Raw genomic sequence first — 144,179 nt, forward strand, 5'->3', positions numbered from 1 at the left:
TGCATTAGCATCGAACTGCCCCCACGATATGCAACTTTTCAGAGAAGTTAGAAACCAATACACACAGGCAGTTAGAAACGCCAAGGCTAGCTTTTTCAAACAGAAATTTGCTTCCTGCAACTCAAACTCTAAAAAGTTCTGGGACACTGTAAAGTCCATGGAGAATAAGAACACCTCCTCCCAACTGCCCACTGCACTGAGGATAGGAAACTCTGTCACCACCGATAAGCCCACTATAATTGAGAATTTCAATAAGCATTTTTCTACGGCTGGCCATGCTTTCCACCTAACTACCCCTACTGCATTCAACAGCACTGCACCCCCCACAGCTACTCGCCCAAGCCTCCCCCATTTCTCCTTCTCCCAAATCCATTCAGCTGATGTTCTGAAAGAGCTGCAAAATCTGGACCCCTACAAATCAGCTGGGCTTGACAATCTGGACCCTTTCTTTCTAATATTATCTGCTGAAATTATTGCAACCCCTATTACTAGCCTGTTCAACCTCTCTTTTGTGTCGTCTGAGATTCCCATAGATTGGAAAGCAGCTGCTGTCATCCCCCTCTTCAAAGGAGGTGACACTCTTGACCCAAATTGCTACAGACCTATATCCATCCTACCCTGCCTTTCTAAGGTCTTCGAAAGCCAAGTCAACCAACAGATTACCGACCATTTCGATTCCCACCGCACCCTCTCCGCTATGCAATCTGGTTTCAGAGCTGGTCATGGGTGCACCTCAGCCACGCTCAAGGTCCTAAACGACATCGTAACCGCCATCGATAAGAAACAATACTGTGCTGCCGTATTCATTGACCTGGCCAAAGCTTTTGACTCTGTTAATCACCACATCCTCATCGGCAGACTCAGTAGCCTTGGTTTCTCAAACGATTGCGTCGCCTGGTTCACCAACTACTTCTCTGATAGAGTTCAGTGTGTCAAATCGGAGGGCCTGCTGTCCGGACCTCTGGCAGTCTCTATGGGGGTACCACAGGGTTCAATTCTTGGGCCAACTCTTTTCTCTGTATACATCAATGATGTCGCTCTTGCTGCTGGTGAATCTCTGATCCACCTCTACGCAGACGACACCATTCTGTATACTTCTGGCCCTTCTTTGGACACTGTGTTAACAACCCTCCAGACGAGCTTCAATGCCATACAACTCTCCTTCCGTGGTCTCCAACTGCTCCTAAATACAAGTAAAACTAAATGCATGCTCTTCAACCGATCGCTGCCTGCACCTGCCCGCCTGTCCAGCATCACTTCTCTGGACGGTTCTGACTTAGAATTTGTGGACAACTACAAATACCTAGGTGTCTGGTTAGACTGTAAACTCTCCTTCCAGACTCACATCAATCATCTCCAATCCAACGTTAAATCTAGAATTGGCTTCCTATTTCCTTCACTCATGCTGCCAAACATACCCTCGTAAAACTGACCATCCTACCAATCCTCGACTTCGGCGATGTCATTTACAAAATAGCCTCCAATACCCTACTCAACAAGCTGGATGCAGTCTATCACAGTGCCATCCGTTTTGTCACCAAAGCCCCATATACTACCCACCACTGCGACCTGTACGCTCTCGTTGGCTGGCCTACGCTTCATAATCGTCGCCAAACACATTGGCTCCAGGTCATCTACAAGACCCTGCTAGGTAAAGTCCCCCCTTATCTCCGCTCACTGGTCACCATAGCAGCACCCACCTGTAGCACGCGCTCCAGCAGGTATATCTCTCTGGTCACCCCTAAAGCCAACTCCTCCTTTGGTCGTCTCTCCTTCCAGTTCTCTGCTGCCAATGACTGGAACGAACTACAAAAATCTCTGAAACTGGAAACACTTATCTCCCTCACTAGCTTTAAGCACCAGCTATCAGAGCAGCTCCCAGATCACTGCACCTGTACATAGCCCATCTATAATTTAGCCCAAGCTACTACCCCTACTGTATTTATTTATTTTATTTATTATTTTGCTCCTTTGCACCATATTATTTATATTTTTACTTTGAACTTTCTTCAAATTATAAATCTACCATTCCAGTGTTTTACATGCTATACTTTATTTACTTTGCCACCATGGCCTTTTTTGCCTTTACCTCCCTTATCTCACATCATTTGCTCACATTGTATATAGTCTTATTTTTGTCTACTGTATCATTGATTGTATGTTGTTTTACTCCATGTGTAACTCTGTGTTTTTGTATGTTGTCGAACTGCTTTGCTTTGTCTTGGCCAGGTCGCAATTGTAAATGAGAACTTGTTCTCAACTTGCCTACCTGGTTAAATAAAGGTGAAATAAAATAAAAAATAAAATAAATATTTTAGGCAAGAACAGGTCAAATAAGCAAAGTAAAATGACAGTTCATCATTACTTTAAGACATGAAGGTCAGTCAATCCGGAACAAGTGCAGTCACAAAAACCATTAAGTGCTATGATGAAACTGGCCCTCATGATGACCGCCACAGGAAAGGAAGACCCAGAGTTACCTCAGCTGCAGGTGATACATTCATTAGAGTTTCCAGCCTCAGAAATTGCAGCCCAAATAAATGCTTCACAGACACATCTCAACATCAGGTGTTCAGAGGAGACCGCGTGAATCACGCCTTCATGGTCAAATTTCTGCAAAGAAACCACTACTAAAGGACACCAATAAGAAGAAGAGACTTGCTTGGGCCAAGAAACATGAGCAATAGACAACAGACCGGTGGAAATCTGTCCTTTGGTCCCAATTTGAGACTTTTGGTTCCAACCGGCGTGTCTTTGTGAGATGCCAAGTAGGTGAACGGATGATCTCCGCATGTGTGGTTCCCACCATGAAGCATGGAGGAGGAGGTGTGATGGTGTGGGGGTGCTTTTCTGGTGACACTGTCTGTGATTTATTTAGAATTCAATGCAATGGCTACAACCGCATTCTGCAGCGATACGCCATCCGATCTGGTTTGCACTTAGTGGGACTGTCATTTGTTTTTCAACAGGACAATGACCCAACACACCTCCAGGCTGTGTAAGGACTATTTGACCAAGAAGGAGAGTGATAGAGTGTTGCATCATTTGACCTGGCCTCCACAATCACACAACCTCAACCTAATTGAGATGGTTTGGGATGAGTTGGACCGCAGAGTGAAGGAAAAGCAACCAACAAGTGCTCAGCATAGGTGGGAACTCCTTCAAGACTGTTGGAAAAGCATTCCAGGTGAAGCTGGTTGAGAGAATGCCAAGAGTTTGCAAAGCTGTCATCAAGGCAAAGGGTGGCTACTTTGAAGAATCTCAAATATAAAATATATTTAGATTTGTTTAACACTTTTTTGGTTACTTTTTTGGTTACTACATGAGGTGTTATTTCATAGTTTTGATGTCTTCACTATTATTATACAATGTAGAAAATAGTAAAAATAAAGAAAAACCCCTTGAATGAGTAGTTGTGTCCAAATTTTGACTGGTACAGTATATTTTGCTTTATGTTGTTTTTTCTAACATTAAACTTTACAGATTTGCAGACAGACTGGCAAGTCAACTATTTTTGTCTTGGCTAGCTAGCTAGCTAGAATAATAATTATTTTCTTTGAATGATGCATTTGGACACTGTACCAGCTTTTTTGTTTCACCTGTCTGCTGGTGCCTGATCTTTTGAAAACATAAATGGAGGAGTCAATTATGCTTGAGGTATATGAGAAAGTCGGCACCAAAACACAGAAAATGACAACACCACGAGCTGAACGGAAAACCCAATCTAAAATCTCTTTGACGTGTAGACTTCCGGATATGTGATCTCTAAATGATAACCATTTCATTGAATACCTCAATGTTCTTCACAAGTTACATTATAGCAATGACTTGAGTTCCAGTGTTAAAATGCAAAACATCAATTGAGTAGACAACCGAAGCTTGAGATGAAAAGGAGATGCAGTGGAGGAAAGCAGTGCTGAGGCAGAGGGCTCGTTGTGAGGACGACTGGCTACCACTCTGAACTGTGTGATACACTTTCTGGTGCCTAGAGCTGCTAAGGCATCAGCCAAGTGGGTGCCACACATTGTGAAGGAGGGGAAGTCCAGTGGCTACATGACTCAGGCTGGTTCCCAAAGTAGCCCTCTACAAGATCATCATCAGACTCCATCTCCAACAACCATCTCCCTAACCACCTTAATCTGATCAAGCCATGAACTGACCCTCTACATTTTTGGAGGATGCATGCGCTCAAAGACTTGGTTGACCTAGCTAGCTAGCTATAACTAGGCTACTCATGATGATGTATTGCTTGACCTAGCTAGCTACTATTGAGATGCAGCCTGTGTATCAATTACAGTGCCAGTGTTGCTATTGAATGAAAGGCCTCCACACAGTGACGCAAGATGCAGTCCTTCAGTTTAATGTGTTGCTGTGAGCCACTGGCATTTATAGATGGTGTATCGACTCAGAGCACTGTAAGCAGCCATCCAGGAGGGCCATCAGGCATTTCAAGGCTTCTCCTTGTAGCAGTCTGGAGGATGTTTTTGATTACAAGCCTAAAATGTAGTGTCTTGAATTTTGTTGACAAAAAATGATTATTTTGATGACAGAATGAATGTGCCCCCAGACATTCTTAGGTAAACTGTGACTACCTGTCCTAAGTTAAATATACATCATTAGTGAAGCCTACAAGATGCTAAAGGCATGATGAGCGCTTAACTTAATCAAAGATTCCTGAGTGAAAGAATAATTGCCCTTATGTACACTATGTTAGACAAATTATGCAATGTGACATATTATAAAAACATACCTTACGCCTTTAGGCATGTTTTCTTGTTGCGTCAAAACATCTGGTTGTCAGAGACTACTGATGACACCAACATGCAGGCCTATGAAGTCACTACAAGCACACTTACATAGGGTCAAAATAACTTTGAAATTAACATGGAAGCTTATCACAAGCGGATTTCAAGTTTGAGTAGACTGACATTTTACATTGAGGGGCTGTTGTTGTTGTAGTAGTCTTACAAGCCACATGTTGTTAGGCCTACTATTCATCAATATAAACAATAATAGGTTAGGACTATAATAAGGTTATAACATGGTGTGAATTACATTTCATCCTTACATGTTTTTGAATGATAGCCTGTGATAGTAGAAGACTATCAGTTCACCGGGGCTTACCATATTTGGTCTGTAGTGGGAGTCTCTGGTTGTAGTAAAAGGGAGTCAGCATATTGCTCATAGTGACGAACAAGGAAGTGAGTCATATTTACGGTGTAACTTCTCGCTTGCAACACTACGCAACACAGGGAAAATCTCAATTGCATTAACATTCGCGTCCTCTCTCCTCGTAACTTTATCAAAACCCATTGGAGGAGAAGGTCAGACGGGCGGGACTTATGGCTTTCTCATCCAATGGGTTTTGAGAAAAGACGAGAGAGAGGACGCGAAGAGTATGCAATTGAGATAGATCAACGCAAAACCAGGAACGTGGATCGCTTGACTGTACCAAAGAGAACAAGGAAGCAACATGTGCCGATAACTATACAAGTAATATGATCACAGCAATATAGAGAGGAAATAGAGAAAATAGTAATTGTACTGGATATTTAAAATACTGCGGTTATTATATAGGTAAGTGAGAAATATTGAGACGTGTAACATATTTGTAAGTCAACCTTTTGATGTGATTGAAAAATAATTTTGTAAACAAATGTTGGCTCTTTCCACATGTGATTTAAATACCTTGGTTATTTTTTGGTTATTACAAACGTTGTAAATGTATTTATTATTTAGGGAATATGTTGCTTAATGACTAGAAATTACAGCAATTACAACAGCCTACTCACCACGACAATCCTTGTAGCATGTAATAATTTAATTGTAGCCTAGTATAATTGTTGTTTAGCTTTTTTATTCCCAAATCGAAGTATTATTTAAGTTTGTATATTTTAAACAATTTTGACTTAATCTTTGGGATAAACGCGGAAACATTTAGAATTTCAATTACATGGGGGGATTTCCGCGTTGAGAACCCACTCCCCTGTTCAATGTTTTCGAACGAGGCAACAAAAAAAAAGTCTGCGCCACAACGCGGAAAATTACAAAAACCACGGGCTGAACGGGAAACCCAATCTGAAATCTGTTTGACCTGTAGCCTACAGGATGTGTGATCTCTAAATGATAACAATTTAATGTTCTTCACAAGTTACATTATAGCAATCACTTGAGTTTAAGTGTTAAAATGTATCCAATCTCTGCAGTGTGGACTCTTTCCATAGGCTCAGGAAGCACGTGGCCGGGCTATAGGACACTCAAATCCACTCTTTTAGATCTGAAGTTTCAGTGGTTTTCTTGCAATTTACATGAACTTGCTATCAACAAGACTCACCACATGGCATGGGCCAACAATCTAATGTATTGTATATGCTGCTATAACATTACTGTGCTATAACCATAATGTTCCAAGCAGCCATATTACTCAACAACAAACATATTAATTAACTGGTGTCAAAGAAATACAGATAGCATGTATAACACAGAAGCTTCTCACTGCCAGTGTTCACTCATCTTAATAGGAACTAGTTATTATACAATTATTGGTTATTATATAGGTTATTGAACTGTGTTAGGCTCAGTGGACTGGTTCAGATTATTGGGACACCATGTCAATTTTCTCACCCTGCACAACATGGACTGACATTTATGTTGTTATTGGGCTGTAGAGAGGTCATGTCTCTGTCTTTACACAAAGATCAATACAGGGGTTGCTGCAATACCAACACCTCAGTGTTACTGCTTTGTCTGTTAGAGGCAGTGGGCCACTGTGTACTGTCACTCATAGACTCTGCTTCTGGAGCGGTTGCTCTGCTTGTAAATGCAATATACATACAGATCTGACTTGACTTAAAGACACACCCAGGCTCCTTTTCATCTCTTTATCACCTGATTTACTTTCCGAAAGGCACATCTCAATAGGAGATCCAGGTATGTCATGACATGGAACAAGGGGGGGGGGCTTTCATCTTCAAATAAAATTATATTGGTCACATACACATATTTAGCAATGTTATTGTGGGTGTAGCGAAATGCTTGTGTTCCTAGCTCCAACAGTGCTGTAGTATCTAACAGTTCACAACAATGCACACAAATCTAAAAGTAAAACAATGTAATTAAGAAATATACATATTAGGATGAGCAATGTCAGCGTGGCATTGACTAGAATACAATAAATATGGTATATAGTATATACAGAATGCAGTATATACATATGAATATGAGTAAAGCAGTATGTAAACATTATTAAAGTGACTAGTGTTCCATTATTAAAGTGACCAGTGATTCCATGTCTATGTACATAGGGCAGCAGCCTCTAGGGTAAAGGGTTGCATAACCGGGTGGTAGCTGGCTTGTGATGGCTATTTAACAGTCTGATGGCCTTGAGATAGAAGCTGTTTTTCAGTCTCTCGGTCCCACCTTTGATGCACCTGTGCTGACCTCTCCTTCTGGATGATAGCGGGGTGAACAGGCCGTGGCTCAGGTGGTTGATGTCCTCTATTTTCCCCTCAAGCAAGAGAGGATGCCAATAACATTGAAGTTTGCAGTTGTGTTTAAAAACCACAATTTTTCTCTAACTGTATTGTTTTAACCTTAAGTGTGTGTACCAGAGGAGGCTGGTGAGGGGAGGACAGCTCATAATAGTGAATGGAATGGTATCAAACATTCCATTTATTCCATTCCAGCGATTACTATGAGCCCGCCCTCCCCAGTTAAAGTGCCACCTCCCACCATTGGTGTGAATATTACTCTATTTATACTCAGGATATTATTTTTTAACAGGAAAAGTTCAAAAATGGCCTGAGTGCGTCTTTAAACCTCTTGACCCCCTTAGGAGCATAGGGCATCCACCATGGCTCTCCACCTCACTTCTGTGCGAGGACTTTTGATCTAGGACAGGTATTCCCAAACGGGGGGTACGCGCAATGCCGTCGTGGGTATGCCAAATAAAAATGTGATTCACATTTTTAAAATATATATTTTTTGGGTGCGCAATTACGCAGGTACTTTCCTGAAACGGATGACACAAACAATTGGATTCATTATCCCTTTCATGCCCTGCCTCCAGGCCATCGAAATTGCAACAAGCGGTTCTGTGAAAATTTAATTTAATCAGAAGCCACTGGCAGATTTCTGGATTGGGCTGCGCTCAGAGTATCCTGCCTTGTCTTGGCAAATCGTGCTGTTAAGACACTGATGCCCTTTGTAACCACGTACCTATGTGAGAGTGGATTCTCGGCCCTCACTAGCATGAAAATGAAATACAGGCACAGACTGTGTGTGGAAAATGATTAAGACCGAGACTCTCCAATACAACCCAACATTGCAGAGTTATGTGCATCCTTTCGAGCACACCCTTCTCATTAACCTGTGGTGAGTTATTCACAATTTTCGTTGAACAAATAAGGTTTTATATGTAAGATTGTTAAATAAAGAGCAAAATTATTGATTATTATTATATTATTATTTGTGCCCTGGCCCTATAAGAGCTCTTTGTTAGTTCCCACGAGCCGGGTTGTGACAAAAACTCACACTCATTCTTATGTTTCATAAATGTATTGTATAGTGTGTGTGTGGCAGGCTTACAATGATGGCAAAAAACGACATTTGAGAGTGCGCTGACCCTGGTGCTAGAAGGGGTTCGCAGCTGGAGGTTGAATGTTTGAAGGGGTACGGGACTATAAAAAGTTTGGGAGCCACTGATCTAGGACATAGATGAGCCTTGAGCCTTTTTTAACTGAAAAATGGTATTTATAGACAGGAAGATGTTTAATTCGGGTCTCAGTGGTCCTAACATTTTCTAACCTAATCACGAGCAATGTCCACATCAATCCAGTCTAAATAAGGTAGTGAATGATTTAGTCATGACAGTGATAATGGCACGTTAATATGCAACATTTATGATGACAGATGAGGCAACCAGTAAATGACTGGGCCATCATCTAACATGAGGTCAGCTCTCTGAGCTGTAAGAGGTTTCACACTAGACTGCAGAGTGGAGTGGAGCATCGCACAGAATGAAACTTCTCACCACCTGTTGACTTGATAACCCTCGCCATTACATGCCCTGGCCTAGATACTGCACAAGAACCACATTACTAAGTTCAGAGATGCTCATGTCTCTCAATTTGCCTCTCAATGTCCTCAGTGATGTACAGCAGTGGCCAAAATATGTGTCTGTTAGTTACACTTTTGAGAAATGGCTCTACAGTTGTAGAATCTTAATTTGATCACTCTGTTGTTGCTGAAATGCACCGCAGGAAATGCAGAGGAGCACACTAACACACAGTTATATTAACAATATTGCACTTTTCATGTAGCCTACCTTTGGTGAGCTGATATCCTAACCACCGATCAAGCAACATTATGGACTAAACATTCCAATCCAGTCGCTGCAGGATTATTTTGCTGTGACAATATAGGTCAAATTAAGATCCTACATCTATATGTTGCTATGCAGTCTGAAAAAGAACAAACATGTGGTGATAGTTGTGGTCGATATTATTAGACTGAAAGACATTATGTGGCTGTAAAGTTAGAGAAGTGGTCAGACTGGGAACTACTCGGTCAGAACAATGTGATGAGTCAGTAGTCTGTGTCTGTAACAGTCTGTGTTACTGTATTTCTGCAAAGATGTAGGATCTTAATTTAGTCACCCTGTTGCAGGAGAACTTTCCTGCACAGCAGGACATTTTAAACTTGTAGTGTATTTGAGGTTTAAAAAGGCTTCTGAAGTTCATAATTTCCACTTAGAAATTTCAGACTTGATTTTCCCTTACAAAAAATGTAACCCCTACAGAAACATACATGAATTATAATCCACATAAAAATTAACATTTCCTGTTGCTGCAGGATTATTTTCCTGCTAGAGCAAAACTCAAATTAAGATCCTACATCAGTAACTTCTCACTGACATTCCTATTGTGTTTCAACATGGTGATGAAAACAATCTTTTTCAGTCCATTCAAATTGGTCCATGTCACATTTTTAGACGAGATCACATGTATAACCAAATAGTCCATCCTTCTTCTGTATACCCCTAAGGTGAAAAGGAATACCATTCTGTCACTCCTCCCCAATGTAAATATCCTGTTGCCTATCTAACATTCTTTCTTTCCACCAACGGTGGGACGAGGCAGTTTAAGAGTGCAGACTAGAGGCACCACCTGCAAATGCTTTTCAGTTATGCCAGCAATCTGAAACAGGAAATCCTAGCTGAAAAACCATCGTCAGCTGGGTTTAGAGAGTTGTCTTCAGACTGAGGATACTGTTTGTAGTGTGTATCTGTGTCTGTCTGCGTGTGTGTTTATGTGAAAGAGAGATAGAGGGAGAGAGTTTCGACATAACATCCTGAGGCACACTGAGTTCTTCAAGGACTTGTGACCGTGTACTGGTAGAGTTCTAATGAAAAATGCATTGTTATTGAATAAGATACAAACACAGTACCATGTGATCATCAAAAGCATCTGAAAGCAATATTGTGAAGTAATAATGTATTGAATAGGACTTTGTTACCTCACCACCAGGTATTTCTCTACAACTGAGTTACAACGAGGTTACTTACTGTATAAGCTCACTGAACCTACCCCACTGGGACAAACTGGTTGAATCAACATTGTTTCCTCATCATTTCAACCACCAAAATCAATGTGATGACAATGAATCAACGTGGGAAACTAATTGGATTTGCATAAAGTCATCAGCGTAAGGGTATTTAGTCTTTTTTTTTCACCTAAATCCAATGACGCAATTTTTTTTCTCTACAGATTTCACATTGAATTCAGGTTAGTTGACACTCAACCAAATGTAAATCAAAACTAGATGTTGAACTGACATCTGTGCCCAGTGGGACTGTACGGTAAAGCTATTTGTTATTTTGGTCTTAAAGGAAATTAACTTCTTCACTTGTGAACTGTAGAAACAAATTGTTTTTGTATAATTGCTTAACGGTTTACATAATGCCATTAATACATATTTGTGTCACCAGACAAAGTCTGTCACCTCCGGGAAGATGCTTAAGGTGGAATATAATTGTCACGCCTTCCTCAAGCTGATGCAACTAATGTTCATTTCAAATTCTCCCTGACTCTCTCTGTATGTCAGGTCTACACTAACAACAACAATTAACCCTCGCACCTCGACTAAACCAGAGAAGGAAGTCAACACACTTGCACTCCTCAAATACGTAGTTTCATGATCACTAATCAGCTACACTGGCTCAGCGTTTCTGCTAAGCTGGCAAACATTACACTTCTTTGACCGGTACTGTAGGCAGGGGTTGTACTGTACCTTCTCCCGTGTGTCAATCTGACACTGTCTGGCACTATTGAGAAGAAACAGACTCTGTATCTATCAGAAGGCACATACTGTACCTTTGGTCTGTAACTGAATCTGACACGTTTTGCATATGTAACATATTCATATGCCAACATGGCTTATGAGTCTATTTGCATCTTGTTTGCCTGTATACAAACTACGACCTTTGGCTCCCAGTTTGTTTCAACAACAGAAGGCCAGTCTGACTTGCGTACGTTGAACATATACCTCTAGTGTGGTCTGAAGGTAAAGATAATAGAAAACACACAGTGGCTAAATACTCTAGGAAGTGGTTTTATCCGAGGAGCTGACTTCCTCCTGCCCAACATTAGACTGAAAGGCAGACTGAAATAGGGCTATTCTGGGGTTTGAGGAACTGCTAAAATCATTTTGTTGACAGTGGTGGTGGCTTGTGAATTGTACACACACGCTGTAGTTTCGGGAATATTTTTTTCACGCTGTACAGTTGATTAAAATCTTGAGTAGCTTTACAGGATAGACTAATGTTTACTGCACCTATTTCCTCACAGAAACTATGAAGAGAGAGGTAAACGCCGGGGTGAATTTCCTGAGACGCCTAGCCGTGGAGCGGGGTGGCTTGGATGGTACCAAAGCTGACGCTTTTGCTGGAAAGCTGCGGCAACTTCTGTGCGACAAATTCAAAGACCACTGGTACCCCGACAACCCCAACAAAGGACATGCATTCAGGTAAACAACAAGGGAAGTGAAATATTAAAGAATTGAAGTAACTGGGTTGTTGTTTCGTGTGGATGTCTATGAGAAGATACATATATATGATAAGTAGACTGTGGTCCAGGTGAACAGCTCTCTGCCCTTTGACCTCTCTTAGGTGTATCAGGGTAAGCGAGGGGGTGGTGTGTGATGAGCAGGTGTTGAGAGCGTGTGAGGAGAGCAAGCTCAAACCCAGCGAGCTGGGACTCCCATGCGAGGTTGCGCTGTGGATCGACCCACTGGAGGTGTGCGTACGGTGAGTCACACTATGTTACTCACACGTGCACAGATGTACACACACAGTGAGACAGTGACATACTCAGTCTCAGAGACAGAAGGCAGAGGAAGAAGGCTTTCATTCATCATTCATTGTACAGTCATACAGTCAGCTCTCTGGAGGTACCATATTTATCATCATGATGCATGCGTTGTACGAACCTGCCCACTATGTGATGACTCATCAAGTTACGGTAGGAGGAGGATGAGAAAATACAACAACTACAATGAGGGAATGATCCTGAGGGAGATGGGTTGATAGAAGTGAAACTGTTAGACCCTTCAAACTTTTACTGCAGTGGGCTAAATCACGGTCACACAGAGTGATTCTTGGTAGTCTTAAACAAATCTATTGTGAAACAAAATATACACCTCACACACATGGTTATGGGCTTAAAAGAAGAAGACACCTGTTCCATGTCAGATATAGAGTTGAAATGTATTCAATTTAGAGTTTGCATCCTAATATTACACTTTATATACATCACAGAAGACTGAAATTTAAAAATAACGTTTGACATAGAAACACCAGATTTTCGGCGGCTTTTTTGATTATGAAATTATGAAAAATATTAATAACATTCCACCCATGAGGCCACTAGGTCATTTGACTGCAGGAAAGGGCTACAAAGTGGTTTATAGGTCATTCCAATGTGTTTTGTTACAGAAACTAATGTATTCTCTTTCCTCTCTCACAGGTCAGGGGAGAACTGCAGGTACTTCACAGTAGCTCGTTTCAAAGAAGGAGAAGAGGAGGATGAGGAAGATGTGAAAGGAGACAAAGATGTTGACCTGGATACGTCTGACTACCACTCTGCCAGCTCGTCTGACTGTGGCTCCGCTGTCTCCAGCGATACAGAGGAGGAGGGGAAGGATGGAGAGACGGACGGAAGAAAAGATGAGGAGAAGACGAAAGAGAAAGAGGGAAAGAAAGAGAAGGCGGAGGGCGAACCTTGTGCGATTGCCATGATGCCCAGGGTTCGGGACAGGCTCAGGGTGGAGCATGCTCAACAGAAGGTCACCAAAACACTGGTAAGAACTTTTCTGTTAATCACATTACCTTAATGTGGTACCAAATCTCCCTCTCTGACATCCACAATGTAGCACTGTGGACACGTGGATTCACGTAGCACCAGATCCTACACATCCAGAAGAAGTGCTCTCTAAGTACTATCTGATTGAAATGAAGATGAATTATAATCGAAATCCTATCTACGTTCTCTCTCCCTCTGTTCTCTCTCTCTCCAGCTCCAGCCCACCTCTCAGCATTACTTCTACCACCCTGCCCCTGTGTGGCCCACAACATACAAGAAGAAGGGTCCTGTGTTCCTCACCACAATATACGCGCCTCCACCTCCACCTCCTCCAGTGTTCAGCTACTACGTCCTGCCCCAGCCACCCCCGCAGTTCATCATGCCTTATGCCACTCTGCAGCCATGGGGGGCTGTGAAGAACTAAACCAACAGGTTGGAGAGGGGGAGGTTAAACTGCTATTTTACATATGAGCCGATCACGCATTAAGCCAATCACAATGGGTCTATGCAGGTTTTTGAAGGTGTGGGTGAGGCGCAATTAAGATAGTTTGACAAAATATTTGAAGGGTTAGTGAGGAGCAGAACTTGATTCATTATATCATTTTTTGATTGCTATACACTTCATTTTCTTCTTTTTGGTGACAATCAGTTTTGGGGATTTCCTCTATGTAACTTTCTTAGGTAGAATTGCCACTGAAGTAAACAGGAAATATACTAAAACAGGCATTTAGCATATATTGCTACAGGCACTTCCCTAAGGGCTGCCAGCGGGTTTTGGTTTAGGGTAATCCACTGATTAAAAGTAGACTATTCATATTATTCATATTGGGGAAAAAAGCAGTGGAACTGGCTTTGAGGTCCAGAGTGTAGTTTGGGGGCTGTATTCCTTCATTGGGTGCTCATAACATCTCAGGAATCCTCAACAATAAGCTGAAAAACAAAGCTTCTTTATAATATTTACAAAAATATCTAAAATCATCAGACTACCTTTCATCTGTCACCTCTATGAAGCATCAAAATGGTAAATGTGCACTGTAGGATATAGACCAGGTCATGGTCCTGGTGGGCCTAAAATACTTCTGGTTTTTGTTTCTACCTGGTAGTTAATTGGACTCACCTGGTGTCACAGGTCTGAATTAGTCCCTGATAACGAGAGGATGAAAACCAGTAGTGTTTCGGCCCTTCAGGACCAGGATTGGGCAGCCCTGCTATAGACTGTAATGATATGCAGTTACATGTAGTAACATATGTACCGTGTCTCTTGAGTTCTCAGAAGCTGCATCTAACTGCACATCATTACAATATAATGTATTAATACGAGACCATAGTCTTATTATTTTTGACAATTCACTGTGATTGTAACCTGTATATTTTACCTGTCAAGTACAAACCTCTCTCTATTTTATAATAATTAACAGACCAACCAGAAGCTTTTTGTACATACTGTAACCTATTAAGAAATAGTAATTATCAACCACATTTGTTTTTTTGAATTTGTCATTTATTTTTCCACCTGTGGGTGGTACCAAAATCACTGTTGTAAAGTCAAATTCCATGCATATTTATGGATATTCTTTATTTTACATATCTTGATAAAGTTTGTAGTGTTGGTGCATGTATAATTTTAATAATTATTTGTTTATCATTTCCTTTTTTAGAAATCTTTAGTCTGCTAAAGGCCAGATTGAAGAACATCACAATTGTGATGTACTCTTATAATCTCCACCCGGCACAGCCAGAAGAGGTCTGGCCACCCCTCAGAGCCTGGTTCCTCTCTAGGTTTCTTCCTAGGTTCCTGCCGTTCTAGGGAGTTTTTCTTAGGCACCTTGCTGCCTTGATTGCTGTTTAGGGGTTTTAGGTTGTGTTTCTGTATAGCACTTTGTGACATCTGCTGATGTAAAAAGGGCTTTAAAAATAAATGTGATTGATTGCTGGGATAAAATGGGTCTGCACTGAACTGTATTCACTCCTGTATAATCAGGCTTCCATGGATTTACTGTAAATAGTTTTATATACTGGAAATGAAAAATGTTTGGGTGATCCAAATGTTTAGTTTTAATATGAATAGATGTTTTCATAACTTAATACTTATATTCTCTATTTTTATACTGGCTTTTATTGGCCCATTGATCTGCTCTGGATGCATATTTATTAAATTTTATGAATTGCCTTTTCACTTGTTCTGAGTACAGAGCAGTACTCTGTGTTCACACGATTCTTACTGTATCTGATAGAAAATTGTCCATGCTAATGTTTATGTTAAGCTGTGTCAGTTTTTATACTTATCATCTCTCTGTCTTGTCAGCACATAACATTAAATCAACCGATTTATAAAATAAAATTGTGTTTTTGAAATCTGTTACCTTGTGTATACTGTACTGTTTCACACAGACAAGTACAGTATTGAGAGAATATGTATATATTTACATGCGCAAGAGCTGTCTGTACGCTACCTCTGGCCAGAATCACTAACTATACTTTATAGCAACATACACTACATGACCAAAAGTATGTGGACACCTGCTCGTCGAACATCTAATTTCAAAATCATGAGCATTAATATGGAGTTGGTCCCCCCTTTGCAGGCCGTTATTGTAAATAAGAATTTGTTCTTAACTGACTTGCCTAGTTAAATAAAAGTTAAATAAACACAATGATGCTATAACAGCCTCCACTCTTCTGGGAAGGCTTTCCAGTAGATGTTGGAACATTGCTGCAGGGACTTGCTTCCATTCAGCCACAACAGCATTAGTGAAGTCGGCACTGATGTTGGGTGATTAGGCCTGGTTCTCAGTCGGCGTTCCAATTCATCCCAATGGTGTTCGATGGGGTTGAGGTCAGGGGTGCAGACCAGTGAAGTTCTTCCACACCGGCATTGTCATGCTGAAACAGGAAAAGGCCTTCCCCAATCTGTTGCCACAAAGTAGGAAGCACAATTTTATTGTACATTATAGCACTAAGATTTCCCTTCACTGCAACTTAGGGACCTAGCCCGAACAATGAAAAACAGCCCCAGACCATTATTCCTCCTCCACAAAACTATATAGTTAGCACTAGCATTGGGGCAAGTAGCGTTCTCCTGGCATCCGCCAAACCCAGATTTGTCCGTCGGACTGCCAGATGGTGAAGCATAATTCATTCATCACTCCCGATAATGCGTTTCCATTGCTCCAGAGTCCAATGGCGGCAAGCTTTACACCACTCCAGCCGATGCTTGGCATTACGCATGGTGATCCTAGGCTTGTGTGTGGCTGCTCAGCCATCAAAACCCATTTCATGATGCTCCCGACGAACAGTTCTTGTGCTGACGTTGCTTCCAGAGGCAGTTTGTAACTCGGTAGTGAGTGTTGCAACTGGGGACAGATGACTTTTACACGCTACGCGCTTCAGCACTCGGCGGTCCTATTCTGTGAGCTTGTGTGGCCTACCACTTTGCGGCTGAGTCGTTGTTGCTCCTAGATGTTTCCACTTCACAAATAACAGCACTTACAGTTGACCGGGGCAGCTCTAGCGAGGCAGAAATGTGATGAACTGACTTGTTGGAAAGGTGGCATCTTATGAAGGTGCCACGTTGAAAGTCACTGAGCTCTTCAGTAAGGCCATTCTACTGCCAATGTTTGTCTATGGAGATTGCATCGCTGTGTACTCGATTTTATACACCTGTCAGAAATGGGTGTGGGTGAAATAGCCGAATCCACTAATTTGAAGGGGTGTCCACATACAGTACCAGTCAAAATGTTGGACACACCTACTAATTTCAGGGTTTTTCCTTTAGTTTTACTATTTTCTGCATTGAAAAATAATAGTGAATAACACACATATTGAATCATGCAGTAACCAAAAAAGTGTTAAACAAATCAAAATATATTTTATATTTGAGATTCTTCAAAGTAGCCACCCTTTGCCTTGATGACAGCTTTGCACACCTTTGCACACCCTTGGCATTCTCTTAACCAGCATCACCTGGAATGTTTTTCCATTGTCCTGTTGAAAAACAAATGATAGTCCCACTAAGCGGAAACCAGATGGGATGGCATATTGCTGCAAAATGCTGTGGTAGCCATGCTGGTTAAGTGTGCCTTGAATTCGAAATAAATCACTGACAGTGTCACCAGTAAAGCACCCCCATACCATCACACCTCCTCCTCCATGTTTCACGGTGGGAACCACACATGCAGAGATCTACCGTTCACCTACTCTGCGTCTCACAAAGACACGGCCGGTTGGAACCCAAATCTCAAATTAGGACTCATCAGACCAAAGGACAGATTTCCACCAGTCTAATGTCAATTGCTCGTGTTTCATGGCCCAAACAAGTCTCTTCTTCTTACTGGTGTCCTTTAGTAGTGGTTTCTTTGCAGCAATTTGTTCATGAAGGCCTGATTCACACAGTTTCCTCTGAACAGTTGATGTTGAGATGTGTCTGTTACTTGAACTCTGTGAAGCATTTATTTGGGCTGCAATTTCTGAGGCTGGTAACTCTAATGAACTTATCTTCTGCAGCAGAGCTAACTCTGGGTCTTCCTTTCCTGTTGCGAGCCTCATGAGAGCCAGTTTCATCAAGTGCTTGATGGTTTTTGCGACTGCACTTGAAGAAACTTTCAAAGTTCTTGAAATGTTCCGTATTGACTGACCTTCATGTCTTAAAGTAATGATGGACTGTCGTTTCTCTTTGCTTATTTTAGCTGTTCTTGCCATAATATGGACTTGGTCTTTTACCAAATAGGGCTATCTTATGTATACCACCCCTACCTTGTCACAACACAATTGATCTCAAAAGTGTTAAGGAAAGATATTCCAGCAAAGCTGTCATCAAGGCAAAGGGTGGCTACTTTGACGAATCTGAAATATAAAATATATTTAGATTTTTTTAACACTTTTTTGGTTACTACATGATTCCATATGTGTTATTTTATAGTTTGATGTCTCACTATTATTCTACAATGTTGAAAATAGTAAAAATAAAGAAAAACCCTGGAATGAGTAGGTGTGTCCAAACTTTTGACTGGTACTGTACTTTTGTATATATAGTGTACTCCGGACTCTGACATTGCTCGTCTTAATATTTCTATATTTCTTAATTCCATTCTTTTAGTTTTTAGATTTGTGTGTATTGTTGTGTATTGTTAGATATTACTGCACGTTGGAGCTAGGAACACAAGCATTTTGCTACACCCGCAATAACGTTTGTGTATGGAGATTGCATGGCGGTGTGCTCAATTTTATACACATGTCAGCAATGGGTGTTGCTAAAATAGCAGAATCCACTAATTTGAAGGGGTGTCCACATACTTTTGTATATATAGTATAGTATGTTGGCCTTGGGCCCAGTATTTATCAAATCAGTCTCCACCAATTAACCATAACCCTGTTTTCACAACCTCTCCCGGACACTGATACAGAGACCAGGTCAGGTCAGGTCAGGTCGTGATACAGATACCAGGTCCGGTCCTGATACAGAGACCAGGTCAGGTTCAGTAGAAAGCCACTCTGAGGCGGTCATCCAGTCACTTAGAGCCGTGAGAGTAGTGACACTGTCGTCAGCAGCAGCCCAGCACAGGATACCTTGTCGGAAGGATCCGTGTGGGGTGAATGCGTCACATGGTCCAAGGTCATGACGCTGTTCCTCCCAGGCATAGAACCTAGGAAATGGGATAAGAGGTTGTGTACAGTACGCTATAGCTCAAGGATTTTTGAGGAATGTTACTTAGGTGTCTGGGGAAGGGGGGGGGGGGGGGGGGGTAGTTATCTAAATGTCACTTATCAGTTTGTTGGGGAGAGATAAAGATCTCTAGAGTTTAGAGGTTGAGACATCTGAGAACAGTACAAAACAAAATACAACAATTACGAGGTGATGTCTACATTTCATGGGACGTATATTAATAGTAAAATAATAACAATGCAGCTTTATTCAAGAGAGCCTGAAAATCTCTCTCATATATATGCGGGTCTGACAATAAATAGTTGGCCACATACTGTATAACATTGTCCCTATATCTCAATAAACACCCTACTCCTTTGTCCACCAGAGGTCCCCCTGGAGCTGTGAAAGTGTCGTTTGAGAATAGGCTCACCATGTCAATGCACAGGTAAATAACAACAGTACTAGTCTATAATGTGCTTTTTATTGGTGGCCTATGTGACAGCTTATTTGCAATTGATAATGCCAAAATGTATTAATTAATTCTAGAAGGATACAGAATAGAATTTTGGGAGCACACAGTATTGTGGTATTTTTAAAACAATTTGTTTCGACAGGGATTGCTGGATTTTTTAAAAATATATATATTTTTATCAGTACTGTAATTAATGGGACACATCACTGAAAAGCCCATCAAAATGGAATTTAAAAAAGAGAGCGACAAGCTAAAATAGTTGTCCAACTGAATTGGTGATTGACTCCTCACCATCTGAAATGATCATATTTCATCAACCTGTCATAAAACCCTTACATCCTGTATCTTATGCAATTACCAGCCTCTATAATTATCCAATGAGTAGACTAGCCTACATCTGCGTGAGGAGCCCTACACACACACACACACACACACACACACACACACACACACACACACACACACACACACACACACACACACACACACACACACACACACACACACACATTTTTTTACATTTTACATTTTAGTCATTTAGCAGACGCTCTTATCCAGAGCGACTTACAAATTGGTGCATTCACCTATAATATCCAGTGGAACAACCACTTTACAATAGTGCATCTAAATCTTTTAAGGGGGGGGGTTTGAAGGAGACACACACACACACACACACACACACACACACACACACACACACACACACACACACACACCACACACACACACACACACACACACACACACACACACACAGTGATGTAAAGTACTTAAGTAAAAATACTTTAAAGTACTACTTAAGTAGTTTTTTGGGGTATCTGTGCTTTACTTTACTACATTCCTAAAGAAAATTGCTTAAAAGACAGAATTTGAAATGATTTATACTTCTACTTTTACTTTTGATACTTAATTATATTTTAGCAATTACATTTACTTTTGATACTTAAGTATATTTACAACCAAATACTTTTAGACTTTTTCTCAAGTAGAATTTTACTGGGTTACTTTAAGGTTCTTTCTATTAAGGTATCTATACTTTTCTATTAAGGTATCTATACTTTTACTCAAGTATGACAATTGGGTACTTTTTCCACCACTGAACGCACGCACACACACACACACACACACACACACACACACACAGCACACGCACACACACACACAGAGAGAGAGAGAGAGAGATACTTTTTTTTATGGCGCACCCTCATACAGTATATCATCATAACCCTTGCAAATAAGAATAGCGCCCCAGTCAACCACTCAACTGTCAGTGGTGAGCGTATCACATGCGGTGTTCGATGTTCGTGTTCAGGTGAGCGCGTACAGTTAGTTATACAGTCCTTATGCCGCTACTTTCATGAGCCACGGAGAGGAGGACCTGGGACACAGCTGGCCCATCGTGGTATACTTTCCCGCACTCCGGGGAAGAGCCCCGACAGGGCAGAGGTGGGACAGTGAGAGAACGAGGCATCAGAGGACGACAACACGGAGAACGGACACAGCCGAACCCAACGCGACATGGAGATGACAACCCGCAATTTGCACCTCGACTCCAAAGTTGACAATTGCGATGGAGTGATCAACAGAAACGGCGGGGACATGACGGAGATATCTGTGCCGCTGTCCCACTCTGGGAAGCGTATGCCTCAAATCGAGGGGGGCAATCTTTATAGATTGCGAGATAGAAAAGTTTTATTGGAGGACAAAAAGTGTCTGTGCGCTTGGGCTCTAGGCACCGCGCTGCTTGGGACACTGCTCATGATACTGCACGCGGAGCTGTGTCCGTTTATTTACCAACCGGTAAGTCATTTTGGTCACGTCACATTCCGTAAAATTCATTTTCAACTACCAACAAGACTGTTAAAATATAATCATGCTAACGAATTTATCAAGGAAAGCATAACAAATACCTGGCTATTAAAGTTGTTTGCTGTTGGTTTTCAGTTTCAGTGAAATAAAGTGGACCTACATTATAGTCTTGCAACTCTGAAGTTGAAAGAGAATAACTGAAAGAGCTGTTTCTATTTAAAAATGATAAGATCAAGACAGTGAACTTAAAGTACTAGGCTTCCCTCAGAAAGATAACATTCAAAGTGGGTCAAAGACAGGTGTCAAACATATGCCACTATTGCCACTTTGTACAGGCTGTTATGGACATATAGAAGATTCATAATTTCTCAGCTCACATATTTTGATTAATCAAGAGACAAGTTATCATGTGCCATAAAAGTGATTTAGTCTAAGACACCTGTTGACCTGTCATAGCCACATGAGAGAGAGAGAGAGAGAGAGAGAGAGAGAGAGAGAGAGAGAGAGAGAGAGAGAGAGAGAGAGAGAGAGAGAGAGAGAGAGAGAGAGAGAGAGAGAGAGAGAGAGAGAGAGAGAGAGAGAGAGAGAGGAGAGAGAGAGAGAGAGAGAGAGAGAGAGTAAAGTCAGTGGTACATTGTATTTGGAAAGCTCACAATATATGATTCCCCTTAGAACAGCAAATACCATCATGATTATCAAATTACTGTTGAATAGGCCAGTGGTGAGAATACCAATGTTGTCCTTTAATAAGTAAAATAAATTTGAATGATTCTCTAGCTAATCGTTAACTACACCTGTTTGACACCACAAGGATGGCACAGGGACCATGTTGGTTTGGTGAGCTAGAGACCTCTTTAGGGTTCAATACCTTGTCCCCACCTGACCAATGATAAAATGACCAGCAACGCAGACCTCAACAGCAGCATGTAATACAACTGAAACCTGCAGGAATCAACTGACCTACTGCTGGCCAGGCCACCACAGAAATTCATTGAATAGTAGCAACTATCTCAGAGAACCAGATATCCTGTGTATAGCCCTAGTACTCTGACTAGGCTGCTCAAGAAAGAGAGTCTGTCTGAGAATAGGTCACAGACCTACTGAACACTATTTGTCTTTTTTTTAATGAGTGAATGTCACCCACCTTGTGTGGAGAATGAGTTTCAACCTCTGCATGGATAATTAACATGTTAAAGGGATACTTTGGGATTTTGGCAATGAGGCCCGTTATCTACTTCCCCAGAGTAAGATGAACTTGTGGATGCCATTTTTATGTCTCTGTGTCTAGTATGAAGGAGGAAGTTGGATGTAGTTTCACGAGCAATGCTAACTAGCATAAGCGCAATGACTGGAAGGCTATGTGTAACTGCTAGCATGCTCTGGGGAAGTATAAAGGGTCTCATTGCCAAAATCTTGAAGTATCCCTTTAACATGAAGAGGTCAGTCAGACGGACAGAAAACAGGTGTTGTTGATTCAACATAAAGATCATGAATGCTATTATCAACCTACATGTGCCCTGTAGCTCTACCACAAAGTCCTTGGATTAATCTACGTACAGAAATACTATATCCAGTCCATTCATAGGAAGAGAACGGAACGGCATGTCTAATTGTTGTCGTAACCATTTCCTTGATTAACAGACACGTTAAACAAGCATGACTTGCGTCGCAGCATAATAGCATAACCCACACCTGGGATTTGAACCCGGTGACCTTCTGATTATGAGCCCATTTCCAGAACCACTGCTTGGTACTGCCGTCTCTTCACATTAACATACAGATTAGGGTGGATAACAACGCCAGTCCTCACAATCAAGCAGTTTTTAACTCCGTCCCACTGAAGTTCTAGAATATATGTGCCAGTTCCATTAGTTGAAAATAGGCTCTCAGCAACTCACCCATGATGCAACCAAAAGTCAGTCCACCTAAACACTTTGAGGTAGTTGATTCCTACCCTGGTGTAACCAGCCTGACCACTGCACTCGCCATTTTTTTCAATTCACTTACACTTATCAAGTGAAGTGAAAACAATGGAGTGAAACAATCGGTCAGCCTGGTTATACCTGCCTGGCTGTCCAGTGATATGAGATCCAATCGGAGGTCCCTATACTTAGAGGTAATTACAGCTAGATGAGCAAGCTATAGTCCCTGTCCAGCTGATCTAATTCCTCCATGTAATGATCTCAAGGCAAGTGAAGTGAAAACTGCTGAGTGCAGCAGTCAGGCTGTTTAAATCAGCCTGATTTCAGGGAAAGGAGATCCAATCTGTTTTGTTTGATTAATATGATTGTCATGATTGATCAAATATTGATTTGCAACTAGACTGACACGCAGTGTAAGCCTGGGCCTGGAAGAAGTTGATTTTGCAAGTTCATGTTGCAAACAGCTCCATATGCTGATGTATCTGGCAATTACCCAGGCAGGCATTTCCATGCATTTCTCCCTATACATTATCTTGATTTTGAAAACCAATTGAGTTTGCCAAACAATTTTTGGGGGAAATGCGTAAGTTGTATCAAAACTCTAAAAAACATAGGCTACATGATGAGTGAGATAACTGGATGCTCAGATGCCTGGTATACCCTCTCTGCATGACAGTGTATTTAAGAATACTTTTCCTTGGAAACCAGGTTATGCAGGATGAGGAAAATGTGCTATTTGTGGTACTTTTTCCACATTGTATTTGTTTCCCTTCACAGCTAGTGTTTCTCAGGTTGCCCACGGTCATTTTGGATCTTTCCACATCATTTGTGTTTCATTAGAGACTGTTTGAATAATGCAAGAGTTTCACCTCTCCTGGAGATGGGGGGCTGGGCTGAGGCTGGGCTGATTGTCAAGGTCTTTGGGCCAGCATGCCAGAATGATATGGCAGAATGGGACTTGGAGTGTGCCCATCTAGTTAGTTACATCAGGTAATCTGCACTGTGTTTTCCCAAGTTAAATTGCGTCAGATTTGACTGTGTGCCAAGAGGATGTGTTTCTATAGTAAAGCTGATACAACATCATCATGTTGTGACTGTAAAAACAAAACAAACAACAAAGATTATTGATGTTATTAGCGACGGCCTAACAGCTGTTTGCGTGTGCCATTGTAACGGAACACAGCACACCGAGGACATTGTTGCAAATTAACTAGACCTTATCAAAAGTGATCAGAAGGGGGTTTTCTTTCTTTTAAGAATTAATTCAGAATTATGATGAATGTTTCAGGCTCTACTCACATCATCTACTCTCAGCGTCTGTCTGAAGGCTGATGGGATGGATTCTGGCCTGCATTGGTCTTGGGTGGCCTTTCTGTCTGTCCACGGCCTGAACCCGTGTTAGAGTTACTACAAATTAGGTTGTTTCAAAAAGGCTTGAAATTAAGAAGGGAAAATATTACAAAACAAATTTAGACACTCAGAGCTGTGTGATAGGTCTAATAATGTAGTCAAATTAACGTTACGCTGATGTGGAGTCCAATTAGGCTTGGGATAAAATTAGACATGATGCAGATGCTACAAGTGAAATTGTGGAAAACAATCAAAGTTGCCAACGCACGTCACACCATACCACCTCTCTGCGTTGAAGTTTCCCTAACGTTGTCTGAAAATTTGCAATTATATCTTTTAGACTCTAAACCCCAACCACCCATCATTAAATGAACTCCCCGTTAAAACTTTCATCGAGGTTACATCAGTTGCCTGCGTGGACGTCATGGCAATAAACAGCACACCTTTTATCACTTAGCCTACTGTCGAGACGATCGTTTCAAGTACAGTGAAGTCAAGTGAAAGTTACTCACAGAGTCAATTATGAAGACACTCATAGCCTACATTCATAGCCTCATAGCCTACTGCATAATTCGCGGGAAGTAGTATGCCCGCGCTGAAGGTCTGCTAATACAGGACTAGTAAAGGCCCAGTGCACTACTTTTGTGAAAATATTTAAACTAAATCTATTTGTATTTGAGTGTTAACCAGCATTTGTAACTTGAGTCTGATAATTATCTGCACAAAACAGTTAATCTGATAATACTGTACTTGTGGAATATAAAAATACTTTGATATATGTTTTCCAGTTTCTTGAAATACTTTGCAAATGCAACTTATTTCTATGTGTAAATTGAAACGGTCTATTCATTCCTTTTACCTTTCAGTAGATCTTAACCAGAGCAATTTACAGTAGTGCATGTATCCAGGTGCAGCAGGCAGCCTAGTGGTTAGAGCGTTGGCCCAGTAACTGAAAGGTTGCTAGATCGAATCCCCGAGCTGACAAGGTACAAATATGTAGTTCTGCCCCTGAACGAGGCAGTTAACCCACTGTTCCTAGGCTGTCATTGTAAATAAGAATTTGTTCTTAACTGACTTGCCTAGTTGAAAAAAATTATAATAATTTCAGACAGGTCCCCTGTGGAAATTGAAATTCACAACCCTAGTGTTGTGAGTTCAACAACTAAGCCACATCGTCATAAACCACTTGATGTCTCAATGTACTGTATTACACTTAGTTTTTCTTTATGGTGATAGAAATATTTGAAGACAAACTTTCTGGATTTTATTAGAATGACAATCGCTGAGAAAAAGACAGGGCAACAACTCTTACAATTACAACCATTGAATCCTGCAAGATACTGTTCTTACAGTTTTTCCCAATTGTTTACACACTAAAATTGGAACTTGAAACGAAATCACCGAAACCTGAAACTCGTGTACTAAATCCCGAAACCAAGTCTGCAAAATTGCAAGCACAATTCCTGCTTTACACTCAGTTTTCAATTCTATATCCCACTTTTTGCAAAACACTACACACAGATCTCTACATTAGGTACAACATTCAAAATTAAAATCTCTTTAGTCCCTTTGGAAAGCAACGCCAATCACAATGCCAAGCTCTATAAACCAATTGGCAACTGTATTGCATTTGTGTGTGTTTATTTATGTATATTTGAGTAGGTATACATTACTGTAACAATCTTTTACAACCGGCTACAGTGTAACACTGAAAATGCAAGAGGCATAAACCTACTGATGGGATATTCATAGTAGTGTTTTGTGTTGAGCACATCAGTGTGTTGTTGGTTGGTAGACAGATTTATTCATATGACGTGTGTGTCTGTCATTTTGATGCAAAAAACGCTTCGGAACGAGATAAAACAGTTTTGAATGCAGTGTTTGCCTCTGCTAGATATTTGTAGAGTTTTGCATTTTGTGTTTGTGGTTTTGTGTTTTGTGTTTAGAGTTTTGGGAAAATGGCCCAAAGATTCAGCAAACGTGTGTAAACAATTGTGGAAAACCATAATTACACAACTACCTTTTTTGACAAAGTGGAGATACTGAAAATAAATGTATGCCCATGCTACAGATGTCTATATCTGTCTGCTAATACTAGTAAAGTCACAGTGCACAACTTTTGTGATAATATATATTTCTTTGTTTTCAAATTGTAATTTTTATTTGTATTAATATATGTTTTTTTATTCAGATTTTTCAGGGGCTGCTGCAACACCCTCAGCACCCCCACTTCCAGCGGCTATGTTCATTGCTACAGAAGCCAAATCCTGTTCCCTTTTTTTTCATCTAACTAAATGTACCATGACCTATAGGTTTTGCTGCAGTCTAGGGTAAAGTTGATAAACTGATTTAGGAATCTTGGATAGCATGTCACCTCTCACCTGGTTAGTGACTTACAGTTTTAGAGTTCATTTGCTGCAATTTTACACATTTCGCCAGAGGGCAGAGAGAATATTTACCAATTTTATAACTGATTTCATGGAATTCTACTCCTTTTGCTATAGGGAGGAGAGAAATGTTTATAGTTTTTTGCATTGACTTATGCCATGTTAATATGATATCTGAGTGAGAGCGACTAACAAAATCAATGGGAGCCCCCTGGAGATCAGGGCCCCTGGGTAATTCAACCACTTTTACACGATTACTAGTTTATATAGCTGTCTAGACCAATATACAACAAGTTAGCTGACGTGCTAATTACGTGAGTCTCAGTGACTGGCAGTGCAATAGAAAACCTGCTTATACACAACCAAATTTTGATTGCACCTTGTGTATTGTGTACCTTGCACCACATTGCACCTTGTGTATTCTACTATTTTAGCTCTCAAAAGTAAGTTGAGACCCTGACTAAGTTCCTAAAAGAACCAATAAACAAAAAAAGATACTTATTTTGGGTCGGGGGCACCCTTGCAGGCGCGGGGCCCTAAGCGTTTGCTTATGTCGCTCAGTGGCTAGGGCCGGCTCTGCTAGTTTATAAAGATCGTTTTAATGCATCAGCTAAGAGCTTTGTAGGCCTATACTCATTTTATTTGGTTGCACGACCTGGTGGTTCACTTGAAGTCAATACTTCATATAATGCCAGGTCAATAGGCCTACTTGATCTAATGCCACCCAAGTGTGTGCGTGCGTTCATGAGTGTGCATGTGTATCACACACATTATAAAGTTGTCACCAAATCAGTGTGCGTGTCCAGTGGAGACTGAAGGTCAGAGCATTCCACTAACACTAACACACTTCTACTGGAAAACGTCAAACGGAAAAGAATCGAAAACAGAAGCACTGTTGGAATAACTTTAAACCTCCATTTAATGTCTTTATCTTGTCTGTCCTCCTCTTCCTCCTCAGGGCTCCCGCTACGCCTTTATCATCAACTGCTCCATCAGCATGTCCACTGGGTGTCTTCTGATTCTCATCGTAGCCTTCCATTATAAGGACATTAGGGTGAGTGTGTGTTCTCTCTGACCTCTGATCCCATTGTTGACTGTGCAACCCAGCTCTCTGTCACTGGAAGGAACTGTGTTGGTTACTCTTTGAACATAGGAGTTGAAGGCAGGGGTTACATTAAATCACTTACTGTTAAAGGTAAGCAGGATTAGGCGGCCACCTGTAGCCTACAGGCTAGAGATAAATAGTATGATAATGTAATCAGACAGACACTATTTACATCATGCAGGTTTTTCGATCAAATAGCCTAACCTAAATGGCGCTCAATCAAATTAACAAACAACATATCCTAAAAACAGGAGAGGTCAAAGTAAAATTGACAATATGGAATGTACAATCACAACTGTTGTCCAGGAGTTTCACCCCATTGTCATGATCAGTGGTTTCAAGTTTGTATCGGACCATTTTTGACAAGCTGATCATAGCGAAAAAATAAAATACTTTTCCTGCTGTGTAAACACATTGCTAATACGCTTGACATAACTCCTGATAAAGTTGGGTATCTGATATTCAGAGCTTACAGTTTTTTACATCGCTTACACACTAAAAGTGGTACTTGAGGCGCACTCAGTGAAACTATTAACTCATGTACTACCTAATCTTCAGACCAAGTCTGCAAAACTGCAAGCACATTATCTGCTTTACAATCAGTTTGCAATTGTAAAACACACTTTTTTGCAAAACACTAAACACAGTTCTCTACATTAGACACATCATTCAAAACTAACAGGTCCATTCAAAATGTCACACTCATTTACCGATTACCTACACCCAGTGCTCATGTTTGAAAACACTTATAGCTAATTTCTTCACTTATAAATCAGAGCTTGAGCACTATAAATAGGCTTCAGGTTGGCTTTCTTGGTTTGGACAACAATGGAGGCCAATTTTGGAGAGAGAGTATTTGTTTTGTCTGTTACCGTTCATCCTGAAATCTGGATGAAAATACAATGTTTTGAGAAAGAAATACATTTTATTTCACCCCCTTGCATTTCTGTTTATAGTGCAAATATATACTGAATATGCATACATACTGTATATATTTGTGCACATACATGTGGGTGTGACTGCTATGACAAGCTGCCGTGGACTCCACCGCACACAGAACATGCAAAAGACACGAGATAGTAGTGTTTTCCATTTGTCCCATCCGTGTGTAGTTGGCGTGTATAAGAGCTAATCATTTGATGGTTTGCCGGCAGCGCAACCTAGCGTTAACCTTTCTCACTCTCAAAAAAACACAGAAAAGAGAAGGACATTATCAGAGAAATGAAACATAGAAAGAAAAAAACAGGAATAGGAAAATGGACAGAGAAAAACGAACCCAGCTGATATTTCCTTATATCATGGGTCACCTAAAACGTCCCCTTCTTAATTATCATGTGAGCATCGTTCAGGACAGTGTGCAGGCGGAGAGAGTGATATGTGGCTGGGGTCCCCAGGCGCTAGTGAGTATCTAAACACACATTCCCAGGGGTATGGGCTGTCAATATCATCACCTGTCTCTACATGATCACCAACCCTACATGATCCCAGCTCCCATTCCCATTGGGTTCCAATGGCCCTGCTTGTACAGTGGCAGGCCTAACTGCTGGCTTGGATAAATCCCAGTATGAGTAGCAGTTACTCCCTCCCCTTTCAGTCACATATAAAGACCCCTCTTCATTGGTGGCAGATCATTTGCATTACCAGAGGGCCTCATTCATTCTGCTGTGTGCGACATACTTTTAATGAGGCTCACAGGTGCGTAGTGTTTACACACAGGAATTGAAAATGTGTAATTCTTTGTACATCTTCAACATGTTCCAAGCAAATTGTATTTGCTTACCGGTATATACTGTATAACTATAATATACAAATAAGAACAAGACTTTCTTATCGTAAAAATAGCCACTGGTGGAGGTGTTGATTCGATGGCCACTGGTGGAGGTGTTGATTCGATGGCCACTGGTGGAGGTGTTGGCTTGATGGCCACTGGTGGAGGTGTTGATTCGATGGCCACTGGTGGAGGTGTTGGCTTGATGGCCACTGGTGGAGGTGTTGGCTTGATGGCCACTGGTGGAGGTGTTGGCTTGATGGCCACTGGTGGAGGTGTTGGCTTGATGGCCACTGGTGGAGGTGTTGGCTTGATGGCCACTGGTGGAGGTGTTGGCTTGATGGCCACTGGTGGAGGTGTTGGCTTGATGGCCACTGGTGGAGGTGTTGGCCATTATCCACAGGAACTGGAATGGGCCACCAGCCACAGTGTGAGGTCAGCTTGCCTCTGTAAGTACTGGCCCACTGGCCACTGGAGGTACTGGGTCCTCTGTGTTAGGGGGCACAGGGTTATCTTACACAGGAGCCTGGCTGGTCCCTGGGACTGGAGCTAGGGTGACTTCATGGACTACTGCAGGCCTGACAAACTTGGCATTATTAAGTTAGATCAGAGACTGCACAAGGTACTGCAGTGGAGATGGGAGTTGTTGTCTGAAAGGGTACTGCAGTGAAAATGGAGGTGGAGTCTAAAAGGGTAATGCAGTGGAAATGGAGTTGTAGTCTGAAAGGGTACTGCAGTTGGGCTGGAATGAAGGTAGAGCACAGGGAACTGGAGTTTAGGCTTGAGCTCCTGTGAATAGGCAATTGTAGAGGAAGGTGTGGTAATATCTAGGGAAGGTTGTGTCAATATCAAGGGAATGTGTGGCAATAACTAGGGAAGGGTGTGTCAATATCTAGGGAAGAGTGTGGCAATATCAAGGGAAGAGTGTGGCAATATCAAGGGAAGGGTGTGGCAATATCAAGGGAAGGGTGTGGCAATATCAAGGGAATGTGTGGCAATAACTAGGGAAGGGTGTGTCAATATCAAGGGAAGACTGTGGCAATATCAAGGGAAGAGTGTGGCAATATCAAGGGAAGGGTGTGGCAATATCAAGGGAACGGTATGGCAATATCAAGGGAAGACTGTGGCAATATCAAGGGAAGACTGTGGCAATATCAAGGGAAGACTGTGGCAATATCAAGGGAAGAGTGTGGCAATATCAAGGGAAGGGTGTGGCAATATCAAGGGAACGGTATGGCAATATCAAGGGGAAGAGTGTGGCTGAAGTTACCCCTCTGCTGCAGGAACTGGGTGATTGGGTGATTGGGTAATGGGAAAGTCAGTCAAGGGCAGCAAGACTACGAACTGAGTGTTCTAATATGCTTACGGCAGTTTCAAATATCAAGAGTTACAAAGAAACCTCAAAGCAACAGGAATTGGAGGTTTTGGCCAGCGCGCGATTTGGTTTTCATTGTCTTTAGTGATATAATAAAGTGATATCTTGGACTTGTGTCATGTCAGACTAGGATCAGACAGGATTATATTCATCATCTAAGAGACTTGTGAGTCAGAGGGCTTGTGTCGCTTACAACCCCCACAATCTTGACTTCACTGTTCCGTATCTGCTTGGGTGGGTCTTTGTTTGCCTTGGCATCATGTTTCTGTCGTTGCTGTTCTTACAATTCCCACCTTTAGTTAATCATCAGCATTTCCTTAATGTTTCAAATCAAATGAACAATTCTCCATTAACATCCTTCTTTTACTACCCCTCTCTCTCTCTCCCACTCAATCCCTTTCCCTCTTGCAATCTCTCTCTCTCTTTCTCTTTTTTATTTATCTTTCACTCTCTTTCCCCCTCTAACTCTCCTTCTCCCTCTGGCTCTTCCGTTCGCCCTCATCCCTTTCTCTCTCCACTGTCGACCCTGTCCCGACCCCTCTCTTTTTCTCCAGCTCTTCATCATTGACCACAACCAGGTGGACTGGCGCATCGCCATGACAAGCCGCAGGGTGCTGGGCATCTCCCTGGAGCTGCTGGTCTGTGCCATCCATCCCGTGGGCACCTACTGGGAGGTGGGCATCCCTGCGCCCATCGCCAGGGAGGGGGTAGAGGTCAACTCCTCCAACTCGGCGCCGCTGTGTGTGTCCTCCCGCCACGGGGAGGTGCTGTTGGACACAGAGCTGCTATTGTCGGCGTTGATGTTCCTCAGGCTGTACCTGGTCCACAGGACGATCCTACTGCACAGCAAGGTGCTGCTCAGTGCCTCCTATAGGAGTATCGGCTCGCTCAACAACATCAACTTCACGTTCCGCTTCGTGCTCAAGGTGCTGATGAACAAGTACCCGGCGCGCACGCTGATGGTGTTCATCTTCTTGTTCTGGCTCATCGCTTCCTGGATGCTCACGCTGTGTGAGAGGTAGGGTGGAGGGGCGTGCACACGCAGGCACACACTCATGCTCACACACACGCATGCATGACTCACGCACGTCTCTCTCTCTCTCTCTCTCACACATACACATACACATACACATACACATACACATACATATACACATACATATACACATACATATACACATACACATCTCATGCATGACTCACACACACTCTCCTGTTTGAGATACACAGGCACAAACAGACGTCTGTGTGATAGACAGAACAGAAAAAGAGGACACACAGTGAGAGATAAAAACAGTTTGCCAAAAATTTAAATATAACACATTACTACTGCCAGCACAGAAACACGCACACATACACACACACCGCTACACAGTTTATTACAAACAGACTGGGGCAATCAATTGCTCACTCTACTTCAAATATTGATGGTCAATTTGAGTTCCCCATTCAGAAAGGATGTCTAATAACAGATTCAATGTAGATCGTTTTCTGTTGAGCCAACACATACTATCCTAGGTCTCTGAAGTCTGCTTGCGGCCAACGTGAGGTCATTTGTTTAGGCTGAACCTACAATGGGATGGGATTCTTAGATCTCAGTTACATAGAGAAAATCAAACGTGTTAATTAATCAAGCTGCATGTTAAACAAACTGACGTTTTGGTTATACGATCTGATGATTGACAGATTGTAAGACTTCTGAGTAACACCCGACAGGTATAATGCATTATAACTTCCCTGTAGGCAATAGAAGACTTACGATGAACACTGAATTGGAATGGTCTTGAAATAAATTCTGAGAAAACAACAACTTACAAAATCAGCCCATTTTTGAGTCAGTTTCACCATCTGTCCAGACAATTCAACTTCTATTTTCTCTTTTCTGGAATTGAAACAGGACCTCCCCTGACCCCACAGCCACTGATAGATAAACAGATAATCACTGTCTAACTGTAACTACAACGCTTGGATCTTTGGGTGCCCATAAAGATTCTAAATCGCAAAACAAAACAAATCAAATGTTATTTGTCACATGCGTCGAATACAACAGGTGTAGACCTTACCGTGAAATCCTTCCTTACAAGCCCTTAACCAACAATGCAGTTTTAAGAAAATAGAGTTAAGAAAAGATCTACTAAATAAACTAAAGTAAAAAAAATCTAAAAATGGTTACACAATAAAATAACAATAATGAGGCTATATACAGGGGGTACTGGTACCGAGTCAATATGTACAGGTTAGTCGAAGTAATTTGTACATGTAGGTAGGGTTAAAGTGACTATGCATAGATAATAAACAGCGAGAAGCAGCAGTGTAAAATCAAGGGGGGGAGGGGGGGTTCAATACAAATAGTCTGGGTGGACATTTACTTCAATGTAAAACAGCCTTATGGCTTGGGGGTAGAAGCTGTTAAGGAGGATTTTGGACCTGGACTTGGTGCTCTGGTACCACATACGCTGCGGTAGCAGAGAGAACAGTCTATGACTTGGGTGACTGGAGTTCTTGACAATGAGATATATCTCTGTTTTTGTCTTACCCATTGGTCTGATCTTGTTAGTAATGTAATGTCTATATAATATCGATCAAATCTATGAATATCTTCATGTAAGACATATGTATCTGTGTATGTAGTGAGTGAACCCAGGGTGTGTGGCCCTCTACAGGCAGACACAGGAGGAGACTGGTCGTATGGACACAGCTCTCTGGCTCATTGCCATCACCTTCCTCACCGTGGGATACGGGGACGTGTCCCCCAAAACCAGCTGTGGCAAAGTGGTGTGCCTCTTCACCGGAGTCATGGTAACTATATGGAGTCATGGTAACTATATGGGGAGGGGGAATGGAGAGATAGGGAAAATAACGTTTCTAGCCTGAGTGTCAAAGCATGATAAAGCCTGTATCTTAAAGTTTACAATGGCTTTTTAAAGCAGAACATTACTGTAAAGTAGACAGGCTAAATAACATACAGAGTATTGCGAGAGTATTCACCCCCCTTGGCATTTTTCCTATTTTGTTGCCTTACAACCTGGAATTAAAATATATTTTTGGGGGGTTTGTATAATTTGATTTACACAACATGTCCACTTTGAAGATGCAAAATATTTTTAATTGTGAAAATAATAAGAAATAAGAATTGTGATACAGTGAATTATAAGTGAAATAATCTGTCTGTAAACAATTGTTGGAAAAATTACTTGTGTCATGCACAAAGTAGATGTCCTAACCAACTTGCCAAAACTATAGTTTGTTAACAAGACATTTGTGGAGTGGTTGAAAAACGAGTTTTAATGACTCCAACCTAAGTGTATGTAAACTTCCGACTTTAACTATATATACTGAGATCATGTGACACTTAGATTGTACACAGGTGGACTTTATTCAACTAAAATATGTGACTTCTGAAGGTAATTGGTTGCACCAGATCTTATTTAGGGGCTTCATAGCAAAGGGGGTGAATATATATGCACGCACCACTTTTCAGTTTTTAATTTTTTGAATTAATTTTAAGTTATTTAATTTAAGTTATGTTTTTTCATTTCACTTCACCAATTTGGAATATTTTGTGTATGTCCATTACATGAAATCCAAGTAAAAATACATTTAAATTTCAGGTTGTAATGCAACAAAATAGGAAAAACAACAAGGGTGATGAATAATTTTGCAAGGAACTGTCATGTACTGTACATGGCTTCATGTCTCTGCAGGTAAACAGATGTATGATCAAAATTTGAGCCAGTTTTCTACAGCAGGGAAATAATCCTGCAGCAACAGGAAATGTGAATTACTATATGGATTATAATTAATGGACATTTTTTGTAAGGGTTGATACATTTTTCATAAGGGAAAATCATGTCTGAAATTTCAAGGTGGAAATTACAAACTTCAGAAGCCTTTTTAAACCTCAAATACACTGCATTGCAGGAAGGTTATTCTGCAACAGGGTGATCAAATTAAAAAGAATAGAGGGAAACTGAAACACTAGTCAGGGTTCTCGAGTTGGTTGTTTTAAAAGTACCTATTACGTTGAAGTGGCTGCAGAAAGTTATTTACTTACAGTAGAAATACAGTGGTGCTTGGTGCCACCCAGTCCCAATATTGACTTTGATGCTGGCGGCTAGTTGCTGGGTACATGCAGAGAGCATGCCATGTACCGTACTGTTGCTACTGACTCATTGTTTGCCTGTCGCTACTCCCATCGATCTCTCTTGTCTTGGCTTCTTTCTCTATTATTTTCCATGATGGCATTCTTACAATGTCCTACACTACACCATGTGCCCCCTGTGTGTTGCCAGTGCATGCTATGATGTCTTAAAGTACAGTAGCTGTAGTTTTCATATTGAAGCTTTTCTATTCTATCTTGAAAATGTAACACTACTGTACCAGTGTAATATTATTTTTATTACTGTTTTCCCCACTATCAGCCTGTATATGACAAGTTCAGGGGAGAATGCCTGATGATGTCTTGGTTGTTTATGGGTCAGAGAAGTGATTCTCTAGTACCAGGCACTCTCCCATCCACACACACACACACACACACACACACACACACACACACACACACACACACACACACACACCACACACACACACACACACACACACACACACACACACACACACACACACACACACACACACAGGAGTAGTTGTTATGTAGATATCTTGGCACTGAGCAGAGGTGGGGAGATGTGAAAGGTTACAGTGAGTTTACTGGTTTTATGGGTGAACACTATGGGTGAACACTGATAATATTGAACTTTATTTTTATAGCACGTTTCTTACAGAATGCAGCCCCAATGTGCTCTACATGATAACATATGACCTTTCTCTTGTCGGACGACGAAAGCGGTGTGGTTATTGACGCATGTATTGTTATGTCTGTGACTCAAACACTTTGGTTACACCCACTGGTAAGAAAGGTACACGCAGCAGAAAATTTGAAGCATTGTAAGCATATTTTAAATTTGTGAAAGTGTTGCGACTCTTATGTTCAAGCAGTCTGGGTGCCATGGAAATGACATTAAATAATACACTTCAGGTGTTGTTCTGTCATAGAAAAGAACAAAGGATTTTCACTATGATATATTGTCATATTCAACTGTCATTGTTTACAAAACAATGGACCCTCACCAGTAAGAATATAGGCCAATATCTCAGTTAAGTAGGTTGATGCTGAGTACAAAGAGTTGATAGGTTTTTACAATGGAAGAATATTTGAGAAGGAGATGGAGAGAGATGGAGAGTAAAGGGAGAATGAGAGGTGGGAGGTTGGAGTGGGTGGAAGATGGAGAGTAAGAGGGAGCGGGGAAGTGAAAAGGAGAGTAGAGAGAGTGAGGGAGAGTGGGATGCAGAGGGAGATGCAGAGGGAGACAGAGAGGGTGTTGCAAAATCATACTGAAGGTAGCTAAGGAGTCAAGCGCAGGAGAGCAGAGATGTCAATGTAGCGTCTTTAATAGGCAAATCCCAAAATGGTACAGGTACAATGTCCTTAAACGCCCAAGACCATGGAACACACAGTTACTCACGGAAGGAGGAAAACAACACCTACTATACTTAACACACGGTACACACGTGAATAAACTGAGGGGAAAAAAACCTCTACGAGCAACATGAAAATAACCCCGCACAAACCTAAGCGGGGAAACAGGGGTAAATATACACACAGAAATTAAAGCAAATGAAAACCAGGTATGAATGAACAAAAGACAAAACCAACAGAAAAGGAAAAATGTATCGGTGATGGCTAGTAGGCCAGCGACGCCGACCGCCGAGCACCGCCCGAACAAGGAGAGGAACCACCTTCGGTGGAAGTCGTGACAGAGGGAGAGAGATGCAGAGTGAGAAGTAGAGGGAGAGGCAGAGGGAGAAGGAGAGGGAGATTAAATTTTTACTCATATCCACATGGCAGTCAAAGAAACTGAAATACATGGATATCAAATCAAAGTTTATTGGATATTACAATACATACACAACAAAATGTTCAAGTTGAAATCACAAGAGAAATTCAAGACAATATGTACATTCAGGAGACTCAAAGTTTTGTTTTGTTAATATACAGTACCAGTCAAAAGTTTGGACACACCTACTCATTCAAGGGGTAGTCTTTATTTTTTTTACTATTTTCTACATTGTAGAATAATAGGGAAGACATCAACACTATGACATAACACAAATGGAAGCATGTAGTAACCAAAAAAGTGTTAAATAAATCTAAATATATTTTATATTTGAGATTCTTCAAAGTAGCCACCCTTTGCCGTGATGACAGCTGTGCACACGCTTGGCATTCTCTCAACCAGCTTCACCTGGAATACTTTTCTAACAGTCTTGAAGGAGTTCCCACATATGCTGAGCACTCGTTGGCTGCTTTTCCTTCACTCTGCAGTCCAACTCATCCCAAACCATCTCAATTAGGTTGAGGTTGGGTGATTGTGGAGGCCAGGTCATCTGATGCAGCACTCCATCACTATCCTTCTTGGTCAAATAGCTGGAGGTGTGTTGGGTCATTGTCCTGTTGAAAAACAAATGATAGTCCCATTAAGCGGAAACCAGATGGGATGGCATATCGATGCAGAATGCTGTGGTAGCCATGCTGGTTAAGTGTGCCTTGAATTCGAAATAAATCACTGACAATGTCACCAGCAAAGCACCCCAACACCATCACACCTCCTCCTCCATGCTTCATGGTGGGAACCACACATGCGGAGATCATCCGTTCACCTACTCTGCGTCTCACAAAGACACGTAAGTTGGAACCCTAAATCACAAATTTGGACTCATCAGACCAAAGGACAGATTTCCACCGGTCTAATGGCCATTGCTCGTGTTTCTTTGCCCAAGCAAGTCTCTTCTTCTTATTGGTGTCCTTTAGTAGTGGTTTCTTGCAGCAATTCAACTATTAATTTGCCTGATTCACGCAGTCTCCTCTGAACAGTTGATGTTGAGATGTGTCTGTTACTTGAACTCTGTGAAGCATTTATCTGGGCAGCAATTTCTGAGGCTGGTAACTCTAATGAACTTATCGTCTGCAGCAGAGGTAACTCTGGGTCTTCCTTTCCTGTGGCGGTCCTCATGAGAGCCAGTTTCGTCATAGCACTTGATGGTTTTTGCGACTGCACTTGAAGAAACTTATTGAAATTTTCCGCATTGACTGACCTTCATGTCTTAAAGTAATGATGGACTGTCATTCCTCTTTGCTTATTTGAGCTGTTCTGGCCATAATTATTATTATTTTTTTTTTTACCAAATAGGGTGATCTTCCTTATACCACCCATACCACCCAATAATACAACTGATTGGCTCAAACACATTAAGAAGGAAAGAAATTCCACAAATAAATGTTTAACAAGGCACACCTGTTAATTGAAATGCATTCCAGGTGACTACCTCATGAAGCTGGTTGAGAGAATGCCAAGAGTGTGCAAAGCTGTCATCAAGGCAAAGGGTGGCTACTTTGTAGAATCTTAAATATAAAATAAATGTTGATTTGTTTAACACATTTTTGGTTACTACATGATTTCATATGGGTTATTTCAAATTTTGGATTTCTTCATTATTATTCTACAATGTAGAAAATAGTACAAATAAAGAAAAACCCTGGAATGAGAAGGTGTGTCCAAACTTTTGACTGGTACTGTACATAGATATGGAATAGGCAACTTTTTATATTTCTCAGTCCTGGCATGTGGAATAGATTCTGCAATGGTTCTGCAAACACGCTTCTGTATGGGCTCGAGTTGTTCAGAGAGGGTTTGAGTCAAGGAGCTGTGCCAAGATGTTGCGATATACTCTAGAAAGGGTTGAACATAGCCCGTGTAGATGGCTAGCAGGTCCAGGTCCATTTGTGGCATGTTAAATATTTTATGTCGATGTAGGAAGAACAACCTTTTGCTTCCCTTGCGAATCATTGAATCAATTTCTTTGTCCCACTGCAGATTGTTTTGCACAATGACTCCAAGGACTTTCACACTTTCACAGACTTGCAGGTTTTTCCCGTATATCATAAGGGGACATGCAGGGGACAGGTTTCTCATACATGCTACCAACAGGATCTTGCACTTTGAAGGGTTTAGGGACATGTGACTAGTACAGGGAGAGAGAGAGGGAGAGGGAGGGAGGTATCTGGGTGTTTTCTGCATGTTGGGCTGTAAGGACTTGGCTCTCTGCCTCACCTCAGCTCTGTCCGTTTCCGATCCGAGCAGATAAGCGGCGGAGAGTCACAAGACCGGCAGAGGGGCGCGAGCCAGGCCGAGACACCTTCCTGACACAGTGGAAAATTATCCTTCACTCCTCTTTCTCTTTCTCTCCCTCTCCCCTTGTTTTTATAAGCTTTCCCCTTTTTAAGGGGAAACTTTCCACCATTTCCATTTTTAGGTAGTTTATAGCCTTTGGCACCACTGGAACAGGAGGGCGTGCCAACCTGTGCCAATGACTTGAAAAAAAAAAGTTTCCTACTCCCAACAGGGCAGCTCTCTAGGACAATGAGTGAAGCAGTACTCACACCTGTAGCGCTTGGCTGTCAAGGACCCCTAGGCTCAACACCTTTACCCTGGGCTAGCCTGCCTCTCTGGTAGTGTCCCAGCTGTGTTGGGGAGGTGAGCAGAGCAGCGTGCTCACCACACATCCTAACAGTGGGGTGTGGATGGATCCCTGGGAAGGATGTTGTGCCTCTCAGAATTCCCAGATTACACTGGTGCAGATTCACATGGAATCTTTGGTTCCAGTCATGCCCATATCAGTACCAGTGAGTGGGCTGGTTGATGTTAGGAAGCCAGCAGAGTATTTTGGGAGCTCTTAGGAAGGGACAGGGGACTAGTGCAGGATTTGTGATTAATCCATCTGAATGGCTCTTAGCATTATCTCTGTGTCCAGACTGTAACCTGTGATTCATTGTGAGCCTTGGCGTGCATGCTAATATGATTGTTCTTCTTTATCAGACTTTGATCTCTCTCTCTCTCTTTTACTAATGCAAACAAGGGAAGGGAAACAGGTAAAATTTGGTCTTCATTTTCAAAGCAGTCTAATCTTTAAATGATATGATTACACTATGTCTCTAAAACCATGTACTGTATTTCCACAGTAATTACACTGGCAGGTACAATGCAATTACATTGTAGGTAGATACACATTGGTACAACTGTGTGCTTTGTGCAATTACAGTAAATATTGATATAAAATTGTACTCAATGGTAAATTAGCTATGTTAAATCTCCCCCATAGGTTAGAAGTGTAGTCTAAGATTACACAGTAAGAATTAGTGTGTTGAGACTATTGTACCACACTGAAATATAGTCACTTTTAGTGCCAAGTCACTCTGATTCACTCTGTTGGGTTCCTGAGCATTCGTCAGCATTTAGTTGTTCCCTATCCAGCAATAGCACAATGCTATTCTCAGAGTAAACCATACTACTATATCAGTGGCACAGTGGCATATGATTAACCATTTCACTCTCACATTCAGTGTAACTAGTATTATTTGGCGAAATAGGCAAAATAGGCCCACCATATTTGTACAAGTTATAGCAAATCACAACTATGTCATAACTTCTTGAAAAGGAATTACGATGTCTATCTTGATGTTGGCCAAGCAGACCTGAAGCTATAGGGCTGATTTTGAATGTTGACATGATCATTTTGTGAATTCCGACTCTGACTCCCGCTCTTACGGGTCACAAGGGGACACGGTGAGGATGACAAACGGCGATGGTGGTAACCATAGTGACGGTGGTGTGGCTGTCTGTGTGTTTGTCCTTAGGGTGTGGCCTGTACCGCCATGCTGGTGGCCGTCATGACCAAGAAGCTGGCGCTGAACAAAGGAGAGAAACACGTGCACTTCTTCATGATGGACATCCAGATCTCCAAACGGGTGAGACGAGGAGAACGACTGCACCTGAGTTTTTCCATATCCCATGTGTCCACCTAGTCATGAAAACTCTGGGCCCTAGTTCTAACCTTTACAAGGGCTGGGAGTTTTTCCTGGTCAGGTGGTCACATGGTCAGTAAAAATACCTGGCTCTATAATGACAGTAATGAATGAACATGTTGTGGGTGTCTCTCAGTTCAAGGAGTCATTTATCCCCATATTTCCAATAACTGAATGATAAGAAAAACATACTGTGAAGATCCAAACCACTGTCTTACATTGATAACCGGTAGCAGCCAGCTCCCTTCAAAGGTTCCCTCGGTCTCACAAGAAAAACAAAACCCTTGACACAACAGATGAGGCCTTCTGGGTGGATGCAGGGATATTTTCCACGTCGCACGCGTGTTATGATTTTGGAGTCTTTTTATAATGTTATTTTTTCCTTAAATAGGCCATTCCAGAGGACAGGATAGTGTGGGAAAAGGACTGGGGGGGTGGAGGGCTTGGGAGGTGGGGCCCGCCAATCTCTTAATAGCCTCCAAAAGGCGTCAAAAGGAGGAAATAATCGTGTCCCTGTCAGGAAAGGGACTTGTGTCAGTCCAGGATGGGGAGCTCTGACCGACAGGAAACTGGATAAGATGATGTGTGTTGTGTGTGTGTACTCACTGCCGTAACTGAGGACACAGTGAGCGAGTGTATGTTGTTGAGGGGTTACTTCATGTTGAAGCCTCGGACAGGATCCATCTGTTTGCTTATCGCCGGGAAGGAGAATCAACAACCTGAAAATAAACGAGCACAACGGAAGATGCTAGCATGATTTCCATATCCATTTCCCAATATCCATCATTCTCTAATATGTAAGTAGTGTATGGCAGGATTCTTTGAAATCCACTGACTTGACTGAGCATTAGCTGAGCGCTAGGTTGGCAGTGTAGGGTGTAGGCTACACCTGGCTGCAGGCTACAGTGTGTTGTCAGTGTGAGGATGTGAGGTTGTAGGTCTGCTGAGGATATAACCACTTCCTCCCTGGCACTGAACACATCCTCTCACTTGGTGCATCCTTATGTCTGTTTGTAGTTGTTTGGTGTGTGTGTGTGAGTCCCTGCGGAGTTGTCCATCATTGCCCTGATTTATGTTGACAGGAAGAATAAGGAAAGACATCTGGGCACGGCCCCTGACGGCCCCTAATAATAACCCCACACAGAGGACAACACAAGACAAGGCCCGGCTGTAGTGACATCACCAGGCTCAGATAGCAGGGCAGTTACGGTGTCCTCGTCAGGAAGGACAGTAGACACGAATAGAATCAAAGAGAAACAAGAGGAATATGTTTCCGTAACCAACATATGGCCCACTGATGAATATTTGCATCCTCAAATATTTTTCCCTGTATGACGGGTACGTGTCCATCCGTTTGTGTTTTTAGCAAACACCGCCGTGTAGCAAACATTAGTGTACAGCCCATCCCGCCTGACCCAGTTCTGCACTAGGCAACATTGTTTTCATCAACGTTAACAATAGACTACCTCTCACTTCATAACAGCAGTTTAATCAGCAAATAAACATGCCCCCAAGATGGAACTATGATATAAACATGCTCCCAAGATGACACCATGATATAAACATGCTCCCAAGATGGCACCATGATATAAACATGCTCCCAAGATGGCACCATGATATAAACATGCTCCCAAGATGACACCATGATATAAACATGCCCCCAAGATGGCATCATGATATAAACATGCTCCCAAGATGACACCATGATATAAACATGCTCCCAAGATGGCACCATGATATAAACATGCTCCCATGATGGCACCATGATATGAACATTCTCCCAAGATGACACCATGATATAAACATGCTCCCATGATGGCACCATGATATAAACATGCTCCCAAGATGACACCATGATATGAACATGCCCCCAAGATGACACCATGATATAAACATGCTCCCATGATGGCACCATGATAAAAACATGCTCCCAAGATGACACCATGATATAAACATGCTCCCATGATGGCACCATGATATAAACATGCTCCCAAGATGACACCATGATATGAACATGCTCCCAAGATGACACCATGATATAAACATGCTCCCATGATGGCACCATGATATAAACATGCTCCCAAGATGACACCATGATATAAACATGCTCCCAAGATGACACCATGATATAAACATGCTCCCAAGATGACACCATTATATATAAACATGCTCCCAAGATGGCACCATGATATAAACATGCTCCCATGATGGCACCATGATATAAACATGCTCGTATGATGGCACCATGATATAAACATGCTCCCAAGATGACACCATGATATAAACATGCTCCCAAGATGACACCATGATATAAACATGCTCCCAAGATGGCACCATGATATAAACATGCTCCCATGATGGCACCATGATATGAACATGCTCCCAAGATGACACCATGATATAAACATGCTCCCATGATGGCACCATGATATAAACATGCTCCCAAGATGACACCATGATATGAACATGCTCCCAAGATGACACCATGATATAAACATGCTCCCATGATGGCACCATGATATAAACATGCTCCCAAGATGACACCATGATATAAACATGCTCCCAAGATGACACCATGATATAAACATGCTCCCATGATGGCACCATGATATAAACATGCTCCCAAGATGGCACCATGATATAAACATGCTCCCATGATGGCACCATGATATGAACATGCTCCCAAGATGACACCATGATATAAACATGCTCCCATGATGGCACCATGATATAAACATGCTCCCAAGATGACACCATGATATGAACATGCTCCCAAGATGACACCATGATATAAACATGCTCCCATGATGGCACCATGATATAAACATGCTCCCAAGATGACACCATGATATAAACATGCTCCCAAGATGACACCATGATATAAACATGCTCCCATGATGGCACCATGATATAAACATGCTCCCAAGATGACACCATGATATGAACATGCTCCCAAGATGACACCATGATATAAACATGCTCCCATGATGGCACCATGATATAAACATGCTCCCAAGATGACACCATGATATAAACATGCTCCCAAGATGACACCATGATATAAACATGCTCCCAAGATGACACCATGATATAAACATGCTCCCAAGATGGCACCATGATATAAACATGCTCCCATGATGGCACCATGATATAAACATGCTCGTATGATGGCACCATGATATAAACATGCTCCCAAGATGACAACATGATATAAACATGCTTGTATGATGGCACCATGATATAAACATGCTCCTATGATGGCACCATGATATAAACATGCTCATATGATGGCACCATGATATAAAAATGCTCCCATGATGGCACCATGATATAAACATGCTCATATGATGGCACCATGATATAAAAATGCTCCCATGTGGGCACCATGATATAAAAATGCTCCCATGATGGCACCATGATATAAACATGCTCCTATGATGGCACCCTTGATATAAACATGCTCCTATGATGGCACCATGATATAAACATGCTCCTATGATGGCACCATGATATAAACATGCTCCTATGATGGCACCATGATATAAACATGCTCCTATGATGGCACCATGATATAAAAATGCTCCCATGTGGGCACCATGATATAAACATGCTCCTATGATGGCACCATGATATAAACATGCTCCTATGATGGCACCATGATATAAACATGCTCCTATGATGGCACCATGATATAAACATGCTCGTATGATGGCACCATGATATAAACATGCTCCTATGATGGCACCATGATATAAACATGCTCCCATGATGGCACCATGATATAAACATTCTCGTATGATGGCACCATGATATAAACATGCTCATATAATGACACCATGATATAAACATCCTCCTATGATGGCACCATGATATAAACATGCTTGTATGATGGCACCATGATATAAACATGCTCCTATGATGGCACCATGATATAAACATGCTCCTATGATGGCACCATGATATAAACATGCTCCTATGATGGCACCATGATATAAACATGCTCCTATGATGGCACCATGATATAAACATGCTCATATGATGGCACCATTATATAAAAATTCTCCCATGATGGCACCATGATATAAACATGCTCCTATGATGGCACCATGATATAAACATGCTCATATGATGGCACCATGATATAAACATGCTCCTATTTTTACATTTTACATTTTAGTCATTTAGCAGACGCTCTTATCCAGAGCGACTTATCCAGAGCGACTTACAGTAGTGAACGCATACATTTCATACATTTTTTTCTGTGCTGCCCCCCGTGGGAATTGAACCCACAACCCTGGCGTTGCAAACACCATGCTCTACCAACTGAGCTACAGGGACGGCCCTATGATGGCACCATGATATAAACATGCTCCTATGATGGCACCATGATATAAAAATGCTCCCATGTGGGCACCATGATATAAAAATGCTCCCATGATGGCACCATGATATAAACATGCTCCTATGATGGCACCATGATATAAACATGCTCCTATGATGGCACCATGATATAAACATGCTTGTGTGATGGCACCATGATATAAACATGCTCCTGTGATGGCACCATGATATAAACATGCTCCTATGATGGCACCATGATATAAACATGCTCCTATGATGGCACCATGATATAAACATGCTCCCAAGATGACACCATGATATAAACATGCTCCCAAGATGACACCATGATATAAACATGCTCCCATGATGGCACCATGATATAAACATGCTCCCAAGATGACACCATGATATGAACATGCTCCCAAGATGACACCATGATATAAACATGCTCCCATGATGGCACCATGATATAAACATGCTCCCAAGATGACACCATGATATAAACATGCTCCCAAGATGACACCATGATATAAACATGCTCCCAAGATGGCTCCATGATATAAACATGCTCCCATGATGGCACCATGATATAAACATGCTCGTATGATGGCACCATGATATAAACATGCTCCCAAGATGACACCATGATATAAACATGCTCCCAAGATGACACCATGTTATAAACATGCTCCCAAGATGGCACCATGATATAAACATGCTCCCATGATGGCACCATGATATGAACATGCTCCCATGATGACACCATGATATAAACATGCTCCCATGATGGCACCATGATATAAACATGCTCCCAAGATGACACCATGATATGAACATGCTCCCAAGATGACACCATGATATAAACATGCTCCCATGATGGCACCATGATATAAACATGCTCCCAAGATGACACCATGATATAAACATGCTCCCAAGATGACACCATGATATAAACATGCTCCCATGATGGCACCATGATATAAACATGCTCCCAAGATGACACCATGATATGAACATGCTCCCAAGATGACACCATGATATAAACATGCTCCCATGATGGCACCATGATATAATTTGCTCCCATGATGGCACCATGATATAAACATGCTCCCAAGATGACACCATGATATAAACATGCTCCCAAGATGACACCATGATATAAACATGCTCCCAAGATGACACCATGATATAAACATGCTCCCAAGATGGCACCATGATATAAACATGCTCCCATGATGGCACCATGATATAAACATGCTCGTATGATGGCACCATGATATAAACATGCTCCTATGATGGCACCATGATATAAACATGCTCCTATGATGGCACCATGATATAAACATGCTTGTATGATGGCACCATGATATAAACATGCTCCTATGATGGCACCATGATATAAACATGCTCCTATGATGGCACCATGATATAAACATGCTCGTATGATGGCACCATGATATAAACATGCTCCTATGATGGCACCATGATATAAACATGCTCCTATGATGGCACCATGATATAAACATGCTCCTATGATGGCACCATGATATAAACATGCTCGTATGATGGCACTATGATATAAACATGCTCCCATGATGGCATCATGATATAAACATGCTCGTATGATGGCACCATGATATAAACATGCTCATATGATGGCACCATGATATAAACATGCTCCTATGATGGCAGCATGATATAAACATGCTCCTATGATGGCACCATGATATAAACATGCTCCCATGATTGCACCATGATATTAACATGCTCCTATGATGGCACCATGATATAGACATGCTCCTATGATGGCACCATGATATAAACATGCTCCTATGATGGCACCATGATATAAACATGCTTGTATGATGGCACCATGATATAAACATGCTCCTATGATGGCACCATGATATAAACATGCTCCTATGATGGCACCATGATATAAACATGCTCCTATGATGGCACCATGATATAAACATGCTCCTATGATGGCACCATGATATAAACATGCTCATATGATGGCACCATGATATAAACATGCTCCCATGATGGCACCATGATATAAACATGCTCCTATGATGGCACCATGATATAAACATGCTCATATGATGGCACCATGATATAAACATGCTCCTATGATGGCACCATGATATAAACATGCTCCTATGATGGCACCATGATATAAAAATGCTCCCATGTGGGCACCATGATATAAAAATTCTCCCATGATGGCACCATGATATAAACATGCTTGTGTGATGGCACCATTATATAAACATGCTCCTATGATGGCACCATGCACCATGATATAAACATGCTCCTATGATGGCACCATGATATAAACATGCTCCTATGATGGCACCATGATATAAACATGCTCCTATGATGGCACCATGATATAAACATGCTCCTATGATGGCACCATGATATAAACATGCTCCTATGATGGCACCATGATATAAACATGCTCCTATGATGGCACCATGATATAAAAATGCTCCCATGTGGGCACCATGATATAAAAATGCTCCCATGATGGCACCATGATATAAACATGCTTGTGTGATGGCACCATTATATAAACATGCTCCTATGATGGCACCATGATATAAACATGCTCCTATGATGGCACCATGATATAAACATGCTCCTATGATGGCACCATGATATAAACATGCTCCCAAGATGACACCATGATATGAACATGCTCCCAAGATGACACCATGATATAAACATGCTCCCATGATGGCACCATGATATAAACATGCTCCCAAGATGACACCATGATATAAACATGCTCCCAAGATGACACCATGATATAAACATGCTCCCATGATGGCACCATGATATAAACATGCTCCCAAGATGACACCATGATATGAACATGCTCCCAAGATGACACCATGATATAAACATGCTCCCATGATGGCACCATGATATAAACATGCTCCCAAGATGACACCATGATATAAACATGCTCCCAAGATGACACCATGATATAAACATGCTCCCAAGATGACACCATGATATAAACATGCTCCCAAGATGGCACCATGATATAAACATGCTCCCATGATGGCACCATGATATAAACATGCTCGTATGATGGCACCATGATATAAACATGCTCCCAAGATGACACCATGATATTAACATGCTCCCAAGATGACACCATGTTATAAACATGCTCCCAAGATGGCACCATGATATAAACATGCTCCCATGATGGCACCATGATATGAACATGCTCCCAAGATGACACCATGATATAAACATGCTCCCATGATGGCACCATGATATAAACATGCTCCCAAGATGACACCATGATATGAACATGCTCCCAAGATGACACCATGATATAAACATGCTCCCATGATGGCACCATGATATAAACATGCTCCCAAGATGACACCATGATATAAACATGCTCCCAAGATGACACCATGATATAAATATGCTCCCATGATGGCACCATGATATAAACATGCTCCCAAGATGACACCATGATATGAACATGCTCCCAAGATGACACCATGATATAAACATGCTCCCATGATGGCACCATGATATAAACATGCTCCCATGATAGCACCATGATATAAACATGCTCCCAAGATGACACCATGATATAAACATGCTCCCAAGATGACACCATGATATAAACATGCTCCCAAGATGACACCATGATATAAACATGCTCCCAAGATGGCACCATGATATAAACATGCTCGTATGATGGCACCATGATATAAACATGCTCCTATGATGGCACCATGATATAAACATGCTCCTATGATGGCACCATGATATAAACATGCTCCTATGATGGCACCATGATATAAAAATGCTCCCATGTGGGCACCATGATATAAACATGCTCCTATAATGGCACCATGATATAAACATGCTCCTATGATGGCACCATGATATAAACATTCCCCCAAGATGACACCATGCTATGACATGCTGTCATCCTTCCGGTTAGTGCTGTAATTCTTTATAACTTAATCCTGCTATAAACATGAGTGTTAGCTTAATGCATCACTGTTCCATATACTCTTATCTCCAGCTGGGACAGTCATGCTGTACAAAGGAGTGTGTGTCACACACGTACACGTTAGGGCTGCAGGTTTGATTGACTGGGTCTTGATGTTGGCGCTCTGTCTGTCCCAGATCCGCCATGCTGCTGCCAATGTGCTGAGGGAGTGTTGGCTGCTGCACCGCACCAACCTGACCAAGGGCAACAGTGGAGAGCACCGCAGACACCAGAGGTGCCTACTGGAGGCCATCAGAGTGTAAGTCCTCATCGCAGTTTAACCTTTGTATTTCAGATGGGAGTTGGCCATCAGTTTGTCCTCTGCGATATGCATCTTCTTCAGGTTTCTTGACACATCTCATCTCGACTAGATTTGTTCTGCAAAAACACTGGAGAACAGAAGAATAGCAATACATTTAGAGACCGTTTAGAACACTAAGCCGTGTGTGTGTTGTGCTGGTTTTATGGGTCACAAATTCTTTGTCAACACTGAACTGAGTCTATTTTGTTTGGATGCTACGGTCCAGCAAAACAAGCTTGGCACTCCACCCCTTTGGTAAAAGATTAGTCCACTATGTAAAATCAACTTTAGACATCAATCAAATGGATACACTCACTGACAATAGTACAGTTTGAATTTAGAATAGAGTAAAGCCAAAAACATAGTCTCACTCTCACAAAAGCTCTCATGATTAAAATAACTGGACAGTGGTCATCTGACAAACAGTGAAACATTTATTTGACATGGAATTCAGAAGAAGGAACTTCCATCATGTGAAGTCAAATCACAACTAAGAAACACTGGAAAAGTTAACAAAAAACTGCTTGTGTTTGACAACAACAAAAACATCTGAATGACAGCTCCTTCTCCATAATAGCACTTGGGAACTTTGACGTCCTCTGCATGCTTCCCCATGTCTACTTTCATTGTTGTTCATCCTTGTTGTTTGACAATATGTATTCTAGCCTTTCTGATAATAACAAGTGGAGTGAGGTGTGGGGTTGCCTGATCTCTTTCACTGGAGATCAAGGAAGCTTAGACGTGTGAATGTGTGAGTCATTATCAGGCAGCAGGACTTCATAATAGAGGTGTGTGTGTGTGTGTGTGTGTGTGTGTGTGTGTGTGTGTGTGTGTGTGGGAGAGAGTATGCCTGTAAGGGTGGAGGGGTTACATTTCCTGTTGTACAGTTAGCAGACCCACTATAAATACATGGTGGAAAGAAAGCATGAGGAGACACTTCCAGCACCTTGGAATGGAGACAGAGCCAAACAGTTAAGAGACTATTTAGAGACTAATTTTGTTTTTACTTTTTCAGGTTTTTATGCATCGGTTATTTGGCTCTGGCATCCCCACTAGGACATTTTAGTGCACATGAATGCTTAATGGAAGTTCCCTGAAATATTGGTTTCTGTTTTTCTTATTCTGGGGCAGTTCTGGTTTCATCCAACTTAGAATCAAAATTTAGTTTTTTTTCTCCCAACCCTAAATGTCAAAAACATTGGAGAAGCAGACATTTCTCCAATCTACCAATTCATAACACAAAGCAGGACTCCTGGATGTTGAGTTATTGACCGTATCTAAGAGCCAAACACGATAAACTTAAAGGGTCAACCTGCAAATGCTACATCCAGTCTCCCCAGGGGAGATTTGGTTGTCACAGTGCTAATTACTCCCAATGTCAATGGCACTGTGTAATACACTATATTTAAGGTTAAAATGTGTGAATTCTTTGAAAGAACTCATCCACCTGGTCAATTCATATCAGCATGACAAAACATTGAGGTGAGGGGAATGTACGTCTATTTCACAGGTGAATGTTAAAAAAAAGTGGATTGGTGCTTTCTTTGTAAATGTTTGAATTTTGGGAGTATCCATGAACAATTATGTTTGTTGGAAATAGGAAAGGGAGGGCTATATTTCAAACCTATTTCTGAGTTCCTAGGTCAAATCATGTGATAACTGTTGGGTATGGTTGTCACATGGAACGTGAAGTAGGTTGTCGCTATCGGCTCCATTATAAAAACCCAAGCTCTTTAGTTCTTGTGCTATAAAGAGCTCCCTTTTCACACTCATATTGTTTCTAACACACACCCACATAAAAATGTTTTTTTTACGTTAAATTATATTCTGGGCAGAAAAAAATTATAATTTGAAGTTCATGCGTGATTTCTAACAAAACCTTTTGATATAGCCAATCATTTCAGTGACAATTTCACTGGTAAAGTGGACAAACTGAGAACTGAAATGACAACATTGAACAGTGAACCATCATATTATTGTATTGAAGATCTAATAATGAAAGAGAATGATTGCTGTTTTGAATTTGGTCAAGTTTGTTTGGAAGAGGTGGAAAAACTATTGGTATCCATCAAAAAGGATAAGCCACCAGGTATAGACAACCTAGATGGGAAACTATTGAGAATAGTAGCAGACTGTATTGCCACCCCTATTTGCCATGTCTTTAACCAAAGCCTAAAGGAGTGTGTGTCCACAGGCGTGGAAGGAAGCTAAAGTAATTCCAGTACCTAAAAATAGTAAAGCAACCTTTACTGGCTGTAACAGCCGCCCAATCAGTTTGCAGCCTGTTCTTTGTAAACGGATGGATAAAATTGTGTTTGAACAAATGCTATGCTATTTTTCAAAGAACAAGTTAACTACTGACTTTCAGTGTGCATATAGGGAAGGGCACTCAACTTGTACTGCACTGACTAAGATGGCTGATGATTGGCTAAAATAAATGGATAGTAAGATGATAGTTGGAGCTGTATTATTAGATTTCAGTGCAGCCTTTGATGTTATTGATCATCATTCGTATTGAAAAAACGTGTTATGGCTTTACATCACCTGCCATCATATGGTTTGAGAGTTACTACTCAAATAGAACTCAGAGAGTATTCTTCAATGGAAGCTTCTCCAACATCAGATACAGTTGAAGTCGGAAGTTTACATACACTTAGGTTGGAGACATTAAAACTAGTTTTTCAACCACTCCACACATTTCTTGTTAACAAACTATAGTTTTGGCAAGTCGGTTAAGACATCTACTTTAAGCATGACACAATACATTTTTCCAACAATTGTTTACAGACAGATTATTTCACTTATAGTTCACTGTATCACAATTCCAGTGGGTCAGAAGTTTACATACACTAAGTTGACAGTGCCTGTAAACAGCTTGGAAAATTCCAGAAAATTATGTCATGGCTTTAGAAGCTTCTGATAGGCTAATTGACATAATTTGAGTAATTGGTGGTGTACCTGTGGATGTATTTCAAGGCCTGCCTTCAAACTCAGTGCCTCTTTGCTTGACATCATGGGAAAATCAAAAGAAATCAGCCAAGACCCCAGAAAAATAATTGTAGACCTCCACAAGTATGGTTCATCCTTGGGAGCAATTTCCAAATGTCTGAAGGTACCACGTTCATCTGTACAAACAATAGTACGAAGGTATAAACACCATGGGACCACGCAGCAGTCATAGCGCTCAGGAAGGAAATGCGTTCTGTCTCCTAGAGATGAACGTACTTTGGTGCGAAAAGTCCAAATCAATCCCAGAACAACAGCATAGGACCTTGTGAAGATGCTGGAGGAAACAGGTACAAAAGTATCTATATTCACAGTAAAACGAGTCCTATATCGACATAGCCTGAAAGGCCGCTCAGCAAGGAAGAATCCACTGCTCCAAAACCGCCATAAAAAAAGCCAGACTACGGTTTGCAACTGCACATGGGGACAAAGATCGTACTTTTTGGAGAAATGTCCTCTGGTCTGATGAAACAAAAATAGAACTGATTGGCCATAATGACCATCGTTATGTTTGGAGGAAAAAGTCAGGAAGTTAAAGCTTGGTCGCAAATGGGTCTTCCAAATGGACAATTACCCCAAGGATACTTCCAAAGTTCTGGCAAAATGGATTAAGGACAACAAAGTCAAGGTATTGGAGTGACCATCACAAAGCCCTGACCTCAATCCTATAGAACATTTGTGGGCAGAACTGAAAAAGCGTGTGCGAGCAAGGAGGCCTAGAAACCTGACTCAGTTACACCAGCTCTGTCAGGAGGAATGGGCCAAAATTCACCCAACTTATTGTGTGAAGCTTGTGGAAGGCTACCTGAAACATTTGACCCAAGTTAAACAATTTAAAGGCAATGCTACCAAATACTAATTGAGTGTATGTAAACTTCTGACCCACTGGGAATGTGATGAAAGAAATAAAAGCTGAAATAAATCATTCTCTCTAATATTATTCTGACATTTCACATTCTTAAAATAAAAAGTGGTGATCCTAACTGACCTAAGACAGGGAATTTTTACTAGGATTAAATGTTAGGAATTGTGAAAAACTGAGATGAAATGTATTTGTCTAAGTTGTATGTAAACCTCCGACTTCAACTGTATACACCTATTCTGAAAGGCCCCAAAGTCTGCAACACCATTAAGCAAGGGGCACCACCAAGCAAGCAGCACTATGAAGACCAAGGAGCTCTCCAAACAGGTCAGGGACAAAGTCGTGGAGAAGTACAGATCAGGTTTGGGTTATTAAAAAATAACTTCCCACGGAGCACCATTAAATCCATTATTAAAAAATGGAAAGAATATGGCACCACAACAAACCTGCCAAGAGAGGGCCGCCCACCAAAACTCACAGATCAGGCAAGGAGGGCATTAATCAGAAAGGCAACAAGGAGACCAAAGATAACCATGAAGGAGCTGCAAAGCTCCACAGCGGGGATTGGAGTATCTGTCCATAGGACCACTTTAAGCTGTACACTCCACAGAGCTGGGCTTTATGGAAGAGTGGCCAGAAAAAAGCCATTGCCTAAAGAAAAAAATAAGCAAACATGTTTGGTGTTCTCCAAAAGGACATGTGGGAGACTCCCCAAACATATGGAAGAAGGTACTCTGGTCAGATGAGACTACAATTGAGCTTGACCTAAGACAGGGAATTGTTACGAGGGTTAAATGTCAGGAATTGGGAAAAACTGAGTTGAAATGTATTTGGCTAAGCTGTATGTAAACTTTCGACTTCAACTGTATGTACAGTGCTTTATCCATCATGGCAGTTGCCGTGGGCTGTTACTATTCTCTATTGTTTACAAGAATGCACACTCTACACATAAGCACCTACTGCCAGTGAGCTCACTAAGGATCTTAGTAGAGAAATACAGTCAGAATGGGTAATTAACAATAAACTGGCCTTAAATACATCTAAAACCAAAAGCATTGTATTTGGTTAAAAGCATTTTCTTAGACCTAAACCTCAACTGGAGTTGTGCAGGATGTGACCAGGATGTGACCATTGAACAAGTTGAAGAAGCTGAACTCCAGGGGGTAACATTGCATGGTATGTTATCAAGGTCAAGTTATATTGACAAAGTTGTTCTAAAAATATGTTCTGCGTTTGTGACACACAGATCAATTGTACTAGTTGTTCAGGCTCTGATCTTGTCCCATCTTAATTACTGTCTGGTGTTATGGTCAGGTTCAGCAAAGAAAGACCTAGCAAAGCTGCAACTGGCTCAAAACAAAGCAGTGTGCCTTGCCCTTAACTGCACAAACAGAACTAACATCAACAACATGCATGATGGTCTCATGGTTGAGGGTTGAGGAGAAATTCACTACTTCTCTTCTAGTCTTTTGAAGAAACATTTGTGTGTTTCGATATGCCTAACCACTTGTATAATCTATTTGCATACACTTGAAAAAGACACATTCCCCACCAGACATGCCACTATGGGTTTTCTTCACGGTACCCAAACCAAAAACACATTTTATGCGTTGCTTAGTTATGTATAGCGCCATGTCATCGTGGAATGCTCTGCCACCAGAGGTTACTCAGGCAAAAAGTCAGTTTAGCTTTAAAAAACTGATAATAAACATACAGTATTGTATCACAGCGCCTCTCCTCTTTCTAAAGATCTGATTTAACTGTACTGTATATAAGAATATGAATATACACTGAGTATACAAACATTAAGAACACCTGCTGTTTCCATGACATATACTGACCAGGTGTATCCATGTGAATGCTATGATCCCTCATTGATGTCAATTGTTAAATTCACTTCAAATCAGTAGGGTGAAGGAGAGGAGACTTGACACAATTGAGACATGGATTCTGTATGTGTGCCATTCAGAGGGTGAATGGGCAAGATAAACGATTTAAGTGCCTTTTTATTTATTTATTTTATTTCACCTTTATTTAACCAGGTAGGCAAGTTGAGAACAAGTTCTCATTTACAATTGCGACCTGGCCAAGATAAAGCAAAGCAGTTCGACACATACAACAACACAGAGTTACACATGGAGTAAAACAAACATACAGTCAATAAAACAGTAGAAAAATAAGTTTAAATACAATGTGAGCAAATGAGGTGAGATAAGGGAGGTAAAGGCAAAAAAGGCCATGGTGGCAAAGTAAATACAATATAGCAAGTAAAACACTGGAATGGTAGATTTGCAGTGGAAGAAAGTGCAAAGTAGAAATAGAAATAATGGGGTGCAAAGGAGCAAAATAAATAAATAAATACAGTAGGGGAAGAGGTAGTTGTTTGGGCTAAATTATAGATGGGCTATGTACAGGTGCAGTGATCTGTGAGCTGCTCTGACAGCTGGTGCTTAAAGCTAGTGAGGGAGATAAGTGTTTCCAGTTTGAGATTTTTGTAGTTCGTTCCAGTCATTAGCAGCAGAGAACTGGAAGGAGAGACGGCCAAAGGAGGAATTGGCTTTGGGGGTGACCAGAGAGATATACCTGCTGGAGCGAGTGCTACAGGTGGGTGCTGCTATGGTGACCAGTGAGCGGAGATAAGGGGGGACTTTAACTAGCAGGGTCTTGTAGATGACCTGGAGCCAGTGGGTTTGGCGACGAGTATGAAGCGAGGGCCAGCCAACGAGAGCGTACAGGTCGCAGTGGTGGGTAGTATATGGGGCTTTGGTGACAAAACGGATGGCACTGTGATAGACTGCATCCAGTTTATTGAGTAGGGTATTGGAGGCTATTTTGTAAATGACATCACCGAAGTCGAGGATCGGTAGGATGGTCAGTTTTACGAGGGTATGTTTGGCAGCATGAGTGAAGGATGCTTTGTTGCGAAATAGGAAGCCAATTCCAGATTTAACTTTGGAACTTTCTTTTACCCCGCCTTTGAACGGGGTATGTTAGTAGGTGCCAGGCACATCAGTTTGTGTCAAGAACTGCAGCGCTGCTGGGGTTTTAACGCTCAACAGTTTCCCTTGTGTATCAAGAATGGTCCACCACACAAAGGACATCCAGCCAACTTGACACAAGTGTGGGAAGTATTGGAGTCAACATGGGCCAGAATCCCTGTGGAATTATTTTGATACCTTGTAGAGTCCATGCCTTGATGAATTGAGGCTGTCCTGAGGGCAACTGTTCTGTACTTTGTCATGTATTTGTATGTTTTATGTGGACCTCAGGAAGAGTTGCTGCTGGATGTGCAGTAGCTAATGGGGATCTTAATGAACTAAACTAAACACACGTACATACACATTTACTCAGAATGTCATATGATATTCTCACGACATAAAATGCTGAATTTGGTCAGGAATATTCTTCAATCAAAAAAGGCTATTTGTAAGACTGTATGTTATATTGCTTCATTTCCTGTTACAAAATGAATAAACTACTAGCAAACATTGTGAAAACCAACAACATACTGTGTGACATCCAACCCCACGATGGGGCTGGTTGTCACAAGTGGACAGAGTGTGTTTGATGGCTTAGAACTCCATGTTAGAATAAGATATGAGGATAAAAAGGGTCCCCATTTCAACCGAAGACCTTGGTCTTTCTCCTAATATTCAAAAAGAATATTGTAAGATATACTAGTGCTGAGAAATACACACAAGAGTACAATGTGTGACAACCAACCCCGGTCTCCCCTAACCATTGATTCTTGAAGAGTATGACTTATAAATGCCTCATCAGTTTAGTTCAACTGTTGTGCCTCATCAGAACCCAAAATATAAGCTAGTTATACTCCAATGTTTTTAAACAAAGTAAACGTAAACAAACAAACACTATATAGCCTCAAAACATAGTTAAAACGATCATTTTGATAACATGGATGATCAGTTCTTGCATCCATAGCCCTGTCTATGAATGTGAGTGGTTTCATTTCTCCAGCTCCATCCCTCAGCTTTTTACAGAAACAGGGGCAGGGAGGACGCTCTGTTATTGTTTCTATTGCTGATTGTCGCTTTAAGCCTGAAGCAACTGTTTATTATGTACCTCAGCTATTCTCAAAGCCAAGGGATTGTGTAATTGTTAGTGTAAGGGGTGTTGTGTTTGTTCAGTGAAGGGGGCCCTCTATAGTGCACACACTACCCAATCAGATCTATACTGTAATGGGTAGAAGTGGCAGTAATGACAGTTTTTTACTTCAGGCCCAGGTATTTATTTAAGGTCACTATCACACCGTTATCATACTAAGACGTTGCTATGTCCTTTGTCTGTTTTGGACAGATTCCGGCACTTGCGCCTGAAACAAAGGAAACTGAGAGATTACGCCAGTGAGATGGTCGACCTGCCCAAGGTAAACCAACCACACCATACAGTAGGCTAGAACAACTCACGGCAGAGCTGTGTCGACATATTTGACACACACACACACACACGCCACACGCAGGATAACCCAGATCCAGGTAATAACCACACTCTTACACAGACCATTATCCAGTATATTAAAGTTGCTGTGTAATTTATTACTAGGTGTTGAGACACATAAAATGTCTGTAAAAGACACATAAAACTCTATAAAAACAGCCATGAGTTCTAGCAGAAGGTTCAAGTCACTCTGTGATGTAATCCTCGAGTCAGAGCTTTTTACCTAATGGGCAGTATACCTGGCAAAGAATGCACAACTAAAGAAAATGGCTATAGTTAGTGGGTGGTGAGCACTTTTATTAATTAAATTGATCAATATATTTGTGCAAGTCCAGCTCATATGTATATCAAACACAGGAACAAGTTTATGAGGAAGATATGTACATGTGTCATATGTGGTTCCCCTCAATGTTTTAACTACCCTAGGGAGTTGTTTCCCTCAAGAGAGTTGCCACTGTCACCCTCAGCTCATCTGGGATTTCGTCTGGGTTTATCTGAATTCCATGTCTGGATTTTGTTTGGCATGCTTGTGTTGTTACGACAAATAACTATAAAAAAAAACACAAAACAACTAGCATTGGATGAATGGATTAATTGTCTTTTTGATCGTTTGTTTGGTTGATTGAAGGTGAACAGATGCAGATGATAATGTTTGGTTGTTTGTTTGTTGGTTGATTGAAGGTGAACAGATGCAGATGATAATGTTTGGTTGTTTGTTTGTTGGTTGATTGATGGTGAACAGATGCAGATGATCATGTTTGGTTGTTTGTTTGTTGGTTGATTGAAGGTGAACAGATGCAGTAGATAATGTTTGGTTGTTTGTTTGTTGGTTGATTGATGGTGAACAGATGCAGTAGATCATGTTTGGTTGTTTGTTTGTTGGTTGATTGAAGGTGAACAGATGCAGATGATAATGTTTGGTTGTTTGTTTGTTGGTTGATTGAAGGTGAACAGATGCAGATGATAATGTTTGGTTGTTTGTTTGTTGGTTGATTGATGGTGAACAGATGCAGATGATCATGTTTGGTTGTTTGTTTGTTGGTTGATTGATGGTGAACAGATGCAGATGATCATGTTTGGTTGTTTGTGTGGTTGATTGATGGTCGAATGATGGTGAACAGATGCAGATGATCATGTTTGGTTGGTTGATTGATTGATGGTGAACAGATGCAGATGATCATGTTTGGTTGATGGTGAACAGATGCAGATGATCATGTGCGACTTGAGTGCCAACTGGAACAACTCGTACCGGGAGTTGGAGCAGCGCATCATCTCCATGGAGCAGAAGTTAGACGAGCTGGGCCACTGCTTCCAACAGACCTCTGAGCTGCTGGCACAGGCCCTGCGCTACCGCAACCCTGAAATCAGGTACAGCTAACACAACCCCAACCCTGAAATCAGGTACAGCTAACACAACCCCAACCCTGAAATCAGGTATAGCTAACACAACCCCAACCCTGAAATCAGGTATAGCTAACACAACCCCAACCCTGAAATCAGGTATAGCTAACACAACCCCAACCCTGAAATCAGGTATAGCTAACACAACCCCAACCCTGAAATCAGGTATAGCTAACACAACCCCAACCCTGAAATCAGGTATAGCTAACACAACCCCAACCCTGAAATCAGGTATAGCTAACACAACCCCAACCCTGAAATCAGGTATAGCTAACACAACCCCAACCCTGAGATCAAGTATACAGTGGCTTGCAAAAGTATTCACCCCCTTGGCGATTTTCCTATTTCGTTGCCTTACAACCTGGAATTAAAATTGATTTTTGACCATTCTTCGAGGCAAAACTGCTCGAGCTCCTTCAAGTAGGATGGGTTCCGCTGGTGTACAGCAATCTTTAAGTCATACCAGATTCTCAATTGGATTGAGATCTGGGCTTTGATTAGGCCATTCCAAGACATTCAAATGTTTCCCCTTAAACCACTCGGGTGTTGCTTTAGCAGTATGCTTAGGGTCATTGTCCTGCTGGAAAGTGAACCTCCGTCCCAGTCTCAAATCTCTGGAAGATTGAAACAGGTTTCCCTCAAGGATTTCCCTGTATTTAGCGCCATCCATCATTCCTTCAATTCTGACCAGTTTCCCAGTCCCTGCCAGTGAAAAACATCCTCACTGCATGATGCTGCCACCACCATGCTTCACTGTGAGGATGGTGTTCTCGGGGTGACAAGAGGTGTTGGGTTTGCACCAGACATAATGTTTTCCTTGATGGCCAAAAAGCTCAATTTTAGTCTCATCTGACCAGAGTACCTTCTTCCATATGTTTGGGGAGTCTCCCACATGTCCTTTTGGAGAACACCAAACATGTTTGCTTATTTTTTTCTTTAGGCAATGGCTTTTTTCCGGACACTCTTCCGTAAAGCCCAGCTCTGTGGAGTGTACGGCTTAAAGTGGTCCTATGGACAGATACTCCAATCTCAGCTGTGGAGCTTTGCAGCTCCTTCAGGGTTATCTTTGGTCTCCTTGTTGCCTCTCTGATTAATGCCCTCCTTGCCTGATCTGTGAGTTTTGGTGGGCGGCCCTCTCTTGGCAGGTTTGTTGTGGTGCCATATTCTTTCCATTTTTTTAATAATGGATTTAATGGTGCTCCGTGGGATGTTCAAAGTTCCTGATATTTTTTTAGAACCCAACCCTGATCTGTACTTCTCCACAACTTTGTCCCTGACCTGTTTGGAGAGCTCCTTGGTTTTCATAGTGCTGCTTGCTTGGTGGTGCCCCTTGCTTAATAATGTTGCAGACTTTGGGGCCTTTCAGAATAGGTGTATACAGTTGAAGTCGGAGGTTTACATACAACTTAGACAAATACATTTCATCTCAGTTTTTCACAATTCCTAACATTTAATCCTAGTAAAAATTCCCTGTCTTAGGTCAGTTAGGATCACCACTTTTTATTTTAAGAATGTGAAATGTCAGAATAATACTAGAGAGATTTATTTCAGCTTTTATTTCTTTCATCACATTCCCAGTGGGTCAGAAGTTTACATACACTCAATTAGTATTTGGTAGCATTGCCTTTAAGTTGTTTAACTTGGGTCAAATGTTTCGGGTAGCCTTCCACAAGCTTCCCACAATAAGTTGGGTGAATTTTGGCCCATTCCTCCTGACAGAGCTGGTGTAACTGAGTCAGGTTTGTAGGCCTCCTTGCTCGCACATGCTTTTTCAGTTCTGCCCACAAATGTTCTATAGGATTGAGGTCAGGGCTTTGTGATGGCCACTCCAATACCTTGACTTTGTTGTCCTTAAGCCATTCTGCCACAACTTTGGAAGTATCCTTGGGGTCATTGTCCATTTGGAAGACCCATTTGCGACCAAGCTTTAACTTCCTGACTGATGTCTTGAGATGTTGCTTCAATATATCCACATCATTTTCCTTCCTTGTGATGCCATCTATTTTGTGAAGTGCACCAGTCCCTCCTGCAGCAAAGCACACCCACAACATGATGCTGCCACCCCGTGCTTCACGGTCGGGATGGTGTTTTTCGGCTTGCAAGCATCCCCTTTTCCTCCAAACATAACAATGGTCATTATGGCCAATCAGTTCTATTTTTGTTTCATCAGACCAGAGGACATTTCTCCAAAAAGTATGATCTTTGTCCCCATGTGCAGTTGCAAACCGTAGTCTGTTTTCTTTATGACAGTTTTGGAGCAGTGGCTTCTTCCTTGCTGAGCGGCCTTTCAGGTTACGTCGATATAGGAATTATTTTACTGTGGATATAGATACTTTTTTACCCGTTTCCTCCAGCATCTTCACAAGGTCGTTTGCTTTTGTTCTGGGATTGATTTGCACTTTTCGCACCAAAGTACGTTCATCTCTAGGAGACAGAACGCGTCTCCTTCCTGAGCGCTATGACGGCTGTGTGGTCCCATGGCGTTTATACTTGTGTACTATTGTTTGTACAGATGAACGTGGTACCTTCAGGCGTTTGGAAATTGCTCCCAAGGATGAACCACACTTGTGGAGGTCAACAATTTTTTTCTGAGGTCTTGGCTGATTTCTTTTGATTTTCCCACAATCTCAAGCAAAGAGGGACTGAGTTTGAAGGCAGGCCTTGAAATACATCCACAGGTATACCTCCAATTGACTCAAATGATGTCAATTAGCCTATCAGAACCTTCTAAAGCGATTACATCATTTTCTGGAATTTTCCAAGCTGTTTAAAGGCAAAGTCGACTTAGTGTATGTAATCTTCTGATTTACTGGAATTGTGATACAGTGAATTATAAGTGAAATAATCTGTCTGTAAACAATTGTTGGAAAAATGTAGATGAAAAAAGTAGATGTCCTAACCGACTTGCCAAAACTATAGTTTGTTAACAAGAAATGTGTGGAGTGGTTGAAAAACAAGTTTTAATGACTACAACCTAAGTGTATGTAAACTTCCGACTTCAACACTAGATACTGACATCATGTGACAGATCATGTGACACTTAAATTGCACACAGGTGGACTTTATTTAATTAATTATGTGACTTCTGAAGGTAATTGGTTACACCAGATCTTATTTAGGGGCTGCATAGCAATACATATGCACGCCCCACTTTTCCTTTTTTTCATTTCATTTCACCAATTTTGACTATTTTGTGTATGTCCAATACATGAAATCGAAATAAAAATAAATGTAAATTACAGGATGTAATGCAACAAAATAGGAAAAATGCCAAGGGGGGTGAATACTTTTGCAAGGCACTGTAGCTAACACAACCCCAACCCTGAGATCAGGTATAGCTAACACAGCCCCAACCCTGAGATCAGGTATAGCTAACACAACCCCAACCCTGAGATCAGGTATAGCTAACACAGCCCCAACCCTGAGATCAGGTATAGCTAACACAACCCCAACCCTGAGATCAGGTATAGCTAACACAACCCCAACCCTGAGATCAGGTATAGCTAACACAACCCCAACCCTGAGATCAGGTATAGCTAACACAGCCCCAACCCTGAGATCAGGTATAGCTAACACAGCCCCAACCCTGAGATCAGGTATAGCTAACACAACCCCAACCCTGAGATCAGGTATAGCTAACACAACCCCAACCCCGAGATCAGGTATAGCTAACACAGCCCCAACCCTGAGATCAGGTATAGCTAACACAACCCCAACCCTAAGATCAGGTATAGCTAACACAACCACATCACATACTGTATATCAGGTACAGTTAACCCAACCACAATACAACCACGTGCTAACAGTCACTATCTGGACAATATGTGTGAAATGCTTGATAATGTATGTGATATCAACAGAGAAGTATATTTTCTGGGTAACCTAAAAATTGACAGGCATTCATCAAGCTGTCCACTCAAGACAAAGCCTCAAACTATAACAAGTGTCTGCAAACTGGTTGAGGTTATCAATCAACCTACCACTGTATTTACAAACAGCACAGGAATGAAATCATCCAAATGTATTGATCACATCTTTACTAATGCTGCAGAAATCTACACATCCATCAGATATAGTGATCAAAATATAGAAGTTATATCTAGGAAAACCAAAGGCTGGGCCTAATATAGTGTATAAGAGATCCTACCGAGGTTTTGTAATGATTCCTATGTTGAAGATATAAATAAAATGTACTGGTCTGTGGTTTGTAATGAGGAGCAACCGGACATTGCATTTGATGAAATTGCTTTATTCCAGTTACTAATAGGCATGCACCCATTAGGAAAAGGAATGTAAAAACTGTTAAATCCCTGGTTGAGAGGGATGAGGCAAAAGGAATGACAAATAAGTCTAGCTGCACAGCCGATTGGCAAACTTACTGTAAATTGAGTGTTGTTGTCATGTGTTGCTACCATGCTGTGTTGTCATCTGATTCTGCCATGATGTGTTGTCTTCGGTCTCTCTTTATGTAGTGTCTCTCTTGTCATGATGTGTGCTTTGTCCTATATTTTTAATCCCAGCCTCCGTCCCCGCATGAGGCCTTTTCACTTTTGGTAGGCCAACATTGTAAATAAGAATCTGTTCTTAACTGACTTGCATAATTAAAAAAGGTTTAATAAAATAATACATGTTACATAACTAAACAAAAATAAGAACATTTTTTACTATGAAACAAAGATAAATGATATAAAGGATGACAGTAAAAAGCTTTGGAGCACCTTAATGATATTTTTGGCAAAAAGCCGAACTCAGCTCCATCCTTCATTGAATCAGATGGCTCATTCATCACAAAACCCACTGATATTGCCAACTATTTTTATGATTTTTTCATTGGCAAGATTAGAAAATGTAGGCATGACATGCCAACAACAAACTCTGCCCCTACACATCCATGAATAACTGACTAAATTATGAAGGAAAAATGTTGTAATTTTGAATTCTGTAAAGTGAGTGTGGAAGAGGTGAAAAAATAATTGTTGTCTATCAACAATGACAAACCACCTGGGACTGACAACTTGGATGGAAAATTACTGAGGATGATGGTAGACTACACTATCACTCCTATTTGTCATCTCTTCAATCTAAGCCTACAGGAAAGTGTGTGCCCTCAGGCCTGGAGAGAAGCAAAAGTCATTCCGCTACCCAATAATAACAAAACACCCTTTACTGGTTCAAACAGGCAACCAATCAACCTGCTACTAACCCTTAGTAAACTTTTGGGAAAAATGGTGTTTGACCAGATACAATGCTATTTCACAGTAAACAAATTAACAACTGACTTTCATCACGCATATAGGGAAGGGCATTCAGCATGTACAGCACTTACACAAAAGACTGATGATTGGCTGATAATAAGAAGACTGTGGGAGCTGTTTTGTTTGACTTCAGTGCAGCTTTTGACATTATCGATCATAATCTGTTGCTGAAAAAATGTATTATGGCTTTACATCCTCTACTATATTGTGGATTTAATATTACCTGTCTAACAGAACACAGAGGGTGTTCTTTAATGGAAGCCTCTCCAACATAATCCAGGTAGAGGCAGGCATTCCCCAGGGCAGCTGTCTAGGCCCCTTACTTTTTTCAATCTTTACTAATGACATGCCACTGGCACTGAGCAAAGCCTGTGTGTCCATTTATGCTGATGACTCAACATCATACACGTCAGCTACCACAGCAAGTGAAATCACTGCAACACAACAAAGATCTGCTGTCAGTTTTAGAATGGATGACAATTAGCTAGTCCTAAATATTTCAAAATCTTTGTGACTAACCATTCACTAAACCTCAACTTAATATTGTAATGAATAATGTGGAAATTGAGCAAATTCAGACTAAACTGCTTTGTGTAATCCTGGATTAGAAACTGTCACAGTCAAAACATATTGATGCAACGGTAGCAAAAATGTGGAGAGGTCTGTGCGTAAAAAGCGCTGCTGTGCTTTCTTGACATCGCTATCAACAAAACAAGTCTTACAGGCCCTAGTTTTGTTGCAGCTGGACTACTGCCCAGTCATATGGTAAAGTGCCACAAAGAGGGACATCGGAAAATTACAGTTGCCCCAGAACAGAGCAGCACGGCTGGTCCTTAAATGTACAAAGAGAGCTAACATCAATAACATGCATGTCGATCTCTCATGGCTCAAAGTAGAGGAGAGATTGACTGCATCACTAGTACTACTTGTCTTTGTGAGAGGTATGATGATGAAATGATGAAAGCACCAAGCTGTCTGTTCAAATGACTGGCACACAGCTCAGACACCCATGCATACCACACAAGACATACCACCAGGGGTCTCTTCCGTCTCCAAGTCCAGAACAGACACAGATAAACGCACAGTACTACACAGAGTCATGACTACATTGAACTCTATTGCACATCAATTAACTCATGCAAACAGTAAAAATCTGATTTGAAAAACAGAAAACTACACCTTATGGAACAACGTGGACTGTAAAGAGACGCACACACACACATTGTAATGTTGTATTGTGGTATTATCCATTTTGTATTGTAGATACTGTATGTAGTGGTAGAGTAGTGGTGTAATAATGTGTTGTATGATGTACCGTTTTATTTTTTGCGATGTAATCGCCTTCATCTTGTTTGGACCCCAAGAAGTGTAGCTACTTCCTAGGCAGCAGCTAATAGGGATCCTTAATAAATACAAAACTCATATCAGGTACAGCTAACACAACCCCAACCGTTACTGTATATCAGGTATAGGTAAGACAACCACAACCCAAACACAACCCTGAGATTAGACCATTTCAAAACCTAAGCAGTTTTTACAGTAGACCTTAAAGGTGCTACAAATAGGGATTTGTTTGTAATTTCAGAAAATGTCCATAATATACAGTATCTGGCGCTAATTGTGGAATGATAGTGTTTCACAGTATTATTTATCCGCCAGTGTTGTGATATTCACCTATTGATTTCTCCAGCCAGAGTGGCATCTGTTGTCAAAGCTGTTCTGACTTTGTGGCTGTGTTATCTAGTGGAAATCGCTCTGTCATTTCCTGGTTGCATTTTCCGTTTATGTGAGAAAACAAGCACTTAATAGTGTAAGGAATCATGGCACTAAATCACTGTGAAATATATTTTCAATAACAAAAAATATTGTTTTTACAGCTGTTACTTCCGGTTTTGGTCCACCAGCTTTAAACAGCAGTAACAATTATATATTGAAAATATATTTCACAACGTTTAGATGGTACAATGACTCCCTACACTATTCAGTGCTTGTTTTGTCAACTAGATAACACAGCCAAAGTCCAAACAGCTTCCACAGTTTGACAACAGATGCCGCTCCGGCAGTAGAAAACAATAGGCGAATATCACTGCCAATCACAACACTGGCGGGTAAGTAAGTGTGAAACACTATCATTCCACTATTAGCACCAGATATATTATGGACATTTTCTAAAATTACAATGCAAAAATAAAATAAAAAATGTCTAGCATCTTTAACTATCACAACCAAACTTGATATGAACATGCTTGAGAATAACCTGCACTGTAGATTCTAACTATTCTCCCTCTCCCTCTCTACAGGTGACTCGTGGCTGTGTGGTGGTGGTGGTTGGGTGAACCACACTCGCTGCAGGCCTTTCCCAAAGACTAAATATGGATGCTACCAGCCTTCTGTAATTTCGGTCAGACCGGGATGGGAATCCTCTTCCCCCCAAAGCTGCATTTAACATTTGGCCTGCTGCACCACTTGGACTACTGCCAGGACCAAGGCTGGCATCATGTTCTGACCCAGCGGCTGAAACGACTCGTACTTGTAAAGACAAAAAAGAAAAAGGACTTCATTTTACTACAGCGGGGTCTGATATAGATGACTGGTGTATTTTTATCAGATGTGTTTAATGTACAAAGTTTTGTGTTAACAATCTCAATTAAGAACTCCAGTAACATGGCCTCTGGTTCTGTAGCTTGTGTCATCTCAGAGGGAGTGGCTCTATGGGTTCACCCTCTGATGGCTCTGTAAAGTAAGTCCCCTAACTCCTGCTATTAGTGTTAAAAGTTACATTGGAGGCTCCTAAACATAATGCCTGGTTCCTATGGAACGAGAGGTTTAAACAGCGTTTTAAATGTGAGGGGAACTTTGAAAGCCACTCAGTATTGACAGCCTCCCTCAAAGCGTCTTTCAATCATACCTTTTTCCACAAGTAAAACACAACGGTTATTCCACACGTTTTTCCTAACAGGAAGTATAAAGAGGTGACATTCTCAGAGGCACCAGTGTATGGGACAACTGCCTTATTACTAGAGAGAGCTGCTGGTCACTTATAAAATACACATCTCTGTTCTCTAACTGTTCTAATCCTCTCAATTTTGTTAGATTAGGAAATAAAACACAATTTCTCTTCACACGGCCTCAGTCAGAGGGATAAACTGCTAGTCAGTTGCCATGTCTCAAGGGCTGCCCGCTCGCCCACTCAAACACTCCCTAGGGTACTGTGGAGTTACCAAAGTAGACTCTGAATTTAACAGACTCTTTCGCATAAATAACTAATCTAGACTGTTAAGGCCCGACATATATTGTTGCTTTAAGGATGATTGTATGGGGAAGCAGTCAGTTTACATAGTTAAGCTGTTCTCATAACGATCAAGAGACAAGTGGCATAGCCTAATAAAGTATGCAGGCTGATATTTATTGGGATGACTCATGTACTGGAGGCAGCTCTGCAGAGTGGTCATTAGCTGGGACAGCCACAGTCATAAAATCTGATTTGAAACCTAACCACACTGCCAAACCAAATTTTGGTTTTCATTCATTTTTACAATATAGCCAATTTTGACTTTGTAGCTGGCCCATCTAGCGGAAACCGCTCAGTTCTGCTTCCAGGGCAAGACTCACGACAATAAACGTCAACCTGCATAAAGTACATGGAGACATTGCTCACTGTTATTCTAATTCTGTTGTAACAGCTCCTCCCAGAGGATATGTACATGCATGACAATCACACACCAGTCATAGACATGAATGAATGGCAAACTATGTCTTATTCTTGGGTCTCTGTGGCAGCCTATGGGTAATACATCATCAGTCTAAAAACTTTTGAAATCTTTTACCAAACAATACTTGTGTGACATGGATTGTTTTTGGACTAGTAACGGCCAAATTATACTTAGTGCACAGGTAGGATTAAAAGTGGCCAGTCTTTAAATGAGGGTGCATTTTTAGAACACAGCTCTCAATACATGTTACACTCAAGTGTGAATGGGGAAATATGGGTCAGGGGCACTGCAGTGTCTTATATGCATAATTTATGTCATTTACTTTGTGAATCCACAAATTGTACCCGTTCTCCAGCCCCAATGGGAAGGCTGGTAATCTGGGGCATTACCAAGCACCTTGTGAGGACAACTATTTCCATGGTTGTATTTAAACTGGACTTCTGCATTTTCATTAACTGGAGTTAAGATATGTAATTCTTTAAAAATATAGATTTTGTTTTTTTTAACATGAGGATAACATGTACAGGTAATATTGTGAAATCGGCTTACTAAAGGATAGATTCTGCAAAAACGATAACTGAAAGAGTTTACAGCTTTTCTTTTGCACATGATAAAACCATGCATTGTAAATACATTTTCTGGTCTTCTGACAATTAAAAAGCCATTGGTGAGTGGAAGTATTTGAATGAGTATTGTTCTACCAGCTAAATCATAACCTACTTATAATATTAACGATAATATGGCCATCTCATGGAACCGAATTAATGATAATGCTTTAGTCTTCCTAATGTACCCTATGACCTCTTACAAAGACAACTCAAGTCAAATATATCATTTTAATATGATTGTATTTTTGCTCTTTTGGTGAAAACAGAACGTTTTAGTGGAAGTGAAAACACATTTTAAACCAATACATACATAGATTATGTCTTAAGGAATCATCTTTCAGTCACAGTGAAAAAAGTCAAACAAGTTCACAAACTGCATTGTCCTCCTCTACCCTTAAGCATAGTAAATGATAGGCTTGCCTGTCTGTGTGAGCCATGTAAAAACCACTGCATTGAATAGGGCCTAGCCTGGGCCCTGCTGTGGGCCCATTTCAGTGTTAAGTCCTTTGGGTGTTTTTCAGTTTGTGCCAGAGAAAAGCAGCGGGCCTACAAAACACCTGCCCACAGTGACAGGAGAAGGGTATCCGGCACTGTTTCCTCAGCTTCAAAGTTATGCTGTCACCTGGACATCTAGTTGTGTTGGAAGCGCCAACCATGTGCTGTGCGAGGCACTTTGCCCCGTCGAAGGTCTCCCCGCAGGCAGTGCATATGTAGCGGGTGGCCTGGGCGTGCTGGAGGTAATGGCGCAGGAGGTGCAGCCGCCGCAGGAACGACCTACCACAGTGGCAGCGGTACCGCCGGGAGCCCCGGTGGAGGTAGCGGTGCTTCACACTGAGCGAGGGCTGCTGCGAGATGGCGCCGCACTGGCGGCAGGTGTAGGTGCCCTTAGAGCGCCAGCTCATCTTCATGCGTTTCTCCAGGGCCAACTCCTTACTTCTATTCACAAACATACACATGATGCTTAGAGGGGCTGGGGCAAAGGCAAGAGTAAGGGGGGAAGACTGAGCTAGAGGGGGGGTAGGAACAGGTGAGAGGCGGATCATGGTGATTTTCCCCGGGGCAGAGGCTGAGACAGGTCTAGGGGATGGGGTGGTGGGGGATCTGATAGGGTCCATGGCTAGGGCAATGGGCCTGGGTGTCTGCTGTTGGACAGATTGTGCCTGATGGACAGTCTGTTGCAGAAGGTTAGAGAACTGCCCAAGGGGCTTTGCTGTGTTAGTCTGCGTGGGTGCCGGGACCTGCGGTTTGGGAGGGTTGGTCTGTGGGACCACTGGGACCAGCCTGGCCATTTTCCCTGGACCACCACCAGTGTTGTCAAAGAGCAAGGTGGCCACCACAGGAACAGCTGGCTGGGAAGAGGAGGTGGTAGACAGCATTACCCTAGGCAGAGACACAGTAGACTGTCCAGCAGGTGTTAGCTGGCCAACTGCACTGGGGCCCTGATCAGCCACGGGGACTGGGGCCAGTCGTTTCAGCTCCTTATTGCCACTACTGTAACACATCAGGGTGGAGCTACTGGGGCTCTGCTGGCCTGAGGTGGTAGAGATAGCCATGGGTACGAAGGAGAAAGTCGTAGCGGAGGACCCACCAGCTTGGGTGACCAGCTTGTCAGCGTGAGCCAAAACAATATGGTCCACCAGACTGCCCTCAGTAAGAAAGTAAGCTTTACACATAACGCATTGGATGCCCTTCTGCTTATTGCAGTACTTCATGTGATGTTCCAGACTAGTGAAGGGCCCTCTGCCGCAACGGACACAGGCACCTTTGTCAGGCGTCTCTGTGACTGGGCTCTGAACTTGGGATTTGGTACTGTGATAGGAAATCATATGGTTGGCCAGGACATCACTAGGAAAGAAAAACTTGCACACAGAACATTGGATGCACTTCCTCTTAGAGCAGGTCTTCATGTGGTTGTCCAGATTAGTGAATGGCCCCTTGCCACAATGGTCACAGGTACCTTTGTCAGGGGTCTCTGATGGGATACTGTGAACGAGAACCTTATGGTCGGCCAGGGCTGTTTCTGTAGGAAAGAAAACGTTGCAAACAAAGCATTTGAAGCCCTTCTTCCCAGAGCAGGTCCTCAAGTGGATATCCAGACTAGTGAATGGACCTCTGCCACAATGAAAACAGGTACCTTCAGGGGTCTCGGAGTCTGTGCTCTGGACTTGGTATGGGATGCTCTGGACTTGGTATGGGGTTCTATGGACATGGTATGGGGTGCTGTGATAGCAAACCATATGATCAGCCAGGACCGATTCAGTAGGGAAAAAAACTTTGCACACAGAGCATTTTAAGCCCTTCTGCTTAGAGCAGGTCCTTGTGTGGATGTCCAGACTATAGAATGGTCCACTGCCGCAATAAACACAGACACCTTGGTCAGAGGTCTTTGATGTGAGACTGTGATATTTAAGATTATGGTCCACCAGGGATTTCTCAGAAGGAAATTGGACTTTACACTCAGAGCATTGGAAGGACCAATCCCTAGAACAGCTCCTCAAATGGAAGTCCATATCAGTGAATGGCCCTCTGCCGCAAACAGCACACATAGTGGAAAGTTGTCCGTGAACTGAAATGTTATGGTTCTGCAGGGCCTTCCTATTATGGAAGAGTACTCTGCACTCAGTGCATGTAAGGCCTTTCCAACTGCAGCCTCTCAAATGAACGTCCATATTAGTGAATGGCCCTGTTCCACAGTAGATACACGTAGTGGGATCAGGGACATATGGGGAGGATGTGTCTTTTTTGGGACAGTTGTGGTTTTTGTAGATGGCCAGATCAGGGAAGACCTGACGGCAGAACTCACATGCGTACATTTGGCCCGATATGGCTTCAGAGTGAGTCCGAACCTGATGGTCCAACATGGCCATCTCGGTAGGGAAGACTGCTTGGCATAAAGAGCATCGAAAGTCCTTCTTCATATTGCAGGTCTTCACATGAAATTCCATATTATGATACGGTCCTTTGGCACAATAGTTGCAATAATAAGGCTTGACCTGGGACAACTTGGTCTTGGGCTGCTTAGTCCGAGATGGCCGGGTCTTGGCGTTCCGTGTGCGTACAGGAGTGTAAGAAGACCCACTGGATTCCCCAGCGCTGCTGGACCCCGAGTCAGAATCTGATATCTCTTCTGGGTCAAATTCTGACTCCCGCTCAGACGAGGAGGGCTCACCATCTTGGTCAATAAGCATCTCAGCATCCTCGTCCTCTTTTTCACTGTGGATGTCATTCTTCCTATCCTCCCCCTGTTTGCTTTTAATTTCCTCCTCCTCTTCACTCAGCCTGATGTCCTCCTCATCAATATCCGTTTCCCCGCTGCTCTCTGTTAACCTGTCGTTGTCTGTTCCTCCAGCGCTCTCAGTGTCTTCGCTATGTTCACCACCCTCTCCATCGCTCATCCCCTCATCCCACTGGAGGGGGGCGCCATCAACCTCAACCCCTCTCTCCAGTTTAACACAGATCCTCAGTGAGGGAGTCAGAGTGGAGGGGTCTGGTTTGACATCTTCCTCCTCTGATTCCTCCAACCTATGTCTTGTCACTCTCCCATTGCTTTCCATGCTGTATGTATGGTCTAGGGTCACCGCTGAAGGTGGAGTAGACTGTGCATTTAAAGTCTCCTCACTTCCACTGAAGCCATCATTTGAGGTGTCCTCATGGTCAAGAGCCACCACTGAAGGAACAGTATGCTGTCCCTTTAAAGTCTCTTCACTTCCATTCAAGCCATCATTTGAGTTGTCCTCATGTTTGAGGGCCAAGGCAGAAGGTAGAGTATACTGTCCCTTTAAAGTCACTTCACTGCTATTCAAGCCATTATTTGAGATGTCCCCAAGGGATGTATTTAACAACTCGGTGAACAAGTGTATTCCTATGTGCTTGTTGAGATCCCACAAGTTGCTGAAATGCAGCTGGCAGTTGCTGCAATGGAGGACTGAGTTTGGGTGTGCATTGACTAGGTGCATGGCCAGTGATATTGTGCGACTGAAAGTCACCCGACAGATGTTGCAGGACGTTGAGACCTTGGACCTGTGGCTCTCAAAGTGTTCAATCAACTCCTGGCCAGACTCGAATTGCACGCCACATTCCCAGCACTTTCCCCCCAGCTCCATGGAATGCATGCCGTAAGCAGAGACGCTGTCAACTGACAGGTCACAGTCATCGTCACTCGAGTCCTCTGGCATGGAGAACGGGCGTGGCACAGAAACCCTGGGGATCTCCTGCAATTCACAGCAAAATTACTTATTAGAGACAAAGTGAGTAAATGAATCAATAGTTTACAAAGTGATGAGTTTTGACTGACCACAAATATATTATTGTTTGCCAATTGTTAGATATGAGGCAGACACTGGTGAACGTCAATAAATAGACCCTTGGAAACAGTCTACAGAAAGATACAGCATACTCAAAGCCTAACAGCCAGAGTAGTTTTTCTTAATCAGTTCATTAAAGAATAAGTTCTGTATTTTGTATGTAAATGGAATTTTATAGAAGTATGCAGACACTTTGTGATTTCACTTGTTTTTGAGAAACTTACCCCACCAGCAATACACATGACATTCTGTCATTCCTAACTTTAATCACGCCATTATACTCCATTTTGTGCGACTCGAGCAGTTTCCCCTATCTATCTGTGCCACTTCTCCGTGTAGCCTGCGCAAACGCACAGGGAAAAGTATCATGGGTTACATGGAGAAGTATCGCTCGAGTCACACAAAATGAAATATAACGTTGCGGATAAAGTTCGGAATCACACAATTTCATGTGTACAACATCTAAAGACCTGCATCGCTATACTGAAAGAGTTGGTGTTTCTCCAAAAAAATACGTACTTAGGTGTTTTTGGAGCCTTTGTTCATGTTCTATAATGCCCCTGCAACTGCTGAACAAGCATGAGGAAGTATATCGCTTGTGGGGTACGCTCCTCAAAAACAAATGAAATCGCAAAAAAAAAAAAAAGTGTCTGGGTACTTCTATAACATGCCAAATACAGATTTGGTTCAAAAGAGTGAACTTCTCCTTTAACAGCCTACATAAGGAAAACATATAAAAAGTACCAAGTGTACAGGAGTAGAAATAAAGCTGAGATTTTCAGAGGGTTCCCTGTCCTGCAGATGAGAAAAGAGAGAAAATAACAAGGCAGCCAATGGAGAGGGCATTGAGAGAGAAAAGAGAGAAGTATAGATAGGGATACATTCAAGTGGGATACAGAGACAATACCATTTCCATGCCAGACTGAATTGATTGAAAGGGAATTTGGGTTGAAAATGTAAACAATGAAAAATTCCTCAAAAACAATTATCAAAATTGACTGCCATCAAAATTAGATGTACTCTCCCTCTGTACATAATTTGGGATGGATGACATCCCACTGTGAACACTGATAGGATATCATTGATAACTGTAGTCTCTGGCCTGTATCAACTCTGTTTAAACAACTCACCGGTGGGCTCTGCTTGTGGCCTTTGATCACATCCTCCAGTAGCTCCACCTCTGCCCCCAAGGTCTCCTGAATCACTATGTCTTCCGGAGCCATCTCCATAGCAACCGTATACTGGCTCCCTACATTTTTGAGGGACAAAGTAAGCAAAGAGAAATCCACAGACAGACAGACAGACAGACAGTGACTGACAGACACACACAGAGATGTGGAGAAAGTCAGAATAACTTGCTACAGTATTACCACAGATAAAAGTGTTAGTTACCAGTTTCTTTAGCATTACTGTGAAGACTGTAATAGTTAATCTCCCAAAGGCAAAATATTAGTTCTAATGTCACTTTCTGCAAAATGTTGCTAATATTGGCCAAGAGGGTTGCTAACTTCCATGATATTGTCCAGCTAAGCGCCCGAGTGACGCAATGGTCTAAGGCACTGCATCTCAGTGCAAGAGGTGTCACTACAGTCCCTGGTTCGAAACCAGGCTGTATCACATCCGGCCGTGATTGGGAGTCCCATAGAGCAGCGCATAATTGGCCCAGCAGCGTCCGGGTTTGGCCGGAGTAGGCCGTCATTGTAAATAAGAATTTGTTCTTAACCGACTTGCCTAGTTAAATAAAGGTTAGATCTCATCTCTGCTGGTACTAGCGTTAGCTAGGCTACACAGATAGCCACTTAAAAAGTTATCAAAAATCTGTTTTTATTCAGACAACCTAGGGTGTAATCATTAGTCCAAACAGTTGCAAATTGGACAAATTCTGGTAGGTCCCGCCACGTTTTGTTTGCTTCCGTTTCCGAAACGATTTCTGACAGAATAGCGTCATGAATACACCCCTAACAAGATATGAGACAAGTTATTCCAATTATGTACTTCAGACTACACAGGTGTGTAGCTAGATCGCTCACTAACGTACAAGTTAACTCTCAAATGTGAGGATCACTAACAATTTCTCTCCGATGTAATGACGCGCTCAATGCTGTTGTTATCGATCGAGAGAGAGCGCGTTCCCCCATCCGATAATGCTGTTGGTTTGGTGCACGTGCGAAATTGGCATTGATTAGTTTATTTTTGGACTTAAATTCCATAGTTAACACCTACTACGAATTGTACATAACAATAGCAACATTTGTAAAAACATTACCTTTTATGTCCTTTTTAAACGTTAAAATTCCCTGCTTTGGCTTCCATCATTTATTCTCTATTTCCTGTTTTAACAGGAATGGGTGGAGTCAATGTGAAGCCTACAGCTCCCAGTATGCACCAGTGGCCATCTTTGTAAACGCTATACTACAACTCCCAGTATTCATATTATACTAAACGATTTCCACACATTTGCAAAAAACAAACAAATAAACAAATTCATAATTAGGCTACACATACTGCTGTAGAAATGACACACTGTACCTTTGTTTACCATAATGTAACCTCTGTCCATAAGGGCCTACTTTAATTTATGATTTAAATGTGATGCCAAGTTTTGATGCCATTTCAACTATGCCATTTTTTATTATGTAATTAATTAATTATTAGGCCTATTTTATTAGCTAAGTGGGGAATTTAAATTAGTAAAAATAGGACTATATTGTTGTTAAGTAGCTAAATTACTATTTTTAGGGTATATGTAGAACACTTATCTTCTCCACAGCTTAATGGAACAATCTAATGGCAATAATAAAGTCATGAAACCTTCTGCATTAGTATATGGTATCATACCATATAGGCCAACAACAACAAAAAACACGTGGTTCTATTTGATTATTATTTATTCAGTTTTGCATCACTAGCTAGGCTTCCATCCAATTGGTGACAGATTTTCATGCGATTATTCCTATATCCGCATAAAAACAATATGCGCATTTTCCCACCAGAGATGTTTCAAACAAATTGATTTGTTGCAGATAAAATACTGTGCGTGATGACGTAGTGCACATTCAAATTATATTTATTGTTAAATCCCATGTACCGAATAAAAATACAAGTTAAATGGGTTTCCATCTAATTACCATCTACAACAAAATAAAATGTTTTCAGGGCACTGGCTCATCAGACATGCCTGTATTGCTTTGAAGTCTGTGCACTGTGCATTTAAGCCTATTCACATCATTTATTCTAGGTTCACTTAGAGGACATTTCAAAATCCATCTGAAATTGTCATCAACATGTGACACCCTGTTTCTCCAGGCCTGTTATATATATATATATATAAAAAATTGTATATAAATAAAATAGTATGATTAGCTAAAAGTATGCCCGAACTACATGAACGGTGCTACAATTTACTAACCACATTTTACACTGCATTTACAAACGTTGGAACTCCAATCAGTGTACAAAACATGGAATTATGGGTTGTATTCATTACGTCTTGCAACGGAAACAGTTTAACGTTTAAGAAACAAACGGAAGAAAACAGAGGAAACGGAACGAAACGGGGAGGGACCTAGCACATACCTATTTGAATTTGTCCAATAGAAACTCTCGTATTCGTTGCAAAACGTTTCTCGTTTTGCAAAAAAATCGGCATAATGAATACGCCCCTGTCGTGCAGCAAAACGCCATTGAACTGCCCGGAACTAATGTAGCCTAGTCAGCTGGCTTCGTTTCCCAACGAAAGATTTGAGAGATGTACTTCAGCGTTACCGTCTGTTTTTGTGTCCGTTTTGTGGATTCTATCTGGAAAGCAAGTAGCTAATCCTTCATGAAAACCTAATTAATCGCATAACGTAAGTGTTAACGAAATAACTATGTATATTGTAAAATGAAAGACGAGTGAAAGTGTTTTAAATATGCGTCGTTGGCCTGGAAAGACTAGCGTTCATTAAATCATTGTAATTTTCCTGGCTACAACTATGGCAATTTCCATGGTTTGTTCATGGCTGTTCGTGTAGTAGGTATATCTTCTATTTAGAATGTTCCTGTTCACTTCACCTGGACAGCGAGTTGATCTAGCTAATAATAATAATAGACATTCACCACTTACCAAGAGGAGGTTTCGCATAGTCGTGGTCACAGTTAAGTGTCCGGCTCCTGGTTCTCGAACATCAACTCCAAGACGAGAGTTTGCCCTTTCATATCCAGATTCCCGCGTTGTTGCGGGATGATAGTCGTTCCATTGGAAACGTCTAGGAACAGCCCCCGGCTTCAGACCCTTGCGGTCTGACGAAAGAAGATAGTCGCCAGGGTTGAAGTGTAAGTTGCACATATACAGAATTTGCTTCCTCGGCGTATCTTAAAGTCTCTTCTAATTACATGCCCCCACTTCTTAAATTCACCAATGCTCGGGGGATATATGACTGTTTTTGTTTGGAATTTGAGCACTGCGGGACACTACAAACACGTATGTTTCTCGAGTCCGCCATTGGCATTTCTGTTGCCGGAAGTGCGTCTACCCACCTGCAGCTACTTCCGCTTTTCAGAGCCAGGAATTGTGAATAGAGCCACTCATCAGATCCATTCCACCCAAATATATTTATGTTACTGTAGCTAGCTGCTGCATATCAGTAGAGCAGTATCCATTACATTTGAACTGATGTTGTAGCTATCTGTTCCCATTTTATTTTGACAGTTGACCACAGTGTGCAACATGTCAGAATCTGGCCACAGTCAACCTGGCATGTACGGACAGGGAAGGAGGAGAAGGCGGCGCCAAGACAGGGATGTGGGTCCCCCGGGCCAAAACCTCTCTGGTCCCAGTCGAGATCGAGAATATGTCCCCAGAGAACACAGGGTAAGAACAAGAGTGCACGGCTTTCCTATGCAGGAAAATTATCTCTATGGGCTTCCTTAGTTTATTGTAGTTCTTCTCTTGTCTTTGAAGGATGCCTGTGAGGAGCTTCCAGGACCACTTCTTCAGAAGACCCCCATCATACTGGCCAAACCCCCTGGAGAACGGGTAATGTGGTGCTGTGGACCGTGAGTCAATACTGGTCAAAGACCATTGCTTTCTTTACTGGTGTCATCAGAGACATAACACAGACAATGACAGAAAGGCCTCAGACCACCATGGATGCAGGACATGTCTACTGATCACCAGCATTACCCTAGCCATTATAAGCGTTTATTTACTGTAGCAGTGAATACAATCTCTAACACATGCACGTTACTTACAGCTGTGATTGGCCAGATCAAGCTCGTCCCCCTGAGAAGATGAAGCATAGCATCAAGCTGGTGGACGATCAGATGAACTGGTGTGAGAGCGCCATGGAGGTAAAGCTCTTCTGATTATCGTTGTCATGCCATACATATGTGTAACATATCCGTAGCCAGGCTGTCCTGTGTTACAGTACATAGGGGACCAGATCAGTGTTTCTGCTGCAGTCATTTAGCTGTGGCACTTTGAAGATGCTAGAACAGTCCACATTAACTTTTCCTCTGCAAAATAAACGAGTAATGAATAGAAAAACCAGACAACCCCATAGTATAACAGTTTATCTATTTACCTAATCGGTTTGTTGTTGTGCGTTCAAATGCGAGATAAATATTCCTCTCAAGGCACATTTTAAGTTGCTAGTGCCATTGGGAGGTAAACATGCATTCTGACAAGCAGCCAATGCACAACAATTCATAATGCAATCACAGGGACTGATGTTTTAATGGACTTTGTTAAGCATCCCATTGCAACTTTATTTATCAACACCTAAATATGTGTGAACTGCACCATTTTAAACCCAGAGTTTTTAGGAGCTCAATGGTTAAGCACCTTACCGCTCAGCACTTTTTTTGTGAGTGCATAGGGAAAAGGGGGACTGAATATAACATGGGTCAATTTTAGGGTAGCTTGAGGTAAAACGCCACCCTACCTCAAAAGTATTTTTGGGGGACACAAAATTCATCAATATGATGCTAACTAGTTAAAATATCCCATTTGGGATCTAGCTAATGATTAGATCAATAGGGAAAATGCAGATAGCAACACCATTTTCAGCCAATTTATTTCTAGCCACTATGCCTTTTATTGGTTGGGCTACAGGAGATAATGTTTATTATGTGGCAAAGAAGGGGGTCGAGTGATAAATGGCAGATATGTGAGGGCAGAACTAATAAACGGGCTCTGCCCGATCACTAAAATGGCCACCCCGATCAGAACTACAGATCACAAAATGGCCGACTGCCAAAACTACAATTCCCAGAAGCAAGGGGAACCCTCAGAAGGTGGAGCCGACCCACAGATAAAAGGTCAAGAAAAACCAGGAAGAGAGAGGGAGGGCGGGAAGGATCTATGAACCATAGAGAAAGAGACAATCTACATTGGCTGGATTTACCGTGTACGAGCTGGACTGTTTTGGACTTACCTGTTGGCGTTTAGACCTGGACCTACCGAGAACCAGATTTGTGTACCGAACCCTGCTATTCTTGACCTTACCTGCGGCCTGGGTGGACCAGGACAGTGAAACAAACACACAGGTACTGTCATGTTCGAAAGAACTTTCATTCTGGGCTGACTTTGGTGACAGTTTCCCACTTAATTTGTGACAAACGCTCCTAACTTTGAAGAGGTTTGCCACAATTGCTAATAGCATTCCTGATAATATGGACCATGCATAGGCTATATGCATGGTCCAATATATACAAATTATTTGACCAATATGTTATTGGGCTCATTTCTGAAGGTAGAAATTATCATTCAGATGGTGTCAGCATAATTTTATTTTCATTCATTTTGGAGAAGAATGGCCTTTTAAAAAAATCGCAGGAACTGTGCTTTTCAGTCCTTATACATAAATATTATCCGGGGAGACCTGGACCCCCCTCTTAACCCCCTCCACTGATACACTTTTCCCCACTGCTACACATTTTTCCAGAGGAAACACTGAGCCAGACAGAGATGTTGTTGTCCTGTATTACAGTACCTAAGGGACCAGACAGACATGTTGGTAGTGGGAGTCATTGGCTTGCAGGGAACAGGGAAATCCACCATCATGTCTCTCCTGTCTGCCAACGTACCTGAAGAAGACCAAAGGTATTGTTCTTTTGGCACCTCCTTACATGGAGCTCTTTCCATCTATAAAGACGGGGAAAATTGTGTTGTAAATTGTTATATTCTAAACAAATGTAATTAAATTTGAAAGTAAATGGTAACAGATGGTTGTATTGTATCCCTGTGTCTGATACGCCTGTGTGTGTTTGTGTAGGGGCTATGTGTTCAGGGCCCAGACTCAGGAGATCAAAGAGAGAGGAGGGAACCAGAGCACTGGTATTGACTTCTACATTACCCAGGAAAGAGTCATCTTCTTGGACACACAGGTCAGATTAAAGCATCAGTGGTTAAGGCGATTCACTCTATCTCTAATTTTGTATTTATCCATATACCATTCCTCTTTCTCCAATGTTATTTTCTATGCCAATATGTTCCTCTGCCCTATGTGTTCCTCCAGCCCATTCTCAGCCCCTCCATTTTGGATCACCTCATCAACAACGACCGCTAGCTGGCTCCAGAGTACAACCTCCCTCACACCTATGTGGACATGCAGGTCAGTGAGGGGCCAGCAGGGGGCACTGGGCAACAGAGGCTCTAAAGGAGAGCTACTTTCTGTCTAATCTGATCCAGTCTTACGATTCAGACTTAAAACATCTGTCTGTTTGCATAACGTGTTCCCGTACTGTATGTTGAAGTCGGTTTGTAAGTTCTACTGCTCTCTCAAGGTGTTATAACTCACTCTTTCACCTCTGCTCTTTTTGAATCAGTCTCTTCAGATCACTGCCTTCCTGTTCACAGTGTGCCATGTGGTCATTGTGATTCAAGACTGGTTCACTGACATCAACCTCTACAGGTAACCACTCCACCCGTCTGGGAAACAAGAGTCCATTAGCACTGATTCACTAATGCTTATCATGGGGTTTTCAAACCAGGGCAGATAGGATCATCATTGGAGGGTGGGGTTCCGTGTCTCAGTGTATTTTGGCTGTGGCATTACCTTGTCCATTCATCCCCATTGTAATATTTTGGGGGAAATGATTTGCACCCTTGCATCCATTCCACTGTCACACCATTGGGAGTGTTCTGATATCATATTCATGTTGTTGTGCTGTGTGAATATTCTGACCAGGTCGTATGAAGTGTCTCTGTGGTGATGATGATGATGATGATATTGTCTCTGACCAGGTTCCTCCAGACAGCAGAGATGTTGAAGCCCTCTACCCCCTCAGCCAGCCATGACAGCACTGGCTCCTCTGGCACCGAAGAGGGATCAGAGTACTACCCTCACATAGGTGACAGACGCAGAAACAGGCGCGCGCACACACTCTAGTTCCGACTCAGTGTACTGAACGCTCAATAATGTATTGTTCTGTTGTCTAGTGTTCCTGCAGAACAAATCTAGTCGTGATGAGTTCTGTCCCAGAAACCTGAAGAAGCTGCATATGGCAGTGGACAAGCTGATGGCCCACTCCCATCTGAAATACAAAGGTTAGACTGGAGAGGATGTACCAACAGGCTTATCACAACATTCACATATTTAAACACTATACTATTGTGTTGTTTCTATATTAGGATTCCTGCACGTGCATCTTTTTGAAGGGTGAGAAGTGCAAAGCAGTGACAAATGTCATTAAAAAGCCCCATAAAGTGTGCAGACATGGGTTTAGTTAGCATGACTGATCATGTTTTGGTTTCTATATGCAGGCACATTGTCCATGCTGGACTGTAATATTTTCCCTGGACTGGACCACGACTACCTGGAAACAGAGGTCAACATGTTCCTGCTGCCACTCATGGAGAATGAGGGGAAGGATGCGCTAACCAAAGCAGGTCAGAGCAAATACCATGTCTTAGTTTTCACACACGTCTGTCTATCTTTGTGGATGTTCTCCTCTCTCATTCCTTTGTTATACTGATTACCCATGTCTGTGTCTTGGTGTTTTGTTCTAGGGTCCGGGGCCGCCCCTCTCTTCTCTCTCCTCCCGGGCTACAGAGGACACCCCACCTTCTCCTCTCAGGTCTCCAAGCTCCGCAGCCAAATCCTGTCCATGTCCCGCTGTCACACACCATCCTCACAGAGAAGAACTGGTAAGGGAAGCACAGAGGGACACACGTGTTGTCGCGTCTGTCACTCACTGTAAACATTTTGTGATTAGCTGGAAATGAGGCAAAACTGTACTCGAAAATATGTTTGACTGTTATGTTGTGACAGGTTTCACTATGCAGCTCGCATCTGGGACGGGGTGAAGAAGTCCTCAGCCCTGTCTGAATACAGCCGTCTACAGGCCAAGCAGCACTGATGGACAGTGCCAGTACTATTGGGCTCACAGGTTCAGTCAGTGGGGATATGAGGTGCTTGATGTTGAGGAGAGGTCCATCTCATTGGGAACATATGGAACTACAGATAGTTCAACTTTGGTGGCTCTGGCTTTGTAACAGAGGGCGAAAAAGGGACAGCTAATCAGATTCAGGTGTCAATGTGACCGTAAATAACCTTGCTAAGTGTTAGAAGAATCAGATGGTACAGAGAATGACTGACTTTGACTAACATGATACAAATGGTGAAAGTAATATTAAGTTGAAGCATACAGCGGTGCTTCATTTTTATTTAAAAATATGTTATTGTCTAAAGTATTTGTTACCTGTTTACCTGAAATGTTTTGATTTGTTTATTATGTAAAGATGGAGCTGAGATTCAGGACGAGACACTTCTGCAGCTTGACAAGAATTGATAAAAATATGATCAAATCATTAACATTAAACAGATATACCCTGTTATTTCTCCCTTCTTCTGCTGTAATAACAATAATATTGTAAAAACATTCTGAAAGAGTATAAAATCCTTTGTATTCCACAACCTTTACATTTCAGGCAAGTAATATTATATTAATATACAAGTCTTAACTAGGATTATTTTCAAATCCAGAAACAAAAAATATTTTTTGATTATACAATCATTTCAAAACATCAGATTTGACTGTTATGGTGGCGTTTGAATCCTTTAAAAAAGAATAGACTTAATGCTGTAGGTTATAGAGAATAAATTGGTATGAATATGCAAAAGGAAGCATAGTATTTTATGTATATAGTTGGGCAAGATATATTTTCCTTGTATAATAAAAAGGCACTAATTTAGGGTTAGCAGTATGGTTAGGTTTAAAATCTGATTTTATGACTGGCTGTCCCAGCTAATGACCACTCTGCAGAGCTGCCTCCAGAACAAGTTTCATTACGAAAAATGCTAACCTGCACTTCACAGTTCCAGGTAACAATGCACACCATTTTTTCAGCTCATTTTACTAGCACCATGCTGCAAGAAAAATAGCTTCCTAATTTCGCTTTCTATATACACTTATGCTGTTGACGCTCACAGCCTGTCTGTTTTCTCTCATTGACTCCCATGTATTCTACACTGTTCAAAAAAATAAAGGGAACACTAAAATAACATCCTAGATCTGAATGAATGAAATAATCTTATTAAATACTTTTTTCTTTACATAGTTGAATGTGCTGACAACAAAATCACACAAAATAATCACTGGAAATCCAATTTATCAACCCATGGAGGTCTGGATTTGGAGTCACACTCAAAATTAAAGTGGAAACCACACTACAGGCTGATCCAACTTTGATGTAATGTCCTTAAAACAAGTCAAAATGAGGCTCAGTAGTGTGTGTGGCCTCCACGTGCCTGTATGACCTCCCTACAACGCCTGGGCATGCTCCTGATGAGGTGGCGGATGGTCTCCTGAGGGATCTCCTCCCAGACCTGGACTAAAGCATCCGCCAACTCCTGGACAGTCTGTGGTGCAACGTGGTGTTGGTGGATGGAGCGAGACATGATGTCCCAGATGTGCTCAATTGGATTCAGGTCTGGGGAACGGGCGGGCCAGTCCATAGCATCAATGCCTTCCTCTTGCAGGAACTGCTGACACACTCCAGCCACATGAGGTCTAGCATTGTCTTGCATTAGGAGGAACCCAGGGCCAACCGCACCAGCATATGGTCTCATCTCGGTACCTAATGGCTGTCAGGCTACCTCTGGCGAGCTCATGGAGGGCTGTGCGGCCCCGCAAAGAAATGCCACCCCACACCATGACTGACCCACCGCCAAACCGGTCATGCTGGAGGATGTTGCAGGCAGCAGAACGTTCTCCACGGCGTCTCCAGACTCTGTCACGTCTGTCACATGTGCTCAGTGGGAACCTGCTTTCATCTGTGAAGAGCACAGGGCGCCAGTGGCGAATTTGCCAATCTTGGTGTTCTCTGGCAAATGCCAAACGTCCTGCACGGTGTTGGGCTGTAAGCACAACCCCCACCTGTGAACATCGTGCCCTCATACCACCCTCATGGAGTCTGTTTCTGACCGTTTGAGCAGACACATGCACATTTGTGGCCTGCTGGAGGTCATTTTGCAGGGCTCTGGCAGTGCTCCTCCTGCTCCTCCTTGCACAAAGGCGGAGGTAGCGGTCCTGCTGCTGGGTTGTTGCCCTCCTACGGCCTCCTCCACGTCTCCTGATGTACTGGCCTGTCTCCTGGTAGCGCCTCCATGCTCTGGACACTACGCTGACAGACACAGCAAACCTTCTTGCCACAGCTCGCATTGATGTGCCATCCTGGATGAGCTGCACTACCTGAGCCACTTGTGTGGGTTGTAGACTCCGTCTCATGCTACCACTAGAGTGAAAGCACCACCAGCATTCAAAAGTGACCAAAACATCAGCCAGGAAGCATAGGAACTGACAAGTGGTCTGTGGTCACCACCTGCAGAACCACTCCTTTATTGGAGGTGTCTTGTTAATTGCCTATAATTTCCATCTGTTGTCTATTCCATTTGCACAACAGCATGTGAAATTTATTGTCAATCAGTGTTGCTTCCTAAGTGGACAGTTTGATTTCACAGAAGTGTGATTGACTTGGAGTTACATTGTGTTGTTTAAGTGTTCCCTTTATTTTTTTGAGCAGTGTATTTCCAGTGTAAGCATGCTTGTTCACGCACGTATAAAAAAAGGCTCCCCGTGTGATTTGGGCTTTATCCATAGTCAAATCAAATCAAACTTTATTTGTCACATGCGCCGAATACAACGTGTAGACTTTACCGTGAAATGCTTACTTACAAGCCCTTAACCAACAGTGCAGTTGAAGAAGAAAATATTTACCAGGTAGACTACAATAAAAAGTAATAATAAAAGGTAACACAATAAGAATAACAATAACGAGACTATATACAGGGGGCACCAGTACAGAGTCAGTGTGCAGGGGTACAGGCTTGTTGAGGAAATCTGTACATGTAGGTGGGGGCGAAGTGACTATGCATAGATGACAAACAAACAGCGAGTAGCAGCGGTGTACAAAAGGGGGGGTCAGACATTCCCAGTTCACTCCCTAACTTTTTCCCTTGGCCCTAACCCTTAGATGTTTGTAAATGTGTAAGGTGTAAGATCCACCACTTTCCTGATTATACCTATCCAGACCCTTCAGAAAAATCAGAGTTAAGTCAGGGCCAAAGAGGAGGGATAGGGAGTGAATTTGGACCAGCAAATAATGTGTATGTGCCACCAGAGTTCACGGTTTTTTTGTTCATTCAGGTTGAAGTTCACAGTGGAAGAGAAGCAGGTGTCCATTGTGACCATGGAGGAGGACACTGGCACTGCAGACTGCCAGAAAAGACAGAAACCAAATAAGTGCAAAGCTACATGGACCTATATTTAATTTGTCACTGCACACAATACGGGTCTGGGCTTTCATCTGTATAGTACAGAACGTTATCTTAGTTGTTTATTAATGTACCAGCAATGACAGTGAAAGTCGACTAAGTCATCAACAGCATGTATTGCTATGTTTGAGGCAACAATTAAAATACATTACCATTCTATTATGTGTAAAAATAAAATGAATGATGACTGAAATATATTTTTTATATATTTTTTTTTCTCATCATATTTCAAAGGCAAGGATAGGAACTGTGTAAGAACAGTGGAGACAGTGGTGAAGTCCAGAGTTAGGGAAGTTAGTTAGAACGGAATCTAAGGGAAGAACAGGGAAGTAAAGAACTGTTGTGACATTGATGTTATACAATAAACGGGAAATTGTTTAATTTTCTGTTAACAGTAACAATATATCACCTCTTTGACCTGCGCCTAGTTATTTTCAAGGAAGTACAGTCAGTATAGTCAATAACATCATCAATTGAGTACATTTCTGAATTTAGTAAAAGGTGTTGAATTACACAAAACCACAAAGCAAGTGATTACAAATACTTAAAAAAAAAATATCTGTTCATAAAAGGGCAGAGAGAAGATTTAATCAGATGGACGCCATGCTCCTGGTAAGTATGTTGTAATGCCAGAGTTTTGTCACTATTAGTATCTATTGGGACATTGACTTGAGTTCCTGCACCTAAATATAAACAGTACTGACACCTATTTTTGTCCAAATCAAGCATTGCACCTAGGTCAACGATTCGATTCTTGCAGATTCCCAAATTAGTCTCTTCACCTCACCCCTCCATTTGTGCATTCACGCGCGCCTTTGCCATATGCACAAGTGCCTCAAAACAGAGAAGTATGTAAGTCAGGGAAAAATTCAAACAAAAGTTATTTATTGAATTCTTCAATTTGACCTATCTTGGTAGGTAGTTGGACCAAGGTGCGCCGACATTTTCTGCCACTGCAATGAAACCAAAAACAACAACAACAAAATGAACAAACCACATCATCTCCTAAAGCACTCCTTTCCCTATACCTACATGACACATCTACTTTGTGCATGACACAAGTAATTTTTCCAACAATCGTTTACAGACAGATTATTTCACTTATAATTCACTGTATCACAATTCCAGTGGGTCAGAAGTTTACATACACTAAGTTGACTGTGCCTTTAAACAGCTTGGAAAATTCCAGAAAATGATGTCATGACTTTAGAAGCTTCTGATAGGCTAATTTACATAATTTCAGTCAATTGGAGGTACACCTGTGGATGTATTTCAAGGCCTACCTTCAAACTCAGTGCCCCTTTGCTTGACATCATGGGAAAATCAAAAGAAATCAGCCAAGACCTCAGAAAAAAATTGTAGAGCTCCACATGTCTGATTTATCCTTGGGAGCAATTTCCAAATGCCTGAAGATATCAGGTTCATCTGTACAAACAATAGTATGCAAGTATAAACACCATGCAGCCATCATAGCGCTCAGGAAGGAGACGCGTTCTGTCTCCTAGAGATGAACGTACTTTGGTGCGAAAAGTGCAAATCAATCCCAGAACAACAGCAAAGGACCTTGTGAAGATGCTGGAGGAAACGGGTACAAAAATATCTATATCCACAGTAAAACAAGTCTTATATCGACATAACCTGAAAGGCCGCTCTGCAAGGAAGAAGCCACTGCTCCAAAACCGCCCCCCAAAAAGCCAGACTACGGTTTGCAACTGCACATGGGGACATATTTTTTCTGTGATTCGTTGTCATTAAAGACTGTTGCTGAAAGGATTCATGCTGTTGCACAAATGATTGACCCAGCTGAGGGGACACTGGTTACCATCAAGTACGCAGATGGAGGAAGCATGAGGAAGAGGTTCCTCCCCTCTCAACCTTTTCAGGTACAGTACAACAAGATAATATCTGGTTTCTCTCGGGAAAAGTCTTGGACCTCATTAAACTTTGTTAATGTGCAATTTTCTCAATGCTTATAGGACATCGTAATGTTCGTTGGGGCCCCTGATATGGCTTCCGAAACCTTCTGTCTTGATTTACCCATGTCATCCGCCAGTTACACACGTGCCCAGGCAGGAACAGTGGTGGACAGCGGGATTGTTGAAGATGTGGTTTTATACACTATTTGGCTGGCTGGGGATCAGGTGGAGGTGACTACTTTCACATTTAGACAGATTCAACAATCTGACATAAGTACTGGTTCTCCTTCATGCTTATATCTGAAAAAAATAACATAGGGCATTGGTTGTCAAACCTCAGGGACACCCTGCCGTTACATGTGTTTTATATATTACAGAGTTACTACAATAGATTCAACTTATCAGCTACTAATCAAGCCCTTTACTTGGTGAATTTGTTTAGCTATTTCTGGGCTACTACTACATTGTGAAACATATGGGGGTTGCAGAGAAGTTTGAGAACCACTGAAAAGTATTGTGGTTTTTCAGGAAAATAAACCAACACAAAACCAACCTGCCTCCCAAGTGTCGACACCCACCAGGTCCCCACCTGCCTCCCAAGTGTCGACTGTGGGTTCAGTTGAGATGTTTTGTATGAAATGTGCTTTTCTTTAAAACAGCAAGTTGTGGATTAGATGGGCACCCTCTCACGATTGTCTTTCACAATTCAGAGACTTAACAGTGCTCAAAGCATTTTGCGAAACTGACTCTGCAGTCAATTTGACTTTGTTCAGCACTTTCATTTATGTAAAATGTTCTGTCTTGACTTTCAATTTCATAATCTACATCTACTATTCTTTAAAGAAAAATGTTGTGGATTACTTTAATTTGGGAACCCTCTGTCTCCTGTCTTTGACTTTAATTGATGTCAACTGTTCTTTCTGTGTTTTTAATTTACATTTGAATCAAATTGAAGCTGAAGTAATAATTTTAGATTATTTGACAAAGTCAACACAAAATGTACATATATGGTGGATTCAATGGTGTTATGTTTGTATACTTACTGTCTTTCACAATTCATCCACTGTGTTAACTATACAGCAAATTTGACATGGTTCATTACTTTGTTTTATAACAATGTTTAAAAGAGTTACTTGTACCGAAACAATGAGTGTATCAGGAATCAAGGTAAGACCCAAGTGCAGACTGTGTGAAGTAACAATGTTTATTGTAACCACAGGGGCAGGCAAACGACAGGTCAAGGTAGGCCGGATAGAATAATCCAGAGCAGAGGCCAAGGTACAGGATGGCAGGCAGAGGTCGGTAATCCAGAGGTGGAGCAAATGTACAAGATGGCAGGCAGGCTCAGAGACAGGCAGTGGTCAGGCGGGCAGGACCAGGACAGGCAAAGGTCAAAAACCAGGAGGATGAGGAAAAAGAGAGACTAGGGAAAACCAGGAGCTGAGACAAAATGCTGGTGGGCTTGAACTAACAAGACAAACTGGCAACAGACACAGAAAACACAGGTATAAATACACAGGGGATAATGGGGAAGATGGGTGACACATGGAGGGGAGGGAGACGAGCACAAGGCCAGGTGAAAAATGACATGGCCGACTGTACATCTTACTGTAGAAGTTATTGTATCATGTCAAGTCAGGTGGTAAGCTTGCCCAGGCTTTTATATATGTCTCTTATCACCCCCATACACTGGGGTTAGAAGTGATCGGACCTTGCATCCACGAACGTGCGTGTGCTTGGCCAGTGAGCGCATTCCTATAAGAAATTGAGTTGCAAGCTAGCGCGATGACACGCTCTTTGAAAGGAGGGAGCTGAGCAACACAGACAGAGCCCGCTATTTTTTGCAGGAAGTTGTGAAACAGGCTCATGACACAAAACATAACTTACGGAAACAGGATCTTAAAAACATGTGGGTTATAGACCACACAATGGAGGAAATGAAAGTCGGTCAGGGTTCACCAATTCAAAAGTAGGGCTTGTCACATGGTTCGGTTAAAGTTTTGACTGGAAATGTAACTAAAGGAATATAAACTTATTAAGGGCTCATTTACAGAGAAAGTGAATGTAAAAACAGCAGTGTGACAAACTAATATCCCCAACCAAATCAATTGTAAATCATTTGTAAATCTTTTACATATTACCTTCAGTTCAAGCGCAAAGTGTTGTATGCGTTTGTGTTACTTGGCTTCCTGCCCCATTTTTATTTGTCCCCTCATCACTCATTAGGATGCAACACTGTGCATATTCTGTGTATGCTTTGCACATGTGTAGTGTATTGAAGGGTATACAGGCACTTACAAGACCAATACACGTTAGTCAGCAGGGATGGAATCATGCGTCATGTACCATGCCAAGAAGCCTATGTGAGTGATAGTCACATCCTGCTGTGATCAATATACTATATGAATAGAGAAAGAAAGTAGTTAACGTTTGAGGGGAACGCATTGAACCAGGTGCAGGTCAAATTGAAGCACTTGGGAGCAGAATATGCCATGAGCAGCGGGTTGAGCTCATCACAAATCAGCTACTACAGTGGAGAGATCTAACAAACCTGAGTTAGATACATGTTAAAGGCCCAGTGCAGTCAAAAACTTTTTTTTTTTTGGTCACTGGCCTACACACAATACCCCATAATGTCAAAGTGGAATAATGTTTTTTTTATATATATTAAACATTTAAAGATGTCTTTAGTCAATAAGTATCCAACCCCTTTGTCATGGTAAGCCTAAATAAGATCAGGTGTAAACATTTGCTTAAGAAGTCACATAACAAATTGCATGGACACACTCTGTGTGCAATAGTGTTTAACATGATTTTTGAACGACAACCTCATCTCTGTACCCCACACATACTGTAAAGGTCCCTCATCGAGCGGTGAATTTCAACTACAGATTCAACCACAGAGACCAGAGAGGTTTTCCAAGAAGGGCACCTATTGTTAGATGGGTTAAAAAAAGCAGACATTGAATATCCCTTTGAGCATGGTGAAGTTAATTACATTTTGGATGATGTATTAATACACCCAGTCACTACAACGATTCAGGCATCCTTCCTAACTCAGTTGCCGGAGAGGAATGAAACCGCTAAGGGATTTCACGATGAGGCCAATGGTGACTTTGAAACAGTTACAGAGTTTAATGGCTGTGATAAAATGTTTAGTTATTCCACAATACTAACCTAATTGACAGAGGGAAAAGAAGGAAGCCTGTACAGAATAAATAATATTCCAAAACATGCATCCTGTTTGCAACAAGGCACCAAAGTAATACTGCAAAAAAATGTGGCAAAGCAATTCACTTTTTATTCTGAATACAACGTGTTTTGTTTGGGGCAAATCCAATTCAACACATTACTGTAACGGTCGTCTGAAGGAGAAGAAGTGGACCAAAGCGCAGCGTGGTATGTGCTCATGATTATTTATTTTCAAGAAACACTCAAACAAAATAACAAAAGGGAAAATCGAAAATGCACAGTTCCGTCAGGCACATACGCTTAACAGAAAATAATCTCCCACAAAACTCAGGTGGAAAACAGGCTGCCTAAGTATGATTCCCAATCAGAGACAACGATAGACAGCTGCCTCTGATTGGGAACCACACTGGCTCAAAAACAAAGAAATAGAAAACATAGATATTCCCACCCGAGTCACACCCTGACCTAACCAAACATAGAGAATAAACAAGAACTCTAAGGTCAGGGTGTCACGTCCTGACCAGTGCAAAGGGTCATTTGCCATAGTAGAATGGTCAGGGCGTGGCAGGGGGGTTGTTTTGTGTGTTTTGTTTTTTTTTGGTTCTAGGGGAATTTGTTCTAGTTTTCTATTTCTATGTTTCATTTTCCATGTTTGGCCGAGTATGGCTTCCAATCAGAGGCAGGTGTCTTTCGTTGTCTCTGATTGGAAGCCATACTTAGGCAGCCTGTTTTCCTTTGGGTTTCGTGGGTGGTTGCTTTCTGTTTAGTTTGTTAGTATACCTGACAGAACTGTTTGGCTGTCGTTTGTTTTTTCTTTGTTAGGGCCTTCATTAAAAGTAAAAGATGAGCACTCAACACGCTGCACCTTGGTCTATTCTCTATGACGCCTGTGACACAGGGCGTGACAATTACTGAGTACCACTCTCCATATTTGCAAGCATTGTGGTGGCTGCGTCATGCTATGGGTATGCTTGTAATAGTTAAGGACTGGGGAGTTTTTCAGGATAAAAAATAAACTGAATGAAGCTAAGCACAAGCAAAATCCTAGAGGAATACCTGGTTCAGTCTGCTTTCCACCAGACACCGGGAGATTCATTCACCTTTCAGCAGGACAATAACCTAAAACACAAGGCTAAATCTACACTGGAGTTGCTTACAAAGAAGACATTAAATGCTCCTGAATGGCCGAGTTACCGTTTTGACTTAAATCTACTTGAAAATCTATGGAAAGACCTGAAAATGGTTGTCCAACAATGATCAACACACCATTTTGACAGAGCTTGGAGAATTAAAAAATAATAAAGGAAAAATGTTGCACAATCCTGGTGTGGAAAGCTCTTCTAACTGAGACTTACCCAGTTAGATTCACAGCTGTAATCGCTGCCAAATGTGCTTGTACAAAGTATTGACCCAGGGGTATGAATACATACAGTTGAAGTCAGAAGTTTACATACACTTAGGTTGGAGTCATTAAAACTAGTTTTTCAACCACTCCACAAATTTCTTGTTAACAAACTATAGTTTTGGCAAGTCGGTTAGGACATCTACTTTGTGCATGACACAAGTAATTTTTCCAACAATTGTTTACAGTGAATTATAAGTGAAATAATCTGTCTGTATCACAATTCCAGTGGGTCAGAAGTTTACATACACTAAGTTGACTGTCCCTTTAAACAGCTTGGAAAATTCCAGAAAATTATGTCACAGTTTTAGAAGCTTCTGTTTACATCATTTGAGTCATTTGGAGGTGTAACTGTGGATGTATTTCAAGGCCTACCTTCAAACTCCGTGCCTCTTTGCTTGACATCATGGGAAAATCAAAAGAAATCAGCCAAGACCCCAGAAAATAATTGTAGACCTCCACAAGTCTGGTTGGGAGCAATTTCCAAAGGCCTGAAGGTACCACGTTCATCTGTACAAACAATAATGCGCAAATATAAACACCATGGGACCATGCAGCCATCATACCGCTCAGGAAGGAGACGCATTCTGTCTCCTAGAGATGAACGTACTTTGGTGCAAAAGTGCAAATCAATCCCAGAACAACAGCATAGGACCTTGTGAAGATGCTGGAGGAAACAGGTACAAAAGTATCTATCCACAGTAAAATGAGTCATATATCAACATAACCTGAAAGGCAGCTCAGCAAGGAAGAAGCCACTGCTCCAAAACCGCCATAAAAAAGCCAGACTACGGTTTGCAACTGCACATGGGGACAAAGATCGTACTTTTTGGAGAAATGTCCTGTGGTCTGATGAAACAAAAATAGAACTGTTTGGCCATAATGACCATCATTATGTTTGGAGCTTGCAAGCCGAAGAACACCATCCCAACCGTGAAGCACAGGGGTGGCAGCATCATGTTGTGGGGGTGCTTTGCTGCAGGAGGTACTGGTGCATTTCACAAAATAGATGGCATCATGAGGGAGGAAAATGATGTGGATATATTGAAGCAACATCTCAAGACATCAGTCAGGAAGTTAAAGCTTGGTCGCAAATGCGTCTTCCAAATGAACAATGACCCCAAGCATACTTCCAAAGTTGTGGCAAAATGGCTTAAGGACAACAAAGACAAGATATTGGAGTGTCCATCACAAAGCTCTGACCTCCTATAGAACATTTGTGGGCAGAACTGAAAAAGTGTGTGCGAGAAAGGAGGCCTACAAACCTGACTCAGTTACACCAGCTTTGTCAGGAGGAATGGGCCAAAATACACCCAACTTATTGTGGGAAGCTTTTGGAAGGCTACCCGAAACGTTTGACCCAAGTTAAACAATTTCAAGGCAATGCTAGCAAATACTAATTGAGTGTATGTAAACTTCTGACCCACTGGGAATGTGATGAAAGAAATAAAAGCTGAAATAAATCATTCTCTCTGGTATTATTCTGACATTTTACATTCTTAAAATAAAGTGGTGATCCTAACTGACCTAAGACAGGGAATTTTTACAAGGATTAAATGTCAGGAATTGTGAAATACTGAGTTTAAATGTATTTGGCTAAGGTGTATGTAAACTTCCAACTTCAACTGTATGTCTGTATTTCATTTTCAATAAATTGTAATAAATGTCTAAAAACATGTTATCGCTTTGTCATTATGGGGTATTGGGGGTAGATATAATATATTTAATCAATTTTGAATTCAGGCTGTAACACAGCAAAATCGGAATAAGTCAAGGTCCTGTCTGGATGATGAACACCTGTCAGCCTCTAGGCACAAGGCCAACAGCCTATCGGCGGCTTTGTTTCCATACATGGGCATAATCATGCTCAGGGAGATGGGTATGCAGACCACTTGCAAAAACAGTTACAACAACCAGATTTAAGTTGACACAGATTGCAGACCACAACCAGATGCTGCAAACAGGATGTCTTATGTATGGAGACAAAGGGAGTGGCAGTGACTGTGTCAATATGAGGCAGAGATGTTGAGAACTTACTTGTTGTGAGTAAGTTTTCATGGGAGCTTTTATTAACATTCTGAGAATGAAAATGATAGGTTATTTGAAAGTAATTCAGTAATGTCCTGTAAACATGTTTCAATAATATTTTTAATAACACTGCTAGCTTCGGTTAATGGTTTTGAACTCCAATCAAAAATAGGACACATGGAAATGAGTTTGGTTATGCATTGTTCACGCAAAAAAAATGTATAGAAAGTTTTCTTAATGTTCTGAGAACATGACTTTAAATAGAGCCATGAGGAAAACCTGCCGAAAACGTTATGCTGAAGTACTGAAATTCCAACAGAAGAACTTTCTTAACATTCTCTTAACATTCTGAGACATTATTTTAAATAGAACCATGACGAAACGTGTAGGAAACGTTGTGAATAATGGTTGATTTAGGTGCAATCTTACTGGCAGCAATGCCCTTGCCTGTGAAGCCCTTTTTGTGCAGAGCAATGATGACGGCACGTGTTTCCTTGCAGGTAACCATGGTTGACAGAGGAAGAACAATGATTCCAAGCACCACCCTCCTTTTGAAGCTTCCAGTCTGTTATTCGAACTCAATCAGCATGACAGAGTGAATCTCCAGCCTTGTCCTCGTCAACACTCACACCTGTGTTAACGAGAGAATCACTGACATGATGTCAGCTGGTCCTTTTGTGGCAGGGCTGAAATGCAGTGGAAATGTTTTTGGGGGATTCAGTTCATTTGCATGGCAATGAGGGACTTTGCAATTAATTGCAATTCATCTGATCACTCTTCATAACATTCTGGAGTATATGCAAATTGCCATCATACATACTGAGGCAGCAGACTTTTTGAAAATTAATATTTGTGTCATTCTCAAAACTTTTGGCCACGACTGTAAATAGCGCACATAGAACATACCTACTGCTTCCTAGACCTGCTTTCAATGAGAATGATAGATCTATAACCAACATTTCAATGTGAATTTGGTCGGATCGCCCAAAAAGTTACATATCGCAGCTTTAAATAAAATCATGAGGAAACCTGTTGGAAATGTTATGCTGAAGTACTGAAATTCCCACCTAAGAAAGAATGTCAGTAATTTATTGTGCACTTGCTCAAGGTTGCACATACTTATTTGCCCCACTGAATGCTAATGCTAGTCATTGCTAGCTTGTCTTTGTGGCTGTCACTGGTATATTAAAAACACAATTAATTATTAAATGAATTAATCAATTACAGTGATGAATGAATACATTACTTGAAATTATTTTGTATTATTATTAATATCACACATCGGGTTACCAAAACCTTTTCAGAAATGTTTAAGCGCCACTATCATGTTTTTTCTAGCACCCCACGACATCGCTATACAAAAAAATCTCTGTTCCTTGAATGAAACACACAAATCCACTTAATTACTTCATGAAAGATGATAATTAATTTCAGTAGAGCAGGAAAAAGTGGGTAATAGTATCTGCATTTAGTCTAAGCTGGGCCTGAAACTTAAGTAACCCCATGGAGGCAGCCTGGGCCAAGCTTGATGACTCCTGCCAGTACTCTGCTTGATTCTTTTGAAAATACTTTTATTGATCTTTGAATTTCAAATGTGGTTCTTACCTGCATACATGGGTTAAGGGGGTGGGGGCGAGAGTGACAGGGGCATCCAGCTTTGCCCACGGCAAGCTTCCATTGGAGTTAAAGTGTTGCTATAGTGTTGAGGGGCCTATTGCATCTAGATTGCCTTGGCGAAAAGTCCCCAGACATGATCCGTGTGGTGTGGCTCACCAAGTAGCTCTTCAAGCGGCTCTGTAGTTCTTGACAAAGCCACACTGGTTTGCCTTTTTGCAGGCAATCCTCCTCATCGCTCATCAGGTCAAACAACATTAACTCCTGTCCAAATGTCTCTCTCATCCTCTCTCGACTATGCAAAAAACTAAGAAAACAATAGAACACAGAAAACAAATCCATCAATCTCAAGTCATGCATATTCAATTCTGTTTTGTGTCAAAATTGGCTGTACTGTAAAAATGTATGAAAACCAAAATGTGCATTTTAGTCTTCATTTAAGGTTTAGCCATTAGGGTTAGCAGTGTGATTAAGGCTGGGTTTAAAATCTGATTGTATGACTTTGTGTCTGTGGCAGCTGGTGACCACTCTGCAGAGCTGCCTCCAGAACAAGTTTCATGACGAAAAACGCTAACCTGTGTTTGGATAGATCAACGTCACTTCACACTGTCCTGTCCTGTCCTCTATGTACTGAGAAACCCATTTCAAAGCATGCATCCTGTTTGCAGCAAGGCAGAAAATAATGTTCATTTGACATTTATTTTTATTTTGAAATTGTGAAGGTTTTGCAGAACACTGAGCAGTGAAAAAAGTTAATTAATTCCAGGATGTAAGACCACAGAAAACGAATGTGAAAATTCCAAAAAATTGCCACATTCTACAAATGGTATGTGTTCGGCAACAGAACTCAGCTCAGATATTGAACTCATTGGATTTCGATAGCTCTGTGAGTGAGCGTGGATGCTTATCGACAAACATACCACACCTCTAAATGATAACAGATAAATGCTGTAACTCGACACAGCCTTTATCATTTCACCTCCTTCTGCTTCAAGTCAAAATGTACCTTATTGTACCCATCCTCGTGAGCGTGCTTCTCCCCAAAGGTAAGAGGACTATTTAGGCTATAGCCTACGGTTAACATGCATTTCGATTATAATTAACAAAAAATAGTACAAAAAAAATCTCTAAATATGGCAAGAACCCATATATTTGTTTGTATTACTTAGGATACCTTTGGCTGCATTTGGATTAATTATGCTTTGAAGATCAAGTTCAGCAATTATTAAACTTTTTTTGCAATTTCAGTTTAGCCTATAGCCCACAGTTTATAACTATAATGAAGAAGCAATACATATATAACTTCAACAGCATTTATCAATGTATCTTTTGAATGACAAATGCATTTCAGCCAAAGAAAACATTGTCCACGTTTTAGTCTATCTCCCTGATCATTTATAAAAAATAATAAAAAATGATCGGATGCTGTAACTTTTCACCTTCTCAGCATATTCACTCAAGTGCTTTGAGTGCACACCAGGAGTATCAGGAGCATGCACCGACAAGGAGACGGACTGTCTTTATCCAACCCAATGTGGAAGCTCGCAGGTCGTATCCTATGCGGGTAAATTAATGGCAGGTTAATTTAGGTCATACATTTTAGCCTAACGATAAAACAAATATTTAGGTTACATTTTTGACGTTTTTTAACCTGTATGTTTTTTTGCTTGCCTCGACCTCTTCTTTCCAATTCCAGGTGATACAAAAGTAGTGGATATCAACGCGAAGTCTTGCACGGTGCCTGCTGAGTGTGTCAGTACAGCAATGAACTTCGGAATCTCGCGCACAACGATCGCAAGCAAATGCTGCAATACGGACCTCTGCAACTCCCAAAGCGTCCCTGGTAACTATCTCAATGAGAATGTATAGGCTGTTAGTTTATAATAAATGCTAATATTAAAACATTCGATTTGATAGCATGTTGAAAGGCTGAATTGAAATGAATCATTTTAAATGAAAGTTCTATGAGGAAAGTTTGAGTTGATCAATTAGAATATGTCAATTATTAAATTGGTATGTCTACCTTAAATGAAAAACAACCAACCGATGTATTTAGCGTAATTATTTAAGGGCTGCCACGTGTTTTCAACGTAGAGGAAGATTAATAATAGGCTCAGTGGCGATTTTGGCGATTTTAGCATGTAAATCTTGGTGGGGCAAGCAGTCACTACACAACAACTCTAAACAATACATTCATTGCACTATAACGGTGACGAACGGTGCCCACAAACTGTTAGGTCTACATAAAGCTGTCCCAACAGCAGAGCCCCAACAGCAGTCCCAACACGCGCTACACCTGGCTATCAGCGGAGCCTTGTCTGGCAATGAAACAGTTCACAAAGCCTCATTTAATGCCTTTAAAAAAAACATTGCTGATATAGCTGACTTGCCTAAACAAATGTGGTTTCTACTGACAATTGAGATGTACAAACTATGGCATAAGGGGATGACAAGTGGATAAGAGGCAATCTGTCATTTTTTGTTCCCGTGTGGCTCAGTTGGTAGAGCATGGTGTTTGCAACGCCAGGGTTGTGGGTTCGATTCCCACGGGGGACCAGTACGAAAAAAAAACGTATGACATGTATGCATTCACTACTGTAAGTCGCTCTGGATAAGAGCATCTGCTAAATGACTAAAATGTAAATGTAAAATGTAAATTTTGATTAAGACATTAATGAGCGAGCCAGGACTGACATAGTCAATATAACTATTTGTTCAGCACTTTTGAAATGTACAGGGACAGAATTCAGAACATGGGCAATTCTTACAGTGTTCTCCCTGTACACCAAGTCAGAACCATAGAATAAATAAAGGGAGCATATAAGCAGACAATGAAAGCTCTTACAATATTAAATTATGACATTTCTCTAAAACAGGCTATAGGCTACATGTGCACCACCAAGTCAGAACAGTAGGCAAAATGAAGAGGGGGAAATAGACCACATTTTTAGGGTGAGGCACATGGCCTACTAACAGCTACTAACAATTTCTCTTCCTTTTTAATCCTTGTCATAGGAAGAGAAATAATGATTTGTCTTTTGTTGAATTGATTCATGACTGCTGGTTAGGATTTTGAAAGTAAGATGTTGACATGATCAGTCCAATCAAAGCTACTGTACATATAACGTGTAACGGCTGTCGTGGAGAGGGGAACAAAGCGCAACGTGTTGAGTGCTCATTATGATATTTATTAACTCGAAAAACACTGAAGACAAAATAACGGCAAACGATCAGAATACAGTTCTGTCAGGTACAGAGACCAAACAGAAAATAACTGCCCACAAACACAGGTGGAAAAACCCCTACTTAAATATGATCTCCAATTAGAGACAACGAGGACCAGCTGCCTCTAATTGGAGGTCATCCCAAAAAACACCAACATAGAAATAGAAACCTAGAATATAAACATAAACATAGAAATAGAAAACATTGAAAACCACCCAACAACACCCCCGTCACGCCCTGACCTACTCTACTATAGAAAGTGACATCTTACAAGGGTCAGGACGTGACAACGTGATTTGACATAATTTTATCTGTGGCCAATGCCTTGAGCCTTCTTGGAAGGGCACTACTAATGTAATTCTATGGCAGGAGCCAAAGGGCTTCAATTTTCTATGTCTACCCTTACAACTTGGCCGTGACGTAGTGTCCCCATGAGTGACAGAACACTGAGCCAATCATTGCTGGCTTGCCCCACCACCACAGAAAGGACTGAGCTAGGCTGAAACACTTGCATTTTGGAGCTGATTTACTAAAGAAAACAAAAAAGAGATCATGTTTGTATGTGGCTATATTAACTCTATATTTTTTTTAATCATTGTTGCAAACTGATATGTGACTTACATTAATGCCAAAATAATATGCAAAACAGGCAACCCCCCCAATTTTTTTATATTTTATTTCCTACTTTATTTTTTTGCAAAGAATGTGGGGCTCAATAAAGTCTCTGAATAACGGGTCGCCACTGAATAGACTATTTTCAGGAATAGAATGAATCTATTTTGATTTTGGTTTGTGGTGAGTTGGGAGTGAAAAGTGCAATCACCTATCCCTTAGAGTCCACTAAAGCTACTCCTAATGGCAAGAAGTGCTTCACCTGTACCGGAACAGACTGCACGAGAACTCTGAGCTGCTTGGGAGACGAGGACCGCTGCATCTCAGCAACAGGTAGTGTGTCAGATTAACGTTATCTGCACATTCTTTACATTCCTAAAGCTTCTTTCTTTAGTCTCTCATACTGGTCTCATAGACTAGACATAACATAGTAAACATAAATCCGGGGCACTCAAATTAGTATGACATGTTATGTTTGGTATAGTTACATCCGATATAAGGCAAAAACGTAAGGAGGGTGGTTGGTTGGAGTGGATGGGTGGGCATATAATCCGAACGTCTAGCAACCCAAAGGTTGCATGTTTGTATCTCATCACCTACAACCTTAGCATGTTAGTTACCTTTTCCCCTAACCTTTTAGATAACCCTTGCCCGAACACCTTACCTTAACCTTAACCGCTAACACTAACCCCTACTGCTAGCTAACGTTAGCGTTAACCACCTAGCCACATAGCTAATGTTAGCAACAAATATTTTGGAATTCGAAACATATCTTACGTTTTGCAATTTGTAACATATCATATGAATTGTAATTCGTAACATATCATACGAAATGGATGATGAATATCCACAAATTAATGCATAAATAAGTATTTTAAATGAATGTGCACTGCACTGAGAAGTTTCCCAATCTCCAAATAAACCTCCAACCGTGGCCTAACTGCAGCAAAAAAAATACTCCATGACCCAACGTTTTAATTACGACATGTGGTGATGTATCTTAGCTGTCAGTGAAACCCCTTAAAAGTGAAACTAACATGTACATTTAGGCATGAATCCCCAATGGTTAAGGATAGGGCTAAGGTTTGGGATAGGGTTAAACTTAGGTTTATGCATTAATTCTGATTGGTTAAGTTAAGGGTTAAGGTTTGGGAAAGCCTTAAAACAAAAGAGCTCCTTGCACTGGGATTGAACACACGACCCTCGGAGCCGGAGATTGCAGCTTAAACGCCCTATCCCCCATCACAACACCCTAGCAAGCCTACTAGATGGTAATAGGCACTCACGTTGGTCCTAGTGGACGGTAAATCTTCCCATTTCACCAGGTCCAAATGTAATCTGGTACCTACAGAATCAGCATCTGCTGGAGTATTCCATAGGCTGAAAGTTTTATCCAATGTGCACTTATCAGGAGTTGATTGGACTTGGGAAGCATTGAGACTTGTGAATATCAGTAACATTTTCTTGTGTGTGCTGCTAGTGAACACGGGTGGCATGAAGATAACAATGAAGGGATGTGCCTCCAAGAAATTCTGTGTGGGAGACGTGTCACAAGCACTGGGGCCCACCATGGACATGAAGTGCTGCGAGGGCAACCTGTGTAACAACGCCCAGAGCATCGGACTGAGCCTCCTGCTCCTGGTGACATCCATGGTCTCTGTTGCCCTGTTCTACTGAGAGACACTGTGCCTTCACCTCCTTACCTCTCTTCCTCTCCTGGGCATTGCCTCGTTCTGTTTACTAGTTCCATCGTAACAGGAGCTTCCCTGTCATTGTCCACCCCCCCATCTCCCCATGCCCCAGCCCCAGTCTCCACTATCTACCTGTTGTGTGTATTAATAATGGATGTTATTGAAAAGCCCCTTTCACTGGACGCTTCCTTGGGGCGTCACATTATGTAGGGTTAACTCAACCCCTTCACCCCCGCGAGCATAATGCTGCAGCCACCTGTGGAATGCACTATAGCCATTTCATTTTAGGGACAGCTCTCGCAAAAAAAAACACACTCACAACAACCCACAGCTACATCCATCCCATAACCCCTACACACACACACACACCCACACCCATCCTCTTCTCTCCTCAAGGCCCTGTGAGTCAGTGAGGCATGGATGTTTGGCGAGGCATCTGCCAATCTAAGCAAGTGTGGTACATTGCTTCAAACCATTGGCATTGTTAGCTTTCACATGTTTTTAACATTCTGAATAACATAACAAAGGCTATTGAATCCCATTTTTTACCTAGCAGAAATATACTTGAAATTAAAAATGTCACCTGATGTGTACAGTGTTAATGTATTTGCTTGATTAACAAGTTTAATTCTGTAAATGAAAAAAGATGGAAAGTATATGAATTACTGAATAGATGAGCTGACTCTTTATTCTCACAACCTCCTGCTTCCTCGTTCAATGAGGCAAAGAATAAAAAATATCCCAAATACAATGCTTTTTGTTTTTTAAATATTTAGGACTAGCTTATTACTTGCCACCCATTCTAAAACTGACTGCAGCTCTTTGTTAAGTGTTGCAGGGAATTCACTTGCTGTAGTAGCTGATGTGTTTAATGTTGAGTCATCAGTATACATAGACACACTGGATTTACTCAGTGCAAGTTGCAGGTCATTAGTAAAGATTTTAAAAAGTAAGGGACCTAGAACACTGCTCTATGGAATGCCCTAGTCTACCTGGATTATGCTAGAGTTTTCAATTAAAGAACACCCTCTGGGTTCTGTTATACAGGTTATTCTCAATCCACAATATAGCAGGGGATGTAAAGCAATAACACATAGGTTTTTCCAGCAGCAGTGTAACGCTTGTCGCTGTGAGAAGGGGACAAAAGCGCAGCGTGGTGAGTGTTCATATTAATGATTTAATAATAAGAAACACTTCAAAACAATTCAAGAAAATGAACGACAGCCAACAGTTCTGTCAGGTCACAAAATGTACAAAACAGAAAATAACTACCCACAAACCCCTAAGGAAAACAGGCTGCCTAAGTATGACTCCCAATCAGCAACAACGATGTACAGCTGTCCCTGATTGAGAGCCATACCAGGCCAAATCAAAGAAATACAAAGCATAGAAAAAAGGACATAGAATGCCCACCCAAATCACACCCTGACCATTACCTAAATAGAGCCATAAAAAAGGCTCTCTCAGGTCAGGGCGTGACAAGCAGATTATGATTAAGTCTAACAAAACAGCTCCCACAAGTTTCTTATTATCAATTTATTTCAGCCAATCATCAATTATTTGTGTAAATGCTGGACATGTTAAATGCCCTTCCCTATAAGCATCATGAAAGTCAGTTGTTAATTTGTTTACTGTGAAATAGCATTATATCTGGTCAAACACATTTTTTTTCTCCACAAGTTTACTAAGGGTTGGTAGCAGACTAATTGGTTGGCTGTTTGAGCCAGAAAAGGGTGCTTTGCTATTCTTGGGTACCGGGATGACTTTTGCTTCTCTCCAGGCTTGAGGGCACACACTTTCCTGTAGGCTTAGATTGAAGAGATGGCAAATAGGAGTGGCAATATAGTCCGCTATCATCCTCAGTAATTTTCCATCCAAGTTGTCAGACCCAGGTGGCTTGTCATTGTTAATAGACAACAATAATTTTTCACTCGTTCCTGTCACAAGCGTCGTTAAAGGTAGACCAAAATGCAGCGGGTATGTGAATGCTCATCTTCTTATTTATTAAGAGGATACAAAACACTGAAACAAAACAACGACGAAGGTACTATGACTATACATGGAAACATCCACCCACAAAACACAAGCTGAAAACCCCTACCTAAATATGGCCTCCAATTAGAGATAACAAATAACAGCTGACTCCAATTGAAGGCCAAACTAAAACCCTGAACATAGAAATAGAACTCGAAATACAAACATAGAAATACATGACATAGAACAGTACCCAAAAATCCCAACAACACAAAACAAACACACCCCTGCCACGTCCTGACCGTACTATAATAACAAAATGACCCCTTTACTAGTCAGGACGTGACAGTACCCCCCCAAAGGTGCAGACCCCTAATGCATCTGAGAAAAAAAGCTCACAAAAACAATAACCCCAAACTAAAGGGAGGGAAGGGAGGGTGGCCACCGTCACCGCCCCCCCCCCCCCCCCCTTCCCAATCCTCCCCCCTACGGAGGTGGCTCAGGAGCGGTACGCAGACCCCGCTCCACCACTGGCTCACCCCACTTTGGTGGCGCCTTTAGAGCGAGGTCCCTCGCCGCCGACCCCGGACTGGGTACCCTTGCAGTGGGCGACTCTGGCTGCGCCGGACTGGCGGGCGACTCTGGCTGCGCCGGACTGGCGGGCGACTCTGGCTGCGCCGGACTGGCGGGCGATTCTGGCTGCGCCGGACTGGCGGGCGACTCTGGCTGCGCCGGACTGGCGGGCGACTCTGGCTGCGCCGGACTGGCGGGCGACTCTGCAGGCTCCGGACTGGCGGGCGACTCTGCAGGCTCCGGACTGGCGGGCGTCTCTGCAGGCTCCGGACTGGCGGGCGTCTCTGCAGGCTCCGGACTGGCGGGCGACTCTGCAGGCTCCGGACTGGCGGGCGACTCTGCAGGCTCCGGACTGTGCGCCGTCTCTGCAGGCTCCGGACTGTGGGCCGTCTCTGCAGGCTCCGGACTGTGGGCCGTCTCTGCAGGCTCCGGACTGTGGGCCGTCTCTGCAGGCTCCGGACTGTGGGCCGTCTCTGGCGGCTCCGGACTGTGGGCCGTCTCTGTCGGCTCCGGACTGTAGGACGTCGCCGGAAGCACTGAACGGGGAACTGTCGCCGGAAGCTCTAGACGGGGCACTGTCGCCGGAAGCTCTAGACGGGGCACTGTCGCCGGAAGCTCTAGACGGGGCACTGTCGCCGGAAGCTCTAGACGGAGCACTGTTGCCGGAAGCTCTAGACGGGGACTGCGCGCTGAAGGCCTGATGTGTGGGGCTGGCTTTGGAGGTGCCAGACTAGTGACACACACCTCAAGGCTAGTGCGAGGAGCAGGAACAGGACGTACTGGACTGGGCAGGCACACTGGTGGCCTGATGCGTGGGATTGGCTTAGGAGGCGCCAGACTAGTTACACGCACCTCAAGGCTAGTGTGAGGAGCAGGAACAGGATGTACTGGACTGGGCAGGCGCACTGGAGGCCTGATGCGTGGGGCTGGCTTTGGAGGCGCCAGAATGGTGACACGCACCTCGAGGCTAGTGCGAGGAGCAGGAACAGGACGTACTGGACTGGGCAGGCGCACTAGAGGCCTGATGCGTGGGGCTGGCTTTGGAGGCGCCAGCCTAGTAACACGCACCTCAGGGCTAGTGCGAGGAGAAGGAACAGGGTAAACTGGACCCTGGAGACACACTGGAGGTCTGGAGCATACAGCCTGCACAACCCTTTCTGGCTGAGTGCTCAACATAGCCTGGCCATACTGAGGAGCTTTTACCGATCGCACATGCCTTTGAATGTGTCTAGGCAATACAGTGCGCATTTCCGCATAGCTCGGTGCTTTCTTGATCCGTCGCTCCCCATAATAAGCATGGGAAGTTGGCTCAGGACTCCGAACTGACTTAGCCATACTACCCATACTACCCGTGAAAACCCCTACTTAAATATGGCCTCCAATTAGAGGCAACGAAGAACAGCTGCCTCCAATTGAAGGCCAAACCAAAACCCTGAACATAGAAATACAAACATAGAAATACATGACATAGAACAGTACCCAAAAATCCCAACAACACAAAACAAACACACCCCTGCCACGTCCTGACCATACTACAATAACAAAATGACCCCTTTACTGGTCAGGACGTGACAGTTCCACACTCACTTTACGGAATTCAAAATGACAACGCTTGTCTTTCATCATTTGGTCAGTTATGAATGGAAGAGTAGGTTCAGAATTTGTTGTTGCTAATCTTCCCAATGAAACAATCCTTAAAGTAGTTGGCAATATCAGTGGGTTTTGTGATGAATGAGCCATCGGATTCAGTGAAGGATGGAGCTGATGTCGCCCTTTAGCCCAAAATTTCATTCAATGTCCTCAAAACGCTTTTTACTATCATTCTTTATATATTTATTTTGTTTCATGGTACAGTTTCTTCTTTTTGTTTAGTTTGGAGACATGATTTCTCAATTTACAGTAAGTTTGCCAATCTGCCGTGCAGCCAGACTTACTTACCATTTATCTCAGCCATACACATTTTCAAATCCTCATCAATCCACAGGGATATATCTGTTTTTACAGTCATTTTCTTAACGGGTGCATGCTTATTAGTAACTGGAATAAGCAATTTCATGAACGCAGCCGCCTGGTTGCTCCTCATTACACACAACAAACTAGCCAATGTTATTTAGTTCATTCGGAAAGTATTCAGACCTCTTCCCTTTCCACATTTTGTTACTGTCACGTCCTGACCAGCAGAGGGAGTAATTGTATTATAATTTGGTCAGGATATGGCAGAAGGGTATTTGTTTTGTATGGTTGGGGTTGTGTGTATTATTAAAGGGGTGTTTGGTTTATGTAGTCTGGGGTTTGAATATATGTTCTAGTGTTGGTTTTCTAGTCTGTCTATTTCTGTGTGGTTTGTGTGGCTCCCGATCATGAACAGCTGTACGTCGTTGTTCCTGATTGGGAGTCATATATTAGATGCTTGTTTTCACCTGGGGATTTTGTGGGTAGTTGTCTTTTGCACTGCTAGTTATAGCCTGTAAAACTGTCGTCTGCCGTTCTTTGTTTTGTTGTTTTTCGTGGTCTCTTTATTTAATAAATATAAAGATGAGCATCCACATTCCCGCTGCGTTTTGGTCATCAATACACAACGACACCCGTGACAGTTACGTTAAAGCCTAACATTAATGTTTTTCCTCATTTATTTACACACAATAACCCATAATGACAAAGCAAAAACAGTTATTTTTTAAAACATTGCAACTAAATAATAAATAAATACCTTATTTACATAAGTATTCAGACCCTTTGCTATGATACTCGAAATTGAGCTCAGGTGCATCCTGTTTCTATTGATCATTCTTGAGATGTTTCTACAACTTCATTGGAGTCCATCTGTGGTAAATTCTATTGGTTGGACATGATTTGGAAAGGCACACACCTGTCTATATAAGGTCCCACAGTTGACAGTGCATGTCAGAGCAAAAACCAAGCCATGAGGTCGAAGGAATTGTGCGTAGAGCTTAGCATTGTGTTGAAGAACAGATCTGGGGAAGGGTACCAAAATATTTCTGCAGCATTAAAGGTCCCCAAGAACACAGTGGCGTCCATCATTCTTCAATGGAAGAAGTTTGAAACCACCAAGACTCTTAATAGAAACGGCCGCCCGGCCAAACTGAGCAATCTGGGGAGAAGGGCCTTGATCAGGGAGGTGACCAAGAACCTGATGGTGACTCTGACAGAGCTCCAGAGTTCCTTTGTGGAGATGGGAGAACCTTGCAAATGACAACCATCTCTGCAGCACTCCACCAATCAGGCATTGAGTGGCCAAACGGACACTCCTCAGTAAAAGGCACATGACTTGGAGTTTTCCAAAAGGCACCTAAAGGACTCTCAGACCATTAGAAACAAGATTCTCTTGTCTGAATGCCAAGCGTCACATCTGGAGGGAACATGGCACCATCCCTACGGTGAAGCATAGTGGTGGCAGCATCAGGCTGCCGGGATGCTTTTCAGCAGCAGGGACTGGGAGACTAGTCAGGTTTGAGGGAAAGATGAAGGGAGCAAAGTACAGAGAGATCCTTGATGAAAACCTGCTCAGAATGCTCAGGACCTCAGACTGGGGCGAAGGTTCACCTTCCAACAGGACAATTTTCAAGGTTTTACTGCTAACCTACAAAGCATTACATGGGCTTGCTCCTACCTATCTTTCCGATTTGGTCCTGCCGTACATACCTACATGTACGCTACGGTCACAAGACGCAGGCCTCCTAATTGTCCCTAGAATTTCTAAGCAAACGGCTGGAGGTAGGGCTTTCTCCTATAGAGCTCCATTTTTATGGAATGGTCTGCCTACCAATGTGAGAGACGCAGACTCAGTCTCAACCTTTAAGTCTTTACTGAAGACTTATGTCTTCAGTAGGTCCTATGATTAAGTATAGTCTGGCCCAGGAGTGTGAAGGTGAACGAAAAGGCTGGAGCAACGAACCGCCCTTGCTGTCTCTGCCTTGCCGGTTCCCCTCTTTCCACTGGGATTCTCTGCCTCTAACCCTTTTACAGGGGCTGAGTCACTGGCTTACTGGTGTTCTTCCATGCCGTCCATGGGAGGGGTGCGTCACTTGAGTGGGTTGAGTCACTGACGTGGTCTTCCTGTCTGGGTTGGCACCCCCCCCTTGGGTTGTGCCATGGCGGAGATCGTTGTGGGCTATACTCGGCCTTGTCTTAGGACGGTAAGTTGGTGGTTGGAGACATCCCTCTAGTGGTGTGGGGGCTGTGCTTTGGCAAAGTGGGTGGGGTTATATCCTGCCTGTTTGGCCCTGTCCGGGGGTATCATCGGATGGGGCCACAGTGTCTTCTGATCCCTCCTGTCGCAGCCTCCAGTATTTATGCTGCAGTAGTTTATGTGTCGGGGGGCTAGGGTCAGTCTGTTACATCTGGAGTATTTCTCTTGTCTTATCCGGTGTCCTGTGTGAATTTAAATATGCTCTCTCTAATTCTCTCTTTCTGTCTTTCTCTCGGAGGACCTGAGCCCTAGGACCATGCCTCAGGACTACCTGGTATGATGACTCCTTGCTGTCCCCAGTCCACCTGGCCGTGCTGCTGCTCCAGTTTCAACTGTTCTGCCTGCGGCTATGGAACCCTGACCTGTTCACCGGACGTGCTTGTTGCACCCTCGACAACTACTATGATTATTATTATTTGACCATGCTGGTCATTTATGAACATTTTAACATTTTAACATCTTGACCATGTTCTGTTATAATATCCACCCTGCACAGCCAGAAGAGGACTGGCCACCCCTCATAGCCTGGTTCCTCTCTAGGTTTCTTCCTAGGTTTTTGGCCTTTCTAGGGAGTTTTTCCTAGGGAGTTTTTCCTAGCCACCGTGCTTCTTTCACATGCTTTGCTTGCTGTTTGGGGTTTTATGCTGGGTTTCTGTACAGCACTTTGAGATATCAGCTGATGTACGAAGGGCTATATAAATAAATTTGATTTGATGATTTGATTTGATAAAATACAGTATATACATGGGATATGAGTAATGTAAGATATGTAATCATTAAAGTGACATTGTTTAAAGTGACTAGTGATCCATTTAATAAAGTGGCCAGGATTGCACAGTGTTTTTGCCCCCGAAACCGAGCTGCTTCTCACCATAGAGCTGCCGATGATGACAGCTGGTGAAATGGCAGAGGAGGTCTGGCCGTTTTTTCACCTTGAGTGGTTTAGGAAATCTCTCGAGGACCGATGGGAGGTGGGGTCTGATGCACCCAAGCTAGCCGTAGAATCCATTGTGGCTGACGAAGGGGCTGGAGTCTCAGACACCCTCACTGTCCAATGAGGGGGAGAGCTCGGAAGATCTGAACAAGAGGTAGGAGCCCCCTCGGTTGGAAACAGGGTAGAGGACAATGGCCCCAGCAACCTCCTAGGACAGGGGGGTGAAGCTGTTTGATGTCTGGAATGGGCTGCCCAAAGAAGCCCCGTTCACCATTGACTGCTGCCTTCCATTAGGCTTGCGGTGGGTGATGTGTTTCCATTGCTGGATAGCGGAATCGGAGACTGTGGCATCTGTTAGGTCCTCTAGAAGCGTCGGTCCTGTTCCATTTTCCACAGGTGGGGGAGACTTGCCCAGTGAGAAGTCTCTGTGAAGCACTGGCCAGTCAGTCAAAGAGTGGTAACAGGATAGTGATACTCTCACCATATCAGAACGACGTCCAGCCTGAGGTGTAGTGAAGGTAGGTCGGACGTGGTTTCCCCAGCAAATTGTGCAACGCTGAGATTTTGTTGCTTAGGGTAGGCAGCTCGGTCCTACAGTCCTCCGCAAGTAGGCAGTTGTTGCATTGAAACTCCGGTTGGTCCACAGTGTCCTGGAAAAGAGAATAGTAAGATCGTAACTACCAATTGGATATCACGAAATTGAGGAGAATTATTACTATATTTTTTTGGGCACGGAATCCGTGAGCAGCAGTAAAATGACAATAGCGAGGCTATATACAAGGGGGTACTGGTAGAGAGTCAATATGCGGGGGAACCGGTTAGTCGAGGTAATTGAGGTAATATGTAAATGTAGGTAGAGTAATTAAAGTGACTATGCATTGACAATAATAGCAGCAGTGTAAAAGAGGGGTGGGGGGCTGATGCAAATAATCTGGGAAGCCATTTGATTAGATGTTCAGGAGTCTTATGGCTTGGGGGTAGAAGCTGTTTAGAAGCCTCTTGGACTTGGCGCTCAGGTACTGCTTGCCATGCGGTGGCAGAGAGAACAGTCTATGAACAGTCTAGGGCCTTCCTCTGACACCGCCTGGTAAAGAGGTCCTGGATTGCAGGAAGCTTGGCCCCAGTGATGTACTGAGCCGTACGCACTTCCCTCTGTAGTGCCTTGTGGTCGGAGGCTAAGCAGTTGCCATACCAGGCAGTGATGCAAACAGTCAGGATGCTCTCGATGGTGCAGCTGTAGAACTTTTTGAGGATCTGAGGACCCATGCCAAATCTTTTCAGTCTCCTGAGGGGGAGAATGAAAAGATTTGGCATGGGTCCTCAGATCGTCGTGCCGTCTTCACGGCTGTCTTGGTGTGCTTGGACCATGTTAGTTCGTTGGTGATGTGGCACCAAGGAACTTGAAGCTCTCAACCTGCTCCAATGCAGCCCCATTGATGAGAATGGGGGCGTTCTCAGTCCTCCTTTTCCTGTAGTCCACAATCATCTCCTTTGTCTTGTTGTCCTGGCACCACATGGCCAGGTCTCTGACCTCCTTCCTATAGGCTGTCTTGTCGTTGTCGGTGATCTGGCCTACCACTGTTGTGTCATCGGCAAACTTAATGATGGTGTTGGAGTCGTGCCTGGCCATGCAGTCATGAGTGAACAGGGAGTACAGGAAGAGACTGAGCACGCACCCCTGAGGGGCCACTGTGTTGCGGATCAGCATGGCGGATGTGTTGTTACCTACCCTTACCATCTGGGGGCTGCACGTCAGGAAGTCCAGGATCCAGTTGCAGAGGGAGGTATTTAGTCCCAGGGTCCTTAGATTATTGATGAGCTTTGAGGGCACTATGTCTTGAACGCTGAGCTGTAGTCAGTGAATAGCATTCTCACATAGGTGTTCCTTTTGTCCAGGTGGGAAAGGGCAGTATGGAGTGCAATAGCGATTGCATCATCTCTGGATCTGTTGGGGCGGTATGCAAATTGGAGTGGGTCTAGGGTGTCTGGGATAATGGTGTTGATGTGAGCCATGACCAGCCTTTCAAAGCACTGGCTACAGACGTGAGTGCTACGGGTCGGTAGTCATTTAGGCAGGTTACCTTAGTGTTCATGGGCACAGGGACTATGGTGGTCTGCTTGAAACTTGTTGGTATTACATACTCATACAGGGAGATGTTGAAAATGTCAGTGCCAGTTGGTCAGTGCATGCTCGGAGTACACATCCTGGTAATCCGTCTGGCCCTGCAGCCTTGTGAATGTTAACCTGTTTAACTTCTTACGGATCGTTGGGACACTAGCGTCCCACCTCGACAACATCCAGAACACCAAATTCAAATTACAGAAATTGTAATATTAAACATTCATGAAAATACAAGTGTCATACATCATTTGAAAGCTTAACTTCTTGTTAATCCCGCCACTTTGTCAGATTTCAAAAAGGCTTTACGGCAAAAGCACACCATGTGATTATCTGAGGACAGCGCCCGCACACAAAAGCATTACATACATTTTTCAACCAAGCAGAGGCATCACGAAAGTCAGAAAGCGATAAAATAAATCACTTACCTTTGAAGATCTTCATCTGGTTGCAATCACAAGGGTCCCAGCTACATAACAAATGGTCCTTTTGTTCGATAAAGTTCTTCTTTATATCCCCAAAAAGTATGTTTCAATGGCTCGCTTGACTCAGTAATCCACCAGTTTCCCTCGTTCAAAATGCATACAAATGAATCCCGTAAGTTACCAATAAACTTCTTCCAAACATATCAAACAACGTTCCTAATCAATCCTCAGGTATCATAATATGTAAATAAACTATAACATTTAAGACGGAGAATACCAGAGACCATTAACGAGATAAATAACGAAGTGAACGCCCTCACCGGAACGCGCAACAAACACTAAAGTCAAAATGGGAGCCACTTAGAAAAACTACAAATTCTAGCTCATTTTTCAAAAAACAAGCCTGAAACTCTTTCTAAAGACTGTTGACATCTAGTGGAAGCCCTAGGAACTGCAATCAGGGAGGTCTTCCTTTTATACATTTTTTTTAATAATATGTTTATTATTTTCCAATAAAAAATTAATTAAAAAAGACAGCAATACAAACATTGACATTCATTGTACTGTTGAATGGGATGGCCAATTTAGAGGAGAAAACAAAACTTAACTCATACATACACAAAATAAAACAAAATCCTATTAGGTGGTACATGTATGAGAAGACAGCATACAGTCATTACAAGCAGTGTAGTTAAGCCAAAAATAAATATTGAGTGGAGTACAGCACAGAGTAGCAGCAGATCATCAACCCAGTTATGAAGCAGGACTAGACCATTTATCTAGTATCGGCTGCCATACTTTGTAAAACATTGGACTTCTATTGGAAGTATTGTATTGAATCTTTTCCATATGTATTACATTCCCTAAATCCTGTAACCACATTTCAAAGGTAGGTACAGTCTCCAATTTCCAAAATTGCAATATGAGCCTTTTGGCTAATAGAGTACAAAGAGAGACAGCCTTCCCCTCCTGGTTATTCCCATCAACTATACCAAACAGAGCGATCAATGGGTCTCGGGCTATAACTATATCGAAGGCCTTAGATAAGTAATCAAAAATGAGTGCCCAGTAAGCATGTAACTTAGGACATGTCCAAAATAAGTGGATCAACGTCCCCTCATCCAGCTTGCACCTCTCACACAGTGGTGAGGTGTCCGGGAATATTTTATGCAGTTTCACTTTTGAGTAATGTAACCTGTGTATCACCTTAAACTGAACAAGGTTGTGTCTGGCATTCACTGAACTGTGTTTTATATTCCTGAGAGCTTCTACCCAGTCCTCATCTGAGATTTCTGAACCAAGTTCTTGTTCCCGAGCCCTTTTAATAGTGTCTGTGGTTACCTCTATGTGGGCCTGTAGCACATCATACAGTTTAGAGACCGACCCTTTGAATGGGGTTTGACAAGGATCAGCCTATCTAATGTAGGATTATTTGGCTTAATGCCATACTGTGGGATATGTGTCCTTAAGAAATTCCTGATTTGGAGGTATCTGAAAAAATGTGTTGTTGGCATGTTGAACTTTCCCTGTAATTGTTGAAATGAAGCTAACTGACCATCCATGTATAAATTACCAATTGTTGTGAGCCCCTTCTCCCTCCACTGTGAAAACACAATATCATCCAATGCAGGCTGGAAATCATGATTCAGGCAAATTGGGCTGTCAATGTATACAGTGGGTATGTTAAGAAAATGCCTAATCTGTTTCCAGATCCTAAGAGTATGACAAATGACTGGATTAGAGTCATAAGTGGCTTTTTCACATATGATGGACTATTAACAAGTGCAGGGAGTGAGGAACGTTGACAGGAGGCCTGCTCAATCAAAAGCCATGAAGGCATATCATTCTGTCGCATCCCAGGTAAACTTTCCCTCCAGAAAGACACATGTTCAGATTAGCAGCCCAATAATACAGTTTAAAGTGAGGAAGGCCAAAGCCCCCCTCTATCTTGTACTTGCATAAATGCTTCTTTGAAATTCTGGCTGCCTTGTTATCCCATAAAAATTGAATTACTATTGCTGATCAAGATCTCTTGTCACTACATTGCCAAGGCTTGTGAACTTGTCCATCACTGTTCTAAATGGGGTAGATTGCAGAAATTGCATATCCACAGGCCGTGATATTGGCATCAATTCGCTTTTTTGCCAGTTTATCATGTAGCCAGAGAAGGAGCCGAATGTATTTATCAAGTTAAGTAAGGGAGGAATAGAAGTTTTAGGCTTGGATAAAAACAAAAGAACATTGTCTGCATATAGGGCAATTTTGTGCTGCGTGTCTTTTATTTTAACAGAAGCTATATCAGCACATGCCCGAATGCGAGTAGCAAGAGGTTCCATGGCCATAGCGAAGAGAGCAGGCGAAATAGGGCAGCCCTGTCAGCAGCCCTTGAACAGGCGGAATGACTGCGACATTTCTTGATTGGTTACCACGGACACGCCATTGGGTGTGCATAAATAATTCTTATCCAATTAATAAATTCCTTTCCAAACCCGAAATGCTCCAGAACCGACATCATATACTTCCACTCAATCTGATCAAATGCCTTCTCTGCGTCAAGAGCCATTACCACTGTCTCAACTTTATGATCGTGATACATTACGTTGAAAAGGCGTCTCAAATTGTAGTATATAAGTCGGCCCGGGATAAAACCTGTCTGGTCAGGGTGTATGATGTCAGAAATATATTTTTTCAATCGGTTTGCCAATATCTTTGTAAACACCTTATTTTCTATGGGGAGTAACGACACGGGGCGATAAGACGACATCTCCATGGAAACTCTATCATTTTTCAAGATCAGTGCTATTGTAGCCTCATACAGTGTTTGCGGGAGTTTGGCATTTTCTTTGGATTGTTTAAACATTCGCAACATAAGTGGAGCTAGACTGGCGCAGTACTTCTTAGAGAATTCTATTACATATCCATCCGGCCCAGGGGCCTTGCTGTTTGGAAATTGTGCTATCGCTGTGTTAATTTCCTCTAAAGTTATCCCAGCATCGAGTGCAGCAGCTGCCCCCCTGTCTAGTTTAGGAAGTTCACATTCAGCGAGAAAGCTTTCCATAGTTTGTGGATCAGTAGCATCGCATTTTGATTGATATAGCTCTGAATAAAACTGCGCAAAGCATTTATTAATATCCTGCGGATCTGTTACTATTTTACCCTGCTTGTCTTTTATTTTGTGAATAGCTCTAGATGGCCGTACATGCCTTAGCTGTCTTGCTAATAATTTATGTGGTTTGTCACCCAGTTCAAAATAACTTTGTTGCGTTCTAGCAAATAAAGAGCCCATCCGTTTCGAAAAGATAGTATTGTATTCATATTTCAACTTTGTGATCTTCTCAAGGACTGTATTCGAGGAATTCATCCTAAAAACGTTCTCTTGTTCCCCTAACTCTCAATTTCTCTCATCCTAGTATTGGCGCGTTTCTTCCTCTCTGATGTATAAGAAATAATGTAACCTCTAATCACAGCCTTTAGAGATTCCCAAAGGGTGGAGTCGTCAACATCCCCTGTGTTGTTAGCTCGGAGGAAAAAGGCAATCTGCTCCTTCAAATACTGACAAAAAGCCTCATCTTTCAACAGGTATGCGTCTAAGCGCCACGGTCGCCGACCTGTCGATCTATTGTCGAGTTTCAGCACCATGGACAGAGGAGAGTGGTCCGTAATTAGAATAGGGTGATAGGTAACCGACGCAGCTGCTGAAATTAGTTTGGAGTCCAACAAAAAATAGTCAATTCTGGAATATGATTTATGAACTGATGAAAAGAAAGAATAATCCCTATCTGTTGGGTGCGTCAGCCGCCAAATATCAACAATGTTAAGGTTTGTCATCAATGTATTTAGACAGACACTGGCATTTGATTGTTGAAGTGACCTTGATAACTGTTTATCTAAAATAGGATCTAACGCACAGTTAAAGTCACCTCCAACAATAACACTTATATCCGAGATATTTAGTATGGCCTTAAATACCCTTTGAAAAAATAATGGATCATCGAAATTGGTTCTATATAAATTGACCAAGGTTATTGGTTTCGAATTCAGCGTACCAGCCACAATAATATACCGACCATTAGGATCTGAAATCAAGGATGAGTAAACAAAAGGAATGTTTTTCCTCATCAGGATTGCTACCCCTATTGCTTTTGCATCAAAGTTAGACTGGTATATCTGACCAATCCAGCCGACTCGTAGTTTGGCCTAAACGGAGTGTTTAATATGAGTTTCTTGAAGAAGCACTATGTCAGCCCCCAGTGATTTAAGATGAGAAAAAACCTTAGCTCTTTTCACGACATTACCTAAGCCATTACAGTTCCAGCTGACTATCTTTATTCCACTAGGTCTACTCTGTGCTCGGTCACTATGTGGCATATCTTATTTTAGAGCAAATTGTTGCTGTCATACAAAGCCCAAAAGAAAAACGTCCTGCTTAATAAATGTGGAGCAAGTCTGTGGAGCAAGTTTTCATCAAGGATCTCTCTGTACTTTGCTCCGTCCATCTTTGAATCAATCCTGATTAGTCTCCCAGTCCCTGCCGCTGAAAAACATCCCCACAGCATGATGCAGCCACCACCATGCTTCACCGTAGGGATGGTGCCAGGTTTCCTCCAGACGTGACGCTTGGCAATCAGGCCAAAGAGTTCCATCTTGGTTTCATCAGACCAGCGAATCTTGTTTCTAATGGTCTGAGAGTCCTTTAGGTGCCTTTTACTGAGAAGTGGCTTCCGTCTGGCCACTCTACCATAAAGGCCTGATTGGTAGAGTGCTGCAGCGATGGTTGTCCTTCTGGAAGGTTATCCCATCTCCACAGAGGAACTCTGGAGCTCTGCCAGAGTGACCATCGAGTTCTTGTTCACCTCACTGACCCATGCCCTTTTCCCTCAAATGCTCAGTTTGGCCGGGCAGCCTTTTCTAGGAAGAGTCTTGGTGGTTCCAAACTTCTCCCATTTAAGAATGATGGAGGCCACTGTGTTCTGGGACCGTCAATGCTGCAGACATTTTTTGGTACCCTTCCCCAGATCTGTGCCTCGACACAATCCCGAGTCGGAGCTCAATAGACAATTCCTTCGACCTCATGGATTGGTTTTTGCTCTGACATGCACTGTCAACTGTGGGACGTTATATAGACATGTGTGTGTCTTTCCAAATCATGTCCAATCAATTGAAATTACCACAGGTGGTCTCCAATCAAGTTGTAGAAACATCTCAAGGATCATCAATGGAAACAGGATGCACCTGAGCTCAATTTCGAGTCTCATCACAAAGGGTCTGGATTCTTATGTAAATAAGGTATTTCTAGAAACCTGTTTTCGCTTTGTCATTATGGGGTATTGTGTATATTGATAAGGAAAACATTTTATTTAATCAATTTTATAATAAGGCTGTAACGTAACAAAATGTGGAAAAAGTCAAGTGGTCTGAATACTTTCCAAATGCACTATGTATTGGCACAGGCTCATTATGGCTTATTGGTAACTGATCATGAATGACAAACACATCAACCTGGTCTCAGAGCATTTCATATTATTCTGTACATAAATCTGAGACACTCCATTTAGTATGATGTGTTACGTATGTTATGTATACATTTTCTGATGTCCATCCATTTCGTATGAAATGTTACAAATTTGCAAAATGTACTATATGTTATGAATTTGCAAAACATATGATGTTATGAATTCTGGCTAACATTGGCGAGGTGGATAACGTTGGCTACCTGGTTAACGTTGGCTTGCCGACTAACGTTAGATAGGCTGGGGCTTAGGATTAACGTTAAATTTAGGAGTTAGGTTATTGGGTTAAGGTTAGGAATACGGTTAGGGGAAGGGTTCGCTAAGGGGGTTAAGGTTAAGGGAAGGGTTAGCTAACATGCTAAGTAGTTGCAAAGTAGCTAAAAATTAGTAAGTAGTTGAAAAGTGTCTAATTAGCTAAAATGCTAAAGTTGTCCCTGATGAGGTTCAAACTCACAACCTTTGGGACCAACTACCCTCCTTTCGTTTTTGCATTAGGTAACCATCTATCTTATGTAACAATACCAATCATACTAATTTGGAGCTTTGGGGGAGTTCTTACAGCCAAACACTCGAGGGTAGCTTTAGAATGCTAAGAAAACTTTATTTACCCGATTCTTTACACTATCAGTCTGTCAATCATATCAGTCAATTATCTCACAGAACATAATTTATATTACAAGTGTCCTTGGTCACTACTGTAGAGCTTGCAGTATTAAAAGTGGGGTCTCTTTTATCCCGTGTGGCATGCCACAGTAAGAGGAGCTATAGGATCTTATATATAATGTTGATGGTAGAGTAACATGACTCTTTACGTGATCAATCAGTCATTTACCATCACAAAACAGTTAACAAATGAATATTTGAAGTATCCTGTGACACTACTGTAGCATTTCAGGCTGGAAAGTGTCTGTGGCATGCTATTTAAGTCTATGATATACCACAGCAAGAGGATCTATAGGATCTGATGTAATGTACAGTATATGGTTGAGTAACAGGATTTTATAACTGACTTTTTCCTGCATAACATAGGTACAGTAATGGACACTTTTACATGTACATTTAGAGGTCATGCAATTCAATGTTCATCTTAAATTTTTTTTTTTTTTTTAAATGGTCAAGGAGTTCATATTAACAAAGGAAATAGAAGAAATAACAGTACAGATGGATAGCAGTAAAGACTGTACCATAGAGGCACAGAATAAGTTAGATGAAAAACAAATATAAATGTAGGAACTTAATCGGGAACAATCAAGTATAATGTATCATATTTTTTTACAGAAATCATGATTCCCAAAATTATATTTTGAAAGAGGAAGCAAAGTACTTTAAGCATATGTTCTCTTTTCAGTCTCCTCCATTTCCACTAAATGAAGTTAACTGTAACGATTTTCCCCTAATAGTGTAAAATGAACAGCTGTACAGAAAGACCTGTGAGGGACAAATTGCAGGAACTTCTTGATGCAATTAAATCCTTTAAGCATGGTCAAGTTAATAATTCTGCTGTGGATTATGTATTAAACCAATGGTTTAAAGTACTGAAGTAAATATACTTTAAAGTACTACTTAAGTAGTTATTTTGGGTATCTGTACTTTACTATTTATATTTTTGACTAATTTTACTGCACTACATTCCTAAAGAAAATAATGTACTTGATTCCATACTTTTTTCCTGACACCCAAAAGTACTCGTTACATTTTGAATGCTTAGCAGGACAGGAAAATTCACACAGTTATCAACCAAAAATCCCTGGTCATCCCTGCTGCCTCTCATCTGGCAGACACACTAAACTCACATGCTTCATTTGTAAATTATGTCTGAGTGTTGGAATGTGCCCCTGGCTTTCCATAAATAAATAAAAAACAGTAAAATGGTGCCATCTGGTTTGCTTAATATAAGGAATTTGAAATTATTTATAATTTTACTTTTGATACTTAAGTATATTTTCAACCAAACACTTTTACTCAAGTAGAATTTTACTGGGTGACTTTTACTTGACTCATTTTCTATTAAGGTATCTTTACTTTTACTAAAATATGACAGTTGGGTACTTTTCCCCACCACTATTAAACCACCCAGACACATCAAAGATACAGTTGTCCTTCTGAACAGCTGCAGGACAGGAATAAAACTGCTCAGGGATGTTACCATTAGGCTATTGGTGATTGTAAAACAGTTACAGAGTTCAATGGCTGTGATGGGAGAAAACTGAGGATGGATCAACAACATTGTAGTGACTCCACAATAATGACAGTGAAAATAATTATGCAAATACATATATTGTATGCAACAAGGCACTAAAGTAATACCGCAAAAAAAAATTGGGCCTAAATGCAAAGCCTTATGTTTGCGGCAAATCCAACACAACACATCACTGAGTATCTGCCACCGTATTTCCAAGCATGGTGGTGGCTGCATCATGGTATGGGTATGGTTGACGTCGGCAAATACTGGGGAGTTTTTATGGATAAAAATAAATGGGATGCAGCTAAGCACAGGCAAAATCCTTGATGAAAACCTGCTTCAGTCTGCTTTACTGACACTGGGAGAGGAACTCACCTTTAAGCAGGACAATAACCTACAACACAAGGTCAAATCTACACTGGAGTTGTTTACCAAGACGACAGTAAATGTTACTGAGTGGCCAAGTCACAGTTTTGACTTAAATCTGCTTGAGAAATGCTGTGTAGCCATGAGCACCAACATCTTGACAGAGCTTGAACAATTATGAAAAGAATAAAGGGCTAATATTGCACAATCCAGGTGTGTAAAGCTCTTAGAGTCTTACCCAAGAAGACTCACTGCTGTAGTCGCTGCCAACAGTGTTTCTAGCATGTATTGACTCAAGGAGCTGAAAACTTATGCAACAACTATATTTTAGTTATTTAATTTCTATCAATCTTTTAAAAAAATGAATAGACTTCTTCCACTTTGACAAAATTACACTTAAATCCATTTTAATCCCACTTTGTAACAAAATGTGAATAAATCCAAGGGGTATGTCAAATTATTGGAGAAAGGCGCAGGAATACATAATAGGGGGTTTTAATACTCCACCCAAAAATACAACATGCCATGAAAAGGCATGGGGACGAAGCCCAAAACAAACACGCGTACAAAAACACAGGGAGGTAACCCAAACAAAAGAGCGAGGTTAAACCTCTAATAATTACACGGGACGAGACCCATAATAACAATTGCACAATACATGCAGCATGAAAGCCGATACAACAAAGCACAGGTACTCACAAGACCAACGGACATGGGAACAATAACCAACAAGGACAATGGTGAATAGAGGGCACATAAACTCAGCAACAACAAAAAAAGTCCTCACTGTCAACTGCGTTTATTTTCAGCAAACTTAACATGTGTAAATATTTGTATGAACATAACAAGATTCAACAACTGAGACATAAACTGAACAAGATCCACAGGCATGTGACTAACAGAAATGGAATAATGTGTCCCTGAACAAAGGGGGGTCAAAGTCAAAAGTAACAGTCAGTATCTGGTGTGGCCAAAGGCTGTATTAAGTACTGCAGTGCTACTCCTCCTCATGGACTGCACCAGATTTGCCAGTTCTTGCTGTGAGACGTTACCCCACTCTTCCACCAAGGCACCTGCAAGACATTTCTGGGGGAATGGCCCTAGCCCTCACCCTCGGATCTAACAGGTCCCAGACGTGCTCAATGGGATTGAGATCCGGGCTCTTCACTGGCCATGGCAGTACACTGAAATTCGTGTCTTGCAGGAAATCACGCACAGCACGAGCAGTATGGCTGGTGGCATTGTCATGCTGGAGGGTCATGTCAGGATGAGCCTGCAGGAAGGGTACCACAAGAGGGAGGAGGATGTCTTCCCTGAAACGCACAACCTACATGTACATATTACCTCAATTAACCGGTGCCCCCGCACATTGACTCTGTACCGGTATCCCCTGTATATGGTCTCGCTATTGCTATTTTACTGCTGCTCTTTAATTACTTGTTTCCTTTTATTTATTATTCTTATCCATATTTTTTTAAACTGCATTGTTGGTTAGGGGCGCATGTGACTAATACAATTTGATTTGATTTGAATGTTTAAATGATGTATTCAATATAGAAAAGAAAAATACAATAATTTGTGTGTTATTAGTTTAAGCACACTATGTTTGTCTATTGTGACTTAGATGAAGATCAGATCAAATTTGATGACCAATTCATGCAGATATCCAGGCAATTCCAAAAGGTTCACATAGTTTTTCTTGCCACTGTACTACCATACTCCATTCAAAGGCACTTAAATATTTTGTCTTGCTCATTCACCCTCTGAATGGCACACATACACAATCTACAGTATATCTCAATTGTCTCAAGGCTTAAAAATATATATTTTTTTACCTGTCTCCTCCCCTTCATTTACACTAATTGAAGTGGATTTAACAAGTGACATCAACAAGGGATCATAGGTTTCTCATATATTCACCTGGTCAATCTATGTCATGGAAAGAGGAGCTGTTCTTAATATTTTCTATACTCAGTGTATATGTCTGTCTGACTAGGTCTTGTATGTCCTGGGATGTATGTTGTATACAAGTGAAGTGTTAAATGTGTTGTGATGTTTTATATGTTTGCCAGGAATGCCTGTATTCTTGCCAAGCAAATTTCACTATAGAAAAATTAAGTATTAATTAATTAATCTCCGGTTGGGCAGACCAAGGGGGTGCCTCTCCCTCTGAACCCAGACCAGGCCTCTCTCCGCCCGGCCTGGGTTGGGTCATCACCCCAGTGTCTGGCCTGGTACTGGAAGAAGATAGAGGTCCAAACACTTGATACTCCGCTATAGGAAATCAATAGGGACTACTTGAACTCCAAATGATTAGCTCAGTGTCTTCATCTCTAACTCTTTCTCGCTCTCTGGTTTTCATTTCAACGCTGGTCTTTGTCTGAAGTAGGTTACATTTTTTATAAAAACTTAGGATTTGAGGCCTGATTTTAACACAAACACAATTCTTTATAAGCCTAATTGCCTCTTGGTTGGTTAGAGAAGAGGGAAAGAGAGAGAGCGAGAGAGAGAGAGCCCCAGACAGTGTTGTTGGATTCAGAAAATAAACTATGCATCCTACCTGACAGAAAGGATGAGTGTACGTGGGTCATACAGCGCAGAATAACATTTAGGCAGATTATTAAGCGACTGGGAGTGAATAGTTTTCTCCAATCCTATGATCAGGAATGTGACTCACTGTCAAAATAAAAAGTATGATTTACTGCTCTGTCAGTACATGATCAAATTCAGTTCACATTCTTAGTACATACAATTTTTGTTCTGTTCTGTTATTGAAAAGGAAGCTAAATGAGGTAGAATTGATATAAGGAGGACACCGATAAATATATACAATCGCAGTCAAAAGTTGATCCCCTACTCAATCAAGGGATTTTCTTTATTTTCACTATTTTCTACATTGTAGAATAATAGTGAATACTTCAAAACTATGAAATAGCACATATGGAATCATGTAATAACCAAAAAAAAGTGTTAAACAAATCAAAATATATTTGAGATTTGAGATTCTTCAAAATAGTCAACTTTGCCTGTCACGTCCTGACCAGTATAAGGTTAATTGGTATTGTAGTTTGGTCAGGACGTGGCAGAGGTTATTCGTTTTATGTGGTTCGGGGTGGTGTGTTTTGTTGAAGGGGCATTTGGTTTAAGTATTCCGGGGTTTTTGGGCACTGTTTGGTTTTCAGGTATTCTATGATTTGTCTAGTATGTCTGTTTCTATGTTTGGTTAATTGGGGTTGGGACTCTCAGTTGAAGGCAGGTGTTGTCTATCTGCCTTTGATTGAGAGTCCCATATATGAGGGTGTGTTTGTTATTTGTGGGTGATTGTTCTGTGTTGAGCCTTATGATTTGCCAGACTGTTTTTTGTTGTTTGTTCATTCTAGCGTTTTGTTATTTTGGTATTCATTTTGAAAATAAATAAACGTCAAAATGAGCCTGCACTTACCTGCTGCGTTTTGGTCCTCCTTCACTGACGACAACCGTGACATTGCCTTGATGACAGCTTTGCACACTCTTAGCATTCGCTCAACCAGCTTCACCTGGAATGCATTTCAATTAACAGGCGTGCTTGTTAAAAGTTAATTTGTGGAATTTCTTTTCTTAATGCGTTTCAGCCAATCAGTATTGTTGTGACAAGGTAGGGGGGGTACACAGAAGATAGCCCTATTAGGTAAAAGACCAAGTCCACACTACGGCAAGAACAGCTCAAATAAGCAAAAACAAACGACAATCCATCATTACTGTAAGACATGAAGGTCAGTCAACTTTTTTGGTTACTAAATGATTCCATATATGTTATTTCATAGTTTTGACGTCTTCACTATTATTCTACAATATAGAAAATAGTAAGAATAAAGAAAAACCCTAGAATGAGAAGATGTGTCCAAACTTTTACTGGTACTTTTACTGGTACTGTATATATATATTATAAAATATGGTTTATTTGAGTAGGGACAAAGAGCCAGAACCACACCATAGCTCTCTAAGTATCCGTACCTTGTATCCAAACCAAACACAATCTTAGGTGCCTATTCCGATCCGAGTTAAGCACGTGTAAATGGAATTTAATTCCCTTTTTATGCACGTTTATCTCTATGCATATTCTGACCTTGAACTTAAGCATGAGATTAGCAAGCTATTCACACGTTATTTTTTTTTGGGTGGAGATCTAGTAAATGAAGGTGTGGCTGAGGTGTTTCTGCAGATACATGTATATGCCCGGGCTTTTCTCCTATTTTATTTTACAATTTGTATCATGTTAGATATGAGCCATTATCGGGTGCCAACATCAGTAATACCCACATACACTTAGAACTGTCACTTTAGTGTTAGTTTTCCTTGATTTGTAGCTTACATTTTGCATCATAGCTAATACAGGACTATGAAAGGTCCAGTGCACTACTTTTCAGATTTTTTAAATTTAGTAAAACATTTTCAGGGAGTGCTGCAGCAATCCTACTTCCTGCTGCTATGGACATAAGACCCAAATAATTTCAGTGGTTAGTTTTAACCTTCTTCATAACAGTATTGTTCAGTCAGTATTCTTTTACTTTCATCATTCATTTATATTCAAGAACAAAATCCATTGTCTATCTGCTTTTTAGGTAAATTTACATACTCCTTAATATAAGATAGGGTAGTATAAAATGTAGGTTAATGATTATGAATGGTTGAAAGGTGAGGTTAGCACTGCCAAAGTAATGGGCTTTGAAAAAGCCTTTCATTCTCACGCAACCACAGAGCAGCCAATTTCCCTAAGGTGTCTTTTACAAGAGGAAAAAAACTCACACACGTCTGCACTACCGTCTTATTTCACCTGACCTTTACAGAGTGTACTGTTACAATAACACACCGAGTGACTTGTTCTGACACGTGGGACATTCTTCCAAGGGCTTTAGGAGGTGTGTTCCTCTGACTGGGATTCAGATCGTTTTCCCAGATTCAAACAATAACAAATAGCAGCAACACAGACAATGCCTGCTAGCAATGCAGACTCATGACACAAAACATAACTTAGAGAAACAGAATCTTAAAAACATGTGGGTTATAGACCACACATTGGAAGAAATGAAAGCGGTTCAGGGTTAATCAATTCAAAAGTAGGGCCTGTCACGTGAGGTGTGAGGTTTTGACTGGAAATGTAATTAAACAAATAGAAACTTAAGGACTCATTTGCAGAGGAAATGAAAGAAAAAACAGGAGTGTGACAAACTATCACCACCAACCAAATCAATTGTAAATCATTTGTAAATCTTTTACATATTACCTTCAGTTCAAGGGCAAAGTGTTGTATGCGTTTGTTTTATTTGGATTCCTGTCCCGTTTCTTTGTCCTTTCATCACTCATTAGGGTTTAATGCTGTGCATATTCTGTGTATGCTCTGCACAGACACTCCAATGACATCGTTGCATCACATGAAAAACATTGTACCACAAGAGTCTGTTGAATTCTGTTCTATTGGACAAATTACATTTACAATTCAGTCATTTAGCTGACATTATTATCCAGAGTGACTTAAGGGAACAACTAGGGTTAAGTATTTATATTCACTTCACTTTACTTTTTGATTATATGGGTGATCAGATTTCCTGAGTGCTCATACCATCTCCGGGAGAAATATTATTGGAATATTCTAAACCTCAATGATCCTCGTTGAATCGAGAACAGAAGGTAAAACTTATTGTTGTGAAACTGCAGGCATCTTCCCCCATTAGAGAAGACAGGCTTGGGTCAGAACCAGTGGAGACCCCTCGTTCAGGGCAGGTGGGGCAGAGCCTGACCTGTTTTGAGCCGCACTTTTTTTTGGGGGGGGGGGGGGGGGGTTGCTCGTTTTGCATGTTATTTTGACATTAATACGTGCCACATATCAGTTTGCAAACAATGTCAAAAATACAAGACTAATATTTGAGTTAATAAAGCCCCATACAAACTTGGTCTCTTATTTATTTACATGAATAAGGCAGCTCCAAAATGCAGGTGTTTCAGCCTAGCTCAGTGCTTTCTGTGGTGGTGGGGCAGCCAGTGGAAAATATGGATGGTAGGGGTTGTTAATGTTCTCTAGTTGCGCTGTGATTGGGTAATGTTCTGTCACTCATGGGGATACTACGTCACCGCCAAATCTAAGGGTAGAGCGGGAAAATTCAAGCCCTTTGGGTGCTGCCATAGAGTTACATTCTAAGTGCCCATCCAAGAAGGCTGAAGGTTATTGGCCACAAATAAAATTACGTTAAATCACATATCTAAAGTAGCTTTGATTGGACTGATCATGTCAACATGATACTTTCAAAATCTTAGCTAGCAAGCTAGCAGTCATCATCATGAATCAAGTCGATAATCTACTGGCAAACGCTTTTTAATCCTTGTCATATGAAGAGAAATTATAGATAAAACATATCGGTGCTCATTGGCCATTGGACATAAACATTACACAACAAGTTGGAAATTGCAAATTCAACAATGAGTGTTTTGGAAGGAATTAGTGGCTAACTGCAAGCATTGCAAAGCCATCATGGAGTGGGTGCGTGGTTCCAAGTCTGTGTTTAAGGGTCTCTTTTCCAAGCTTAAAAGGATAAACATTCAACATTGGCCATGGTGTCAATCCAGCATGACTTTTTCCGTGCTCAAAAGAACTGGAAACTCAGAACTTGGAAATCTGACTTCAGTGAGTACAAGACAACTGGGAACTGGGAAAATACACTTGGAACGGTCATCCAACTTGGAATTGCAAGTCGGAAACTCTGGCCTCTTTCTAGAGCTCCGACCTGAAGATCACTGACAACATCATGATTTAACCTTGTTTTTTTCCCCAATTCCAAGTTGTGTTGGAAGCACCATAAATCCAGAGAATGCCAGACTTTGATGGCAAAGTTTGATGACAAAATTTGCCCACAAAGGACCGTCGCGCCACCTTCCTGTTCAAGTGAGCACAGCACAACAAGGGGAGTATAAACATGTATTGTATGCTGCTGCATAAATGATAATAATATGCCAGGGAGATATGTATACTGTAGCTAAGAAAGTAATACTAAATGTATGTTGTGTAGTAAGCTGTTAGTAGCCCATGCGACTCACCCTAATAATTTGGTTTCTTGTCCCCTTCTTAATTTTGCCTACCATTCTGACTTGGTTATGCACATGTAGCCTATAGCCTGTTTCAGAGAAATGTAATCATCTAATATTGTAAGAGCTTTCATTGTCTGCTTATATACCCACTTTATTTTTCCTACAATTCTGACTTGGTGTTCAAGGAGAATACTGGAAGAACAGCCCATGCTCTAAATTATGTCACTGTTCATTTCAAAAGTGTTGAACTAATAGTTCATTACAACGGTTTGATTTGTTTGATCTGAGCAATTTTTTTTAGCTAGCTACTTAGCTGTCTTTGTATCAAAGATTATTGTGTAGTTTAGAGTAATTATCGAGGTTATCGAGGTTAGCTAGCCAGCTATCTTCGTCCGCCGCGCCACCGTTCTCCTACTTAGTCAACAACTGCTAGCGAGCTAGCCAACTTCTACCGACTAGCAGCACTGTAGAAACTAATACATTACAATGGAACGATTTGATTAGTGTAGTGTTAGCTAGCTACATAGTTGCCTTGTAAGGTGTAGCACTGAAGCTATCGAGGTTACCTGGCCAGCTACACTTTCAAACAAAGTCAACAACGCGGCCACTGCTAGCTAGCCTACTTTACCAGCCAGCAGTACTGTATCATTTTAGTCATTTTAGTCAATAAGTTGTCTTTGTCATAGTTTGTCATAGTTTGATAATTGTGTAGTTAAGAGTAATTATCGAGGTTAGCTGGCCAGCTATTTTCGTCCCCGCGACGCCATTTCCAAATCTAGCCAACTATTACCGACGAGCAGCATTGTAGAAACTAAATACATTACAAAGGAACGTCTTGATTAGTGTTATGTTAGCTAGCTACATAGCTGCCTTTGTATCATGATAAGGTGTAGCACTATCGAGGTTACCTAGCCAGCTACACTTTCAAACAAAGTCAACAACGCAGCCACTGCTAGCTAGCCTACTTCACCAGCCAGCAGTACTGTATCATTTTAATCATTTTAGTCAAAAAGATTTTTGCAACGTAAGCTAACTTTCTGAACATTCGAGACGTGTAGTCCACTTGTCATTCCAATCTCCTTTGCATTAGCGTAGCCTCTTCTGTAGCCTGTCAACTATGTGTCTGTCTATCCCTGTTCTCTCCCCTCTGCACAGGCCATACAAACGCTTCACACCACGTAACCACTGCCACTCTAACCTGGTGGTCCCAGCGCGCACGACCCACGTGGAGTTCCAGGTCTCCGGCAGCCTCTGGAACTGCCGGTCTGCAGCCAACAAGGCAGAGTTCATCTCAGCCTTTGCTACCCTCCAGTCCCTCGACTTCTTGGCGCTGACGGAAACATGGATTACCACAGATAACACTGCTACTCCTACTGCTCTCTCCTTGTCTGCCCACGTGTTCTCGCACACCCCGAGAGCTTCTGGTCAGCGGGGTGGTGGCACTGGAATCCTCATCTCTCCCAAGTGGACATTCTCTATTTCTCCCCTGACCCATCTGTCTATCGCCTCCTTTGAATTCCATGCTGTCACAGTTACCAGCCCTTTCAAGCATAACATCCTTATCATTTATCGCCCTCCAGGTTCCCTTGGAGAGTTCATCAATGAGCTTGACGCCTTGATAAGTTCCTTTCCTGAGGATGGCTCACCTCTCACAGTTCTGGGTGACTTTAACCTCCCCACGTCTACTTGACCTCACCCTCTCACCTTCCCCCCCTACTCACAAGGCAGGCAATACGCTTGACCTCATCTTTACTAGATGCTGTTCTTCCACTAATTGCAACTCCCCTCCAAGTCTCCGACCACTACCTTGTATGCTTTTCCCTCTCGCTCTCATCCAACACTTCTCACTCTGCCCCTACTCGGATGGTATTGCGCCGTCCCAACCTTCGCTCTCTCTCTCCCGCTACTCTCTCCTCTTCCATCCTATCATCTCTTCCCTCTGCTCAAACCTTCTCCAACCTATCTCCTGACTCTGCCTCCTCAACCCTCCTCTCCTCCCTTTCTGCATCCTTTGACACTCTATGTCCCCTATCCTCCAGGCCGGCTCGGTCCTCCCCTCCTGGTCCGTGGCTCGACGACTCATTGCGAGCTCACAGAACAGGGCTCCGGGCAGCCGAGCGGAAATGGAGGAAAACTCGCCTCCCTGCGGACCTGGCATCCTTTCACTCCCTCCTCTCTACATTTTCCTCTTCTGTCTCTGCTGCTAAAGCCACTTTCTACCACTCTAAATTCCAAACATCTGCCTCTAACCCTAGGAAGCTCTTTGCCACCTTCTCCTCCCTCCTGAATCCTCCTCCCCCTCCCCCCCCATCCTCCCTCTCTGCGGATGACTTCGTCAACCATTTTGAAAAGAAGGTCGACGACATCCGATCCTCGTTTGCTAAGTCAAACGACACCGCTGGTCCTGCTCACACTGCCCTACCCTGCGCTTTGACCTCTTTCTCCCCTCTCTCTCCAGATGAAATCTCGCGTCTTGTGACGGCCGGCCGCCCAACAACCTGCCCGCTTGACCCTATCACCTCCTCTCTTCTCCAGACCATTTCCGGAGACCTTCTCCCTTACCTCACCTCGCTCATCAACTCATCCTTGACCGCTGGCTACGTCCCTTCCGTCTTCAAGAGAGCGAGAGTTGCACCCCTTCTGAAAAAACCTACACTCGATCCCTCCGATGTCAACAACTACAGACCAGTATCCCTTCTTTCTTTTCTCTCCAAAACTCTTGAACGTGCCGTCCTTGGCCAGCTCTCCTGCTATCTCTCTCAGAATGACCTTCTTGATCCAAATCAGTCAGGTTTCAAGTCTGGTCATTCAACTGAGACTGCTCTTCTCTGTGTCACGGAGGCTCTCCGCACTGCTAAAGCTAACTCTCTCTCCTCTGCTCTCATCCTTCTAGACCTATCTGCTGCCTTTGATACTGTGAACCATCAGATCCTCCTCTCCACCCTCTCCGAGTTGGGCATCTCCGGCGCGGCCCACGCTTGGATTGCGTCCTACCTGACAGGTCGCTCCTACCAGGTGGCGTGGCGAGAATCTGTCTCCGCACCACGTGCTCTCACCACTGGTGTCCCCCAGGGCTCTGTTCTAGGCCCTCTCATATTCTCGCTATACACCAAGTCACTTGGCTCTGTCATATCCTCACATGGTCTCTCCTATCATTGCTATGCAGACGACACACAATTAATCTTCTCCTTTCCCCCTTCTGATAACCAGGTGGCGAATCGCATCTCTGCATGTCTGGCAGACATATCAGTGTGGATGATGGATCACCACCTCAAGCTGAACCTCAGCAAGACAGAGCTGCTCTTCCTCCTGGGGAAGGACTGCCCGTTCCATGATCTCGCCATCACGGTTGACAACTCCATTGTGTCCTCCTCCCAGAGTGCTACGAACCTTGGCGTGACCCTGGACAACACCCTGTCGTTTTCCACTAACATCAAGGCGGTGACCCGATCCTGCAGGTTCATGCTCTACAACATTCGCAGAGTACGACCCTGCCTCACACAGGAAGCGGCGCAGGTCCTAATCCAGGCACTTGTCATCTCCCGTCTGGATTACTGCAACTCGCTGTTGGCTGGGCTCCCTGCCTGTGCCATTAAACCCCTACAACTCATCCAGAACGCCGCAGCCCATCTGGTTTTCAACCTTCCCAAGTTCTCTCACGTCATCCCGCTCCTCCGCTCTCTCCACTGGCTTCCAGTTGAAGCTCGCATTCGCTACAAGACCATGGTGCTTGCCTACGGAGCTGTGAGGGGAACGGCACCTCCGTACCTTCAGGCTCTGATCAGGCCCTACACCCAAACAAGGGCACTGCGTTCATCCACCTCTGGCCTGCTCGCCTCCCTACCTCTGAGAAAGCACAGTTCCCGCTCAGCCCAGTCAAAACTGTTCGCTGCTCTGGCACCCCAATGGTGGAACAAGCTCCCTCACGACGCCAGGACAGCGGAGTCAAACACCACCTTCCGGAGACACCTGAATCCCCACATTTTCAAGGAATACCTAGGATAGCATAAAGTAATCCTTCTAACCCCCCCCCCCCCCCCTTAAAAGATTTAGATGCACTATTGTAAAGTGGTTGTTCCACTGGATATCATAAGGTGAATGCACCAATTTGTAAGTCGCTCTGGATAAGAGCATCTGCTAAATGACTTAAATGTAATGTAAATGTAGTTATATTGACTACTTCCATCCTAGCTCGCTCATTTATGTCTTAATCAAAATTATGGATTGCCTCTTATGCGCTCGTCATCCCCTTATAACATAATTTGTACATCTCAATTGTCAGTAGAAACCACATTTGTTTAAGCAAGTCACAATTCTTATTTACAATGACGGCCTACCCCGGCCAAACCCGGACGACGCTGGGCCAATTGTGCGCCACCCTATGGGACTCCCAATCACGACCGGATGTGATGCAGGCCGTATTCGAACCAGGGACTGCAGTGACGCCTCTTGCACTGAGATGCAGTGCCTTGACCGCTGCGCCACTCGAGGAAAACCAGCCACAGATATCTTGCTTCCGGACAAGCTAAACACATTCTTTGCATGCTTTGAGGATAACAGTGCCACCGACGCAGCCCGCTACCAAGGACTGTGGGCTCTCCTTCTCCATGGCTGATGTGAATAAGACATTTAAACGTGTTAACCCTTGCAAGGCTACCGGCCCAGAAGGCATCCCTAGCCGCGTCCTCAGAGCATGCGCAGACCAGCTGGCTGGAGTGTTTACGGACATATTCAATCTCTCCCAATCACAGTCTGCTGTCTCCACATGCTTCAAGACCATTGTTCCTGTACCCAAGAATGCAAAGGTAACTGAACTAAATGACTATTGCCCCATAGCACTCACTTCGGTCATCATAAAGTGCTTTGAGAGACTAGTCAAGGATCATATCACCTCCATCTTACCTGTCACCCGAGACCCACTTCAACTTGCTTACCGCCCCAATAGGTCCACAGACGATGCAATCGCCAACACACTGCACATAGCCCTATCCCATCTGGTCAAGAGAAATACCTATGTAAGAATGCTGTTCATTGACTATAGCTCAGCACTCAACACCACAGTACCCTCCAAGCTCATCATTATGCTCAAGGCCCTGGGTCTGAACCCCGCCCTGTGCAATTGGGTTCTGGACTTTGACGGGCCGCCCCTAGGTGGTGAAGGTAGGAAACAACACCTCCACTTTGCTGATCCTCAACACTGAGGTACGCACTCAGCCCCCTTCTGTACTCCCTGTTCACCAACGACTGCGTGGCCATGCACGCCTCCAACTCAATCATCAAGTTTGCAGACGACACAACAGTAGCAGGCTTGATTACCAACAACGACGAGACAGCCTACAGGGAGGAGGTGAGGGCTCTGGGAGTGTGGTGCCAGGAAAATAACCTCTAACTCAACGTCAACAAAACAAAGGAGATGATCGTGGACTTCAGGAAACAGCAGTGGGAGCACCCCCTTATCCACATTGACGGGACAGTAGTGGAGAAGGTGGAAAGTTAAGTTCCTTGGCGTACACATCACAGACAAACTGAAATGGTCCACCCACACAGACAGTGTGGTGAAGAAGGCACAATAGCGCCTCTTCAACCTCAGGAGGCTGAAGAAATGTGGCTTGTCACCTAAAACCCTCACAACATTTTACAGATGCACAATTGAGAGCATCCTGTCGGGCTGTATCACCGCCTGGTATGGCAACTGCACCACCACAGCCAAGTAAAGCCCCCCCGGCCAAACTCTCCCCTTACTCTGACAACACTGGGCCAATTGTGCGCTGCCCCATGGGTCTCCCAGTCGTGGCCGGCTGCGACACAGCCTGGACTTGAACCCAGAATCTCTAGTGGCACAGCTAGCAATGCGATGCAGTGCCTTAGAACACTGCGCCACTCAGGAGTCTGCAGAAAAACATTTTACCATTTAAACCGCTGTAAAATATATTTTCCATAACCAAGTAAAAGTAAAAGACTAAACGAAACTTAAGAATGTTAAGCATAGAAATAGCGCACACAGAACAGATCTACCACTTCTTACACTTGTTTTCAATGCGAATGACAGATCAATAAATAACAATTTCTTCGTGAATTTGATGGTGTCGCCGCAGAAATTGACATATTGCAGCTTTAAATAGAACCATGAGGAAACCTGTAGGCACTGTGTTATTTGGGGGTCTCTATTGGGCCTAAAAAAAATATTTAATTTATGGGCCTAATAATAAAGACATATTTTAATGATAAGAAGGAATTACCTTATAATGTGGCATGAAAAAAATCAATCAAATGTATTTATAAAGCCCTTCTTACATCAGCTGATGTCACAAAGTGCAGTACAGAAACCCAGTCTAAAACCACAAACAGCAAGCAATGCAGGTGTAGAAGCACGATGGCTAGGAAAAACTCTCTAGGAAGGCCGTAACCTAGGAAGAAACCTAGAGAGGAACCAGGCTATGAGGGGTGGTCAGTCCTCTTCTGGCTGTGCCGGGTGAAGATTATAACAGAACATGGCCAAGATGTTCATAGATGACCAGCAGGGTCAGATAATAATATTCACAGTGGTTGTAGAGGGTGCAACAGGTCAGCACCTCAGGAGTAAATGTCAGTTGGCTTTTCATAGCCGATCATTCAGAGTATCTCTACCGCAAATGCTGTGTCTAGACAGTTGAAAACAGCAGGTCTGGGACAAGGTAGCATGTCCGGTGAACAGGTCAGGGTTGCATAGCCACAGGCAGAACAGTTGAAACTGGAGCAAAAAATATATAGTGAAAACAATAGTGGTCCTAAAACGGAGCCTTGAGGAACACCGAAATGTACAGTTCATTTGTTAGAGGACAAACCATCTACCGAGACAAACTGATATTTTTCTGACAGATCTAAACCAGGCCAGAACTTGTCTGTGTAGACCAATTTGGGTTTCCAATACATCGTTTGTCTTCAGGATAGCAGTGAGTTGCTGCGCAACAGCTTTTTCAATTTCTTTTGAGGAATGGGAGATTCGATATAGGCCGATAGTTTTTTATATTTTCTGGGTCAAGGTTTGGCTTTTTCAAGAGAGGCTTTATTACTGCCACTTTTAGTGAGTTTGGTACACATCCGGTGTGTAGGGAGCCGTTTATTATGATCAACATAGGAGGGCCATGCACAGGAAGCAGCTCTTTCAGTAGTTTAGTTGGAATATGGTCCAGTATGCAGCTTGAAGGTTTAGAGGCCATGACAATTTTCATCAATGTGTCAAGAGATAAATTATTAAAAAACTTGAGTGTCTCCCTTGATCCTGGCAGTGTTGTGCAGACTCAGGACAACAGAGCTTTGGAGAAATACGCAGATTTAAAGAGGAGTCCGTAATTTGCTTTCTAATTGTCATGATCTTTTCGTCAAAGAAGTGAAAGCCATCCTGAAGTGAAAGCCATCCTCTCTTGGGGAATGCAGCTTTTTAGTTAGCTTTGCGACAATATCAAAAATAAATGTTGGATTGTTCTTATTTTCGTCAATTATGTTAAATAGGATGATCGAGCAGCAGTGAGGGCTCTTCGATAATGCACGGTACTGTCTTTCCAAGCTAGTCGGAAGACTTCCAGTTTGGTGTACCGCCATTTCCGTTACAATTTTCTGAAAGCTTGCTTCAGGGCTCGGGTATTTTCTGTATACCAGCGAGCTAGTCTCTTATGACAAATGTCTTTTGTTTTTAGGGGTGCGACTGCATCTAGAGTATTATGCAAGAGTATTATGCAACTCAAGGTTAAATTGACTTCCTCAGTTAGGTGGTTAACTGATGTTTGTACTCTGATGTCCTTGGGTAGGTGGAGGGAGTCTGGAAGGGCATCTAGGAATCTTTGGGTTGTCTGAGAATTTATAGCACAGCTTTTGATGATCCTTGGTTGGGGTCTGGGCAGATTATTTGTTGCGATTGCAAACGTAATAAAATTATGGTCCGATAGTCCAGGATTATGAGGAAAAACATTAAGATCCACATTTATTCCACGGGACAAAACTAGGTCCAGAGTATGACTGTGGCAGTGAGTAGGTCCGGAGACATGTTGGACAAACCCACTGTGTCGATGATGGCTCCGAAAGCCTTTTGGAGTGGGTCTGTGGACTTTTCCATGTGAATATTAAAGTCACCAAAAATTAGAATTGTAACGATCGTCTGACAGAGGGGACGAAGATGCAGCATGGTAAGTGCTCATATTAACTTTAATGACACTTTAAATAAAACAAGAAAACGAAAGCCAACAGTTCTGCCAGGTGAACACACAAGACAGAAAACAACTACCCAAAAAACCCCAAAGGAAAACAGGCTGCCTAAGTATGGCTCCCAATCAGCGACAACGATGTACAGCTGTCCCTGATTGAGAGCCATACCAGGCCAAAACAAAGAAATACAAAGCATAGAAAAAAGGACATAGAATGCCCACCCCAACTCACCCCCTGACCAAACCAAAATAGAGACATAAAAAGGAACTCTAAGGTCAGGGCGTGACAATATTATTTGCCATGACTACAAGGTCCAATAGGAATTCAGGGAACTCAGTGAGGAACGCTGTATACGGCCCAGGAGGCCTCTAAACAGTAGCAATAAAAAGTGCTTGAGTAGGCTGCATAGATTTTATGACTAGAAGCTCGACAAAAACGCAGGGTTCTTTTTGTAAATTGAACCTTGCTGTCATAAATGTTAGCAACACCTCCGCCTTTGCAGGATGCACAGGGGATATGGTCACTAGTGTAAACAGGAGGAGAGGCCTCATTTAACACAGTAAATTCATCAGGCTTAAGCCATGTTTCAGTCAGGCCAATCAAATCAAGAATAAGATCAGTGATTAGTTAATTGAGTATAACTGCCTTGGAAATGAGGGATCTAACATTAATAGCCCTATTTTGAGATGTGAGATATCACAATCTCTTCAAAAAATGACAGGAATGGAGGAGGTCTTTATTCCAGTGAGATTGCTAAGGCGAACACCGCCATGTTTAGTTTTGCCCAACCTAGATCGAGGGACAGACACGGTCTCAATGGGGATAGCTGAGCTGACTACACGGACTGTGCTAATGGGAGACTCCACTAAGCTGGCAAGCTGGCTAACAGCCTGCTGCCTGGCCTGCACCCTATCTCATTGTAGAGCTAGAGGAGTTAGAGCCCTGTCTATGTTCGTAGATAAGCACACAACCAGTCATGGATAAAAGCGTCTGTTAAATGGCATATAATGATGCTGTCATCTGATTCTTAAACAGCTAACGTTAGCTAACTAGCGGCAGCGTAGCCTAGTGGTTAGAGCATTGGACTAGCTAAACAAAAGGTTGCAAGATCGAATCCCCAAGCTGACCAAGGCAGTTAACCCATTGTTCCTAGGCCATCATTGAAAATAAGAATTTGTTCTTAATCTTACATCTAGATGTTCCGCTAGCGGAACACCGCTCCAATATCCAATGATAGGCCGTGGCGCGAATTACAAACACCTCAGAAATCCCAAAACTTCTATTTTTCAAACATATGACTATTTTACACCATTTTAAAGAAAAGACTCTCCTTTATCTAACCACATTGTCCGATTTCAAAAAGGCTTTACAACGAAAGCAAAACATCAGATTATGTCAGCAGAGTACCCAGCCAGAAATAATCACACACCCATTTTTCAAGCTAACATATAATGTCACAAAAACCAAAACCACAGCTAAATGCAGCACTAACCTTTGATGATCTTCATCAGATGACACTCCCAGGACATTATGTTATACAATACATGCATGTTTTGTTCAATCAAGTTCATATTTATATCAAAAAACAGCTTTTTACATTAGCATGTGACGTTCAGAACTAGCATACCCACCGACACTTCCGGTGAATTTACTAAATTTACTCACGATAAACGTTCACAAAAAACATAACAATTATTTTAAGAATTGTTCTCAGATCAGATCGACCACTATTCAAATGCGCTACTGTTTTTCAGCCAGGGACTGCAGAGTCATCATTCCCCATTCTGGCGCCTTCTGAGAGCCTATGGGAGCCTTAGAAAATGTCACGTTACAGCAGAGATCCTCTATTTTCCATAAAGAGGCTATAGAAGGCCAAGAAATGGTCAGAGAGGGCACTTCCTGTATGCAATCTTCTCAGGTTTTGGCCTGCCATATGAGTTCTGTTATACTCACAGACACCATTCAAACAGTTTTAGAAACTTTAGGGTGTTTTCTATCCAAAGCAAACCATTATATGCATATTCTAGTTTCTGGGCAGGAGTAATAACCAGATTAAATTGGGTACGTTTTTTATCTGGCCGTGAAAATACTGCCCACTATCCTAAACAGGTTAACTGACTTGCCTAGTTAAATAAAGGTAAAATAAAAAATAAATAAATAGCTAACAGTACGGTTTAACTTGCAATGAAAACAACTTTGACAAAATTAGAGATGTATAGTATCTGAAAATGTATCTAGCTAGACTCTCTTACCGTATGCATGAAAGATGAACGCTTCTCCCTCTCTGTCACGGATGACATGGTTGCCCTTAGTTTGAAGATGTAATCCAGACAAGTATTTTATAACAGCCTTCTGTGTTCTCTTTTTAATGCCCGAATGTTCTTTATCTCCTTAGCTATCATACTCTGCTTCCACTGGGAATTCCACTGATTTCAAATCTCGTTCCACCAGAAAGTGGAGAGCCTTAGCAACACTTGTGCAGTTCTTCATGATATCTTTTTTTTTACGCTTTAGAAAGGATTACCTACACCTACTAAGCAGCTCATGTTATTGACAGACCAAATTTGAACTCATCTCTCGGCATGTCCAGCCCATCCATTATCTCAGCCAATCATGGCTAGCGGGAAGGTTCCTGTACTCGTAATTTAACAATTTTATTTGTATTTACAGATGGCATACATGTTTGTTTTTAAGCCATATGAAAGCTCACATGTTCCAGAAGGCATTTCTGCCAAAAAAAAACACATTTTTGTAAAAAAAATTAACAGTACGTTCAAATGCCTCTCCTGTGAAGTAGTGATGCGCGACATACGCCTAGTTTTCTGAAACAAGTCACATTAATGACCGATTTCTTGAGTTATGTCTCAAAATAGACAAACAGTACCATTGATGCTATTTTCTTGTTTTTTCAAGCTAAGGTCTTGGAGTATGCAAGCACACTCATTTGGTTCAACTAGTTGATTTTGGCTAGCCGCCATACGATCTGAAGCATGCTGACACCTTTAGGCCTGCTTCTGTCTGCTTGAGACCTGACACTGGGAGAGAAATTATCCTTTTAGCAGGACAATAACACAAAACACAAGTCAAAATTCACACTTTCTTATTGAAAGAAAACTGTTTCTTACCAAGACAATATAGTGGAAACTCCTGAGTCACATATAGTGCCATTGTGACTAGGATTTAACTATTTTTTAAATTGTTTTATTTGCTATTATTAAATCAGTGTTCTCTTCGTCAATGAGAAAATACAGATTTAATAACTTTAAATAAAACAGCAGAAATAAAAATATATAAAAATCATATTCACAATGGGGCTGTCACATTTTTGACTGCAATGATTTGCAACAGAACACTGCATTCAAAACTAAATTATTGAACTCATTGGATTTCGATAGCTCTGTGAGTGAGTGAGTGTGAATGCTTCTTGACAAACATACCACACCTCTAAATGATAACAGATAAATGCTGTAACTCGACACACCCTCTATCATTTCACCTCCTTCAGCTTCAAGTCAAAATGTACCTTATTGTACCCATCCTCGTGAGCCTGCTTCTCCCCAAAGGTAAGAGGACTATTTAGGCTATAGCCTACGGTTAACATGCATTTCAAATAGAATTTATTTAAAATGTCAAAATAGTTAAGAAAAATCTCTAAATGTGGCTAGAACCCATCTATTTTATTCATTACTTAGGCTACCTTTGGCTGCATTTGGATTAATTATGCTTTGAAGATCAAGTTCAGCAATTATTAAACTTTTTTGCAATTTCAGTGTAGCCTATAGGCCACAGTTTATAACTATAACGAAGACGCAATAAATATATAAGTTCAACAGCATTTATCAATTTATCTTTTGAATGACAAATGCATTTCAGCCAAAGAAAACATTGTCCACGTTTTAGTCTATTATCTCCTCGATCATTTACAAAAAAAATAAAAAAAATGATCGGATGCTGTAACTTTTCACCTTCTCAGCATTTTCACTCAAGTGCTTTGAGTGCACACCAGGAGTATCAGGAGCATGCACCGACAAGGAGACGGACTGTCTTTATCCAACCCAATGTGGAAGCTCGCGGGTCGTATCCTATGCGGGTAAATTAATGGCAGGTTAATTTAGGTCATACATTTTAGCCTAACGATAAAACAAATATTTAGGTTACATTTTTGACGTTTTTTAACCTGTATGTTTTTTTGCTTGCCTCGACCTCTTCTTTCCAATTCCAGGTGATACAAAAGTAGTGGATATCAACGCGAAGTCTTGCGCGGTGCCTGCTGAGTGTGTCAGTGCAGCAATGAACTTCGGAATCTCGCGCACAACGATCGCAAGCAAATGCTGCAATACGGACCTCTGCAACTCCCAAAGCGTCCCTGGTAACTATCTCAATGAGAATGTATAGGCTGTTAGTTTATAATAAATGCTAATATTAAAACTTTGAATTTGATAGCATGTTGAAAGGCTGAATTGAAATGAATCATTTTAATTGATAGTTCTATGAGAAAAGTTTGAGTTGATCAATTAGAATATGTCAATTATTAAATTGGTATGTCTACCTAAAATGAAAAACAATCAACCGATGTATTTAGCGTAATTATTTAACGGCTGCCAAGTGTTTTCAAGATATAGGAATAATTTAAATAGGCCCAGTGGCGATTTTAGCATGTACATCTTGGTGGGGAAAGCAGTCACCACACAACAACTCTAAACAATACATTCATTGCACTATAACGGTGACGAACGGTGCCCACAAACTCAGGGGCGAAAATCTGATATCAACTTTGGGGGGGACAATTACATTACATTTTCTCAAGAGCAATTCCTGAGGGGGACACCAAAAGTAGTGCTGTAACACATAGCCTACATTGTAATATGGTAAATGTATATTGAGGAACCAAAGAAATAAGGTGTTTGCCGTACTACCGGTACCCAAAACTACACAACTACTCACAACAGCAATACCATTGCCTTTAACAAATCTTAGTTCAGTCACCAGTTTAAGTTGAGAGTGGGGGTATCCATGGCATTTTCCAATTATGTTCCTATTGTACAAGTCAAAAAAATTGAGAACCTTTCATAATGTTGCCAAACAAAGACTCAACAAACTTACCTGAGACTCCCAGTCTATGCCAGTCTGTCCCTGCATATCTGTCCCCAACTCTGCTGTCTGTGTGCCATCTGTTGCCTGTTCTGCCTAATGACATCATTGTGAAACATTTCCATTAGAATTTCATTTCTTTCTTATGAACATTTTATCAACTAGTCTGAGATATTAGGCTACTAGGGTTCTTACTTTGCGTTTTGGTGTACTGAAAAATACTCTGATGTCCATCTTTTATTTTTCTGCCATTTTTCTACCTGGCTGGCTGGCTACACACACACACAGTGTGTAGGTTATTTACAGTAGGAGATGGGCTTCTACCATCTTATCTTTTATCATTCTATTTGGGCTTCGATCTAAAAGGTAGCTAGCAAATGTGAAACGGATTAAAATGACAAGAGTTGACAGCTGTATGAGTTCACCATTTACACAACATATGCTACAACCTTTTGTAATTTTAATAGTTTGTTTCATATTGGCTGGCTTCCAACAATAGCTGAATTTGCAAAGCAAGCGAGCACCAATTCCGTTTCAGTGGTGTTTGCTATAATCTTTGCTACCCGGGTTAAATAAAATAAATAAATAAAAGTTCCCTTGCGACAATTTAGCTTTTGCAACGAGACCATTAAATATATTTAAGACAATGGTAGAAGAGAGTGTAGTTCTGTTCAGTTTGGACTTCAGTTTATCGCTAACCTTATCACAGGGACTTTGAAGCACTAACTTACATCATCTGCATGCTGATCTCGGAATAAATTGACGATAGCAAAGATTCCATCTTTGACGAGGCCACATAAATGGAATAGGTACTAGCTAGCTTAATAGTTAATATTTGCGCGCTAGCTCTGCATATTCAGCTAGTGTGTGCGCGATTGACTGGATTAACCTCACGTCAGTTACGTTCATTGAGTGCCTTTCAGACAGTAGACATGACCCCTCTGTTACCTTGCCAGTGGATCAAACCATTGTGAGGAAAAGGGTGGGGGGGGTCGCAATCTTTTGAAACTTAAAAACGCGCTATTAAGTGTCTATAATCAGCACAATTGCTTTCATTGCGTATTATTAATATTATTTAAATTACATAGTTATGTTTCAGTGATATATTGGGGGGGACAAATCATATTTTTCCCAGGATGGGGGGGTCGTGTCCCCCATCCCGTGCACAAACTGTTAGGTCTACATAAAGCTGTCCCAACAGCAGAGTCCCAACAGCCGCTACACCTGGCTATCAGCGGAGCCTTGTCTGGCAGTGAAACAGTTCACCCAGCCTCATTTAATGCCTTAAAAAAAACATTGCTGATATAGCTGACTTGCTTAAACAAATGTGGTTTCTACTGACAATTGAGATGTACAAGCTATGGCATAAGGGGATGACAAGCGGATAAGAGACAATCCGTAATTTTGATTAAGACATTAATGAGCGAGCCAGGACTGACATAGTCAATATAACTATTTGTTCAGCACTTTTGAAATGTACAGGGACAGAATTCAGAACATGGGCCATTCTTACAGTGTTCTCCCTGTACACCAAGTCAGAACCATAGAATAAATAAAGGGGGCATATAAGCAGACAATGAAAGCTCTTACAATATTAAATGATGACATTTCTCTAAAACAGGCTATAGGCTACATGTGCACCACCAAGTCAGAACAGTAGGCAAAATGAAGAGGGGGAAATAGACAACATTTTTAGGGTGAGGCACATGGGCTACTAACAGCTTACTACACAATTTCTCTTCCTTTTTAATCCTTGTCATAGGAAGAGAAATACTGATTAGCCTTTTGTTGAATTGATTCATGACTGCTGGTTAGGATTTTGAAAGTAAGATGTTGACATGATCAGTCCAATCAAAACTACTGTACATATAACGTGTAACGGCTGTCGTAGAGAGGGGAACAAAGCGCAGCGTGTTGAGTGCTCATTATGATATTTATTAACTCGAAAAACACTAAAGACAAAATAACGGCAAACGATCAGAATACAGTTCTGTCAGGTACAGAGACCAAACAGAAAATAACTGCCCACAAACACAGGTGGAAAAAACCCTACTTAAATATGATCTCCACTTAGAGACAACGAGGACCAGCTGCCTCTAATTGGAGGTCATCCCAAAAAACACCAACATAGAAATAGAAACCTAGAATATAAACCTAGAAATAGAAAACATTGAAAACACCCCCGTCACGCCCTGACCTACTCCACTATAGAAAATGACATCTTACAAGGGTCAGGACGTGACATAACGTGATTTGACATAATTTTATCTGTGGCCAATGCCTTGAGCCTTCTTGGAAGGGCACTACTAATGTAATTCTATGGCAGGAGCCAAAGGGCTTCAATTTTCTATGTCTACCCTTACAACTTGGCCGTGACGTAGTGTCCCCATGAGTGACAGAACACTGAGCCAGTCATTGCTGGCTTTCCCCACCACCACAGAAAGGACTGAGCTAGGCTGAAACACTTGCATTTTGGAGCTGATTTACTAAAGAAAACAAAAAACAGATCATGTTTGTATGTGGCTATATTAACTCAATGATATTTATTTTATCATTGTTGCAAACTGATATGTGACTCACATTAATGCCAAAATAATATGCAAAACAGGCAACCCCCCCAATTTTTTTATATTTTATTTCCTACTTTATTTTTTTGCAAAGAATGTGGGGCTCAATAAATTCTCTGAATAACGGGTCGCCACTGAATAGGCTATTTTCAGGAATAGAATGAATCTATTTTGATTTTGGTTTGTGGTGAGTTGGGAGTGAAAAGTGCAATCACCTATCCCTTAGAGTCCACTAAAGCTCCTCCTAATGGCAAGAAGTGCTTCACCTGTACCGGAACGGACTGCACGAGCACTCTGAGCTGCTTGGGAGACGAGGACCGCTGCATCTCAGCAACAGGTAGTGTGTCAGATTAACGTTATCTGCACATTCTTTACATTCCTAAAGCTTCTTCCTTTAGTCTCTCATACTGGTCTCATAGACTAGACATAACATAGTAAACATAAATCCGGGGCACTCAAATTAGTATGACATGTTATGTTTGGTATAGTTACATCCGATATAAGGCAAAAACGTAAGGAGGGTGGTTGGTTGGAGTGGATGGGTGGGCATATAATGCGAACGTCTAGCAACCCAAAGGTTGCATGTTTGTATCTCATCACCTACAACCTTAGCATGTTAGCTACCTTTTCCCCTAACCTTTTAGATAACCCTTGCCCGAACACCTTACCTTAACCTTAACCGCTAACACTAACCCCTACTGCTAGCTAACGTTAGCGTTAACCACCTAGCCACATAGCTAATGTTAGCAACAAATATTTTGGAATTCGTAACATATCTTACGTTTTGCAATTTGTAACATATCATATGAATTGTAATTCGTAACATATCATACGAAATGGATGATGGATATCCACAAATTAATGCATAAATAAGTATTTTAAATGAATGTGCACTGCACTGAGAAGTTTCCCAATCTCCAAATAAACCTCCAACCGTGGCCTAACTGCAGCAAAAAAATTACTCCATGACCCAACGTTTTAATTACGACATGTGGTGATGTATCTTAGCTGTCAGTGAAACCCCTTAAAAGTGAAACTAACATGTACATTTAGGCATGAATCCCCAATGGTTAAGGATAGGGCTAAGGTTTGGGATAGGGTTAAACTTAGGTTTATGCATTAATTCTGATTGGTTAAGTTAAGGGTTAAGGTTTGG

At 41.9% G+C, this 144,179-nt stretch overlaps 5 protein-coding genes, 3 long non-coding RNA genes, 1 other non-coding gene and 1 pseudogene across 22 annotated transcripts in view; 6 read left to right on the forward strand and 4 right to left on the reverse strand.

Moving 5' to 3' along the window:
* The first annotated feature begins 5,399 nt into the window (after positions 1 to 5,399).
* LOC106578066 (maternal B9.15 protein) lies at positions 5,400 to 15,717 on the forward strand. Of its 5 annotated transcripts, none has more exons than XR_014380465.1 (6): positions 5,400 to 5,577; positions 11,847 to 12,024; positions 12,167 to 12,304; positions 13,023 to 13,356; positions 13,573 to 14,408; positions 14,552 to 15,717. XR_014380465.1 is itself a non-coding variant. In XM_082961355.1 (6 exons), exons 2-5 carry the CDS (start codon positions 11,852 to 11,854, stop codon positions 13,780 to 13,782), a joined length of 855 nt encoding a protein of 284 aa, XP_082817481.1. In that variant the 5' UTR covers positions 5,400 to 5,577; positions 11,847 to 11,851; the 3' UTR covers positions 13,783 to 13,790; positions 15,017 to 15,717. The 5 variants fall into 5 exon arrangements, 4 of the variants coding, with proteins under 4 accessions (XP_082817481.1, XP_014012119.1, XP_082817478.1 ...); XM_082961355.1 differs by having other exon boundaries at positions 13,573 to 13,790; positions 15,017 to 15,717; XM_082961352.1 differs by adding an exon at positions 10,527 to 10,710 and having other exon boundaries at positions 5,409 to 5,577; positions 13,573 to 15,717.
* A 4,974-nt stretch (positions 15,718 to 20,691) lies between these two features.
* LOC106578046 (intermediate conductance calcium-activated potassium channel protein 4) lies at positions 20,692 to 69,153 on the forward strand. Its single transcript, XM_014156614.3, has 9 exons — positions 20,692 to 21,274; positions 27,901 to 27,996; positions 31,745 to 32,208; positions 33,854 to 33,989; positions 40,945 to 41,055; positions 49,624 to 49,745; positions 57,973 to 58,042; positions 59,315 to 59,481; positions 67,070 to 69,153. The coding sequence occupies exons 1-9, from the start codon at positions 20,993 to 20,995 to the stop codon at positions 67,071 to 67,073; spliced, it is 1,452 nt and encodes a 483-aa protein (XP_014012089.1). The 5' UTR covers positions 20,692 to 20,992; the 3' UTR covers positions 67,074 to 69,153.
* Positions 45,378 to 45,450, reverse strand: trnaa-ugc (transfer RNA alanine (anticodon UGC)). Its single transcript has one exon. It is a non-coding gene; the product is annotated as a tRNA-Ala (tRNA).
* Positions 69,154 to 69,304: 151 nt separating the features above from the next.
* Positions 69,305 to 77,904, reverse strand: LOC106578019 (uncharacterized). 9 transcript variants are annotated; one of them, XM_014156566.3, is made up of 4 exons: positions 77,500 to 77,904; positions 74,525 to 74,643; positions 74,139 to 74,189; positions 69,305 to 73,301 (listed from the first exon to the last, which is right to left on the reverse strand). In XM_014156566.3, the coding sequence occupies exons 2-4, from the start codon at positions 74,621 to 74,623 to the stop codon at positions 69,588 to 69,590; spliced, it is 3,864 nt and encodes a 1,287-aa protein (XP_014012041.2). In that variant the 5' UTR covers positions 74,624 to 74,643; positions 77,500 to 77,904; the 3' UTR covers positions 69,305 to 69,587. The 9 variants fall into 9 exon arrangements, with proteins under 9 accessions (XP_014012041.2, XP_014012030.2, XP_014012028.2 ...); XM_014156555.3 differs by having other exon boundaries at positions 74,525 to 74,708; XM_014156553.3 differs by lacking the exon at positions 77,500 to 77,904 and adding an exon at positions 75,661 to 76,502.
* LOC106578058 (nonsense-mediated mRNA decay factor SMG9-like) lies at positions 77,093 to 83,214 on the forward strand (annotated as a pseudogene). The gene is made up of 13 exons (XR_014380480.1): positions 77,093 to 77,242; positions 78,085 to 78,246; positions 78,337 to 78,431; positions 78,629 to 78,725; positions 80,366 to 80,478; positions 80,651 to 80,762; positions 80,894 to 80,989; positions 81,204 to 81,289; positions 81,622 to 81,728; positions 81,817 to 81,924; positions 82,141 to 82,266; positions 82,387 to 82,524; positions 82,649 to 83,214. The product of XR_014380480.1 is annotated as a nonsense-mediated mRNA decay factor SMG9-like (transcript).
* Positions 83,215 to 86,178: 2,964 nt separating this feature from the next.
* LOC106578344 (uncharacterized) lies at positions 86,179 to 87,720 on the reverse strand. The gene is made up of 2 exons (XR_001322427.3): positions 87,436 to 87,720; positions 86,179 to 87,105 (listed from the first exon to the last, which is right to left on the reverse strand). It is a non-coding gene; the product is annotated as an uncharacterized LOC106578344 (long non-coding RNA).
* Positions 87,721 to 87,895: 175 nt separating this feature from the next.
* Positions 87,896 to 90,754, forward strand: LOC123728704 (uncharacterized). Its single transcript, XR_006760341.2, has 2 exons — positions 87,896 to 88,035; positions 88,129 to 90,754. It is a non-coding gene; the product is annotated as an uncharacterized LOC123728704 (long non-coding RNA).
* A 711-nt stretch (positions 90,755 to 91,465) lies between these two features.
* Positions 91,466 to 96,988, reverse strand: LOC145860416 (uncharacterized). Its single transcript, XR_014380516.1, has 2 exons — positions 96,880 to 96,988; positions 91,466 to 96,611 (listed from the first exon to the last, which is right to left on the reverse strand). It is a non-coding gene; the product is annotated as an uncharacterized LOC145860416 (long non-coding RNA).
* LOC106578012 (uncharacterized) lies at positions 96,935 to 102,583 on the forward strand. Its single transcript, XM_014156544.3, has 5 exons — positions 96,935 to 97,350; positions 97,752 to 97,868; positions 98,001 to 98,147; positions 100,364 to 100,474; positions 101,622 to 102,583. The coding sequence occupies exons 1-5, from the start codon at positions 97,236 to 97,238 to the stop codon at positions 101,816 to 101,818; spliced, it is 687 nt and encodes a 228-aa protein (XP_014012019.2). The 5' UTR covers positions 96,935 to 97,235; the 3' UTR covers positions 101,819 to 102,583.
* Positions 102,584 to 138,764: 36,181 nt separating this feature from the next.
* Positions 138,765 to 144,179, forward strand: part of LOC106578009 (uncharacterized) — a 6,709-nt gene continuing 1,294 nt past the window's right edge. Inside the window, exons 1-4 of the mRNA XM_014156531.3 lie at positions 138,765 to 138,928; positions 139,339 to 139,455; positions 139,588 to 139,734; positions 143,250 to 143,360. Coding sequence (XP_014012006.3) covers positions 138,814 to 138,928; positions 139,339 to 139,455; positions 139,588 to 139,734; positions 143,250 to 143,360 — 490 coding nt within the window. The 5' untranslated portion in view covers positions 138,765 to 138,813. The remainder of the gene's footprint in view (positions 138,929 to 139,338; positions 139,456 to 139,587; positions 139,735 to 143,249; positions 143,361 to 144,179) is intronic.

The sequence above is a fragment of the Salmo salar genome, chromosome 02 (genome assembly GCF_965601325.2).
Source record: "Salmo salar chromosome 02, fSalSal1, whole genome shotgun sequence".
NCBI classification, from domain to species: domain Eukaryota; kingdom Metazoa; phylum Chordata; class Actinopteri; order Salmoniformes; family Salmonidae; genus Salmo; species Salmo salar.

Excerpts from the sequence above, each read along its gene's own strand:
- LOC106578012 (XM_014156544.3), top strand. The coding sequence starts at position 97,236 with ATGATAACAGATAAATGCTGTAACTCGACACAGCCTTTATCATTTCAC. Across the intron at positions 97,351-97,751 it reads GAGCGTGCTTCTCCCCAAAG|CATATTCACTCAAGTGCTTT; the intron begins GTAAGAGGACTA and ends TCACCTTCTCAG. Across the intron at positions 100,475-101,621 it reads CCGCTGCATCTCAGCAACAG|TGAACACGGGTGGCATGAAG; the intron begins GTAGTGTGTCAG and ends GTGTGCTGCTAG.
- LOC106578066 (XM_014156644.3), top strand. The coding sequence starts at position 11,852 with ATGAAGAGAGAGGTAAACGCCGGGGTGAATTTCCTGAGACGCCTAGCC. Across the intron at positions 12,025-12,166 it reads AACAAAGGACATGCATTCAG|GTGTATCAGGGTAAGCGAGG; the intron begins GTAAACAACAAG and ends GACCTCTCTTAG. Across the intron at positions 12,305-13,022 it reads CCACTGGAGGTGTGCGTACG|GTCAGGGGAGAACTGCAGGT; the intron begins GTGAGTCACACT and ends CCTCTCTCACAG.
- LOC106578019 (XM_014156573.3), bottom strand. The coding sequence starts at position 75,093 with ATGACGGCCTACTCCGGCCAAACCCGGACGCTGCTGGGCCAATTATGC. Across the intron at positions 74,190-74,524 it reads GCCACAAGCAGAGCCCACCG|GACAGGGAACCCTCTGAAAA; the intron begins GTGAGTTGTTTA and ends TCTCATCTGCAG. Across the intron at positions 73,302-74,138 it reads TTTCTACTCCTGTACACTTG|GAGATCCCCAGGGTTTCTGT; the intron begins GTACTTTTTATA and ends TGTGAATTGCAG.
- LOC106578046 (XM_014156614.3), top strand. The coding sequence starts at position 20,993 with ATGGAGATGACAACCCGCAATTTGCACCTCGACTCCAAAGTTGACAAT. Across the intron at positions 21,275-27,900 it reads GTCCGTTTATTTACCAACCG|GGCTCCCGCTACGCCTTTAT; the intron begins GTAAGTCATTTT and ends CTTCCTCCTCAG. Across the intron at positions 41,056-49,623 it reads ACATCCAGATCTCCAAACGG|ATCCGCCATGCTGCTGCCAA; the intron begins GTGAGACGAGGA and ends TGTCTGTCCCAG.